General features: G+C 40.9%; 2 protein-coding genes and 1 pseudogene across 2 annotated transcripts; all 3 read right to left on the bottom strand.

Annotated features, from left to right (window-relative positions):
* Positions 1 to 25481: 25481 nt before the first annotated feature.
* LOC113014369 (IgGFc-binding protein-like) lies at positions 25482 to 124673 on the bottom strand. Its single transcript, XM_026155840.1, has 64 exons — positions 124541 to 124673; positions 123650 to 123710; positions 123509 to 123532; positions 122721 to 122836; positions 117800 to 118078; positions 117604 to 117699; positions 117295 to 117460; positions 116644 to 117044; positions 115978 to 116554; positions 115303 to 115886; positions 113932 to 114484; positions 113241 to 113839; positions 112661 to 112818; positions 112033 to 112433; positions 111670 to 111866; positions 111096 to 111491; positions 110725 to 111008; positions 110190 to 110467; positions 109952 to 110071; positions 109631 to 109815; positions 109345 to 109505; positions 108809 to 109060; positions 108478 to 108637; positions 108273 to 108375; positions 108051 to 108175; positions 107914 to 107929; positions 102286 to 102309; positions 101979 to 102094; positions 101526 to 101801; positions 100997 to 101092; positions 100732 to 100897; positions 98269 to 98669; positions 97607 to 98183; positions 96924 to 97507; positions 96254 to 96806; positions 95563 to 96161; positions 95263 to 95420; positions 94712 to 95112; positions 94358 to 94554; positions 47251 to 47416; positions 44652 to 45052; positions 43989 to 44565; positions 43308 to 43891; positions 42638 to 43190; positions 41947 to 42545; positions 41617 to 41774; positions 41066 to 41466; positions 40697 to 40893; positions 35841 to 36006; positions 33254 to 33654; positions 32591 to 33167; positions 31909 to 32492; positions 31239 to 31791; positions 30548 to 31146; positions 30218 to 30375; positions 29667 to 30067; positions 29298 to 29494; positions 27125 to 27520; positions 26744 to 27027; positions 26394 to 26668; positions 26187 to 26306; positions 25832 to 26016; positions 25583 to 25743; positions 25482 to 25497 (listed from the first exon to the last, which is right to left on the bottom strand). The coding sequence occupies exons 2-64, from the start codon at positions 123693 to 123695 to the stop codon at positions 25482 to 25484; spliced, it is 19134 nt and encodes a 6377-aa protein (XP_026011625.1). The 5' UTR covers positions 123696 to 123710; positions 124541 to 124673.
* LOC113019363 (alpha-tectorin-like) lies at positions 49843 to 61411 on the bottom strand. The gene is made up of 8 exons (XM_026163025.1): positions 61048 to 61411; positions 60540 to 60635; positions 60275 to 60440; positions 52736 to 53136; positions 52073 to 52649; positions 51390 to 51973; positions 50720 to 51272; positions 49843 to 50627 (listed from the first exon to the last, which is right to left on the bottom strand). Exons 1-8 carry the CDS (start codon positions 61258 to 61260, stop codon positions 50017 to 50019), a joined length of 3201 nt encoding a protein of 1066 aa, XP_026018810.1. The 5' UTR covers positions 61261 to 61411; the 3' UTR covers positions 49843 to 50016.
* Positions 90245 to 92430, bottom strand: LOC113019365 (alpha-tectorin-like; annotated as a pseudogene).
* Positions 124674 to 144179: the final 19506 nt, after the last annotated feature.

The following is a 144179-nucleotide window of genomic DNA, read 5'->3' as shown; positions in this document are numbered from 1 at the left end:
CAACCAAACATCCAACCACATGACGTCACGTTCCATACTGACAGAAGACGGTGCTAAACATGTTTTTCAAGCTTAAACTTTAAGCACTTATTTCTTAAGTCCAGCTTCACAGACAGTTACAGCTATGTCTGTTTTTGAGAGCAGGGCTAAATGATGCAAATTAGCCTTTATGTGTGTAGCATTTCACATCCCCTTTAACTCTACCTAATGTTTTACTTAACTACTTAAATCTAATCTAACTGTAAGTCCGTCCTGTGTGAGACAGCATTTCTTAGGGATCTCACTCAGTCTTCTACTGTGTTTACACTTGACTGTTCAGAGGGGACCATGTAACCCACTGCTTTTACAAGCTGTCTATCTATAAAAATGAAGTGCTGTGGTTTCCCACTCTGTTCTATTATTCTGCTCTTCTTCCTCCTCTCCCACCTGCCCTGTGTTTGCTGGAACAGAGAGTCAGGCCCTGCCAGCAACGCACACAATTAAGTGAGGAGTGATGAAATTATGCCTCAGTTGCAAGCAAATGGAAGGATGAGGGGATGGAGAGGCAAAGTGGGAAGGAGGGAGAGTCCATTCTGTTTTCCTCTGGGAACAAGGGAAATTCTATTAGGCCCATAATAGAGCCATTTTTCACCTCCTTCCACATCAGTCTATTATACAATTCCTCCTCCAGTCCTTTCCTTTCTGTCTTTCCTCTCTATAAACAATACAGCATCTCCTTTCTTTAGAGTTCCCTGGAAACCCCTTCTCTTTTCTCTGAACTCTACTCCTGTCAGTTTGCTCATCAATCTCACTGAAAAGTCCATCTCTGAATATTAATATTTGTTGTGTTTGGAAATCCATTAAAAAGGCATCAAGTACAATCAGCTCCTGTTAACTTTTTCTGAGGTCAAACAGAACTTTGTTGACTGAGAGGCTGTAAAATGTCTGCGGCCTTGAAGCAGGTGATAAATCTTAAAAGCAGGAACACGCGTTAACTTTAATTGTCCACAGTCATTCCACGTTCATTTAATCATAAAGCCCAGCTGAAAGTGACAAAATAACGAGCACTAACACAATCCAAAGTCTTTCAGAAACTCTTAACTGGGGAGGTATTCCTTGAAGCGGCTTTGTGGCGAATTGAAAGGGGTTTATTTGTTTGTCACGTAAATTCGTGGAAAACATAGTTAAAACATTACGGGTTTAATCCCGTTTTGTGTAAGGCCACATATGCTCAACGTTTTTATTTGTGCCACACTGAGCTGTGCCATTAGAAACTGGTTTGAAAGAGGAAATCTGTCTATTGGTCGCTGTAACAAAAAACCATCAGCCACAGGCAGAGCGCATTGTTCAGAGAGCTGACTAGCCTAATCAGACATTCATGTGAATATTTTGTACGTTTCCTCCCTTTGGTTCATTTGTTAATGCTTTCTGACAAGTGAGTCACTGAACCAACAGAGCCTTCATGTCACAACGGAAAAACGATCTGCAGCGCAGTAACAATTGCAACGTGGCACCTGAGCTCTGGACCTACAGGTGCAGGTGCCCTGGTTTATTGATGGCAATACTGTACACTATCTGCACATTTCAATGATGAATGACTTTAATACTTTCAACTACTAAATGTAAAATTCCACAGATTTTTAACACTGTTTAAAAGTAATCATATTATGAAGATACCGTGAGTGCTGTAGAACAGAAACCAGTCTGAACATGTGGAAGCTTTCCAAATATTTTTCAAGTGCCTTTTTATAGATTGTTTAGATAGATTTTGTTTGATAACGCACAGTGTTTTCTTTATGTTGAACAATATTGCTGAAATTGTTACCTGCCATTATTGCTCTTAAGGATTCTGAGTACATCAACCATTTTAGGGATTTTACTGCAGCTTTGTGCCATCATTCCTTACATGCACGTGTGTCACAGGTTACACACAATGGACGTTTTTTGCATAAGGGCAGATCTGACCAGTAAAGATTTCAGTAGTTTTCAAGTTTTTGCTATTTAGCTTTCTCTCACCCCAACCGGTCGCAGCAGATGGCCGCCCCTCCCTGAGCCTGGTTCTGCCGGAGGTTTCTTCCTGTTAAAAGGGAGTTTTTCCTTCCCACTGTCGCCAAAGTGCTTGCTCATAGGGGGTCATATGATTGTTGGGTTTTTCTCTGTACCTATGAAGCGCCTTGAGGCGACTTTTGTTGTGATTTGGCGCTATATAAATAAAATTGAATTGAATTGAATAGCTGTCACTAGAGGAGATAACTTGAGAAGGAAAGATAGCATAGCTCTCTATAAGACGTCTTGTATCAACTGTGTGTTATACACTTGTGAGGGTTTAAGCACATTTAAAGGTTGATATTTCAGCAGTATTTATGGCATGAAGAGAACGTCCTGATTCCAGCTGTAAAAACTCCAGATTTTCCTTTTTTGTTGGTCCTTAAATTCTTGTTCTGTCAAACAAAGAAGAAGACTTGATCAGGATTTTATTCAGGCTGTTACAGTTTTGTAATGCAGAAACACAACAAACATAAAACAACTGGTCATGGCTTCAGTTGGCACAGTTTGAGAGAGGTTCACAGTTAGCCTTGCAGCCACCAAAGATAGCTTGGGACACATTTGGGACACTATCACAATATTAGGACGATCATCTTATAATGTGAGACCTAAATGTAAGTACACAATGAGAATGCTGCATGAAATGATGGGAAAAAAACCCCTAAAAAGCCCAGACAAAATAAAAAAGGGATAATGTGCAGAAATACATGGAAGAAGAAAAAGAAAAAGTAGAAAAAAAGTTTTATTTATTTTATTTTTTTTTTAAGTCGGCTGTGTTTGTATGATAACTTTTTCAGCTAATTTCATTGTAGCACCAAGGAGCACAGATAGGTATTACAACAGAACAACATAACCCACATTTCAGGTAAGGTTACATACATGCATACATACGTGCTGAAATATTACAGTCTGCAGGGCCATTAAAGCAAATTATTGAATTGGAGAAATTACATGAGGTCCAAGGTTTTCCATAGACTTCTATAGAATGGGAAGTACCGGCATGTATCGCCCCCCGTTGGTCATTATAAGGTAACGATAGGTAATTACTATGTGATTCTTGCATCTGTAAGAAAGAAAATGAATGCAACAAAATTAGCACACATTATATCTTTTTGGCCAAAACCTGCTAACCAAGTGGTATGAAACTACAGGAAACTGGATTCAGCTCTGTGAAATCTGATTCGTCCTCAGAATAGCCAATGACAAGCAGTGATGTCCTACACTTCATATAATACACAAGCTTCAGTTTCATTCCAAGCCAGCCGTGTCTGCGGTGAATGCAGGTATAGAGTGATGGTCATGATGTCACATTGATATGGTTTCTAAATAAAGGAGTGATGTAACATTGCACTGTGGATGTGGGGGAAAAAGGCACAGGAACAGATTATTGTACTCCAAAAGATAATACAGATCTCTAGTATAACATAGACCTTTCTCACATTTATCTAGACATCCCAGAAAGAGAAATAGCCTGTGGGTTTTGGTACTTCATCCCTGTGCTTATATTGCATGAAGATATTGATACTAACCTTAATAGAAACTAGCAAATCGAGAAAACTACTGTACAAAAACCAACAAAAGTTAAAATATGAACAAAAGCAAAAGAGACGTTGATTCCACAATATTCAAATTATGTCAAATCAGTCATTTGTACTAAATGATTTGTAACTAATGAGTTTTGAATGCATCCTTTGAAACAACACAGTGTCTAAAAAACAAAGATAGTACTTAGTATAACCTTAAATATTGAGGAATCTCACAAATATAGTTTTCTTTCCAGTAGATTCTTTAGGTATGTTCATGATCTGAGATGACAGGCAGGAGCCCATTCGGCCAACAACAGTTTAGTGCTGACCTGGGGCAGAATATGTTGCAGCTCGTCTGTGTGTGATGTTTGCAGTCTACACTGAGAAACTTTGAATTGTGGGTGAAGCCTGAAGTCAAAGTGTAAACACCTGAGTGACATTTTATAAGCTTAGTTAAGCATGTACACAGAGAGACAAAGATGAGAATGACTGAAATACCAAAATACAGGAAACAAGGGTCTTTGAACGCCCCAATGAATCCTGCTGGATTTAGGGGGTATCCAATGTTTGAAAGCTCTTCATTCAGATTTAACTTACATCATCAACTCCAACCAGTTGCACAATAGCAGAACGTTGCTAAAAATGTTTGAGGGCCCATCTTGTCACACCTGCGGACACCTAGCATTGAATGTTTCCGAAATCTCATTCATTCTGAAACATTCCTCTGGGAAAAACACAGCTGTCAGAACTATAGACAAACTCAGTCCATGACAAAACAAAGTCTTTGAACAGAACATGTTTTTGAATCTTTGTTCACTGGATCAAAGTTAACAAATACAGTCATATGAAAATGAAAGTTTCACAGGACTGCAGAGAGTCCTGTGGAAAACCAAGTCCACGCCATGATTCATTAATTTGTGGAACCACCTCGAGCAGCCATAACTAAAAAGAAAAGTTATTCTCCTTGCCAGTCTCTCACATCATTGTGGCAGAATTTTGGACCACTCTTCTTTACTATTTTGCCTCAGTTCATTGAGATTTATTCATGCAAAGTCTAAGATCATTGTCCTGTTGCACAACTGCTGTCAGCCATGCTTCAGCTGTCTGACAGATGGTCTACAATGGAGTTCATGGTCAACTCAGAGAGTACAAGGTGTCCAAGTCATGTGGCTGCAAAACAAGCCCAAATCATCACCCCCACCACTACTGTGCTTGTATTTTGGTTAGTGCTGTCAGCATTAATCTCGTTAAAATGACGTTAACGCCACAACTGCATTGACGCGGCAAATCTCCGTTAGCGAGTTAACTCAGATCACCCCGTGTGTGGGGCTGCACGGCGTCTACGCGTAGATTTGCTGCATTAATGCGGTTATGGCGTTAACGCCATTTTGTTAAATGTGGCACTGTTGATTATGGCCAAACATGGCCTTTTTTCATTTTTCTTGCCAACCAGAAAAGTCATACTTGTTCCGTGTTTCTCTAATTCTACTTTAACTTTATGAAGTTTCTAATTTAACATAATTTATTAAGTTGATCATTTAACATACTAACTAAGGCCTATAGTGTCTGGTGTTTGGGATTTTTGCAGTGTACCTGAGCACACACAGTCTGACCTTGGGATGAATTTGCTGGCACGTCTACTTCTGAATAGATTGTTGCATTGTGTTAACACACACCTGAATCCTCCATACCAGCAAACAGCCACAACCTCTGCTTTTACAGTGGTGCTCACTCTTGCAGATGATCATTTAATCAAGTGCATTTCATTAGCAGCACCTGGCTGCCCCTTACCATTTAACTGCTGTGGAAAGAGACTGCACAGAGTTCTGTGTAAAATGTTCTTTTTCCCTTGACTGCACAACAGACGTGAGCTACAGGGAAATTTTCGGCCATTTTTCACTGGACACCTTTTAGCAGTCCCAGTTTAAAGTTACTAGTGTTGAACTCCTATTTATCAAATGCTGTGTTACAAGTTCTAGAGCTGTATATTTGTACATTTAAGCCATCATCTAAATGGTAATGGGATGAAATAGAATAGTATAGTAAACACATCTGTTAGCCACAAGGCATTGAGAAGACTGTGAGGGAAGAAGCAGCCCTATCTCATCTTTTATTGGTTTGATTTTAACGTTAGATATAGACACTTTTTTTTCTTCAAAATAATAGATCTGAATTCACTTGTAGTTAACTTTTAATAATATGTAACTTTTTGAGTAGTAAGTAGGAAGTAGTGGAGCCAGTTTTCAAGGTGCAAAGCATACAAGCCAATCCGAATGGCGTTCCAGGACATGTCAGCGATTCCCAGGCTCTGATTCCTGAAGGCCAGGTCCTGGAAGCTCCGCAGGTCCGGCGTTTTGGATAACGTCTGAGTGTAGTCCGATATTGCTCGAGTGACGGGGTCTCGCACCACCTCTATGAGCTTGGTGTCTTGGGACATGGTAGAAATCCGGTGTGGTGTCTCTTTTGTCACAAAGTAGCTCGGTGTCTTCTCCATTGTGATTTGGCTTTCAAGAGTTCTTGGCATTAAACCTCTGAATGAAAGATGAAAACACAGAATAGACGTTTCTCATTTACATTCATGTTTTTTTTTTTGTTTTTTTTTAATGGACACTTTCTCAGTGTCCATTAAAAATTATATTGAAATAATGTTGTTAAAGCCTTAAATGAATGTTAAGACATCCTCTCCTCCATATCATAGTTTGATAATCAGGATGCTGATACAAATTTATATAGATTTACAGAGGACTGTGACAAAAAAATGACATAATAAAAATGCAGAGACATTTGTTTACCCTCTGGGCTTTTCTCTTGTTCAGTACAAGCTGTGACCTTTTCAGCTGAGTTTAACCAAGAGGGTCATTGCGTCTGTCTGGCACACAAAACAGCAGATACACTGGCTTTTAGGCCCATTCCTCTCAATCCCATTCTCCGCTTTCCATTCCAGATTTCTACAGAGGCAACAGTTGAGTGTCAAGTTCATCTGCGGTATCAGCTGTCTTGAATTGGAGTCAGATCAAAGTGGGACGGTGAAAAGAGTGAGATCCACACCTTATCTCCCAAACATACAATGCAGCTAAGGAGCAAACCTCTCTCTCCCGGGAGCTGTAATGGGAGTGGGAGTTTACCCCCGTGTGCCGCAGCCATTTGGGCCCATCCAATGGCACTACAGGAGAGGACAGCATGCAGTGAGGGCAAAGGCAACCAATCACTAATCCTGGTAGCAGGGTCACATGCATGACTTTAAGTGACCTCAAAACTCTGAATCTTTGCATGCATATGTTCTGTCTTATCCAAATACATGGACTGATTAATTGCACCACACCTTAAAAGAACTGCATTCACTCAGTCTTTGTCAGTGTCAGACTAGTGTTCTTATCAAGTCTACAATGGAGAACTGCCCCCACCCCCCGAAACCTAGAGCAAATCGAATTTGGACCGATCCGCTGCCCAATTTATCTCAAATCCTCGCTGATGCAGATCTAATTTCATCCTCTTAGTACCACAAACAGGAAGAAGAAGCAAGTCGATAAACAGCCCATGGTCACTGTTGGAGGGAGTGAAGTGTGTTGGAGTGGGGCGAGACGGAGGAAAGCAAACATGGTGACACAGTGGAAAAAGAAAGCAGGAGCGTTGTCATTATCCTTCATCAAGTCCATCACTCACTCCATGAGCTTCTGGCCTAATTCCTGCTGTAAACTTAATTATCAAAGTATGTAGGCAAATTAGCTAAAAGCATTTTAAATAAATGGAAAATGCCCAGAAAACTGTATATAATGTGTTTAAATGACTTGAAATTTTGAAAGAGTATTTTAATTTTTAACACCACACACATATTCTTAAAGTTAAATTGACTGTGATTAACTGTTTTTACATTTAGATATATTTCAATATTTTACACCTATTAAAACCTATTCACCTATTAAATCTAATTAAGGTTTTTAATGAAAATTTTTTTTTATGACAAATCAGAAAGATTTCATTGCCTAGGAACAATTTGATTTATGGCGAGAGAATGATAAAGGTAAACTTTAAATATTTACACATATGGAAACCTAATTTATATACATTTGAAAGACGTAGAAATACATATAAATATGTTCTCTCTTTTTAGTTCCTGTCAGTATTCTTGCTGCAGCATTTCAAATCAGCTCAAGGCTTTTCAGGGAGCTTTCAGGACAGCCTGAAAATAACGAATTATGATAGTCCAGCCTAGAAGTAATAAATGCATGAACTAGTTTTTCGCCGTGATTCTGAGACAGGATGTTTCTAATTTTAGAGAATTTTTTGAGATAAAAGAAAGTAGTCTTTTCTATTTCTTAAATTTGCGTATTGAAGGACATATTCTGGTCAAAAACAACTCCAGGATTCCTCACAGTGTTACCTGTGTCATACCATCCATCGGACTAGATAACATATTTGTAAGATCTTTGTGGCCGATTACAATAACATCAGTTTTATCTGAATTTAGAAGTAGAAAATTAGAGGTGATGTGGGTCTTTATGCCTTTAGGATGTTCCTGCAGTTTGGCCAATTGGTGTGTGTTATCCGGCTTTATGGATAGATAACATTAGGTATCATCTGCATAGCAGTGAAAATGTATGCTATGCCTTCTAATGATGCTGCCTAGGGAAGCATGTATAATGTAAACAGAACTGGCCCTAGTACATAACCATGTGGGACTCCATAATTAATCTTAATGTGTGAAGAGAACTCTCCATTTACATGAACAAATTGGAGACTAATAGGTAGATATGATTCAAACCACTGTAGTGCGGTACCTGTAATACCTACAGCATGCACTAATCGCTTTAATAATCGCTGTAATAAAATATAATGGTCAGCAGAATCGAACACTGCACTGAGGTCTAACAGGACAAGCACAGAGATGAGTCCACTGTCAGAGGCCATAAGATCATTTCTAACCTTCACTAAAGCTGTTTTTGCACCTTGATGAGCTCTGAAATCTGACTGAAGCTCTTTAAATTAGCCATTCCTCTGCAGATGATCTGTTAGCTGTTTTACAACTACTCTTTCAAGGATTTTTGAGATAAAAGGAAGATGAGAAATATGCCTATAATTAGCTAACATAGCAGCATCAAGCTTGTGCCGGTTTAGCGTGTACATTTTATAAGCTAAACCTAACTGCTACTCACCCTCTTAGTTTCTGTGGAAGCAGTAGGAGTGTACTTAGTTTTTGACATTATTGTAGCTGCTTTCCCCCCCAAGTAGCTAATGTTAGAATGCTTGTTGTCTAATAGAATTAATACTAATGATCTTAACTAACTATAAAAAGTACAACAAACTCTCTGACAAATGAAGTCAGTTAGTTCACTTTGTTGGAGAGCAGGTGGGGTTTCTGACCTGCACTGCAGCTAGTCACATGACTTAATCAAAATATTTTGCCTTCACTTTTGGGAAGCTGTCATACAAATAAGCTATTCATACTGCTTTTACCCACTAAGGATACAATTCCAGCAGCCAGATGCAATGATGTAGAACTGCTGTCCAAGTACTGAACATTACTGGGATATAGAACACTGAGGTGCATCAAAAAGCAAGATGTGAGAAGATGTGGGAGTAGGTAGGAGTTTCTCAAAGAAAAAAAAAAATAGAAATTTTACACTAAAAGATTTAATTTATTACTATTGGTGACACCGAAAGGTAATGCCCTATAAAAAATGTTTAAATCTTTAGCAAGACACAAATTGGTACAGGTTTAAACTGTAAAGGACGCAGTCATGAGTTGACAGCAAAACCAGATGGTAAGTGGGAAGCCCTCTGGTAAACCCCTGATCTAATATTTCAAATGAAAGCCTGGTGGAAACGGCTTGTCATAGACAAAATAATTTACAGTCATTACATTTTCTGTCTAATGGATTTTTGTAACATTCATCAGTGGATGAACATGACATGATGTAATAGTGGAACAACAGTAGGAAAGACCGGGCCTCGGGGGCTTGGGTCCTGGTTGGTGTGTTGCCGGGGTTGTGGGCGGGTGGGTGCATGGGGGCCCAGCCCTGGAGCAGGGTGCCGCCGGCGCGTCGAGCCACCTGGGGGGCTCTTCAACTGGTGGGGGAGATTGTCACATCTTGCAGGAGCTTTCCTCTCCTCAGGAGCTCCCTCTGCAGGAGGGGGAGATACAGGAGAGGTGGAGGAAGATCTCAGCCTGGGTGTTTATTGTCTTATGTAGTCTGGAAGATGAGTGGATGGTGGGGTGGGTGCAGTTTTCTCTGTGGTGGGGTTGGGTGGACTGTCCCGGGCTCTGTGGGGCCGGGCGGCGCTGCTGCACTGGGCCCGGTCTGGATGGGCCTGGGCCCCCTTTCCCTGGCGGGTCGCGGAGTACTGGGGGTCAGCGGGGGAGCTGGCCCCAGGGAGGGGTCACTTTCCCCTCCCTTCCTTCCCTCCCCATCTCCAGCTGCCTCCCTCTTCCCGCTCCACCACAACCACCCACACATGCAGGGCCTTGGAGTAGGGGTATGTCACCAGGGTGCAGAGGAGGCTACCCCCCCCCCCTCTGTCCCCTTCTGGCTGCCTCTGCCTCAATTTTATCCCACAACTTAGACATTCACATTACTCACACTCTCATTACACATACATATAGGATCTTGGGGGTGGGCACGATACACGGAGTCCAAAGTACCATCAGGGTGTACACCCCACCCCTGGCATCGTTGCCCACCTCTCAATTTTAAATACACGTAGACATTGAGGGCTAGCAGGAGGGACCATGCGCTTACCTGCTGCTCTCTGGCAGGTAGCTCCAAGCCCTCCTGGGTTTTAAATGCACCTTAGAACACACATGCATCAACATTACAATGAGCGGGTGGAGGGAGGTTCGGAGTCTTCTCTCACCCCCGTTCTCTGCGACCTGCTGGAGCAGGGGGGCTAGGACTAGGAGGAGGAGTTGGCCGTCCGACTGCGGTCTGGAGTGTGGAGCCTTCCTGCTGCTGCGGAGTCGGGGCGGTCTGCCTCCCCCCACCGCAGGGAAAAGGGAAACACCACCTGGGTCTGGGTGCAGTTCCCCCCTCCAGGGGCGGGGGCACCTAGACCCGGTTTGTAGAGTACGCTTGGGGAGTGTGATCGTGTGTACAACGTCTCTTTATGTCTGCCTCCACGTTGGTTGAGTGTGGAGTAAGTGCATATGAGAGCATGAGGGTGGGAATGGATGTTTGTATCTGTGTGTGCCTGTATTTCTGTGTCTATATGTCAGGTTGGGTGTCAGGCGCCACCTCTCTGGGGACATCTCAGGCCCTCCAAGGTTTGGAGGCCTATCTCCCCCTACCACCACTTCCCCTGCCAGTGGCGGACCCCCTCAGACATCGGTGCGTTGGTGGTTCTTTGTGTCCGGGGATGGGCGTCCAGGTACACACCGGCTCACTCCTTGGCGGCCGCTTATCGGGGCCTGGAGCCTGGGGCTCGCTCGGGCCACTTCGGAGGTGGGGTGCCCCCGGCCTCTCGGCCTGGGGCTCGGTCACTCAGGCGCAGCTGGGCTGCCGGCGGAGCTCACGGGCGCGTCACTGCAACTCCCCCTGGCTTCTGCTCCGCGGCTGCTGAGTGAGCCCTCATCTGGGACTCTCCTCAGCTCTTTCCGGGACAGTGGCGCAGCTGCCCCTCTGTTGGTCTTCCTTGGTCTCTTGTGTTCTGGGGGCCTCTGGATGTCTGGAGTTTTGATCTCCTCCACACCTGCTTCACGCCCTGGAGGACGGGGCTGTGGCCCCCCCACACCCTCTAGCAGATTATTACATGAAGGAACCTTTTAAAAAAACAAAAAACAAGCGCGTCCATGCTCACAGGTGTACACACGGGTGATCACACCCACAAACTACACCCTTTTTGGCTCCTACCTCAAAGCACACTGTGTTCTGTTGATCTTATGTGCTGCACAATAATGTTTAACATTTAGTATTTACTGTCATATTCCCATATATCATTGTGATGTTGTTTATTCTATTACTCTTGTTCTCTTCTGTTTGCTTTCTTTTTTCTTTCTCAGCAGGTGATCCAGGTGATTGATATATGCATTTTTTTTTCTCTGCCCGTTCTGTTGGTTTTTGTCTTTTGCCCTTCTCCCCCGTCCCTCTTCTCAGCTGTTTCTCTTTCCCTCTTTCTTTCTCCCCTTCTTTCCCCCAGTCAAGTCTGTCCCGTATTCATTAAGTGAAAATAAAATAAACAATAAAAGGTGAATCAAATGGACCATTACGGCAAGGCTGGGATGGTCAGTTTGGTAAAGTAAATCCGTTGGGCATCTTTCTTTGCCTTTAGACAACAATTCTGATGGCAAAAGAGCCAAACGGGACAGGCCAAAAAAAAAAAAAAAAAAAAAAAAAAAAAAAAAAAAAAAGGAAAGAAAGGCAAGTAAACAATGACTAGTTTGCGTTTTGGTGATATTTGCTTTTTTATGTTTGAGTTATATTTGGACATGATATTGTTAATAAAGAAGAGTGCTGGGAAATACTATAAAAATATCATTACACACTTGTGACTAATTTTCAGGACAGTAAAGATGTCGTAGTAAATCTACAGATAACACAGCATGGATAAAGTCACGGTATATATATTTTACTTTACAAAGCGTTGATTTTTCACACATGGTTTGCTCCATCGAGTTTCATGACTTCAGTCCCAGGACTGTCCAGCCTTCTCAGGAGTATAGAGTTCACCGGCGAAACCTAATTACTCTGGGTAGAAACAGGCGGATATTTCTTTTACAAGAAAGGTTTTTCCAAAACAAAAAGTTTCTAAACAAGAAGAAAACTACAACTTCCTCTAATTTCTGATTGGACAGAAGAATGCACAGAGCTTCCAAATGAAATATTTTTGTTTATTTATCCGGAACACGTTAACAACAAATTGGAATATTTATTCAGAATCAAACAAATTGATAAAAAGTTAAGAGCCATATGAGCATACTTGTTGCAAGAATTTTGGAAACTACAAATATGAAAACCAAAAATGGGTCAAAGTGCCCAAACAGACTCCAGAACAGATGTAATTATTCTGTGAGCTACGGTGCATGAGTTGTCACTGCTAGTGCCATGAAAGGAGGTCAAACATCAGATGAGACCCTAGCCGACCCCTCCAACACACCACGCAGGGGATTTAACAAGGGAATCCAATTTACTCCCACTGAGCCCACTGCAACTTGTAAAAGTCAACAAGCTGTCACTCATATTTTCCTTCATCTCTCATCCACGGGCTCTTTTCCTCTCACCATCTCACTTGCACTTCACTTGCATTTCCTGCAGGAAGTCTTAATTGGTTTAAATACAGAAATAAATGCACACTCCTCTGTTTTAGCAAAGTCCAACAGCTTCCTTTGTGTGTGTGTGTAGGAACTCTCAAAATCAGGATTGTCAGACTCATCTTACATTGTCAATAACATACAGCCCTCTATGAATTTACGTAGGCCAGACCAGTGAAGCTTCTCTGTGTGTCAGTGTGAAGAAGTAAATTGCACATGTAATCTCTTAGACATATTAATAAATAAAAAAATTTTCAACGGTACGCCTCAGTTTTTCACATGATAAAGAAATGTTGCTGTAGTAAATGTATCTGTTAGTGTAACTCTTCTTAAGTTGTAAGAAATGAATGTGTAAAATTACAGAAAAAGTTGGTGTAGTATTAATAACCATGGGGGAGGTCATTATCAGCACGAAAAACTGTAAAGCCTATTAAAAATATAGTTAAAAGCCCAAAATCTATGCCCTTTTTCAAATGTTCTAAAACTCTGATTGGGGTCTTTCTGCCTGGTCGCTTCTGGCTCACAGGCCTTATGTATGACACCCATGCCCTAGATCAAGGAGAGCCCTTTAAAGTGATTGTATGACAGTTTGCAAATCAAAGATAAGATATGACTCACCACACATGGATGTTGTTAAGTTTGACATATGTAGGTGGGGCTTAATCTGTTCCAAAAACTGCATTTGGTTAATTCGGTTAGGTACAGGGCAGATTGCATAAAGAAGAAGAGGGATAAATGGGCTGCAAAAGAAGATATGAGAACAACCAGGAAAGGATTAAAGAGATTCAAGCATACCAGCAGGATGCATTTTGAGGGCCTGAGACTTAGATATTTAGATTGAGACTGGACTTTTAGCCACTGTCGCCAGCTCTATGCAATATTCTTTTTGAAGGATCACACACATCACCTCAGCCCCACTCATAACCCTTTCTTTCTAATTTTGCTTTAATCACAGCTGCCAGCATGACTTTAAGTTATATTTCAAACTGTGTGTTCTCATTGCCTTCAGATATTTGTAGATACCTGAAATGTAATGCACTTTCAAACCTGTCTTGTTATCCCATAGAAAGTTACATGGTCTGAATAGCCAACGCATTACATTACATTTTATAATACTGAGAGAAAAGAAGAGATGTCTGCCAAATAATGACTGCAGGATATCAGTTCCAGTGCGACCTTTACATTGTTTGTTGTGATTCTTTGTTTTACTCTCTCATTCATGTTCGCTCATTGACTTTAATACCACATAAGCCACACAATTAACCTCCCAGTACTCACTGTCAAAGAAGGAAAGTAGTTATATGAGAAATACAGTTCTTAAGTACCAATCACATGGGCATACTTTTGGTCTATGAGAAGTAATTAACAACATTAGAATTAACAGACATGAAATATGAGCTATAACAGCTCTACACATCTTACCAGGTATTTGACATAATGCTCTTCTTTGAGCACTTGTACCACAACACCAATAATAAATTAAATGTTGTGCATATGTGTTAACCGGTGTTATGTCTGCTGTAGGTGTCATCCCACAACGCTGACGACATATCGGCTAACAATGATACATTTCACCCCCCCCCCCCCATCAAAGCCTGAGGAAGCTTACTGAATCTTCACACTCAGAACAACAAAAGAGGTTCAGCACAAAAGAGAAACCTGACCTCTTGTATCACGGATAGTTTCTTTGATGTGAAACGGAAACCTTCTTGTAGTGACCGTTTGGATTGGATTGTGGTTATTGTTTACTTGTTCCGTGCAAAATTTATTGTGATTCTATAATGGAGTTTCCCTCCTTTGTTACAGTTATATGAAGATGCTTCTTTGTAAATTCAAAAAGTGATTCAAAAGCAGTTTTTATTTTAAAAAAGAAAAGAAGGGCCTGGTTTTTCCAAAGCAAAACTGTCAGTCAACCCAGACTGTATTCTGATCCAGTGTACAAGACATATTTCACACATACATTTCTAAGTCATTATTTCAGTCCTTGCTAATGATGAATAACACAAGATAAATCATTATGTAATGGTATTAAAACGACCCTGAATGACCTGAAGGTAAAACTCATGAACTGGAAACAGAAACATATGTTTTTGATCAGGTGCTGCCCTCCAGTGTTGCAAAGACAAATGGCAGCTATTACAAACGAGTGCTCAGAGCAAATAAGAAGCATTTTCACAGATGTCAGATATTCAGTAACTTCCACTTTTCAAACCATCACTATTTCTCTGTGTATTTAAAAAAAGTCTTCTGATTCTATTTTTGGTTCTTTTACTTATCAAATTTATACTAAGTTATTATATGACTGCTGAGTTTGTTGTGTGTGCATTAACTTGATTTCTCTAGATCAGAATATTTGCAGTCAGCAAGCAGACTATCAGGGTCACCAGAGATGTCAAGAGTCCTGGAGAGCTGCTTGCTTTCATTCTTCTTTCTGTAAGAAAACAACCAAGATCGACAGTGAATTCAAATTTGGTTCATGAATCCAATTATCACAATCCCCTGATTACACAGCTGTATTATCTACAAGACTGCCAGTGTTGTAAACATGTTACCTGTGTTCAATACTAGCAGTCCTAATGTGAATGCCTTCACTGTCATGGTAGGAAATAGCCCTCACAACTCTTGCTTGGTAACCTGGGTAGCAATGCTGTGGAAACTGATTTCAGCAGATGAAGGAATCCAGTAAAGTAATGTAAGGGATTACTATTGCAAAATAGTAATTGGATTACTGATACTTTCCCATAAGCACAGTGTGTTACTAAACTGTGAATTTGTTTGTGAGACTTTTTCATTTGATTTAATTTAATATGATTGATTATGCAGAAAATATTGAAATGGGCTGAAAGATCTATTGCTTTATTGTGTAACTAAGTAATAAGTAAGTAACTAATGACTTTAAAAAATAAGTAATCAGTAAAGTAATGGGATTACTTTGCTGAGAACTAATCAGCAATTGGTAACTAATTACTTTTTCCACAGTGTGAATGCAAATACTTACAGGTGGCAGTGCAGACAGATGGATGACACGTTGGTGTTAGTGATGTTGTCAGGCGTTGTGTGGAGGCGAGGAAGAAGGAACCCAAACGCAGGACTCGCAGGTAGGTGAAGACTGGTGAAGGTTTATTATAAGGAGTGGATGAACAGAACAGAGGTAGGAAATGGCTGGCTGGCTGGACGACTGACTGAAGGACTGACTCAAAGACTGAATGGCTGGCTGACTGAACGCAGGCGGAAACAACAACATAACATCAATGACACGACAACGATCGGATGGAACTGAGGACTTAAATACATGCTGGGTGATGAATGATTAGAAACCGGTGATTACGCAGCTGAACTTAGTCTGACTAATGATACATGGAAATAACTGGAACACAATACGCAGGCGGTATGCTGGCACAGAAAACATAGATGTGAAAATAAACTGAACATGACAAAACGGAAAACACTGGGTCAACGACCCAGGAACCCTGACAGATGTCTGATCAGAGCTACAGCATCTTGCACTTGCTCAATAATAAAAAAATAAAAAAAATTCCAGGTAAGATATCAGATTTAGACATAATATTTACACTGTTCAAACAACAAAGAGTGCTGGGGGATGAGGCGGGATTAATTCCAGTATTGTGTCAATATGGTAATGGTACCCTAATATATTAAAGAACCAAACTGACAAGCAAAAATCAAACACGCAGCCATTGAAATATGGTGCCGGGCCTATCTCCTTAGCAGAAACTGAAGGGCCCATCAGCTGCCTGGATCACTTCACACTGATCTCTAGCAGGCTGTTCATTGGCACACTGTGGACAGGAGGAGCCACAGCCATCATTGCACCTGGTACCTTCCAGGCTCTCCCAAACTCATCTGGAGATGTGACTATCGTTCCAGATGGTGTGTGAAAGTCATCATTTGGATTTCCATTGGAATTTCCACAAAGTCCACATATTTTTTCTCAGTGTTGATGACAACAGTTAACAACGATCGTTGTGTTAGTTTCATAAGGATAAATAGTAAATAAATGGGTTACGTAGATTTGATTATCCTGGTTTTTAAAGCATGTCAAATAAAAATGAGTGTAGCTTTGATGGGTGGGAAGTGTACCTGTCATTTGGTGGTACACAAATAAACACTGCACTGTATCCATTATAAGTGACACTGTAGCTGAAAATAGTGCTGACAAGTATTCGAGGTCCTGTTGAATAGATAGACACATTGCCTTCATTCAAGACCATAGGTAAATTTCTAGTTACTCCATTCACGAAGAGAAAAGAAAAAAAGAAAGAAAAGAAAATCAGAGGTTAGTTTTTGCGCTTAATTGTTATTTTTTTCTTTCACAGCAGTAAAAAATATCCCTAAAATATATGTAGCTGCCATTTACTTGATAAATCTGAAATTAAATTATTCATAACAATGATCTAATGAGCAATATCATTAACTAATACTACTACCAAACAGTCATCTGAGTTTATTGTTAGTTAAATAACAATAAGTCCTTTGTGAATCCACTCAGGACTACAGTGATAATCTCATAAAGTAGCAATCGTGACAACTACATTTAATATTATTGCACACTGTGTATCAGTATGAAATGTGACAATTATATAACATGACAGTTGTTGTGCATCCTTTCAAACAGAAGCTACATTTTTGTCATGTCACAAATGTTGTATTGTTTTATTACTTATATTTTATAGTTTTATGTTATTTTATTTTTTTTAGATTTCTTCTTAGTTTTATGGGCGTATTATTTTCAGGGTTTATGATACAATAACTTCTTGTTATTGTTCAGGAAGAGAAGGAAAACACCCTGGACCTGTAAAAGCTGGGCATTTTATCAAAATGCAAGCGCTATCTTCCTTGTCTTGTTCTCAGATAAAGTCATTATGTCATAAAGGTTCCAGTTTTCCTGTAAATGAATTGGTGCAGGGGTGGCTGACATTTCATTGTGATAAGTTATTGCACACTGTGTATCATACTCAACTGTGACTCTAGCAGTTATCACTGATATGTAGAGTTTCTTCTTAAACAGAAGATATAGTTTATCATGTCACCAATGTTGCATTTCTTAACTGTTATGTTTAGAAGCTTCTGCTGATTTAACTGTTTCTAATTTATAACATAAGAATGAAAAACAATAATGCTGTGCAATTGTTGTGTCTCAAAAGACCCAGGTGGGTCCGTCAGTGAAGGTAAATGGATGAATAGTTGGTAAAAGTGAACATCCTGAAGGAGAATCAGGCCTTCAGTGGAGATGCCGTTCTGAATCAGCTCTACTGTTCCATCAGCTTCATTGGGACCCCTGGAAGACATTTAAATATCCCAGATTATAAAGCAAAGTAGCAAAATTCATTATGAGGAAGAATTGGTGGAAAACCGAGGAGAGGTCTGTCTGGGTCTGACTCTTTCAAGTTTTTAATAAAGAATGCTAAGACAAGGTGAAGTTGCAAAAATTCTCTTACTCTGCAGTAATAAGATGGGCGGACAAGGTAATTTGGCATGTTGACTGGCGTGGCCCAGCAGGAGTCCAGAACAGTGGAGATCAGATGCTGATCCACTCTTCCTGTTCGCACCTCGACATATAACCTCTGATCTATTTCCATTTCTATGTTTGTGCCACAGCTGAAAGGGAAACAGAAGCCAGGGTCATGGAAGGGGATCATTCAAATGTGCTACTGTCCATGGCAGTTGTAATCTTCTTCCTAATGATGCTACAAAAAACAACAATAATAATAACAATACTACAAGTGAGTTGATTACCAAATGATTGTAAATAAGTTTCACCTCAAGAGCTTCTCAATAATAAAAATGTAACATTTTAACACTGAATCCAGTTCACTTCCTTTTCTACAGGTGTAAACTACGAGCTTACAATGTAGTGCGTTATCTCAGACGGAGCATGGCACGTTGTACTTTTAGTGAGGATGAGAACAGCAGCATTTAGCTGTGAATGCTGTGATAGCTGCAGATATTTACAATTTCTTATTTATGTACTTTATCTTTTAGCTATATCTGTTCTTAGTAACTTTGTTCTTATATTCCCTTTTATTGTTGTATAATTAGTGCCCTTAACCTGATGACATATGTGGTACTTTGTTAATAGTCTTTTATTTATTGTCTTAATTTTCCTGTTTTTATTGTAAAGCACTTTGGTGTACCACTGGTCTTTTAAATGTGCTATACAAATAAAGTTGTATTGTATTGTATTGTATTTAACATGCATGAACATCATAATATGTAGCACTGATGTCTGACAACCCCCACCCCTCTCAGAAAACTGCAGCTTTTTTAACAAATAGTAAATGGACCGGTAGTTGCATCTTTTACTCAGTTAGGCACTCAAATCTGTTTCTGTTTCATTCACCCAATCACCCACACATTAATTCATTCATACAGCACATTTTATCGATGCCTATGTGCTTTCAAACATTCACAGGCTCAGACAACAGTGGATGCATGAGGAGTAACTTGGGATTTAGTATCTTGCCCAAGGATACTTTGGGATGTGGAGTGGAGGAATCTGGGATTCAATAGCCTTCCAACTGTTGGAAAACCCATGCAACCACTTGAGCCACACCCTCCCTAAAAACTCCTTGCTGGTGGTCTCTCCCCTTCTGCTATGTAGTCTAGCAACCATACAGTGTTCCACACATTTTACCCACTTTGAGTTACTCGTATAGTACTCCATGAGACATTGACATTGTAAACAAAAATATGCATTCAAACTAGAAAGAGCTAAAATAATGTATGTTTGAAGTAGTGTATGTGTAAGTGTAAAGAGCTTCAAAGTGACGTGTCACTGTAATAATAATTGCAATTTTTAGTAATGCCCTAATGTAAAGTGTTACTGTACAGTTACAATTATGCCACTGCTTGTGTTGCAGAGGTTTTGCAATTACAGTTCAACCAAAAGCTGAAGACCACTTGAAAATGGCAAAAAAAAAAAAAAAAATCATATTTGGCATGTTTGGATTTTAACAAGTCTTAACAAATGTGTTGTCTCATTCCCATTTCTTCTTGTTGCATGTTGAAGCTCAACTTGGAACCTTGTTAAGATCCAACCATGCAAAGTATGATTTTTTTTGTGCCATTTTTCAAGTAGTCTTAAGCTTTTGATTGTGGCTGTATCTTCGAGACAGACGGATAGAAACAAACAATTAAAACAATGTTTTGTTTCTTTGTTTCTTTGCTCCAGTTTGAGGATTTGTGTTTGTGTAGCAGAGGAGGAAAATGCTGAAGTTATTTATGAAATTTCAAAAGATAATTACTTTTATTTTTACTTTGTTTTTTAGTTTTTTTGTAACAACCCCAACACTGGTACTAAAAAAGCCAACTTGACAAAATATTGTATATAATACACAAGAGATGTTTTGTTACCTTTCTATGGGGTTGATGCCCACAGCCATAGACAGGGCCAGATTCAGGGGGTATTCACAGCTGAAACGCAAAATAGTACAAGTTGAATATGTTCAATAAGAGTGAATATCCATAATATTTTTGTCTGAGTGCTGTCCCACAAAGATGGTTGTCATTTTCAAAGTGGAAAACCAGTCGTCCATCCTCAGGAGTACTACACCGATCATACTCTGTACTGTCCAGCTGTTAACAGGGGTTGGACTCCTCTGCAGAAGGACTCCTCTACTCCCGTTGCCTCCAGGAGGGGAAACGATGAAAAGAGAGTCCATTTTCCAGCTTCTTGCCTTCCCTGTCGTGTGATCTACTGTTGCAACCGACAACACAGCACGTACAAAGCATAGCTGACGCTTCCGTGTGCTTTGCTTGGCCTACTGTCATGGCGGGAGGGGGCGTGGAATCAAATCTGTTATAGAAATGATTCAGTTCATTTATGTATTGTGATTCTAAAATGGAGTTTTCCTCCTTTGTTACAGTTACATGAAGAGCCCTCTTTGTAAATTGAAAAAGTGACTGTCACGGATTCAAATATTGGAAAACCAAAATAACAACACTGGTCCGGCTGGGTTGAGTCAAACAATGATTTTAATGTACACGCGTGGGAGATGGACACCGTATGCAGACAGCATCAGATCTCAAAATGGTGGAGCATTGATCAAACTCTTATAGCCTCTAGTGGCCCCCACCTAATCATAAAAGCCTAAACATTCACATGCTTTCTCTCACACGGCGCCTAAGCTACGACCTTGGCTCCCTGTTTATCTGCTCCTGCTGAGATGGGGCAGAAAACCTCTCCGGTATGCTCTGTTCTCTTCTAAGCAGACAAATAAGGCGATGACTTTCTGCGAACAGTATTTCTTATAACTCAGCAGTATAATGCATCATAAAACAATATGATTCATTCACAATAAATCAGCAGTCTAATGTAATGCAAATCAGTTTAACAAATGCAATAGTTATCACCTTCTTCTAATTCAGGAGAATAATGCAAACTAAAACTACATAATAATTCACAATCTTTAATTAGGGGTCTAACATGGCATAGGTAATATTATAATCCCACATGACTCAAAAGCAATGTAGTAACATTTTTATTTTTAAAAAAAAAGAAACAGAAAAAGAAAGCAAGACCATCAATCAACTCAGACTGTATTTTGACACAGTTTACAAGGCATTAATATTTCAAACATACATTTATTTTTCATTATTTTTATATTTGCTAATGAATGGATGAATACCACAAAATAAATCATGATGTAACGATGTTAAAACAATCCTGAATGACCTGAAGGTAAAACTCATGAACTGGAAACAGAAGCATACAAATATGTTTTTGATCAGATGCTGCCCTCCAGTGTTGCAAAGAAAAACTGCAGAAATTACATGTAGGAGTGCTCAGAGCAAATAAGAAGTATTTTAATAGATGTCAAATATTCAGTAACATCCACTTTTCAAACCATCACTATTCCTCTGTGCATATAAAAAAGTCTTCTGATTCTATTTTCTGTGCTTTTATTAATCAAATCTATACTAAGTTATTATATGACTGCTGAGTTTGCTGTAATTTGTGCATCAACTTGATTTCTCTAGATCAGAATATTTGCAGTCAGCAAACAGATTATCAGGGTCACCAGAGATGTCAAGAGGCCTGGAGAGCTGCTTGCTTTCATTCTTCTTTCTATTAGAAAACAACCAAAATCTACAGTGAATTCAAACTTGGCTCATGAATCCAATTATCACAATCCACTGATTATACAGCTGTATCATCTACAAGACTGCCAATGTTGTACAAATGTTACCTGTGTTCAATACTAGCGGTCCCAATGAGATGCCTTCACTGTCATGGTAGGAAATATCCCTCACCACTCTTGCATGATAACCTGGGTAGCAGTGCTGTGGAAAGCAGAGTGATTTCAGCAGATGAAGGAATCCAATAAGTGGTATGAAAGATTTTTTCCCAGTGTTAATACAAATCGTTATAAGTAGTACGTACAGCTGTGCAGTAATTGTGTCTCAAAAGACACAGATGGACCTGGCAGTGCAGGTAGATAGATGAAAAGTTGGTAAAGGTGAACATCCTGAATGAGAAACGGGCTACGGTGGAGACGCCGTTCTGAAGCAGCTCTACTGTGCCATCTGCTGGATTAGGACACCTAGGTAACAGCATAATGTGAAAGTTGCAGTGTTAATGTGCAAACAACTTAGTTATGATAAGAAGATAATTAAAGTTCACCCATCACAAAAGACAAAAAAAGAAAAGAAAAGTTAAGGCAATGTCTTTACTGTGTGGTGATCAGATCCCAGCGCACAGGGTAGCTGGGATCATTAACAGGCGTTGCCCAGCAAGAGTCCAGGATAGTGGAGATCTGCCGCTCATCGATTCCCTGCGTCTGAACCTCAATGTATAACCTCTCATCTATTTCCATTTCTAAATTTCTGTTTCTGGTCAAAGGGAAGTGGAAGCCAGGGTCCCGGTAGGGTATCATCCTCAAATGATAATGGCCCAGACCAGATGGATGTCTCTTGTTCACAATGCTACAGGTAAACATGATAAAACAAGATGTTTTCAGGATTTGGAATTCATAAAGTGGTCAGGTGTGTGTGCAGTTTGTAGCAAAATATATACAATTAATAATTAATAATAATTAAATGTGGCAACAATTAATTACAATTGGAAATAATTAATTTATTAAATATTCACAACACATTTAATTAATTAATTGAATTCATTATTTAATGATGTATATATTTAATTCACTTTGGCACTATTGTCCCCATGTCTCACCTTGAAATCACCCATCAAACTAAGGGGGCGGGGTTAACGCTGCCACTGCAGCTTCGCTAACATTTGATTGGTTGCGGTGCAAAGTAAGTCAAGACAGGTCGATCCTAGATAATCGATTGCTTGTGTGGACTTGGGGCAGCCAGGTATCCCAGAATGCATTTCAAATCACAGGCAGCAATGGTAGTGGTGTAAAGCTTTAAAATACCCCGTTTTTCTGTCACCAACTACACTTTTAATAGTGTTTTAGCTGCGAATGTTGTGGCGTAATCTTCACATGTCTGGTCAGGATGTCAACATAGAACATGTTTTCAGAGATGTCACTAGCTCTACTAACAGTCAGCTGAAAGAGTGCAGCGAGCTCCATCTTAACTGTTTTTTATGTTTGTTTGTTTGTTTTTTGGGGGCAAGGGGGGTTAACTGGTTTGTTTACATATTCCACTCTCCGTGTTCCACATGTTGCATTTGCAGATTCTCTCTTCTATCTCTTTGCTTCTGTAACATGAAGAACGAGCTGACATTTTTCTCATGACACCAGCGATCAACAGGCCTTCAGTTTACCTGCATGCATCCTCCTCCTCACCTGTCAGATGTTTAACACCTGCTGCTAATTTAAGAAACACGCCCACGTTACCTGGTGATAGTTACAGTTTAACTGGGCAGTTGGTGCTCTATATAATGCAATGTCAGCGCATTTTTCTGCACAAAATAAGTAAATCTAGTATTTTTTTTCTGAGCGCACAGCTGCTGGAGCTTGTTTCACTACAGAGCACTTTATAGGCGAACCCACTTTATCAGCAGCTGATGTCCAATCATTGGCACACAGCTTTGAAACCTCACCTGAGTTTTGGCTCTCAGTGGTTAAACACTGGACTTGATTCACTCAGGTTCTGTCTGTCGGTCACGTTTATTTCGCTGTTTTATTTACAACTGAGCAAATCGGTTTGGCTGACTTTAAAGTTACGTTTCATAACTGCATAGTTTTACTGAAGTTTAATGGTTCACTGGCACATGTGTTAGACCGAACCATTTGCTTTTCTTTATCTGGTGTGTTTGGGATTTTTAACAGTGAATTGTCGAAACAGGTTTGATCGTTTCCTGCGTGTATTAATTTGGTGATTTATTAAATGTATTCATGTTATTCTAATCTGCTGCTGAGTCTCTTACGCTGATGAAAATGCAGATAACACAGAGACAAACTGACGGTTCATCTCTATTACAACAGTGTTGCGTTAGACTGCTATATTTTTGTGTTCTTTATGCTGTAGATTTTTCACGTCTCTGGAATTGGCAGTAATAAGGAAGATTTTCTGTTAAATCATATTGATATGACCTGTGAATTATTCATAGATGACCGTTAGATTAGTCAGCTGGGAAACTCTGGGTTAACTCAGAGAGCTGAAGATATCGTGGATATGCTGACCTCGCTCCGTGGAGTACAGGGCCGTTTACCCTCATCATTAATATTCACAATAAAAATATTAGCCAAACATCATGAAGTCTGTATGTGTTTCATAGTGTCGAACAACCTTTGTACAGTATAGCAGTTACTACATGACGGAAACACCAACATTATTTCTTTTAATAAAGTTTATGTGTTTTACACAGGTGACGCTGATTATTGCACAAAAAGCACAAAGATCAGATGTTAATCGGATTTATTTGTTCTCTCTCCTCCTCAAACATGATTTTTAATGTTAGTTATAATTCAGAATTGGCAACTGAAACAAGTAAGACACATAAGAACATCAGGAAGTAAAAAACCCGAAGTCAGTGTAGTGCGGGGGTTTATGGCAGCTGTGTACCGAGACCTGCGCTTTTTCGGCGGTAATAACAGCTCGATTGCTTGCGAGGCGAGTGGGTCTAGCCCACGCTTTGCCGTGAGACTGGGCTGGGCAGACATCTCAGAAATCAACAAAACACTTTTGTAAAGAGGCTATATCTTGACAAACCGACCAGATATTGAAGATTAAACCAATACATTCTCGGCTAAAAAATATTAAAACGGTATTTGGTGACACACAAACAGGATTTTTCAAAGTTCAGTTCTGTTAGTTTCCACATGCCGGTTGTTGGTGTGCTAAAAATAATGGCCACCAGGCCGAAGCAATGATTTGGACTCTATCAGCATTAACCCCGCCCCTTGAGATTGGTGGATGCGGTTGACAGATAAAATAAATTCATTGTGAGACCTAAAGGAGTCAACTGTGCCAAAATGAATGAATTAAATACATCATTAAATAATTATTTAAATGTGGCAATAATTAATTGATTAAATGTGTCAAAAATATTTATTTAATTAAATAATATCAATTCCAATTAATTATTGCCACATTAATAAATTATTTAATAGTGTATTTAATTAATTCATTATGGCAGACCTGGCGTTCCATACATTAGAACAATGTTTGTATTAAACAAAAACAGGGTAAAATGATGGTGATTCACATGGTCATATAGTCATGAAGACAATCAAAAACTGAAATTTCTATAAAGCTCAGCGAGCTATGTACCTTTGGAAGAGCAACAACCACAATGTCATATGACGAAAAAGTAAAAAACAAAACAATGTAAGCCAGATGGTGTTTTGGTTATCACCTTTCTACAGGGTTGATGCCAACTTCCATAGACAGTGCCTGGGTCAGAGGATAGTCACAGGAGAAGTACAGGTGGATGCTCTTCTCATGACTTTCGAGGCCATCATGAGGGTCCACATCCCCGCTGATAGTGTTCTCATAACTGAAATGGGTCCCGTTGCTCTTAAGAGTAAGAAGACAAAAGAGTTTAAGCATATTTTCAAAAATTAAAAATGCTGCCCAGAAGATTCATTCAATGTACTAATTGTACCCTCAGCATTGTCCCACAAAGCTGGTCATCATTGTTGAAGTGGAAAACCAGTCGACCATCCTCAAGAGTCCCGTTGCAGGATTCATCTCGAAGATGGAGGGCATCAGAGTGGAAGCCGGCCTCAAACAGCTGACAGCGGGACAGAGATATGGTGCCAGAACTACTGACACAAGTGATGGACGAGTCTAAGAAGGACAGAGAAACACAATCTGACTCGTTATAGCATGATATTTTTTAAAGCTGAGTCATCAATACTGATTTGAAAGACATTTGTTGACTTGACTGCTTAATATAAAGGCTGACTAATGCAATAAATACACTACAGATACTGCTGAAGGTTTTAGTTAGCCCGCACCGTAGCTCTCATTGTTTGGCCGATGGTGGTGCTCATTACAGAAGCAGCCATAGACACCGTCCTTCTCACCACACCACTCGTGCTCTGTGCAGTCCAGCTTTTCACAGGGGTCTGACTCATCTGCAGACACAGAGAAAGGATCATCAGTGATGAATGGCAATGATTTAAATTTGTATTAAATGTCTTATTTGAGCAGTACAAACATACCACAATGCAAAGCAGAGCGCCAGTCAGGGATGTCTAGCCCTAGAACAGAGCAGGTTTTCTCATAGGCGGAGACAGCGGAACACAGCATGCCATTGGCTGGAGTGTAGAGGCAGAGGTCATAGACACAGGAAGAGAAAAATGGCTGGGGGTCAGAGTGCAGGTGGCAGGTGCTGAATGGGCCGGTGGTGTTGGTGATGACACTGCAGAGTTGGGAATATTCTTCTCTAAAGGTACAGTCATTCAGTCCATCATCATCTTCATCAGTGGAGCCACATCTGGAAAAGACAAATCATACTGCCATCAGCTACTGCCTTGTTGAAGCATCAATAGTGATTTCCATTGCAACTCACCCTGGTTGGCTGGTGGGTGACTTCCAGCTGTGTCCAAAATAATTATCATTTTGTGCCAGTGTGCCATTGGGTAAGACTTTGTCATCTGAAGGATTATTGTTAGAGTTTCCACACATCCCTGTGACTCTGTCATGACGGTTTTGGCCCAGTCTGACCAGCAAAGTGCTCTGACCATCAAACTGGACTAGCAAGTCAGAGGCATCAACCACTATGTAGCTTCCCTGCCTTACCACCTGAGCTAAGATTCCCACTGTGGTGGGAAGAGAAGCATAATTTCCATTTACCTGAGAGGACAAGAGATGCAATAAGTGTGTGTTGTTACTTTTGTGCAGATTAGACAAAGTAGAATGCTGTTCATCTTAAAAGTGATAGATAGTTTACCGTTACTCTTTTATTGGGTCCGATCCTGATGTACACACTTTCTGGATGATTTGAGAGATATATGTCCACTGCAGACACAAATGACACACGGTTGTTTCCACGGTGATTGTTGGTGGCTATCACCTGAAACTGTGTTTCGTTAGTGCCGTGGTTTGTGCTCTCAGTGATGATGTAGGAGCAAGTTCCCTGGAAATGAGCCAAAGCTCCATCAAAGGTGATGTAGTGTGGATCCCCCCACACAGTGCAGGTGGACATGGCATCGTAACAGCCCAGCTGGCCGTCTCTGATGGAGCACTGCTGTTCAGGAGTGCAAGACGAGGCAGAACATCGTAGGTCATTTGGAGCGTGACATTCACATCTCTGGGAGCAACCGTCTGTCCAGAAGGACTCGCCAGCCTGTGAACCACACCACACCAAATCATAGCCAAATTGATACAACAAATATAGTTCTTAAAATACCATTTTGAAGGATTTTGTTTTCATTAATTGTAGGTGATTTAGTGCAATAATTGCTAGATCACTGCAAACTGCAACTAATAATGTAATAAATATTTTGACAACTAGTTTGACAACTTTTGAACTTTCTCCCACAGAGAGGACAGATGCTAAATGCCACAATTTCAAGAAATATGTGGAACAGAGCTGCATGAAAAAAAGTTTTTAATCGTTCTGATGTAGCTGTATAATCTTCAACTGATTGTTTAATGCATTTATTTATTTAGCAACAGATTTTTATTTATTTATTTAAACTGCAGTTTAAAGAGTTAGAGCATCATTCTGCCTGTATAGCTACATATTAATTATTTTCTTTTTAGTGGTGTAATATAAAACAGTCATAATAGCTATGCTGAATATATGATAGCAAATTAATTAATTGTAGGTGATTTAGTGCAGTAATTGCTAGATCACTGCAAACTGCAACTATTAATGTACTAAATATTGTGACAGAGCAACTAGTCGTATCTGTTGATCTTTCTCCCACAGAAAGGACAGATGCTAAATGCCACAATTTCAAGAAATATGTGGAACAGAGCTGCATGAAAAAAAGTATTTAATTGTTCTGATGTAGCTGTATAATCTTCAACTGATTGTTTAATGCATTCATTTATTTAGCGACAGATTTTTTCCCCCCCAAAATTCTGCAGTTTAAAGAGTTAGAGCATCATTCTGCCTGTATAGCTACATATTAATTATTTTCTTTTTAGTGGTGTAATATAAAACAGTCATAATAGCTATGCTGAATATATGATAGCAAATGAAGACCTTTTTTGTGATCCTAAGATTTCAGTTATATGAAACTATAAACTGTAGTTTTGCATTTTGCAACCCCTATTATTTGCTATTTCATAGAAACTACCACGTTTCCAGGTATTCATCATGCTTCCTGAAATTTTTCATTTGGTTTGGATTTTATTTGGTTATTAACATGGAACTAACATTTTTTCCATGTTGCAGCCCTGATTCCTGGTTATTAGACCTAAACTACCACATGTTTCCAGGTAACGTCAGTTTGCATTTTGTAGCCTTGTTTCTTGGTTATTGAACAGAAACCAACATTGATTCCAGGTAAGATATCAGATTAAAACATAATATTTACGATGATACTGTTGTCAAACAAAAAAGAATGTTGGTGGATGAGGCAGGATTCATTCCAGCATTATGGCAATATGGTAATGGTATCCCAAAACATTAAAACTTAAAATCATATTAGTATCTTGTTACCCTATTATTATGAGGTTAGTATATATAAAAATGTGTTTTATTGCTAGTGATTGTGACTATACTATTACTAATTGTTTTTTTAAGCTCATGTACATACATTTGTATCCATATTATCACTTATAATTTATGGTCTGTTATTAGATAGATTTAAATGCAATAGTACTCACTAGATCACTTGGTTATTACTCTGGAAATGAAGTGGCAATTATTTGCTATATATCTAGTTTTTATCTTCCTGTTTCCACCTTGTTACCTCAATATTACCACATTATTACTGAGCTATAATAGACTCTGTTGTTTCTTTAATATATATTTCTGAATTTTAAGCTTTGTCACAGTCCAAAACACTTCACGAAGCTTTCTACATGTAAGAAGGGCAAGTCTGCTGATTCTGCTGATTTGAAGGGAATTACTTCAAAGAATATTTACTATTGACTTTAATATGTCTTACATCATAGTAGAATCCGTCATACTGGCAGCCACAGCTTTCCACTGGGACACACCTGGTCCCACTCTTGATGAAGCCTTCATCACAGAAACATCCCTCAGAGCAGAACTGCTCACAGGTTTCATCAATGTGACTGGCACAGGTGTGGCCACAGTCAGTACCGCACAGCTCATAATGGCTGTTGGCTGGACAGTCCAGTGCTTAATAAGTGAGAAACGTGACAAATGGCACTAGTCAGACATACCACTTTTAATGTAATACAGTGTGGATACAGTGAGTATTGTAAAATTATTGGACATTTTATTTCTGAAGTGGTTAGCAAATTTCTTGTACATTTAGATATAAATAAAATATAATGACATGTTGACTCACTGCAGGTGGTGTTCTCTCTCCAGGGATAGATTCGAACATTAGCAGACTGACAGGCACTGACATATGATTCAATGGCACTGCACAAGAGATCGTGGCCTTGATTTCCTGACAAACATACATCAAACATGCAGTCGTTGAAATATGGCGCCGGGTCCACCTCCTCGTGGCAGAAACTGAAGGGCCCATCAGCTGCCTGTATCACCTCACACTGATCTCTAGCAGGCTGTTCATTGGCACACTGTGGACAGGAGGAGCCACAGCCATCATTGCACGTGTAGTTGCCTGGCACTTTCCAGGCTCTCCCAAACTCATCTGGAGATGTGACTATCGTTCCAGATGGTGTGTGAAAGTCATCATTTGGATTTCCATTGAAATTTCCACAAAGTCCACATATTTTTTCTCTGTTGATGACAACAGTTAGCAATAGTCCTTGTGTTAGTTTCATAAGGATAAATTATTAGTAAATAAATTATTTATATAGCTGGGATTATCCTGTTTTTTAAAGCATGTCAAACAAAAATTACTTCAGCTTTGATGGGTGGGAATTGTACCTGTAATTTGGTGGTACGGAGATAAACACTGCACTATATCCATTATAGGTAACACTCAAGCCAAAATTAGTGCTGACAAGTATACGAGATCCTGTTGCATAGATAGACACATTACCTTCATTCAAGACAATAGGTAAATTTCTAGTTACTCCATTCACCTAGAAGAGATATGCAAAGAAAATCAGTGGGTAGTTTTTCTACTTTTTAATTGTTATTTTTTTCATTCACAGCAGTAAAAATATCCCTAAAATATATGTAGCTGCCATTTACTTCATACACCTGAAATTGTTCATAACAATCATCGAATGAGAACTATCACTAACTACTTACTTGTACCAAACCTCTTCTGTCCCTTGACATATGCATGTCGTAGCCCCAGACATTCACAAAAACTTCAGCTACTATTGAAAGTGGAAGCCCATTCAATGCCTCATTCTTAGCTTCCACGGAAAACTGATTGAGCTCATCAGTGGCATTACAGAGGGTCACCAGAACATAGCGGCAGGTTCCTTGGAAGTCATAGGCCTTGCGATCAAAGGTGATGTAGTGAGGGTCTCCAGAGGCAGAGCAGGTGCCATGAAGGTTGGGATGGCAGCCAAACTCGCCCTCCACCACACGGCAGGACTCCTGGGGCCCACAGGAGTTGGGAGTACAGTGGACGTTCCCTGTAGTGCCGTTACAGGTACACAAGCTCTGACATTCTTCACCATCCCAGAACTGCTCACCACCTTGGTGATAGCGTCCTTGATGATAGCATCCACAAGATGTTGGTGGAACGCACTGGTCACCATTGAGGATAAAACCACTGTTACACTGACAGCCCTCCTGGCACACAGTATCACAGGTGAAGGGGAAAGAAAGGCTGGGGCAAGCAGAAGGACAAGAGGTTCCACAGAGTTCATAATGGCTGTTTGATGGGCAGGTTAGTGCTGGAGAAAAACAAACAGGTTAACATAAAAAAGCATTTTTAAACATTTGGAGATCATGGCTAGAATTAATTCAAAAACAGTTGAATACTTACCACAGCCAGTTGCATTTCTCCATTGTCCTAAGGCAACACCCTTCTGTTGACACATTAGTGCATAATCTCGTAGGACGCCACACAGGGTTGATGCTGGATTGTTAGAGCCCCCCATGATCTCCACACATACATCCACCTGCTGGCTCGGGTCAACCACAGACCAACAGGGTACAAATGGCCCATCTGGTGAGCTGAGAATGCCACAGTACTCAGTAGAATTGTAATTAGTTGTAGAATTTTGGTTCATGCTTTCCACACAGTGAGCAGCCAGAGAGCCATCTCGCCAACTGTCTCCAAAGTCCTGAGAACTGTTGATCAGGACACCGTTGGGTGTATTGAAGTCATCATGTGGATGACCATTGTAATTACCACAGAGTCCACCCAGTGAACCATTGTAGACACCAGGAGCAGTGACACGGACAAAGTGAGGCCAGACTGTCTGCACAGTTACACCAAAGGAGGTGCGAATGATGACACTGTAAATGCTGCTGTGGAAGATCTGGATTCGGTTGGATGTAGTGCTGAAAGGTAGCCTGATCAGCTGACCGTTAACCTGCAGGATCATCCAGTTTTTTGCAGTTAACAAGACTTAAGCAGTATTGTGTCCGTGTACACATAAATAAATATTAAAGGAAGAACATAATTTTAAGTAAGTGTTCCATTCACTTACCTTCACTTTACTGTTCCTTGCCATCTCAATAGATATGTGTATCCCCTCTGCTTCAAAATGCAGAATTCGTGTAAAACCTTGCTGGCCTCTTGGCACTTTTTCTGCTGTCACCATGAAGTGTGGGTGACTGGACAGTCCCATAACTTTGGCAAGTGTCAATCGACACGCCCCAGGATATTGGTATGTCAGTCCATCAAATGTCTGATATGACCCTGGGCCTCTGATCCAGCATGTTTCATAGCTATTTGGTCTGCATCCTCTTTCTCCATCCTCCACCCTGCATGATTCAAGTGGGCCACAACCATGAGAGTGGCAAGTCATGGAGCCATAACTGCAGCTACAACGTCTCCCACAGTCTCCGTCTAGTATTACAGTTTGTCCAGAGCGGTAGTAACGGCCCTCAAAGCTGCAGCCACACTCAGCATGAGGGACGCAGACCCCACCACTGAGGATGTAGCCTAAATCACAGATGCAGCTTTCCTGGGGAGGTAGAGGGCAGTTATGGGTAGAGTTGGGATTAACACAGGTAGGTGGACATCCTGTGCCTTCAGACTCAAAGTGGCTGTTGGCTGGACATGGGATTTCTAGGCATAAGAGAACAACATCGATATTTACATCGGTGGAATTTTAATACAATAATATTTTGAAATAATGCAAAAAAAAAAAAAAGTGATTAACATACCACAAAAGCCAGGTGTCCTCCAACTTGGTAGCTGAATACCACTTTGTTGACACTGACTTGCATACACACTTAGGGCTTGACAGAGAATAGGTCGGTACCCTCCTCCTACACACAGATCATACACACAACTCTCCACAAAGGACTGTGGAGGAAGTTGCTGATGGCAAGCCGTGAAAGGTCCAGAACTACTGCTGAGGATACCACAGTGGTCAGTGTTGCTATACAATGCTGTCTCTTCTACAGTGCAAACAGCACAGTCCAGACCTCCGCACTGTGGCCCACAGCCAGGCTCATCATCCCCAGATGCTTGCCAGCTGTTAGCAAAAACCACATCAGAGCTCACAACCTCACCGTCACGAGTTTGAAAGTCATCTCTACGAATGCCATTGAAGTTTCCACAAAGACCGCATGTACCATTCTGGTAAGTGTAGGGCAAGCTGATCTGAACATGATGAATTGTGTCATAAGACACCACTAAACCAAAGTCAGTGCTGACAAACACAGAAAAACCTGACTCATAAACCTGCACGGTGCCATTGCTAAGGGAGAATGGAGTGAATGCAAAGTTCCCGTTAACCTGTAAAAAAACCAGCAAATATATCAAGTGAGAAAAGTATATCTGGTCATAAAGTGTAGAATTTATCCAGAATCAAAATGACCAACCTTAGCCTGACCATGGCGTCCTTTGACAAGCTCAATTGTGTCATTGTAGACATGCACTTTCACCAGTCGTGTCCAAGAGACTTGAGTACTGCCTCTGTGCTCATTTTTGCCTTCTACTCTGTAGTAGGGCCGTCCACTATTACATTGCTCAGAGAGAACATACGTGCAAGTGCCTTGAAAGTGAAACACTGTGTTATCAAAGGTGTCGTAATGGGGATCACCGCTTATGGTGCAGGTTCCTCTTGGCACTGTCTGACAGGAGAACTGGAAGGAAGCTGGCTTGCAGATCTGTGAAAAGGAGCATGGCTCATTGCGGCACTGCAGGCCTGTTGAGGTACATGTGCACTTCTGTGCACAGGTCCTGTCACTCCAGAATGAAGCACCCAGCTGCACTAATTCACCTTAAAAAGAATAAAAGGAAATGTCCCTTATGCCTTGTGTTAAATGTCCAGACATTTACATTCATAAAGCTTTAGGAAAAAACTTTCAAACCTTACATTTTTTTCATGTACTGTCAAATAACAGCAGGAATTGCCTCAAGGCACTTTATATTGTAAACTAAAGACCCTCAAATAACAGAGAGACCACTGCAACAATCCAACAATGCCTAACAGCAGTCTGAGATGTGCTCTGTTGGGAGGATACGGCACTATGATTTCATTAAGATAAGATGAGGCCTGATTGTTCAAGACCTATATGAGGAAAATAATTTTACATTTGAATCTGGCTTTAACAGGGAGCAAAAGAAGGGAAGCTAGGATAGGAGAAATATGTTCTTTCTTTTTAGTCCCTGTCCGTACTGCAGCATTTTGGATCAACTCAATGCTTTTCAGTGAGTTTTTGGGAAAATCTGATAATACAGACCGTTCTCACTCCCGAGGCGTAACATCCCGACGTTTTGTCACGTCCCATGGCGTTCCTGAGGAACGCGAAAGGTGACCTTCCGCGTTCTTATGGTACGCGCCGGGTTATGGATGAAATCAAGTGGAATGACGGCCCTGTATTCCAGCCCTAAACCTAACCTTATCCCTAACCCTAACCATAACGTTATTCCTAATCTTAACCAGTACTTTAATGGCATGAAATAGTGTTTTCCCAAGCGATGTTGAGAAAAAGAGCAAACATTTGTAGATTGAGACCAAACGGTTCTCATATTCCCTCATTTTTCCGATCTCGTCATTTAGGAACGTGTTGGGTGTCCAAAAACGTAATATGTTGACAATTTGTCACCTAGCATAAAATGTTACGCTTTGAGAGTGAGAACGTGTTGGATAATAACGAATCACAGTAGGCCAGACTTTAACCCTTTAAGAACTACCATAGAACCAAGTCCGCCAGAGCTTACTTTATATTTTTACATGCTGTAGTGCCATTTTTGGGAGCATTTCAATTTGATATACATCAATACAACCATTATAGCCCAAATTTTAATAATATGTCTGCATTAAGTGCATAGTAATTACATAAATTGCAAAAAAGTGCAATAAACTACAAAAAATAAATCGTTTTTGTTTTTTTAACATATATTTCTAGTTAGAGAAATTTAAGAGGCTTATCCCTCAAAACTGTAAATACAAAAAAGTTGCACAAAATAGTTTCCCACCACAGGAAATTTATTTTGAGTGTCTTTATAGTTTTATTTTTGAAATACACCAATTTTTATATACTGCAGGAAAAACGAAAATAAATATTATAGTGCAAATTTGCAAAAAAACAGCATATGCATCAAAATAAACTATTTCCAGCAGTGCAATATGAGTCCTAAGCATCCCAGAAACGACACAGAAAGTCATAAAGTCAAACATAACTTTTAAAAACACCAGTGTAGGCTCATGAGGCCCTGATGGTAAAAAACTACATTTCCGGAAAATGACATCACTTCCGGTTTTGGGCAGGACATGGCGGACATGCGATAGTTCACGCTGATGGATGTAGGAAGTGTTACAAACAGCTGATCGAATCAGCAAAGCGTGTTTCTGGAATATTATGTTTTTGTTGCTGCAAGTGCTTTTTATGCAGTTTTTGCAAAGCTATATGTGGAAGGAAACTGTGACTTAGGACAAGCTGGTGGCATAAGATGTAAGTACAACTCCTCCGGTTTCATATGCAAAAAAAATTATTGTGCTAGCTTATGTGGTTGCAATGCTACCAGGATTTAAAGATAGTTATGCAACACAGAGCGTGCCCGCTCCGACCGGCTTTAAAGGGTTAAGTAATGAATGCATGAACTGATTTTTTGGCGTCACTCTCAAATAGGATTTTTCTAATTAAAATGCAAGAAAGCCATTCTAATTATTTGTTTAATATTAGCACTGAAGGACACAACCTGGTCAAAAACAATGCAAACATTTCTCTTAGTGTTACTGGAGGCCACGGTAATCCCAGTCCGAGTGTGCATCTGGTTAGACATCATGTTTGTAAGAGTTTTATAGCTGAGTACAATAATCTTATCTTTATCTGAATTTGAAGCAGAAAATTAAAGATCATCCATGTCTTTATGTCTTTAAGACATTCCTACAGTTTAGTCTCATGGTTTCATTGACAGAGCTGGAGATCATCTGCATAGCAGGGAAAATGTACACGATACCTTTGAAAGATACTGTGCAGGTGGTAGCATTGTAACAGCCCAGCTGGCCGTCTCTGATGGAGCACTGCTGTTCAGGAGTGCACGACGAGGCAGAACATTGCAGGTCATTTGGAGCGTGACATTCACATCTCTGTGAGCAACCATCTGTCCAGAAGGACTCGCCAGCCTGTGAACCACACCACACCAAATCATAGCCAAATTGATACAACAAATACAGTTCTTAAAATACCATTTTGAAGGATTTTGTTTTCATTAATTGTAGGTGATTTAGTGCAGTAATTGCTAGATCACTGCAAACTGCAACTATTAATGTACTAAATATTGTGACAGAGCAACTAGTCGTATCTGTTGATCTTTCTCCCACAGAAAGGACAGATGCTAAATGCCACAATTTCAAGAAATATGTGGAACAGAGCTGCATGAAAAAAAGTATTTAATTGTTCTGATGTAGCTGTATAATCTTCAACTGATTGTTTAATGCATTCATTTATTTAGCGACAGATTTTTCCCCCCCCAAAATTCTGCAGTTTAAAGAGTTAGAGCATCATTCTGCCTGTATAGCTACATATTAATTATTTTCTTTTTAGTGGTGTAATATAAAACAGTCATAATAGCTATGCTGAATATATGATAGCAAATGAAGACCTTTTTTGTGATCCTAAGATTTCAGTTATATGAAACTATAAACTGTAGTTTTGCATTTTGCAACCCCTATTATTTGCTATTTCATAGAAACTACCACATTTCCAGGTATTCATCATGCTTCCTGAAATTTTTCATTTGGTTTGGATTTTATTCGGTTATTAACATGGAACTAACATTTTTTCCATGTTGCAGCCCTGATTCCTGGTTATTAGACCTAAACTACCACATGTTTCCAGGTAATGTCAGTTTGCATTTTGTAGCCTTGTTTCTTGGTTATTGAACAGAAACCAACATTGATTCCAGGTAAGATATCAGATTTAAACATAATATTTACGGTGATACTGTTGTCAAACAAAAAAGAATGTTGGTGAATGAGACAGGATTCATTCCAGCATTATGGCAATATGGTAATGGTATCCCAAAACATTAAAACTTAAAATCATATTAGTATCTTGTTACCCTATTATTATGAGGTTAGTATATATATATATATATAAAATGTATTTAATTGTTAGTAAATGTGACTATACTATTACTAATTGGGTTTTTTATCCAAGATGGCGCCGCGTATGGATGCCCTGGTGCTTCAGTGCGTTACTTTTGTCTTGTTTTTGTGCATTTCTTCTGTGTCTGGGCACTCCTCTGGATATTCTTACACCAGAGAAGAGCTCCTTAACTGCAGGACTACAACGCCTGTGGATTTATTTCCAATATTTGTCGCATCTGCGGCAGATTTACTGCTGACTCTGATCAGGAAAGTGAGACGTCGAAAGAGAGGTAAGCGAGCCGGCGTACTCGTGCGTTTGAGGAAACGCGGACTGAGAACGGCCCTTCCTGGGATCTTCCTTTCTAATGTACGCTCACTCTGGAATAAGATAGACGAACTGGCCCTGATGAGAAGCATGAACAGAGACTTTGCCTCCTCCTGTGTCTTATGTTTTACGGAGTCGTGGCTCAGCGAGGACATCCCGGACTGCGCGCTCAAGCTGGAGGGCTTTCATCTGCTGCGCGCGGACCGGCAGGCCGCTCTCTCCGGTAAAACCAAAGGTGGAGGTGTCTGCTTCTACATCAATAGTGGCTGGTGCACAGATGTAACAGTGATTGCTCAGCACTGCTCTCCCTCTCTGGAATATCTTTTTATTCACTGCAAACCGTTTTATTCTCCGCGGGAGTTTGCTTCATTCATCCTGGCCGCTGTTTATATCCCGCCAGACGCGGATGCGCGAGCAGCTCAGTGCGCACTCGCAGAGCAGATTCTCCACATGGAGCGGACATTCCCGGACTCTCTCATCATTGCTCTTGGGGACTTTAACAAAGCCAATCTGAGCCATGAGCTTCCGAAATACAAGCAGTATATTAAATGCCCGACCAGAGAGGAGAGGACATTAGACCACTGTTACAGCACGATCAGCGGGGCCTATCGTGCGGTTCACTCGGACTTTCTGACCACGTCATGATCCACCTAATCCCCGCGTACAGACAGAGGCTGAAGCTCTCCAAACCTGTCGTGAGGACCAAAAAACTGTGGAGCAACGAGGCTGTGGAGGAGCTTCGCACGTGTTTGGAGACCACAGACTGGGACACATTGAAGGCTGCTTCTAACAGCTTGGACGAGTTTACGGACACTGTCACCTCCTATATCCACTTCTGTGAGGACAGCATTGTGCCATCACGCACCAGGGTGAGTTATAACAATGACAAACCCTGGTTTACCCCTAAACTCAAAAAGCTGTGGCTGGAAAAGAGTAAGGCGTTCAGAAGCGGAGACAGGGACTGCTACAGAGAGGCCAAGTACAAGTTCACTAAGGAAGTGGACATTGCCAAACATCAGCACTCTGAGAAGATGCAGCAGCAGATCTCAGAGAATGACTCGGCCTCTGTGTGGAAAGGTTTTAGGAATATTACAAACTACAAGCCTAAAACCCCCCACTCCACTGACGACTTGCTCTTGGCCAACACCCTCAACGACTTCTACTGTCGTTTTGACGAGCCATCAGGCAGCCTTCACACCTCCAACGACCCCAACAATAGAGACACTTTGGACACTCATTCCCCCACCTCTCCCCCCTCCATAGAGCCATCACCACCTTCAAACTGTTCACCTACAACACCCCCCTCCTCACCCCACACAAAAGAGGATTTCACACCACCTCCTCCGACCACAACTCTTCATATTCATGAAGCAGATGTGAGGAAGCAGTTTAAGAATCTGAATGCTCGGAAAGCTCCCGGCCCAGACGGTGTGTCTCCTGCCACCCTCAGACACTGTGCAAACGAGCTGGCCCCAGTGTTTTCTGGCATCTTCAACTCCTCACTGCAGGCATGTCATGTGCCTGCCTGCTTCAAGTCCTCTACCATAATCCCTGTCCCCAAGAAACCTAGGATCACTGGACTAAATGACTACAGACCCGTGGCTCTGACATCTGTGGTCATGAAGTCATTTGAGCGCCTAGTTCTCTCCCATCTCAAGACCCTCACGGCCCCCCTCCTGGACCCCCTGCAGTTTGCATATAGAGCCAACAGGTCTGTAGACGACGCCATCAACATGGCCCTACACTTCATCCTGCAGCATCTGGACTCCCCAGGAACCTACGCCAGGATCCTGTTTGTGGACTTCAGCTCTGCCTTCAACACCATCCTTCCAGACCATCTCCGAGGCAAGCTTTCCCAGATGAATGTGCCTGATCCCATCTGCCGGTGGATCACTGACTTCCTGACGGACAGGAAGCAGCACGTGAGGCTGGGGAAGAATGTCTCGGACTCCCGGACCATCAGCACCGGCTCCCCTCAGGGCTGTGTTCTTTCTCCTCTGCTCTTCTCCCTGTACACCAACTGCTGCACCTCCACCCACCAGTCTGTCAAGCTAATCAAGTTCGCAGATGACACCACCGTCATTGGGCTCATCTCTGACGGGGATGAGTCTGCCTACAGGAGGGAGGTTGAACGTCTGGTGTCCTGGTGCAGCCACAACAACCTGGTGCTGAATGCCCAGAAGACAGTGGAGATTATTGTGGACTTCAGGAAGCACACAGCCCCACTCCCCCCCATCATCCTGACTGACACCCCCATCACCTCTGTGGACTCATTCCGCTTCCTGGGTACCACCATCACCCAGGACCTGAAGTGGGAGCCCACCATCACCTCCGTCATCAAGAAAGCCCAGCAGAGGATGTACTTCCTGAGGCAGCTGAAGAAATTCAACCTGCCAACACGGACGATGATGCAATTCTACACTGCAATCATCGAGTCCATCCTCACCTCCTCCATCACCGTGTGGTACGCTGGAGCCACTATCAGGGACAAACAGAGACTGCAGCGTGTTGTGCGCTCTGCTGAGAAGGTGATTGGCTGCAGACTCCCATCTCTGCAGGACCTGTACACCCGCAGGACACTGCGGCGTGCAGCCCGGATCTCAGCTGACCCTTCTCACCCTGGACACAGTCTGTTTGACCTGCTCCCCTCAGGCAGGAGGCTCCGGTCCATTCGCACCAGAACCTCTCGCCACAAGAACAGTTTCTTCCCCTCTGCTGTTGGACACATGAACAATAACCACATGACTGTCCCCGCCACTCACACATGACCCTACGCTGTGTCACTGCATCATTTCATGTCTGGCACTGATCACCACCTGCACTCATGTATATATCCTTCTACGTAGCACTCTTAATTCTTATTCTCATGTATATATCTCATGTATATCTCATGCACATATCTTTCATTCTACATAGCACTTTAATTCTTATTCTTATTGTTTGCACTGAAGCACCGCAGCAAATTCCTAATGTTGTAAACCTCAACATCTGGCAATAAACCCATTCTGATTCTGATTCTGATTCTGATTAAGCTCATGTACATACATTTGTATCCATATTATCACTTATAATTTATGGTCTGTTATTACATAGATTTAAATGTAATAGTACTCACTAGATCACTTGGTTATTACTCTGGAAATGAAGTGGCAATTATTTGCTATATATCTTGTTTTTATCTTCCTGTTTCTACCTTGTTACCTCAATATTACCACATTATTACTGAGCTATAATAGACTCTGTTGTTTCTTTAATATATATTTCTGAATTTTAAGCTTTGTCACAGTCCAAAACACTTCACGAAGCTTTCTACATGTAAGAAGGGCAAGTCTGCTGATTCTGCTGATTTGAAGGGAATTACTTCAAAGAGTATTTACTATTGACTTTAATATGTCTTACATCATAGTAGAATCCGTCATACTGGCAGCCACAGCTTTCCACTGGGACACACCTGGTCCCACTCTTGATGAAGCCTTCATCACAGAAACATCCCTCAGAGCAGAACTGCTCACAGGTTTCATCAATGTGACTGGAACAGGTGTGGCCACAGTCAGTACCGCACAGCTCATAATGGCTGTTGGCTGGACAGTCCAGTGCTTAATAAGTGAGAAACGTGACAAATGGCACTAGTCAGACATACCACTTTTAATGTAATACAGTGTGGATACAGTGAGTATTGTAAAATTGTTGGACTTTTTATTTCTGAAGTGGTTAGCAAATTTCTTGTACATTTAGATATAAATAAAATATAATGACATGTTGACTCACTGCAGGTGGTGTTCTCTCTCCAAGGATAGATTCGAACATTAGCAGACTGACAGGCACTGACATATGATTCAATGGCACTGCACAAGAGATCGTGGCCTTGATTTCCTGACAAACATACATCAAACACGCAGTCGTTGAAATATGGCGCCGGGTCCACCTCTTCGTGGCAGAAACTGAAGGGCCCATCAGATGCCTGTATCACCTCACACTGATCTCTAGTAGGCTGTTCATTGGCACACTGTGGACAGGAGGAGCCACAGCCATCATTGCACGTGTAGTTGCCTGGCACCTTCCAGGCTCTCCCAAACTCATCTGGAGATGTGACTATCGTTCCAGATGGTGTGTGAAAGTCATCATTTGGATTTCCATTGAAATTTCCACAAAGTCCACATATTTTTTCTCTGTTGATGACAACAGTTAGCAATAGTCCTTGTGTTAGTTTCATAAGGATAAATTATTAGTAAATAAATTATTTATATAGCTGGGATTATCCTGTTTTTTAAAGCATGTCAAACAAAAATTACTTCAGCTTTGATGGGTGGGAATTGTACCTGTAATTTGGTGGTACGGAGATAAACACTGCACTATATCCATTATAGGTAACACTCAAGCCAAAATTAGTGCTGACAAGTATACGAGATCCTGTTGCATAGATAGACACATTACCTTCATTCAAGACAATAGGTAAATTTCTAGTTACTCCATTCACCTAGAAGAGATATGCAAAGAAAATCAGTGGGTAGTTTTTCTACTTTTTAATTGTTATTTTTTTCATTCACAGCAGTAAAAATATCCCTAAAATATATGTAGCTGCCATTTACTTCATACACCTGAAATTGTTCATAACAATCATCGAATGAGAACTATCACTAACTACTTACTTGTACCAAACCTCTTCTGTCCCTTGACATATGCATGTCGTAGCCCCAGACATTCACAAAAACTTCAGCTACTATTGAAAGTGGAAGCCCATTCAATGCCTCATTCTTAGCTTCCACGGAAAACTGATTGAGCTCATCAGTGGCATTACAGAGGGTCACCAGAACATAGCGGCAGGTTCCTTGGAAGTCATAGGCCTTACGATCAAAGGTGATGTAGTGAGGGTCTCCAGAGGCAGAGCAGGTGCCATGAAGGTTGGGATGGCAGCCAAACTCGCCCTCCACCACACGGCAGGACTCCTGGGGCCCACAGGAGTTGGGAGTACAGTGGACGTTCCCTGTAGTGCCGTTACAGGTACACAAGCTCTGACATTCTTCACCATCCCAGAACTGCTCACCACCTTGGTGATAGCGTCCTTGATGATAGCATCCACAAGATGTTGGTGGAACGCACTGGTCACCATTGAGGATAAAACCACTGTTACACTGACAGCCCTCCTGGCACACAGTATCACAGGTGAAGGGGAAAGAGAGGCTGGGGCAAGCAGAAGGACAAGAGCTTCCACAGAGTTCATAATGGCTGTTTGATGGGCAGGTTAGTGCTGGAGAAAAACAAACAGGTTAACATAAAAAAGCATTTTTAAACATTTGGAGATCATGGCTAGAATTAATTCAAAAACAGTTGAATACTTACCACAGCCAGTTGCATTTCTCCATTGTCCTAAGGCAACACCCTTCTGTTGACACATTAGTGCATAATCTCGTAGGACGCCACACAGGGTTGATGCTGGATTGTTAGAGCCCCCCATGATCTCCACACATACATCCACCTGATGCCTTGGGTTAACCACAGACCAACAGGGTACAAATGGCCCATCTGGTGAGCTGAGAATGCCACAGTACTCAGTAGAATTGTAATTAGTTGTAGAATTTTGGTTCATGCTTTCCACACAGTGAGCAGCCAGAGAGCTATCTCGCCAACTGTCTCCAAAGTCCTGAGAACTGTTGACCAGAACACCGTTGGGTGTATTGAAGTCATCATGTGGATGACCATTGTAATTACCACAGAGTCCACCCAGTGAACCATTGTAGACACCAGGAGCAGTGACACGGACAAAGTGAGGCCAGACTGTCTGCACAGTTACACCAAAGGAGGTGCGAATGATGACACTGTAAATGCTGCTGTGGAAGATCTGGATTCGGTTGGATGTAGTGCTGAAAGGTAGCCTGATCAGCTGACCGTTAACCTGCAGGATCATCCAGTTTTTTGCAGTTAACAAGACTTAAGCAGTATTGTGTCCGTGTACACATAAATAAATATTAAAGGAAGAACATAATTTTAAGTAAGTGTTCCATTCACTTACCTTCACTTTACTGTTCCTTGCCATCTCAATAGATATGTGTATCCCCTCTGCTTCAAAATGCAGAATTCGTGTAAAACCTTGCTGGCCTCTTGGCACTTTTTCTGCTGTCACCATGAAGTGTGGGTGACTGGACAGTCCCATAACTTTGGCAAGTGTCAATCGACACGCCCCAGGATATTGGTATGTCAGTCCATCAAATGTCTGATATGACCCTGGGCCTCTGATCCAGCATGTTTCATAGCTATTTGGTCTGCATCCTCTTTCTCCATCCTCCACCCTGCATGATTCAAGTGGGCCACAACCATGAGAGTGGCAAGTCATGGAGCCATAACTGCAGCTACAACGTCTCCCACAGTCTCCGTCTAGTATTACAGTTTGTCCAGAGCGGTAGTAACGGCCCTCAAAGCTGCAGCCACACTCAGCATGAGGGACGCAGACCCCACCACTGAGGATGTAGCCTGAATCACAGATGCAGCTTTCCTGGGGAGGTAGAGGGCAGTTATGGGTAGAGTTGGGATTAACACAGGTAGGTGGACATCCTGTGCCTTCAGACTCAAAGTGGCTGTTGGCTGGACATGGGATTTCTAGGAATAAGAGAACAACATCGATATTTACATCGGTGGAATTTTAATACAATAATATTTTGAAATAATGCAAAAAAAAAAAAAGTGATTAACATACCACAAAAGCCAGGTGTCCTCCAACTTGGTAGCCGAATACCACTTTGTTGACACTGACTTGCATACACACTTAGGGCTTGACAGAGAATAGGTCGGTACCCTCCTCCTACACACAGATCATACACACAACTCTCCACAAAGGACTGTGGAGGAAGTTGCTGATGGCAAGCCGTGAAAGGTCCAGAACTACTGCTGAGGATACCACAGTGGTCAGTGTTGCTATACAATGCTGTCTCTTCTACAGTGCAAACAGCACAGTCCAGACCTCCGCACTGTGGCCCACAGCCAGGCTCATCATCCCCAGATGCTTGCCAGCTGTTAGCAAAAACCACATCAGAGCTCACAACCTCACCGTCACGAGTTTGAAAGTCATCTCTACGAATGCCATTGAAGTTTCCACAAAGACCGCATGTACCATTCTGGTAAGTGTAGGGCAAGCTGATCTGAACATGATGAATTGTGTCATAAGACACCACTAAACCAAAGTCAGTGCTGACAAACACAGAAAAACCTGACTCATAAACCTGCACGGTGCCATTGCTAAGGGAGAATGGAGTGAATGCAAAGTTCCCGTTAACCTGTAAAAAAACCAGCAAATATATCAAGTGAGAAAAGTATATCTGGTCATAAAGTGTAGAATTTATCCAGAATCAAAATGACCAACCTTAGCCTGACCATGGCGTCCTTTAACAAGCTCAATTGTGTCATTGTAGACATGCACTTTCACCAGTCGTGTCCAAGAGACTTGAGTACTGCCTCTGTGCTCATTTTTGCCTTCTACTCTGTAGTAGGGCCGTCCACTATTACATTGCTCAGAGAGAACATACGTGCAAGTGCCTTGAAAGTGAAACACTGTGTTATCAAAGGTGTAGTAATGGGGATCACCACTTATTGTGCAGGTTCCTCTTGGCACTGTCTGACAGGAGAACTGGAAGGAAGCTGGCTTGCAGATCTGTGAAAAGGAGCACGGCTCATTGCGGCACTGCAGGCCTGTTGAGGTACATGTGCACTTCTGGGCACAGGTCCTGTCACTCCAGAATGAAGCACCCAGCTGCACTAATTCACCTTAAAAAGAATAAAAGGAAATGTCCCTTATGCCTTGTGTTAAATGTCCAGACATTTACATTCATAAAGCTTTAGGAAAAAACTTTCAAACCTTACATTTTTTTCATGTACTGTCAAATAACAGCAGGAATTGCCTCAAGGCACTTTATATTGTAAACTAAAGACCCTCAAATAACAGAGAGACCACTGCAACAATCCAACAATGCCTAACAGCAGTCTGAGATGTGCTCTGTTGGGAGGATACGGCACTATGATTTCATTAAGATAAGATGAGGCCTGATTGTTCAAGACCTATATGAGGAAAATAATTTTACATTTGAATCTGGCTTTAACAGGGAGCAAAAGAAGGGAAGCTAGGATAGGAGAAATATGTTCTTTCTTTTTAGTCCCTGTCCGTACTGCAGCATTTTGGATCAACTCAATGCTTTTCAGTGAGTTTTTGGGAAAATCTGATAATACAGACCGTTCTTACTCCCGAGGCGTAACATCCCGACGTTTTGTCACGTCCCACGGCATTCCTGAGGAACGCAAAAGGTGACCTTCCGCGTTCTTATGGTCCGTGCCGGGTTATCGATGAAATCAAGTGGAATGACGGTCCTGCGGTAATAGACGTTCCAGCCCTGTATTCCAGCCCTAAACCTAACCTTATTCCCTAACCATAACGTTATTTCTAATCGTAACCAGTACTTTAATGGCATGAAATAGTGTTTTCCCAAGCGATGTTGCGAAAAAGAGCAAACATTTGTAGATTGAGACCAAACGGTTCTCATATTCCCTCATTTTTCCGATCTCGTCATTTAGGAACGTGTTGGGTGTCCAAAAACGTAATATGTTGACAATTTGTCACCTAGCATAAAATGTTACGCTTTGAGAGTGAGAACATGTTGGATAATAACGAATCACAGTAGGCCAGACTTTAACCCTTTAAGAACTACCATAGAACCAAGTCCGCCAGAGCTTACTTTATATTTTTACATGCTGTAGTGCCATTTTTGGGAGCATTTCAAGTTGATATACATCAATACAACCATTATAGCCCAAATTTTAATAATATGTCTGCATTAAGTAATTACATAAATTGCAAAAAAAGTGCAATAAACTACAAAAAAAAAATCGTTTTTGTTTTTTTAACATATATTTCTAGTTAGAGAAATTTAAGAGGCTTATCCCTCAACACTTGAAATACAAAAAAGTTGCACAAAATAGTTTCCCACCACAGGAAATTTATTTTGAGTGTCTTTATAGTTTTATTTTTGAAATACACCAATTTTTATATACTGCAGGAAAAATGAAAATAAATATTATAGTGCAAATTTGCAAAAAAACAGCATATGCATCAAAATAAACTATTTCCAGCAGTGCAATATGAGTCCTAAGCATCCCAGAAACGACACAGAAAGTCATAAAGTCAAACATAACTTTTAAAAACACCAGTATAGGCTCATAAGGCCCTGATGGTAAAAAACTACATTTCCGGAAAATGACATCACTTCCGGTTTTGGGCAGGACATGGCGGACATGCGATAGTTCGCGCTGATGGACGTAGGAAGTGTTACAAACAGCTGATCGAATCAGCAAAGCGTGTTTCTGGAATATCATGTTTTTGTTGCTGCAAGTGCTTTTTATGCAGTTTTTGCAAAGCTATATGTGGAAGGAAACTGTGACTTAGGACAAGCTGGTGGCATAAGATGTAAGTACAACTCCTCCGGTTTCATATGCAAAAAAAATTATTGTGCTAGCTTATGTGGTTGCAGTGCTACCGGGATTTAAAAATAGTTATGCAACACAGAGCGTGCCCGCTCCGACCGGCTTTAAAGGGTTAAGTAATAAATGCATGAACTAATTTTTTGGCGTCACTCTGAAATAGGATTTTTCAAATTAAAATGCAAGAAAGCCATTCTAATTATTTGTTTAATATGAGCACTGAAGGACATAACCTGGTCAAAAACAATGCAAACATTTCTCTTAGTGTTACTGGAGGCCATGGTAATCCCAATCCGAGTGTGCATCTGGTTAGACATCATGTTTATAAGAGTTTTATAGCTGAGTACAATAATCTTATCTTTATCTGAATTTGAAGCAGAAAATTAAAGATCATCCATGTCTTTATGTCTTTAAGACATTCCTACAGTTTAGTCTCATGGTTTCATTGACAGAGCTGGAGATCATCTGCATAGCAGGGAAAATGTACACGATACCTTTGAAAGATACTGTGCAGGTGGTAGCATTGTAACAGCCCAGCTGGCCGTCTCTGATGGAGCACTGCTGTTCAGGAGTGCAAGACGAGGCAGAACATCGCAGGTCATTTGGAGCGTGACATTCACATCTCTGTGAGCAACCATCTGTCCAGAAGGACTCGCCAGCCTGTGAACCACACCACACCAAATCATAGCCAAATTGATACAACAAATATAGTTCTTAAAATACCATTTTGAAGGATTTTGTTTTCATTAATTGTAGGTGATTTAGTGCAGTAATTGCTAGATCACTGCAAACTGCAACTATTAATGTACTAAATATTGTGACAGAGCAACTAGTCGTATCTGTTGATCTTTCTCCCACAGAAAGGACAGATGCTAAATGCCACAATTTCAAGAAATTGTTCTGTTCTGATGTAGCTGTATAATCTTCAACTGATTGTTTTAATGCATTCATTTATTTAGGGACAGATTTGTTCCCCCCCAAAATTCTGCAGTTTAAAGAGTTAGAGCATCATTCTGCTTGTATAGCTACATATTAATTATTTTCTTTTTAGTGGTGTAATATAAAACAGTCATAATAGCTATGCTGAATATATGATAGCAAATGAAGACCTTTTTTTGTGATCCTAAGATTTCAGTTATATGAAACTATAAACTGTAGTTTTGCATTTTGCAACCCCTATTATTTGCTATTTCATAGAAACTACCACATTTCCAGGTATTCATCATGCTTCCTGAAATTTTTCATTTGGTTTGGATTTTATTCGGTTATTAACATGGAACTAACATTTTTTCCATGTTGCAGCCCTGATTCCTGGTTATTAGACCTAAACTACCACATGTTTCCAGGTAATGTCAGTTTGCATTTTGTAGCCTTGTTTCTTGGTTATTGAACAGAAACCAACATTGATTCCAGGTAAGATATCAGATTTAAACATAATATTTACGGTGATACTGTTGTCAAACAAAAAAGAATGTTGGTGGATGAGACAGGATTCATTCCAGCATTATGGCAATATGGTAATGGTATCCCAAAACATTAAAACTTAAAATCATATTAGTATCTTGTTACCCTATTATTATGAGGTTAGTATATATAAAAATGTATTTAATTGTTAGTAAATGTGACTATACTATTACTAATTGGGTTTTTTTAAGCTCATGTACATACATTTGTATCCATATTATCACTTATAATTTATGGTCTGTTATTACATAGATTTAAATGTAATAGTACTCACTAGATCACTTGGTTATTACTCTGGAAATGAAGTGGCAATTATTTGCTATATATCTAGTTTTTATCTTCCTGTTTCCACCTTGTTACCTCAATATTACCACATTATTACTGAGCTGTAATAGACTCTGTTGTTTGTTTAATATATATTTCTGAATTTTAAGCTTTGTCACAGTCCAAAACACTTCACGAAGCTTTCTAAATGTAAGAAGGGAAAGTCTGCTGATTCTGCTGATTTGAAGGGAATTACTTCAAAGAGTATTTACTATTGACTTTAATATGTCTTACATCATAGTAGAATCCGTCATACTGGCAGCCACAGCGTTCCACTGGGACACACCTGGTCCCACTCTTGATGAAGCCTTCATCACAGAAACATCCCTCAGAGCAGAACTGCTCACAGGTTTCATCAATGCTACTGGCACAGGTGTGGCCACAGTCAGTACCGCACAGCTCATAATGGCTGTTGGCTGGACAGTCCAGTGCTTAATAAGTGAGAAACGTGACAAATGGCACTAGTCAGACATACCACTTTTAATGTAATACAGTGTGGATACAGTGAGTATTGTAAAATTATTGGACATTTTATTTCTGAAGGGGTTAGCAAATTTCTTGTACATTTAGATATAAATAAAATATAATGACATGTTGACTCACTGCAGGTGGTGTTCTCTCTCCAGGGATAGATTCGAACATTAGCAGACTGACAGGCACTGACATATGATTCAATGGCACTGCACAAGAGATCGTGGCCTTGATTTCCTGACAAACATACATCAAACACGCAGTCGTTGAAATATGGCGCCGGGTCCACCTCCTCGTGGCAGAAACTGAAGGGCCCATCAGCTGCCTGTATCACCTCACACTGATCTCTAGCAGGCTGTTCATTGGCACACTGTGGACAGGAGGAGCCACAGCCATCATTGCACGTGTAGTTGCCTGGCACCTTCCAGGCTCTCCCAAACTCATCTGGAGATGTGACTATCGTTCCAGATGGTGTGTGAAAGTCATCATTTGGATTTCCATTGAAATTTCCACAAAGTCCACATATTTTTTCTCTGTTGATGACAACAGTTAGCAATAGTCCTTGTGTTAGTTTCATAAGGATAAATTATTAGTAAATAAATTATTTATATAGCTGGGATTATCCTGTTTTTTAAAGCATGTCAAACAATAATTACTGCAGCGTTGACGGGTGGGAATTGTACCTGTAATTTGGTGGTACGGAGATAAACACTGCACGATATCTATTATAGGTAACACTCAAGCCAAAATTAGTGCTGACAAGTATACGAGATCCTGTTGCATAGATAGAAACGTTACCTTCATTCAAGATAATAGGTAAATTTCTAGTTACTCCATTCACCTAGAAGAGATATGCAAAGAAAATCAGTGGGTAGTTTTTCTACTTTTTAATTGTTATTTTTTTCATTCACAGCAGTAAAAATATCCCTAAAATATATGTAGCTGCCATTTACTTCATACACCTGAAATTGTTCATAACAATCATCGAATGAGAACTATCACTAACTACTTACTTGTACCAAACCTCTTCTGTCCCTTGACATATGCACGTTGTAGCCCCACACGTTCACAAAAACTTCAGCTACTATTGAAAGTGGACGCTCATTCAATGCCTCATTCTTAGCTTCCACGGAAAACTGATTGAGCTCATCAGTGGCATTACAGAGGGTCACCAGAACATAGCGGCAGGTTCCTTGGAAGTCATAGGCCTTGCGATCAAAGGTGATATAGTGAGGGTCTCCAGAGGCAGAGCAGGTGCCATGAAGGTTGGGATGGCAGCCAAACTCGCCCTCCACCACACGGCAGGACTCCTGGGGCCCACAGGAGTTGGGAGTACAGTGGACGCTCCCTGTATTTCCGTTACAGGTACACAAGCTCTGACATTCTTCACCATCCCAGAACTGCTCACCACCTTGGTGATAGCGTCCTTGATGATAGCATCCACAAGATGTTGGTGGAACGCACTGGTCACCATTGAGGATAAAACCACTGTTACACTGACAGCCCTCCTGGCACACAGTATCACAGGTGAAGGGGAAAGAGAGGCTGGGGCAAGCAGAAGGACAAGAGCTTCCACAGAGTTCATAATGGCTGTTTGATGGGCAGGTTAGTGCTGGAGAAAAACAAACAGGTTAACATAAAAAAGCATTTTTAAACATTTGGAGATCATGGCTAGAATTAATTCAAAAACAGTTGAATGTTTACCACAGCCAGTTGCATTTCTCCATTGTCCTAAGGCAACACCCTTCTGTTGACACATTAGTGCATAATCTCGTAGGACACCACACAGAGTTGATGCTGGATTGTTAGAGCCCCCCATGATCTCCACACATACATCCACCTGCTGGCTCGGGTCAACCACAGACCAACAGGGTACAAATGGCCCATCTGGTGAGCTGAGAATGCCACAGTACTCAGTAGAATTGTAATTAGTTGTAGAATTTTGGTTCATGCTTTGAACGCAGTCAGCAGCCAGAGAGCCATCTCGCCAACTGTCTCCAAAGTCCTGAGAACTGTTGACCAGGACACCGTTGGGTGTATTGAAGTCATCATGTGGATGACCATTGTAATTACCACAGAGTCCACCCAGTGAACCATTGTAGACACCAGGAGCAGTGACACGGACAAAGTGAGGCCAGACTGTCTGCACAGTTACACCAAAGGAGGTGCGAATGATGACACTGTAAATGCTGCTGTGGAAGATCTGGATTCGGTTGGATGTAGTGCTGAAAGGTAGCCTGATCAGCTGACCGTTAACCTGCAGGATCATCCAGTTTTTTGCAGTTAACAAGACTTAAACAGTATTGAGTCTGTGTACACATAAATAAATATTAAAGGAAGAACATAATTTTAAGTAAGTGTTCCATTCACTTACCTTCACTTTACTGTTCCTTGCCATCTCAATAGATACGTGTATCCCCTCTGCTTCAAAATGCAGAATTCGTGCAAAACCTTGCTGGCCTCTTGGCACTTTTTCTGCTGTCACCATGAAGTGTGGGTGACTGGACAGTCCCATAACTTTGGCAAGTGTCAATCGACACGTCCCAGGATATTGGTATGTCAGTCCATCAAATGTCTGATATGACCCTGGGCCTCTGATCCAGCATGTTTCATAGCTATTTGGTCTGCATCTTCCTTCTCCATTCTCCAGCCTGCATGATTCAAATGGGCCACAACCTTGAGAGTGGAAAGTTATGGAGCCATAACTGCAGCTACAACGTCTCCCACAGTTTTTGTCTAATATTACAGTTTGTCCAGAGCGGTAGTAACGGCCCTCTAAGCTGCAGCCACACTCAGCGTGAGGAACACAGACCCCACCACTGAGGATGTAGCCTGAATCACAGATGCAGCTTTCCTGGGGAGGTAGAGGGCAGTTATGGGTAGAGTTGGGATTAACACAGGTAGGTGGACATCCTGTGCCTTCAGACTCAAAGTGACTGTTGGCTGGACATGGGATTTCTAGGAATAAGACAACAACATCGATATTTACATCGGTGGAATTTTAATACAATAATATTTTGAAATAATGCAAAAAAAAAAAAAAAGTGATTAACATACCACAAAAGCCAGGTGTCCTCCAACTTGGTAGTCGAATACCACTTTGTTGACACTGACTTGCATACACACTTAGGGCTTGACAGAGAATAGGTCGGTACCCTCCTCCTACACACAGATCATACACACAACTGTCCACAAAGGACTGTGGAGGAAGTTGCTGATGGCAAACCGTGAAAGGTCCAGAACTACTGCTGAGGATACCACAGTGGTCAGTGTTGCTATACAATGCTGTCTCTTCTACAGTGCAAACAGCACAGTCCAGACCTCCGCACTGTGGCCCACAGCCAGGTTTATCATCTCCAAATGCTTGCCAGCTGTTAGCAAAAACCACATCAGAGCTCACAACCTCACCGTCACGAGTTTGAAAGTCATCTCTACGAATGCCATTGAAGTTTCCACAAAGACCGCATGTACCATTCTGGTAAGTGTATGGCAAGCTGATCTGGACATAATGATTTGTGTCATAAGACACCACTAAACCAAAGTCAGTGCTGACAAACACAGAAAAACCTGAATCATAAACCTGCACGGTGCCATTGCTAAGGGAGAATGGAGTGGATGCAAAGTTCCCGTTAACCTGTAAAAAAACCAGCAAATATATCAAGTGAGAAAAGTATATCTGGTCATAAAGTGTAGAATTTATCCAGAATCAAAATGACCAACCTTAGCCTGACCACGACGTCCTTTGACAAGCTCAATTGTGTCATTGTAGACATGCACTTTCACCAGTCGTGTCCAAGAGACTTGAGTACTGCCTCTGTGCTCATTTTTGCCTTCTACTCTGTAGTAGGGCCGTCCACTATTACATTGCTCAGAGAGAACATACGTGCAAGTGCCTTGAAAGTGAAACACTGTGTTATCAAAGGTGTCGTAATGGGGATCACCGCTTATGGTGCAGGTTCCTCTTGGCACTGTCTGACAGGAGAACTGGAAGGAAGCTGGCTTGCAGATCTGTGAAAAGGAGCACGGCTCATTGCGGCACTGCAGGCCTGTTGAGGTACATGTGCACTTCTGTGCACAGGTCCTGTCACTCCAGAATGAAGCACCCAGCTGCACTAATTCACCTTAAAAAGAATAAAATGAAATGTCCCTTATGCCTTGTGTTAGATGTCCAGACATTTATCTTACATTTTTTTCATGTACTGTCAAATAACAGCAGGAATTGCCTCAAGGCACTTTATATTGTAAACTAAAGACCCTCAAATAACAGAGAGACCACTGCAACAATCCAACAATGCCTAACAGCAGTCTGAGATGTGCTCTGTTGGGAGGATACGGCACTATGATTTCATTAAGATAAGATGAGGCCTGATTGTTCAAGACCTATATGAGGACAATAATTTTACATTTGAATCTGGCTTTAACAGGGAGCAAAAGAAGGGAAGCTAGGATAGGAGAAATATGTTCTTTCTTTTTAGTCCCTGTCCGTACTGCAGCATTTTGGATCAACTCAATGCTTTTCAGTGAGTTTTTGGGAAAATCTGATAATACAGACCGTTCTTACTCCCGAGGCGTAACATCCCAATGTTTTGTCACGTCCCACGGCGTTCCTGAGGAGCGCGAAAGGTTACCTTCCGTGTTCTTATGGTACGCGCCGGGTTATGGATGAAATCAAGTGGAATGACGGTCCTGCGGTAATAGACATTCCAGCCCTGTATTCCAGCCCTAAACCTAACCTTATCCCTAACCCTAACCATAACGTTATTCCTAATCTTAACCAGTACTTTAATGGCATGAAATAGTGTTTTCCCAAGCAAACATTTGTAGATTGAGACCAAACGGTTCTCATATTCCCTCATTTTTCCGATCTCGTCATTTAGGAACGTGTTGGGTGTCCGAAAACGTAATATGTTGACGATTTGTCACCTAGCATAAAATGTTACGCTTTAGGAGTGAGAACATGTTGGATAATAACGAAACACAGTGGGCCAGACTTTAAGTAATAAATGCATGAACAAATTTTTTAGCGTCACTCTGAAATAGGATTTTTCCCATTTTAGAAATACTGCATAAATGCAAGAAAGCCATTCTAATTATTTGTTTAATATGAGCACCGAAGGACATAACCTGGTCAAAAACAACTCAAACATTTCTCTTAGTGTTACTGGAGGCCACTGTAATCCCAGTCTGAGTGTGCATCTAGTTAGACATCATGTTTGTAAGAGTTTTATAGCTGAGTACAATAATCTTATCTTTATCTGAATTTGAAGCAGAAAATTGAAGATCATCCATGTCTTTATGTCTTTAAGACATTCCTACAGTTTAGTCTTATGGTTTCATTGACAGAGCTGGAGATCATCTGCATTAGTGATGCGCGAATCATGAACGAATCGTTCAATACTGGAGAATCACTTTACTGACTCATGAATCATAAGCCCAAATGACTCACTGACTCATCCCTGTTGCTGTCAGCAGCAATATATCTAGCTTATAATTAAAATTGTGGAGAAAAACACAACATCCAGTATCTTAACAAAAAAATTTCTGTTCTGAAGTGGAAGAAAAAACCCTGATTAAAAGCTCACATCAAGACAATAGCTCCTCGGTTCACAGTAGTATCGCTCTGCTAACATGCTAACAGCACATTTGAGCTACTCACCCCCTTCCTTCCTGTGCTGAATCGTAGAGCGAACGAATCACTCAGGACTCACTAATCCCCTCCCTCCTGTGCTGAATCATAGGCTGTATCCCAATTCAGGGTCTGCAGCCTTAAAGTACGCATTTCAAGGCCGATTACGTCACAGCGGCGCACCAAAGGCTGTCCCAATTCAAAGGCTGCTCGAAATGCAGCCATGAAATGCATCCTTCATTTCCCTGAATTTTAAGGCTGTGGCAGTGTAGACTTTGTGGCCCAACATATCCCAGAATGCATAGCGCGGCGATGGGTGTGGATAAATTTGCAGAAAAAAACGGCGAATGAGGGGCGGCCGAAGAGTACACTTTAAGTACTGAATATTATGTCACTTATTTATGTGCAAATGTTTAATAACGAAGAACATTAAACATTACTGTTGGCCACATGTCGGCAAAGTTATGTGACATTAGTGACATTTGTACTAACTTGGTTTTAAAGCCTTTACTTTAAAATATACGCCGTTCAATAGCTGAGCTTAATCTTACAGAGAATGATCAAAGCTCATGTAGAAACAAACAAATGAACAAAAGATTTTCTCCTTCATTTCTGTCAAACAAAGCTATGACACGTTTCCAGTGGTTAGTATCATGGTTGCTAGGCAACCTGGGCAGCGCAACGGAGGCTAGACCGTCCCATTACACAAGCCTCGCACTTCCGGCCTTAGCGGTCTTTGAGTACGCGGCCCTTGAGGATCGTTGAGGATGCGTACTTTAAGGCTGCAGACCCTGAATTGGGATACAGCCATAGAGCGAGCTGTATGGCTCGCCCCCTCCCTCCTGTGCTGAATCGTAAGCGTAAGCTAATCACTCAGGACTCGCTCACCCCCTCCCTCCTGTGCTGAATCATAGAGGAACGAATCACTCACTGGCTGTATCCCAATTCAGGGTCTGCAGCCTTAAAGGCTGCATTTTAAGGCCGATTACGTCACAGCGGCGCACCAAAGGCTGTCCCAATTCAAAGGCTGCTTGAAATGCGGCCCTGAAATGCGTCCTTCATTTCCCTGAATTTTAAGGCAGTGGCAGTGTAGACTTTGTGGCCCAACAGACATGGTGTGACTTTCTCACCCAATAAAGGAATATTTAATATTTCAGTCTACTCTTCATTTTTATCAGAAACAGTTATCACAGCTTGTACATTTGCTTTTTACACATATATGTAAGCAATGAGTCAAATTTAGTAATGCCAACATACTGAAGGAACAACATTTGTCTCTTATATATAATACATCTATATATACACTGTCAAAGATACTTGAGTGTCTTTGAGTGAAGGTTTAAGATGATAGGACATATGAATAGCTGCAACTTGAATCTTTACTGAAGCTCAGTATTAGACACAGAGTTCACTCACATGTGCTGTACCAGTGTACCTGCAAATGTGATGTGACAATAGAAGTGATTTGATTTGAGAGTTCAAACTCACTGCTGTAATAACTAATAATGATTAATATAATAACTATAATATTGGCCATCTCATATTTACACTGACTTTAGTCTCATGAACAACATTAACTATTTGTTATTGACTAGCTAATCTTATATGACTGTTCAGTACAGATATGAAGCCCAACAATCATGTTATACAGTCCTGTGGTCTCAGCCTCAGATACTTATTAAATCACACAAAGCTTGTGTAGAAACAAACAAATAAATAAACAAAATATGTTCTCCTTCATTTCTGTCAACCACACGTTTCACGCTATCATGGTTGCTAGGCAACCTGGGCAGCGCGACGGAGGCTAGACCGTCCCATTTCACAAGCCTCACACTTCCGGCCTTAGCGGTCTTTGAGTACACGGTCTTTGAGTACACGGCCCTTGAGGACCGTTGAGGCTGCGTACTTTAAGGCTGCAGACCCTGAATTGGGATACACCCACTCACTCACTCACCCTCTCCCTCATGGCTCACAGCTTCTTCTTCTTCTTGGTTGGCAACCAATGTTAAGGTGCATTACTGCCCCCAGGCTCACAGCTCAGTGGACATTTACATGAGAAAATATATATTTGACACATTTAAGGAAAATACTAATAAAATTAAAAAAAATAAAAAACCCACCCTTTCCTATTGGTCGAAAAATGTACCATGTCAACCAATCAAAAGATGATATGGCAACATGGCATTTAGTTGTTTAGGAAGGGGGGAAGTTTTAGGAGTGATGGCGGTGTTGTGAGATGTGAGAGATTTGCAAAGTTTAGCACAAATTTTGTGTAGTGTAGTGTAGTCAATAGTTTTCTTGTGTGTGTCAGAACAATGAAGCGACTGCTAAATGTTACAGCTGTTACAGGAGTGATACATCTCCTGTTGTCAGGCCTGCAGGTATCAGGCTTGTGATGTTCTCCTTTATCTCATAGTGGACAGAAATTATTTTTTGGAGTGGCACAAATAATTTGTGTGGCATCAAATTTGATGCAGAACACCTGATAGTTCTGTAAATAATTTGAAATGTTTATTTTAAAAGAATGTCTTGTTTGCATAACTCAGTTACTTTTTTGAAGAAGCAACTATATAATTAATTGCCCAACATTGGTCATTATATCCTGTATTTTGCAGACAGAGTTACAGGACTCTCTCCCAGACCACAGACTCATACTCATAATATAAGTCAGAGTTTTATATTTAAAAAAAAGAAAAGAAAGAAAGAAAAAAAAAAAAGGAAAGTTGTGTTTTCAAAATTGGAGTTCAAGTTATTTTTTACTTCCAATAGTGTTAACATACTACACAGGTCATGAACAAGATTTTATTTTAATTTTCATTGTAAGTGGGCTAAAGCAGTCAATTAAAAGTAGTCTAACATAAATGTAAAAGCTGTAATTTGATTCTTTTAATTAACCATGTAACTTGGATAGATTAGATGCTGGCGTGACCACAGTGCACACATCTGCTGTTGCTCACAGTGGTCCAAGGGACTGCTCAGGGAGTTTGTGTGTTCACTCAGACACATGAAAAATTAGAGGGAACATTGGTGGTCACTACAGTGGACAGCTATTCAAAGGTTTTTTTCTTGTATTTGTGTCAGTGTTGATGGTATACTTGCACATAAACCACTACATTGGACACTGATGTGTCAGTCCATACCCTGCCATGTTTAAAAAACATGAAAAACGTATGTTTAAAAAAATGAAGTTCAAAATGCACATGCTAGTTCAAAAATCTTTTTTTTCATGCCTAAATATGAATAAAAATACTTAAGAAAAGTAAAAATCCCGATTGAGGTTGTCATAATTCATGCATGAAAGGGTCCAACTCTAATGTACTGAGAAACCGCATCCACTTCAGTTTTTGTCATCTGCTTTGCATGCAGTGCTTGTGTTGAAATATGAAACTTTTCAAACACCAGCGCAGGCGCCACCGAATCAGATCACATTATCAGCGGAAATCCTGAGTGAGAGAGATAGTTCCTTATGCAGTTTGGCACCAAAATGAAGAAGTTAACAACTGTGATAGGTAATCTGTGTTAAGCAATGTGTCCATGTGAATCTTGCCTTAGGACAGTGGTTCCCAAACCTTTTTTGCTAGGCCCCCCTGTGTTTTACAAGAAAAATGGCTGCCCCCCCCCCCGCCATATTTTGCTCCATTGTTGTTTATTTCACACCTCAAACATTTAGTAAACAATTAAGCAAATACAAGTAAGCTGCAATAAATTACAGGTAGTAATAAAAAAAAAACCTACTAACTCTTTTACGCTACGTCCACACCTACACGGGTATTTTTGAAAACGCAGCTCTTTCTGTGCGTTTGGGCCTTTCGTTCACACGTAAACGGCGTTTCGAATCACCAAAAACTGAGATTTTTAAAACTCCTTTTTTGCATTTAAGTGTGGACGATGAATACAGAGTTTGTCACGCAACGTCAAAGGTATGTGCCTTTTTTCACGTCACGCTGTACTACTACTGTACTAATACTGTTACTGTTAATCTGACTATCTTCAGGTTTTACACGCTTACATATACACATGCAGTTACTGTCCCTCCATTTAGAAAGGCAGAGGCATCATGGTGTAATTATTTTACGTGTAGCTGTTTTTTTCCTGTGTAATAATATTCAACATTGCTATCAATACATTTTTCAAAAAATGCCTCTCTGTGAAAAATGGGTTCAAAAACATAAACAACTGTGGAATACTGTTTGTTCGTAATTTGAACCGGGGGACAAATTGTGGCAGGATCAGCCTGATATTATTTTTATCCCGCTGTAACTTTACTGTATAAAGAGCTAACATCTCCAAAATGTCAGGAGTAGTTAGTCATTACAACAAGTGTTTGTGAAATAAAAATCAAGAATGTGGGATACTGTTTGTCCGTGATTTGGAGAGCCCAGCGCGTGCTCACGACGAAGGTAAAACCAATTAAGCAGGGGAGACCTACCTTGGCACTTGTGCAGGTGAAGCCAAAGGGAAGATATGCTTCACCATATTTTCTAGTCTTTGGCTTAGAATGAAGTTGGTTTGGAAACATATTCAGCGATGCTTCATCTCCTGCTTTGCGTTTGTGTTGGCGCCCCGTGCTAGCAGTGTCCAAGCGTTTTGGGTGTTTTTCCCCCTTTTCATACCGTGCCCCCCCCAGTGTTGCCAACTCCTTAGTAAGGAAAATCGCTATTGGCTGTCCTAAAAGTCGCTAGAAGTCGCTAAATGACGTCATCGCCTAATCTGCATAATTGGTCATGCTAATCTAATTGTAACCTATGTTGTTGGAGAGAGAAATAACATCGTGGAAGAGACATAAAGTGAGTAAAAAACGTCCTAAATGGATTTAGAGTTTATTTAGAACTACAAATGAAATTTCTTTTAGCAATTATTGTTTTTTTTAATGTCACAATTCCAACCCTGCTCCTTTACCCGGGCTTGGACCGGCAAAAGTGACACGAAATAGGCACTCTGGTGGAGTTACTTTGTGTGTGTGTGTTTATAAGTAGTTTTAAACCTTGTGATCCACAAAACAGCATAAGAGTAAAAGAGTAAAAGAAGAACTGACTGCGTTACAGCACCCGCTGCTTTTTGAGAGTAAAAGCGATACGCGCTTTCACGTCTTTTTTTAGCAACTTTTTTTAGAAAAAAAGTCGCTAAGGGGTCTGAAAACTATATATATAAATATAGCGACAAAGTCGCTAAGTTGGCAACACTGCCCCCCCCCTGCAATGGCTCTACGCCCCCCCTAGGGGGCGGGTCCCACACTTTGGGTAGGTCTGCCTTAGGATAAGTCACTTTGTTGGGAATGGCTTCTCTCTCTAGCATTCTTTATTCTTTGCTTGCCATATGTTGCCATTGAAAATCTTTCAAAACCTCGGAATTCATGGGCTAAACATCCTTTAAGCAGGTAAAAAGAATGTTTTTTAGCCTCCAACTAATAATTTCAAAGCTGATTTCTCTTTGAAATTCCTTCATGAATTATTGATTGCAACAACATTAGGGAAAAACAGTCAGAGACTTTGATGTTAATAACCTCAACCTCATTGCACCTGAATGCATTGTGATTAGAATTGTTGCCTTGCCTTTTACAGTTGCACATGACTGTAATGATATCTAACATAAAGGCTGCAGAAGCAGTTGCCTCCTGTATCCTGCGGTCTTACCATTAAAAGTGCAGCCTGTTGATCCATGGTCTGTCCGGAAGGCCCAGCGACCTGGTTCATTGACGTTGCTGCTAAGGCGAAAATTTGAGTTACTCCCTGATGCAGCACTGGTGAATGATCCAGGGAGGACATAATAGTGAGTGGAGCCAATTGTATCATAACCAGCCTACAAATGTGAGTCACAAGAATATGATTAATGCATTTAGAAATAATGAATGTTTTTTCATTAGTGACTATGCAGAGTATTGACTATAGTAGGTCTGACCTGAATTCTCAGTGTTGTTGAGGCTATTATACCGTAGTTCATCAGCACAAATGAATATTGGCCTCCAGAGATCAGCACAGCTTGGACAGTAGTGCGCTGGAAAATATGAATTCAGTTTACTATATGTTCTGTTTGATCAGTGTTCTGCTGGATTTACACCTAATTTTGTTATGATACACTTTTCATGTATCACCGTATCAAATGTATTAATTCATAATTTGTGCTTCAATTTCAATGGTCTAGATTTCAGATAATTACTATTAACCACCTTAGTTTCTTAATATGAAATGCTTTAGGTAATCTTCAGGTATCACTTTTTTTATAAAAAAGCACAATATTGAAAAATAATCTTTGTATGAAATCTGTCACAGGAATTCATGTCTTTATGTCTGGAAGATGACACTAGATTACACTAACCTACTGTTCCTGAGTTAGTAGGCAACAGACTTTCACGTACACATCACACATAAGCACATAATTTAATTCCAAATTTTGGAAGCTGACTTACTGTTCCGCTTGTGGGATAATAGGCCACCTCAAACCAAGTTGCAACAAAGACCCAGTTGGCATTAAAGTTCAGTCCTGGAAAGTATTGATTGATGTCCCGTGTAGCTTGCTGGAGAACACTGCCACTGGTGTATTGGTTGTAGTAGATCTGACCATTTCCTCTGTTGTCTAAATCTGTCCAGAATGGAGCGATGATGTCTCTTAATCCATGCATTGGAATCAGTTGGGGTACATAGCTATACCATGGTGCGTCAAAGGTCAGGTGTCCATTGTGATTGACCTGAAAAAAAAAGGGAAAATAAAAACATTCTTGCAAATACGTTGTGGGAACCTCTGACTTATAAATTCACTTAGTGGACCAGTAAATGTTAGGTGTCCATTATGATTGACCTAAAAAAAAATTGAAAAGAAAAGAATATTTCCTGTCACAACATCTAGATAAACAGATTCAGATTTTGTTTTGCAAACCAGGTTTTATATTGTAATTAGTGGCAGGAAGTTTAATTAGACAGCTAAATATTTTTATGGTACAAATGTAGTAAATGAATTGTTACTGTTAATTTTACATACGTAAATGCTGTTATATGTCCTCCCAAAATAGAAAAAAGGTCTTAGCAGGGTAATCTTTGGAGAACTTCCATCATCTACCGCAGAGCTTGCAGTTCCAGATGTTGGGTAAAGAGGTCCTAAGAAGCAATTAGGTAGACCATGAAAAAGACAGAAAAGGCCTATATGGTTAATATTCTGGAAACATAAATATAAAACATTCATCGCTGGCTTTCAGTCTTTACTCCTATGCATGTGTAAATGTGATATAAATTGAGGATAAACTGATGAAAGTCAAATCTTTAGAGAAGGTTTTGAGAAGACACAAACTTACTGACAACCTGAGCAGTCACACCTATACATGAAAAAAACACAAATAAATAAAATGCAAAGCAGAAAATTATGTTTTCCAAGATTGCAAGATTTTATTTCTGATCCAAAAACTTTGAGTGATCACTTGGGCAAAAATAAACACACCATAAAATGGATTAAAGGAACATAAATACAATTACTAACCTGTCATTCCAAAAAGCAGCACAAAAAACATGATTGGACCTGCCATTCAGTCAAATCAGATCTCTTCATTTAAAAGGGAAAATTTATTTTTTGTTTAATTTATAACCTAAGTGCAGAGCTAAATTCAGATGAATCTGTTGAATCTTGATGTAATATTAGTTGTGAGTCTCTCACGCTCATTTGAGACTGCAGGGGACACACAAGGCTTTATATAGTTGGGGATATTTACCTAAGAAATGTAATCTAATACTCTATCAAAGGATATTCAAGAAGAATGATATCAGATACCGTTACCATGGTTAATAGTCAAGCAGTAACTTTAGCAACCATAGAACAGATCCCGGACAAAGGGTTTACTGCTGACACAGTAAACCATTCTCAAAATACAAGTGATGGTAAATACTGTACTTACAGTCAGGAGGAAGGAGTGGAGGAAGACAAAATGTTTTTGCCTCATCAGTTTTGCTGCATTAAGTAAATTGAGAAGCTCTGGCTTTTTCTTGTCCATGCTGACTCTACATGACAGAAAAAAAAATGTATGGGTGTCTTCTGCACACTGAAACACTGAAATTCATCAAGTCAAGTAGTGGACTCCAGCTGTAGCTCAAATCAATTCAGTTAAATTAAATTATATTTATACAGTGCCAAATCAAAAGCACCAGCTGCCTCAAGGTGCTTTATATTGTAAGGTAGACCCTACAATAATACATACAGAAAAAAAACAAACAATCAAATGACCCCCCCTATGAGCAAGCACTTTGGCGACAGCGGGAAGGAAAAACTCCCTTTTAACAAGAAGAAACGTCCAGCAGAACCAGGCTTAGAGAGGGACGGCCATCTGCTGCAACGGGTTAGGGAGAGAGAAGGAAGACAGGACAAAGGACATGCTGTGGAAGAGAGCCAAAGTTTAACAGCAAGTATGATTCAACACAGAGAGGTCTATTAATACATAGTGAGTAAGAAAGGTGACTGAAGAAGAATCACAGGCAGAATAACTAAGGGAGGATTCAGGGTCACCTGATCCAGCCCTAACTATATGATTTAGCAAAAGGAAAGTTTTAAGCCTAATCTTAAAAGTAGAGATAATGTCTGTCTCCTGAATCCAAATTGGAAGCTGGTTTCCATAGAAGAGGGGCCTGAAAACTGAAGGCTCTGCCTCCGATTCTACTTTTAAATACTCTAGCAACAACAGGTAAGCCTGCAGTGCGAGAGCGAAGTGCACTAATGTGGTGATATGGCACTACATATGGAACGCCAGGACTGCCATAATGAATTAATTAAATACACCATTAAATAATTAATTAAATGTGGCAATAATTAATTAAAATTGGAATTAATTAATTAAATAAATAGTTATGACACATGTAATTAATTAATTATTGACACATTTAATTAATTATTTATGTATTTCACATTTAATTAATTAATTATTGACACATTTAATTAATTAATTATTGACACATTTAATTAATTATTTATGTATTTCACATTTTAATTAATTATTGACACATTTAATCAATTATTGACACATTTAATTAATTATTTAATGATATATTTATTTATTTCATTTTGGCAGTCCTGGCGCCTGGCTCTCATCATGAAATAATTTTATCTGTCAGCCTCACCCATCAAACTCAGGGGGCGGGGTTAACGCTGATCGAGTCAAAACCATTGCTTTGGCCTGGTGGCCATTGTTTCTAGCACACAACAACCGGCATGTGGAAGCTAACAGAACTGAGCTTTGAAAAACCCTGTTTGTGTGTCACCAAATACCGTTTTAATATTTTTTTAGCCGAGAATGTAGTGGTTTAATCTTCATGTGTCTGGTCGGTTTGTCAAGATACAGCCTCTTTGCAAAAGTGTTTCGATGATTTCAGAGATGTCTGCCCAGTCTCACGGCAAAGCGTGGGATAGACCCGCTCGCCTCGCAAGCAATCCCACCGACAAAGCACAGGCCCCGGTACACAGCTGTAGTAACCCCCGCTGACTTCTTTTACTGAGGTTATATTTATCGGTGTTTTATTTCCTGATGTTCTTATGTGTCCTACGTGTTTCAGTCGCCAATTCTGAATTATAACTAACATTAAAAACATGTTTAAGGAGGAGAGAGAGCAAATAAATCTGTTTAACATCTGATCTTTGGGTTTTTGTTCAGTAATCAGCGTGACCTGTGTATAAACGCATAAAAGAGATAACGTTGGTGTTTCTGTCATGTAGTAACTGCTGGCTTTAACTGTACAAAGGTTGTTCGACACTATGAAACACATACAGACTTCATGATGTTCGGCTAATATTTTTATTGTGAATATTAATCATGCTGACCTCGCTCTGTACACCACGCAGCGAGGTCAGCATGTCCACGATATCCACGATATCCTCAGCTCCATGAGTTAACACAAAGTTTCCCACCTGACTATCTAACTTCCAAATATTCCAGAGATGTGAAAATATACAGCATAAAGAAAAGTGTAAGAGACTCAGCAGCAGATTAGAATAACAGTTATAGATTTAATAAATCACCAAATGAATCCAAGAAACGAGCAAACCTGTTCCGACAATTTGAGTTTGTATTCCCTCAGCTGCAGACTCGCTGCTGTTTAAATGTTTGAAAAGGAAGATTAGATATAAAAAACATAGACTCAGTCTGCCTTCACATTTGATATGAGGCCAGCACGTATAGTGGCCTCAGCTATTACTGAAATACACGTGCTATATCATAAACTATGATATAAACAGGGAGGTCCTATTAACATGTTTAGTTTTAAAGGACACCTTCCTGCCTTTAGTCTCATTCATGAGCAGTATTAGTTTTCTTCTAACATCCAGAAGTCTGCACGATGTGTTTCATAGTTTGTAACAAGCCTTTGACAGGTAAACATAACATGACCGAAAAAGCAAAAAAAAAAAAAAAAAAAAAAAGAGAGAGAGAGAGTGTTGACATAAGAAGAGAAAATGCTCTCAATTAAGGAGACAGACAAATGGTTCATTTATGTTTGATGTGTGTTTATTCCTCCCTAAATATCGTCGGTGAAGTTCGCCATGCACGTCAGATTTTCCTGCGCATTTTTATACCTCTGCCAACAGAGAGAGAAAAAAAATCACATTCTAACAGACAGCTGGTGCTTAGAATACAGTTGAATAACTATTAAAAAACAGATGATATTTAGATGATAGTTCAGTCTAACACATGTGCCAGTGAACCATTAAACGTCTGTGAAACTATGCAGTTATGAAACGTAACTTTAACCTCAGCCAAACCGATTTGCTCAGTTGTAAATAAAACAGCGAAGTAAACGTGACCCGACAGACAGAACCTGAGTGAATGAAGTCCAGCGTTTAACCACTGAGAGCTAAAACTCAGCTGAGGTTTGAAAGCTGTGTGCCGGTGATTGGACATCAGCCGCTGATGAAGCTGTTCGCCTATAAAGTGCTCTGTAAGGAAACAAGCTCCAGCAGCTCTGCGCTCGGGGAAAACACTATATTTACTTATCTTGTGCAGAAAAATGCGCTGACATTGCTTTATATCGAGCACCGGCTGCCCAGTTAAACTGTGACTATCACCAGGTAACGTAGGCGTGTTTCTTGAATTAGCAGCAGGTGTTAAACAGCTGACAGATGAGGAGGAGAATGCATGCAGGTAAACTGAGGGTCTGTTGAGCTGATCGCTGGTTTCGTGAGAAAAATGTCAGCTCGTTATTTATGTTACAGAAGCACAGAGACACAAGACCAGGCGGAAAGAGACGATCGTTCGGTGAAAATGAGAATCTGCGAATGCAACATGTGGAACACGGAGAGTGGAATATGTAAACAAACCGGTTAACGTAACCCCCTCGGTGCACTCTGCATGCTAATTGTTAGCAGAGCTAGTGAAATCTCTGAAAACATCTGAGCACTTTTGCAAACATATTCTATGTTGACAACCTGACCAGACATACGGCGCGACATTCGCGGCTAAAACACTGTTAAAAGTGTAGCTGGTGACAGAAAAACGGGGTATTTTAAAACTACACCACCACCATTGCTGCCTGTGATTTGATCTGCATTCTGGGATACCTGGCTGCCCCAAGTCTACACAAGCAATCGATTATCTAGGATCGACCTGTTTTGACTTACTTTGCACAGCAACCAATCAAATGTTAGAGAAGCTGCATGGGCAGCGTTAACCCCGCCTCCTGAGTTTGATGGGTGAGGCTGACAGATAAAATTATTTCATGATGAGAGCCAGGCGCCAGGACTGCCAAAATGAAATAAATAAATATATCATTAAATAATTAATTAAATGTGTCAATAATTAATTAAAATGTGAAATACATAAATAATTAATTAAATGTGTCAATAATTAATTAATTACATGTGTCATAACTATTTATTTAATTAATTAATTCCAATTTTAATTAATTATTGCCACATTTAATTAATTATTTAATGGTGTATTTAATTAATTCATTATGGCAGTCCTGGCGTTCCATAACTACAAGCAGTGTTGGGTAAGTTACCTTAAATCCCCCCTAATATTGGTATGATCCGAGCTCAGGCACTAAGCGGGGCGGGGCAGCTGCTGCCTATGAGTGCGCTGTTGGAGAAATGGAGCTAGGCAGACAGAGGAGAACTGAAGTTTGACCAGGTACCAAAGCAAATCATTCGTACTGTACAAATAATGTAAATATGACGGTGTATCACGAAAGATTGATATCAAACTGATCACTTGACCCATATTACGTTACTTCCTCTTCAAGTGAATCAACAAATGGCGAAATGAAAAGCCGAACAACAACAATGCTGTTTCTTTAGAGAGTCTTAGCTTACATGTGTGTTTATTTCATATTTTCAGTTGTTACCCTCCACGGATAAATAAACTGGTTTCAGTAATGCACTGATATACAAGAATGGACATAAGGGGGTTCTTTCAAAGAAAAAACTCTGGTAGTATTTTATATATTATGCTTTGTATGTTGTTCAGTATATTTCTATGCAAAACAAGAGGAACTTCAATACATAGCAGTATATCCACAGTTGAAACCAGATATTTACATACACTTTATGGAAAACACAAGAACATCTTTTTACTGTACAACATCAATTTAGAGTAAACTTGTTTTGTTTTGGATAAATAAATATTGAAATATCTTTTGAATTAGTTAAATGTCAGAATAAAGAGAGAGCTGTCTGTTTTTTTTATCACTTTCATCAAATTTAGGAGTACATATACACTAAGTTTATTGTTAATTAATAAGAAAACTCCAGACGATTCCATTCTGAGCTGAAGAAGCTTCTGATAGGTTAGTAGAGTCCATGTGAGTAAATTGGTGGCACAGCTGTGGATGCATATAAGGCAAAACACAGAGCCTGTTTCTTTGAAATGGGAAAATCAAGAGATGTCAACCAAAACACCAGAAAAAGAATTGTGGAGCTCCATAAGTGTGGCTCAATTTTGAATACAATTTGGTGCCATTTACAATTAAGAAATACAGATAGTTTATCTCTTTACTCTTAAAGTTAACAAATATGTTTTTTATATTTATCAATCTAAAAAAATAAACATTTAGTCTGATTTGATGTTACAATTAAAAAAGTGTTTGTGTTTTTATCTGAAGAGTACATAAATATCTGGTTTCAACTGTATATTTGATGATTGTCAGCACAAAGAGGGAGAGAGAGGAACAGAGAGGGAACAAGAGCAGGTGAGACACACATGTTAGTCAAATGGTTGTTTACCAAAAGTATCACCGTATCATAGGTTCTCATGTATCTCGTACCTAGTGTTTCTTTTTAGGTTTGCTATTTTTCAAATTCTACATTTATTAAGTTATGCAGGCTTGTTTGCACAACAAGGCTAAATAATTATATAAACTTTTTTCAATCTAAATAGTGGACTTTGGTAGAATTAAAAAAAATAAGTGTAGTGCAGGTCTATGATGATTTTTAGTGCTACTATCATCTAGTTCTGATTCTGGTTCTGTCTTGGTTAAGTCCTCAGTAGTCCTGATTTTGAACTGTTGTAGTCCTGTTTTAATTCCGGATCGGTTCTGGGTCTGGTTGAATTGGGGTTTAGTACTCGTGTCTTGATACAGCCCTGACTTTGTTCTGCCTTGCTGCTTAATTAAAAAAGTAGTTTAAGGTGTCCTGCATATGTGATATATATTTTTCCCTATTTGAAGTCATTGTTTTTTGAACAAAACTCAAAACAGAGCCTATTAATCTTTCAGTCATTTGTAGCCAGGTGGACGATAGATGATAACAAATAAGACTGGTTTTTGAGTTTTACAGCTGGGGTGGACAAGGCTAAGCATCAGGCTTTCAAATGAATTAAACCTCTGTCTTGGTCTTTGGTTGATTAATAGGCTGGTGTGAAAAATTGCTGCCACACCACCCCCTCGGCCTGTGCTTCGAGGTTTCTGATAGTTAGACTGACTCGGGGGTGTTGATTCATTTAAACTAAAATAATCATCCTGCAGCAACCAGTTTCTGTAAGGCAGAGTAAATCGATTTGTTGGTCAATTATTAAGTCATGTACTAACAGAGACTTGGAGGAGAGAGACCTAGATGTGGATACTGTATTGTTCTTTCTTTGTGATTTTTTTGTCTTTTAAGTCTTTTTTTTTTGCTGGTTTTTAGTTTGTTTGTTTTTTGTCTGTTTGGGAGCTGACACAGTCTCTAAGGGGATGGGGTTTTGGGGGATAACAGGAGGAGAGAAGCTACAGTGAGACGTGTAAGACTGCAACTCCGCTTCCTGGTCCCAACTCTGGATAGTCATTTGGGGGGTTTAATACATTTGGCCAGATTTCTAGAAATGAGAGCTGCTCCATCCAAAGTGAGATGGATGCCATCTCTCCTAACAAGACCAGGTTTCCTCCAGAAAGTTTCCCAATTATATATAAAGCCCACATCGTTTTTGGACACCACTCAGACAGCCAACAATTTAAGGAGAACGTGCGGCTAAACATGTCACTCCTGGCCCGATTGGGGTAGTGCTTATAACTGCAGCTATTCTTTAATGTCAGATATTTGTCATTTTCCTTGAGAAAAGTTTTGTCTAAATAGCTGCAGAGGCAATTCTGTCGCACCCAGGATGTCAACACTTTTATTGCGGGTTATCGCTTGGGATAGCGTCAGAGAAAAGTTATGCTTGGACATGTCTTAAACTAGGCCGATTTTTTTTTTTTTTTTTTTTTTACAGTGCGCTGAAAGGAAAACCTGTCAGGTGTCATCCCTCCAGGGGATGATATTTTGTGTTGAGAATTTTATTATCAGCTCTCTTTTAAGCAAGCCTGCAAGGCTGAAACTAAAAGCGCTATAAAATATCTTACTGAGAGCAAATGTAATGTGAGCTTCTCCAGATTACAATGGGCTTCGGGGAAATTCACCTATCTGGGCCACAGATAACATAGAATGGTGAGTCCCTTTGTCTAAAAGGATTGCAGCGGGTCAATCCATTCCAAAGTCATAAAGATTTGTGTTTTTTGTTTTTTGATATGACGTCATATTGGTCTCAGTGGATACTTAAATATGCTGCGTGAGAGGCTCCACTATCAGCAATGATACACGTGAGGGGACTGTGAAGGGCTGATGACATGTATGAGCTCAAAATTGTGGTCATAAATATTTTGTACTTGTAAATCAGAATGCGTAGTTGTGAACAGAGTTTTGTAAACTTGTAAACCAAAATATCTGAAAATGTTATGTTTGTGCATCTATAGATAGGTGCATCTATACACAAACTTGGAACATGCCCTGTCCAGATGGCAAACATCCATGGGTTGATGGATCTAATGATAAAGAGGAGAAACATGTCTCACACTGAATTGCTTCAGATTCTCATGAATGAACAACTTGATGTAAGGTAACTTGAAGCTTTGTTTTAGCAGATGAACAACTAATGCTGTTTCATATTTTTTTGTGAAGTTTTTTTTTTGTATTATTACTGTTATCTTTTGCATATGAAGGTTAGACTATGAAGATGATTGGAAATGACCAAAGGGTGGAGATTCAGACTCAGAGGAGAGGATAGTGAGGGCGAGGATAAAAATTAAAGAGTGAAATTGTTTTTTTTCCTTCTGACTGTAGTGAGAATGCACATTGTGAAAATTCCTTGAGCGTGTAATGATGTAGGAGAGCTAGAAAATAAATTCCCATATTTTTATGTTATTTTTGGGTAATCACAAAGGGTGGAACTGTAGTGGAAAATTTCTTTATTCTATGCATTGATCACATATTATAACACTATCACTTTAGCAATAATAATAGTAATATCACTTTGTCACTTGGGATACCGTCACATCTATGTCTTAAGTTTCCATACACAACAGTGGGGCCATTGTGAGCAGGCCAGAGACATCCAGGTGCCGTATGTGCAGGGGTGTTGGACTGATAGGTAGTGGGGTCCTGGTGTTTGTCTCTGGGAGGTAGGGAGGTGACGGCATGGCCGTAATTCTTTGAAGAGAAGGTTTTAAGGATGAGCTAAACTGAAGGTATAGACTCACGTGATGTGTTGTGGAATGTTTTTGTCTTTGTGTTAATATAAGAGATCAGGGCGGTGGCCATTGTTAGAGACCAATTTGGCGTTTCATCAGAATGTTTCTTTCCATATTGCAGTATGTAATTAAACCTACTTCAAAAAGACGCTCACCAGGTGTTTGCAGTTTATTTAAAAATTCCACAACAATAGCGATGACCCTTTTGCTGGCAACACTCCCATCACCATGACCTGCCCTGTCAAGGGTCTGGTTCAACAACTTCCATTTTCCATGTCTTAGTCATGTCTTTGTGTTTGACTCTATCTGTTTCCATGTTCCCCTGCTTGTGTTTTTTGTCACTGCAGTCTGATGTGCGTTCCCGTGCGCCTCTTCCTGTGTCAAGTTCCTATGTCTTAGTCATGGTCTCATTGTTTTACTTCGTGTTTTATTTTGACAGTCTCATCCTGCGTTCGGTGTGTTCAGTTTTGCTTCCCCTGTCTTGTCATGTCTAATTCATTCCTGCTGTGTTCCCCATGTGTTTCCACTTACTCTCCTCATGCATATACATTTGCTATGTCCAAATTCAGTGGTAGCATGCTTTGATGGCCGCATTTGTAGCAATTACGTCGCAGCGACGCAACAAAGCTGTCCAAATTCGAAGTTTCCTCCAAATGCAGCAACAAATGCGTCCTAGTTTTCCCCAGATTTGAAGGACGGGTCAGGCACATCTTTTGTGGCCCAACATATCCCAGGATTTAGTGCGGGCCATACAGGAGAATTTTATTCTAATAACAATCGTGGTTTATGCAGGAGAGAAAAACACTTTTAAATTAAAGTATATGAAAATCTGGTGGTACAAAAGTTACATTTTTATAGCGGTTGTGTTGTTAGGCTTTGGGCATTTGTATAGACATGTTTTTTGTTTATTAAAAAAATCTTCGTAAAAATTGCCTGTTAATGAGCTTGTATGGTGGGTCCCGTTTTGTCATGTATTGCTGCTTACATACAGCTAATTTAGATGTTTTCGAATTAACCTTTTTGTGATATGCTTTAGGGAACAAAGGCCAAATGGCTCAATTTACTAAAACGAGAGGAGAAACATAGTTGTCATGTTTTTCTCTCATCTCTTATTTTTCGTGTGTGATAAGGACAATACTGGAGAAGATGGGCCTGCAGGGGAAAGTCACCCCTTTGCAGGCCAGAAAGAAATGGGATTACTTAAAAAAAAGTATGTACGTGTGTTATCAAGAAGATAATTCTTAAGAACACAAGTTAATAAATGTGCAATTTCTAAGAGTTGTTGCGTTGTTTATATTCACCTCATTTGTTCCAAAATGAGAAATGCATTAAGAAATTTATGTATTTGAATATATTTATGTTATAATATGTATTGCATTAGTTTAAAAGTTTTATGGTGGGGTGGGGTGGTCATTCAGGCACAGCTGGCTGCCGGCGGAGCTCACGGGCGCGTCACTGCAACTCCCCCTGGCTTCTGCTCCGCGGCTGCTGAGTGAGCCCTCATCTGGGACTCTCCTCAGCTCTTACTGGGACAGTGGCGCGGCTGCCCCTCTGTTAGTCTTCCTTGGTCTCTTGTGTTCTGGGGGCCTCTGGATGTCTGGAGTTTTGATCTCCTCCATACCTGCTTCATACCCTGGAGGACGGGGCTGTGGCTCCCCACACTCCCTAGCAGATCGTTACATGGAGAAACCTTTGGAATGCAAGCATGCTGATCCACACAGGTATGCACACAGGTGTACACACGGGTATTCACAGACGCGGACTACAGCTTTCTTGGCTGCTGCCTCAAAGCACATTGTGCGCTGTCTATCTTGCGTGCTGCACAATATCGTTTATTATTTAGTATCTACTGATATCTACTGCTAGCTAGTTTATTGTGATGGTGCCATTTTTTTTTTTATTATGTTGCTCTTTGTTGTTTGCTTTCTCTTCTGTTTTTTTTCTCCATACAGGTGACCCAGGTGTTTTGTTTTTTTTTGTTGTTTGTTTTTTTTTCTTTCTTCCCCCCCTTCTCACCGTCTCTTCTCCCCTTTGGTTTTCTTTCTCTCCCTCTCTTTCTTTCATTCTTTCTCCCTGTCCTATCCCCCAGTCATGTCTGTCCCGTTTGTAGCAACTGAAAATAAAATAAATTCATAATTATAATAAAGGTCAATCAAATGGACCAATATGGCAAGGCCATGATGATCCACTTGGTAAAATAAATCCGCTTGGCATCTTTCTTGGCCTTAAGACAACAATTCTGATGGCTAAAGATCCAAACGGGACACAAAAAAAATAAAAAATAAAAGTTTTATGGTATGAATAAATTGATTAAAACAAACAGTAATTGTCACTGAACAAAAATATTTACAAGTATTTTTAACATGTATGAACATAACGCTAACTTTGAACAATTTTAAATGGATGTTTATTTAATGAGAATAAAGAAACAATAACAATGAAACAAGAATATTTATAATACATCAACAAAAATCAGGCTTGGGATCCTCCTGATTTAAAAAAAAAAAAAACGGTCCAGGACTTGGACACTCAGGTCAATCCTGCAGTACAATGGTCTGGTTTGGTTAAAGAAAAGGTGGAGAAAAACAAACAGTTTTAGTAGAAAGGTATGATTTAATTTATTTTATGACATCAAAGCATTATTCTGACTATGAAGCTTAAGTAAACTATACTAATACACTGTGAAAGGACTTAATTTTTATACACTTCATCTGTGTAACTAAGCTTTTTTGTTAACTCAAAAATAACCCTGTTTTCAGCTTTGTGATATTTTTACATCTATGCAGAAATATCATCCATCTATGCACACGGAGAATGAAACACATGTATATGCAGACGGACTGACAACGAACACAGGAGAACACATTAAATATACGAAGAGGGAAATGGGGAAGCTGCACACAGGAGGGAGACAAACCTAATTAACGTGACGAGACGGAGCACGCAAACAGAACACACTGATATCAGACACGGACCTTCAAAGTAAAACAGGAAATACACTGACTGAACTCAGAGACACTGACAGAGTACGGAAGGCACACACGGGCAGGGATAACTAGACACTAAATGGAAGGAGCACAGAGTAACATGAGGAGCACAGGGACCAAAACCTAAGAACAAGAAATACAAAACAAAAACACTAGTAAACATGAACCAAGAAGAAACCCCAGACTATATAAAAGGACCATGACAAAAGGTCCAAGTTTTTCTAGCTCCTCAAGAATTAAAAATGTACAAAATAACGGAGTGACATTTTTAGGTCCATTCTAAAGTTCTTGCGCTGTGGTGCTAGTGACTGTAAAAAATGCAGAAGTAAGGGCGGACTTGAACAAAGGCTAGAAGACTGTCCAAATTCACAGCTGCTCACTTCCGGGCCTTCCCAGCCTTCGAAGGACCCGACCCACATAGGGCGGGTCCTTCGAAGCATGCTACCCCTGAATTTGGACACAGCCATTGTGTCAGTTTCCCGCTTTTCCCTTGTCGATGTGTCTCCATGTCTCAAGTGTTCAGGGATTTCCAGGCATTCCAAGTTTAATATATTTACTTTTTAGTTTTGTTATCGGATATAATAAATCCATGCTTTTTTTTTTCTTTTTTTTTATCTAGTTTTGCCTCTTGTCTCGTCAGTTCGTGACACACCCATGTTTTGGACTGCATTTGAGGGCCTCATCAACATGACAGGTTTGGGTCCAGAGAGCATTATTTAAACACCAATGCTGATCATGTTCATGCCTGTATAACTACAGTCTACTAATCTTCTGATGGATGCTTTCAGAAAGATAATGTGTTTTCATAATGGGGGTTTCCAGTGGTTAAATCCAGTGGTACTTCCTTGTGCTCTCTGCTTTTGATTAGATTTCAGGCATTTGCTGTATTATATATCACATTATGGCACAGTACAGGAAGACAGTAAGCATTGGTTTTCAACTCATCATCAGTGTAGCTCTGAAAGAAGCATCTTTATTCATTTAAAAAATAAAATGAATAGACATTGCATTTTAACCGTTAGGTGTTTGGCCAAATTTAGGCACTGATAAGGGATTTATAAAACTGATTGAATGGCATATTCATTATATTATATTATATGAATATTCATATAATATAATATAATAACTGAATCATCTGAGTTTATTGTTAATTTCAAGTCCTCTGTGAATCCACTCGGGATTACAGTAATAATGTGATTTATGTGAACAATAGTAGCAGTTGTGATAATTGCATTAAATATTATTGCTCTCTGTGTATCATAATGAATTGTCACAGATATCATAGTGTGATGGAAATTTTCCGTTCTTCTCAATGAAAGTGTTTAAGTGCTTGTGCATTTGCTTAGTTGTGACACTGCAATGGAAACGTCCACTGAACAGTCTAAAACTAGATGAACTTACTTCAGCCTCAAAAGTAGAACAAAACAACAACTCCTTTTGCAGGTGTTGATAACACCAAGGGCACAAAACAGCATTACCATTGTTCAGTTAGGTTTCATGTCGGCCAAGTGATGTGTGGTATCAGTTTGTGACTTCCTCCCTTTTCTTGGTAATGCATAAAGGAGAGCTCCACTTCTGTTTCAGACGTTGCATGACGGCACCTCGCTGTGTGTACTCTCTCTCATGTGCATGATAGAGTGTTGACTGCAGCTGACCGGGTCTGCGGACTTTGTTAAAGGTTCCACTTTTCCAGTAAACGAGTGCAGTGGTGGCTGACATTTTAATATGATATATTATTGCACACTATGTATTACAGATATGTAATTTCTTCTTACAGAGAAGCTACATTTTATCATGTCACTAATGATGCATTTCTTTAACTACCAGAAAAATGAGCACAGGTGTGGTTTATGATCAGTATGAACCAACATTTTACCAGAGGAGTCACTCACATGTTCACTGATTGTGAAACGTGACAGCAGAGATGGTACATTGCGTGCAAATAACTTGCTTTCCCTGTGAATCAATGCAAGTAAGCAGTGTTACAACTATAACAAAGCAAAACTTGCCAATTTGGGGGTTTTTTTCACAGCTGACATAGTGGCAGATCATTTCATATTTGGCCAGTCAGGTAGCCAGTGGTTAGATGGGAAACACACACTCAAAATCTCCTTCAGTTATGACGTTATCCACGTACAGTGTTGGGAAGGTTACTTTTAAAATGTATTCCACTACAGATTACAGAATACATGCCCCAAAATGTATTTTGTAACGTATTCCATTACGTTACTCAATGAGAGTAACGTATTCTGAATACTTTGGATTACTTAATATGTTATCATGCTTTTTACAACTACATGAATGTACTATTACTATGTGACTTATTACTTTTACTGAAGGTTATTTACCATACCAATACCAACTAGATTTTAAATCTTAATATAAAATGAGTAACAGTAGGTTGGCATTAGGTAAGGCTGCACTTTTTGCAGCTATCTCCTATAGAAAACTATTCCGCACCTGTAAAACAGGTTCGCGGCTCCGAACCGTAAAGGCGTAAAACCGTAAAGGGACCTCTGGCTAATACTTCGGGGTTCGTGTCGGGCTCATAGCTGAAAACTAGCTTTACTTTGCCGTCATGGTCAACTTTGCTAGCGAGAGACAGAGAGAGGCGTTGAAAGGCTGCTCCAACGGAACTTATTGTTTCGGAGGAAAACACGAACACAGTGTACAGTCGAGTCTTAATAGCTTGCTTACAACTTGGCTCGTCAGGCACTCTTTTTGGCTGCAGTGGTTATTATTATATTTACATGCTTCCATCTCCCATTTCTGCTCAGTGACAGCTCGTACTTTTCTACTCTTTTTCTCCCTTCCTGGTGCTCACAGACGCATAACGGGTATGGCAGTCCATTCTCCCTGCAGCACAGACTACACTGCCCATGAGGCTACATTATTTAAGGCAATGCCTGTAACACTCTGCCTATTGCCTTCATATTAAATAATTTTTGTGAATAATTTTATAAAATATTTCTTCACGTTATTATGCCGCAAGTAGAGGTGACATGGGCCACAAGATTGAGACACAGACATTAGAGCCTCTTAATGCATGTTTTGTTTGGGTTTCCACCTGCATGGAAACTAAAAATAGAGAGGGCATAGCCTAACATATGAAACGGGAAAATACTGCCGTGTCATCCATTCATTTCAACAAAGTAACTGTATTCTGAATACCACTGTCAGGAGTAGTGTTATGGATGAGAGAAGGAGGACCCAAACGCTGGACTCACAGACAGGTAGGTGAAGGTGGATGTTTATTGCCGATGGAGTGAGCAAACAGTACAGAGGGAGGAAATGGCTGGCTGACTGAATGAATGAACAAAGGACCGACTGGCTGGCTGGCTGACTAACTGAACATACAGACGACATTAACATCAGAGGTACATCAATGACACGACAGTGAACGAATAGAAACAGAGGGCTTAAATACACAGGTTGAATGTTGACAATGATTGGAAACAGGTGAGTAGTACAGGGCTGAACATAATCTGACTAATGACACGAGAGACAAGCTGACATGGGGAAAAAACAGGAAGTGAGGACATTAATGTGGCGAACTAAACTGAACATGAACAAACTGAAATCACTGGGTCGTTGACCCAGGAACCCTGACAGTACCCCCCCCCCCCCCCCTTCAAAGGCCGGCACCCAACGGCCAAAAGAAAAAAAAACCAGAACAGGGCGGGCGGAGGGGGCCCAGGACGGAGGGACGGAGTCCACACAGAGACAGTTCAGGCGGGCGGCCACGTGGCCCAAGGCCGAGATGAGACAGTTCAGGCGGACGGCCGCGAGGAAGGCGGCGGCGGCCACTGAGCAGGTCCGGCGGGCAGCCGCGAGGAAGGCGGCGGCGGCCGAGACGAGACGGGTCCAGTGGGCGACCACGCCGGCGATGACGTCCCGAACGTGGCTTCGGCGACGGCGTGGCGGCCGCAGGACCAGGAGAAGCAGAAGCTCAAGCTGGACCAGGCGAAGTGGAAGCTGAAGCTGGACCAGGCGAAGCGGAGGCTGAAGCTGGACCAGGCGAGGCGGAGGCTGAAGCTGGACCAGGCGAGGCGGAGGCTGAAGCTGGACCAGGCGAGGCAGAGGCCGAGGCCGGACCAGGCGAGGCAGAGGTCGAGACCGAGGCCGGACCAGGCGAAGCAGAAGCCGAGGCCGGACCAGGCGAAGCAGAAGCTGAGGCCGAGGCCGGACCAGGCGAAGCAGAAGCCGAGGCCGGACCAGGCGAAGCTGAGGCCGCACCAGGCGAAGCTGAGGCCGGACCAGGCGAGGCAGCGGCTGAGTCTGATGCCGGACCAGGCGGCGCGGAAGCCTCTGGCTGGAGACAGGCAGAGCCAGTAGGCGCGGAAGCCTCTGGCTGGAGACAGGCAGGGCCAGTAGGCGCGGAAACCCCTGGCTGAAGAGCGGCCGGGCCAGCTCGGCGCGGAAACCGCTGGCTGAAGAGCGGCCGGGCCAGCGGGTGCGGAAACCCCTGGCTGAAGAGCGGCCGGGCCAGCGGGTGCGAGAACCCCTGGCTGAGGAGCAGGACAGCTCACAGCTGGCTCTGGGTGCTGTGGCTGCAGGTCCGGGAACTGAACAGGATGGTGGACGGGCGACTGGGAGACAGGAGGCGACTGGACTACAGGCTGGACAGGAGCAGACTGGAGGGCAGGGGGAGACTGAACTACAGACTGGACTACGGACTGGACAGGAGCTGACTGGACTACAGACTGGACTACGGACTGGACAGGAGCTGACTGGACTACAGACTGGACTACGGACTGGACAGGAGCAGACTGGAGTGAAGGCTGAACAGCAGGTGAGGGAACTGACTGGAGTGGAAGCTGAACAGCAGGTGAGGGAACTGACTGGAGTGGAAGCTGAACAGCAGGTGAGGGAACTGACTGGAGTGGAGATGCTAAGGGATGAACAGGGGTAGGTGAGGCTGACGACGGAGCTGAGGTGGGTGTGGCTAATGGCTGAGCTACAGATTGAGCTAGTGACGGAGATAAAATTACGGCTTGGGCTAGTAAGGCTGGTGCCTGGGCAGGGGACAGTTCAGCTAATCTGGGTCGTTGACCCAGGAACCCTGACAACCACTTTTTTAAACGGTAACTGTAACGGAATACAGTTACTCATATTTTGTATTTTAAATACGTAACGGCAGTACACGTATTCCGTTATTCCCCAACACTGTCCGCGTATGGCTCTGCGACACTTTCTAGAATTTATCAACAGTACACAATTTATTTGGGCTGATTGGGACCTGATGAATGTAAAAAAAAATATATTTTTTTTTTTACCTGATTTTGCTCCACATATGAGGACATTCGTTTTAAATTTGGATAGAGCAGTGGCAGTATAATGCCCTTGTAAGTGGATAGCAGGCCCATGTAGACTAAAATTTAGTACTGTGGTCTAGACAACCCAAAATGTGATGTCCACATATGTGGACGAAGAATTAACCACACATTCACAGGCAACGGGCCCTTTCAGAACAGAAAAATAAAGTGTTAAATGCTGAAAGTCCTGATTTAACACATGGACGGCCTGAGGATAGAAGCTCCCGTTGAGCCTCTCTGTTTTCGCCCGCATGCTGCGGAACTTTCTGCCTGATTGCAGAAGTTGGAACAGTTTATTGCTGGGATGGGATGGGTCCTTCAATATCTGAGCTGCTCTGGACCAGCATCTCCTGGTGTAAATGTCCTGTAGGGAGGGGAGATCAGTCCTGCAGCAGCGTTCTCCTGTATGGATCACTCTCTGAAGAGCTTTTTGGTCCTTAACATACCGGGATGTGACGTTCTGTGAGGATGCTCTCCACAGCACCTGTATAGAAAGTCCTGAGGATCACTGGAGAGACCCCGAACTTCCTCAGTTGTCAGAGATGATACAGGCGCTGCCTAGCCTTTTTGGACTGGACCTGAATGTGGGCAGACCATGTCAGGTTTGAGGAGATGTGGACACCGAGATACTTGAAGGACTGCACCCTCTCCACTGGAGCTCCATTAATGACAATGGGCTTGTATTCTCTGTGCTTACTCCTTCTGAAGTCCACCACCAGCTCCTTGGTCTTGCCGACGTTCAGCTGGAGGTGGTTATCCTGGCACCACGATGCCAGATTCTTCACTTTGTCCAAGTAGGCCGCCTCATCATTGTTGGAGATGGCGTCCAACAACACTGTGTCATCAGCAAACTTCACAATGGTATTGGAGCCATGCGTGGCCACGCAGTCTGAAGTACAGAAGTTGTAGAGCAGTGATGAGAATACACACGCCTGTGGCGCTCCCGTGTTGATGGCGATGCTGTCAGAGACGCACCTACCCACCCTCCCAACCTGAGTTCTGCCAGTGAGGAAGTCCAGCACCCATGCACACAGACTGCTGTTGAGTCCTAGATCCCTCAGCTTTGTGAACAGTCAGCCGGGCAGTATTGTGTTGAACTCTGAACTGTAATCAACAAACAGCAATCTCACATAGTTAGCCTGTTTCTTGTCCACATGGCTAAGGGTGGTGTGCAGGACATGGGCCATGGGGTCATCAGTGGATCTGTTGGATCGGAGCGGATCTGTGGTGTTTGGGATGGAGGAGGTGATGATGTTTTTCAACAGCTTCTCGAACACCTTCATTACCACCGAAGTCAGTGCAACTGGTAGTCATTCAGGCATGAGGACTTGTTGTTCTTGGGCACTGTGACGACCTATTGCACCCTGCCTTCCTTTTGGCTTATGTGTGTCTTGTTTGCAGACGTTCGAGAGGCGGAGTTCCCATTTACAATCAGTGACACTGGTAACACCTGGGCCAGCGTGCCAGGGCTCCATAAAAAAGCCTTTAGGGCATAGTTGTTTTTTGGCTCATTTCCCTGAGACACCATGTTAGACTCTGGCTGCGTTTGGTTTGGCTTTTGCTTTTAACACCATTACATGCACCATTTTTCCACCCATGTACTCCCTCACACCACTGATGGTACTGACCACTTTTTTAACAGTAGTTTTTCTTTTTCTGTTTTATTTATTTAAAAATAAAGTAGCTTGGAAGACATTCCTATTCATGTCTTGGTTTTTTGAATTGTGTCTCAGGCAGGGATGGATTGGGACAAAAAAATCAGCCCGGGCATTTTGACTAGTGACCGGCCCACCATGGTATTATAGGAAAAGCCATAAAGCTTTTATAACAAACTTAAACCTACACCATCCTCCCTATTCTGGTATTCTAAACAGTACTTAGTAAAAATATAAAACAACCTAATTAATAATTACATATACCTAACTAATAGGGTTGCCAACTCCCAGCAAAAAAAGAAAAGAAAAAAAAAAGGAACCACTCCCGTACCCTCTGCCTCAAGATGCTTAATTGACAAAACCAATTTTAATTTAATGCACGTATAAAACAAATGCACAGAAATCTATTATTTTTCTCCAGTAATTAAATAGATTCAACATCTTTCTTCAACAGAATTGCAGACTGCACAGATGGTACCTTCCCAAAGGAAAGAATACTATAACTTACTAGGGTATATACTAGACTTAATATTTACTAAATACAATAATGGACTTCTATACATTTTACATCAGATGAAAACTTTGGTTGGAAGATTCAGATAATTATTTATTAAAGCTAGACATTTTAAATAAGAATAAGAAAGAAAAGTATTTCTTTGTGCCCCCCTTTCCCTGTTAATGCCCTACCTGGCCCCCTGGCAAAACTTTGCTAGACCTGCCCCTGCACACGTAGCCGTCAGCTACGTGTGCAGGGGCACACGTAGCTGCACACGTAGGGGCACACGTAGCTTCAACACTATTCAATAACTTTTATCCAAATACTACTTGGTCACTTAAATACTACATGTTGTCTTCATATTACATACGGTTCAACAAAGTCTAGATCCTGGTTACCATAAAAATTGAATGGGTCTACAACAACTACCATCCTCCTATGGTTGCAGGAGGGCTGGGAAATAACCCTGAAGTGATAGGTTACGAGGCAGGGTACACCCTGGACAGCTCACCAGTCTATCACATAGAAACAAACAACCATTTACACTTACATTCACGGATAATTTAGAATCATCAATTAACCTAGCTCTAATAACTGCATGACTTTTTCTTTCACACTGGAAACCAGAATTTCGTACAGATCTTTAAAGCCTGAGGCAATTGTGTTAAATACACGCGAGATGCTTACGTAAATCAGAGGGCTAGCCCCTTTTTTCTTCTTTTTTTTCAGTGTGTTCCTCCTTCAATTAAATCTCAATCACAAAAATGTGGCGCTCCGAAAAACTCACATCGTTAATTCATCATTTTCACTCTGTACCACTGCTCCTTACCAGGCTGTGTGAAGCACAGTAAACAATTCAGTCGAGGCCTTAAGCCATAAACAGACATCACGCACAGACATTGTTTTCATAACCAAACTGCTCTAGACCTTGTCCCTTAAATCTACACAAATGCCCTCTGGGTGATATGAACTGCATTTAGCCAATAAACAATCAATGGCTTCTTGTTGTTGTAACAGATTCTGTATTTGGATGTTTGTGTGCAGCATTTGTTAGTAAAGCATTCTTCATTGCATCAGCGTGTGTGTGTATCACTCTTCATTGCACAAACGTGTGCATGTGTGTGTGTGTGTGGATCACTTCTCAGTGAATTGAATCAGCATTTCGATTTGTGTGCGGGTGTGTGTGTGTCATTTCTCACTCAATCAACGAGTGCATATGTGTTCATATGTGTGTTTCTCTTCATTCTGAGTCAGTGTATGTAGATGTGTGTGTTCGTGTGTGTTCGTGTGTGTTTGTGTTCATCACTTTCCTGTTCTGGTGTTCTGGGTAAACCACGGCCTGAAGCGGGCCCTGGGGTCCTGCCCTCCTCCTTTTCAGTCCCTTTGCGTTCATTGGTGCTGCTGCTCAAAGTTCTGTCCATACTGGTTCTGGCCCCAATTGAGGCAGTCCTTTTCTCCAGTGTCCTGCATCTTCTCCTTGTCCAGCTCCTCCTTAACTTGACCCTTTTGCTTCTGTAGCTCCTTCAGGGCTTGCTCCTGCTGTTGGAGCTTCTCGTTCCGTTTGGTGACCTCCTGCTCCAGCAAGCTCCGGCCTGATTTCAAGTCCAGTATCTGGGACTCCAAGCCTGACTGATGGGTTCGATTAGCAGCCAGCTCCTCCTGAGCCATGCTCAGTTTCTGCTCTGATGCCTTGAGCTCTGACTGAGGGCAGAAACCTCAGAGTCTTTTCCGTACACATCAGATTGAAGTTTATTGATGTTTTCCTTGCTTTGCTCCACGGCCTTCTGCAGCTCTGCTGTCCGGCTCTTCTCAGAGGTCAGCTCCTGGCCAAGCCCCGACACCTCTGCCTTCAGCTTATTTTCTTCTGGTGCTTTTGTCCATTCTGAGGTGCCTCCTGACCTCAGTTACTCCTCCTGTCTCTGGCACGCCCTTTTTGCTGCCCAATCATCCGTGTTGGTCCGTCACTGTCCTGCACAGTTTTAATACAGAGTTGTTAAGGTCAGCATTCTTTTGCTCGCCCTCACTTTTCATCCGGGCTTAATGGGCGTCTTGTCACAGCTCTGTTAGCTGAAGCTGTCTGGAAATCTCCCTCGTGTAGTGAAACGGGCCTTGGATTTAACGCTCTCCGTCTCCGCTGCATGAGATCGTTTTCCTGCAGCACTGTTGACATTTTCAGGTTGTTGTTGTGGGTCCAGCTGCTGTAGCATTTTGTCAGGGTCACATCAAAGATGGTAGAGGGGAGAGCAGGAGTCCAGGTCAGCCTCGGCTTTCAGAGCCGGCAAAGCAGCCTGTAATCAAGCATAAAGAGAAAAAACAAAAACAAAACAAAAACAGACGAACAGGAAAATGATGTTGTTTTGGCTGTGTTATTCAGAGAGGGGAGAAACAACGGGACCAGGCCCTGTGTCAGCCTTCTCTCCCCCTTTTTTTGTTTTTTCTCACCATATAATCAACTCATAACCCACCAAGTTGACAGGACAACACAGGTACATGTTAAAATTCTTAAGATCATGTTTAAAAGCCCAAAAAAGGAATTTTCTTTCATTCACTAATCACTTGTATTAATCAATCAGCAGAAAACATGTCACAAAGTGGGGACAAAGTGAGAGGTCAAGCTGTAAAATTTTGAGCCAAAGCTTGGCCTGTCTGTCATCCCAATTCTGTTAATCTATCCTTTTGCCGCTGTACTCAGGTTTCCAGGTTGAGAGAAATCCACGTGTATTAACACACTAAAACATTCACTTAGTATTTCTTTTCTGAAAACATCCACTTACTATTTCTTTCCTGAAAACATCCATTCACTTCATCTGCCTAGATTTTACTCTCTCTCTCTCTCTGGGTGCATACTTCACACAGTCAGGCAGTTGCCTTTTATGGGCATGCAAAGTTCCTGTCACACACACACAGCTACTCACCCCCAGCAGCTGCAAAGCCGTCTTCACGTCCTCTCTCCACACTCTCAGCCACAATCCTCCGTCCTCAATATGAATGTATAAAACCAGTAATAATTATCCCTAAAAACACGCCCTCAAGAAAATTCACTGTATTTAGTCATTTATTCATACTCACTGCGACAAATGCAATTCATGTAAAGAAGATCCCCTGTATGTGAAATTTCAATTCGGCACGACCCTGAAATAAGCATGCCTTTTATCTAAGTAAAATGAAATTACTGCACCACATCTAGTGCTGAAATTCGTGCTTGATCACACCCTATATTATGATAAAACCAAAAGTAAATCAAATGTAACTGCTTTTTGACATGGTCCTGGGTCGGTGACCCAGCGCTTTAAGTTTATTATTATCATTTTCCAATTTATTATCATGATTATTATTATTATTGTTTGAGTTCTACGTGTTATATTCGGTCTGCCTCTGAGTCTGCGTCTGTATCTGTCTGTCTATGGTGTCACCCCGTCTGTTTGTGAATCTGTCTGTTTAGTTCAATGTCTTGTCTGGTTCCATGTGTCTGAGTTTCCTGTTTTATTGTGAAGGTCTGTGTCGTATGTGAGTGTGCTCAGTTTACGTTTCCCAGCTGTGATTTCTCCCAGGTGTGTTCCCCTCCTGTCTCTCATCCCTTGATTACTGCCATCTGTGTATTTAAGCCCTGTGTTTCTCTGTGTCAGTGTCGCGTCGTACCCTCAACTTGCTGTGTGTTTGTAATGTCCTGTCCTCCAGCACCTCGGTTTAGAGTTTTGTTTTTGTAAGTTTTATTTCGTGAATCATTCCTCCAGCAATAAAGCTGCGTTTTCAGTTTATTCCCATCTCCAAGAGTCCTGCAATTTTGGGTCCTCCACTTCTGCTTGCCTGTGACACAGCCAAACATGACACTGATATTATTGAACTGAAACAAGAACCACTTAAAAATCTTATAAATTCTGCTTCACACCACAAAACTGAAACAAATCACCCCCGTATTTATTACTCAATCTTACCCTGCTGACTGAAGTGCCGGTCTAAATCATGCACGATTTGTCTCTTCTATATCAAAACCCAGCCAAACATCAAACATTCACCATAGTCATTCAAAACTTTATTTGTAATATTATAATCAGCAAAATCAGCATCTTAATTACAGGCATGTATCATTGTTTGCAAATCATAATTATAAAACTCAATAACACGCTAAACAGGAAGTGAAAGTCCTCTGTGTGCTTCACAGCAGCCACCTCATTTGCATGTTCACACACCGTCTAAAAATAGCTTGCAGCGCTGCAGCACGCTGTCGTCACACACAGCCTCATTTCACACTCAACTCTATTATTTTATATTACAAAGACGTCTTATATTTACAATCACTCTCAGGCCTGACAGCTTTAGCGCCTACACAATTTTGACAAATTTAAGTTAACGGGTCCAACCGAAGAAAGTCCAACTTTTTTGTAATCAATTAACCAGTATCTGTCCAACAGTTTCTGGCCTCATCTCTAAAGTCCCTAACTCAATTTAAAAGTGTCCGACACCCAAGGTCCAACCTTTGCTGCCCAAAAAATCACAGATACCATTCCAAACGGTAAAGTGGTCCAACCACTAGTTATTCTGGAGTGCCCCAAGCTCCACAGTGACCAACTGACCATCCCTCAAAGAGAACAAGGCCTAGGCGTCCCCGGCCTTGGCAAGTGTTACCTCTGAGCACTGCGCTTCTTAGCGGTCCCACCGCCGTTCTATAATAATTTATAATACTTTGAAACAACAGTCAACACCCCAAAACAAGAGTATGACTGACGCAGGTCCAACCTTATGACCAATGGGGCCTTTAACCCACAAAATGACCAACTCAGGTCCAACCTTATGACCAATGGGGCCTCTAACCCACAAAATAACCAATTCCCTATCAAACTACTTGGGCCTCTAACCCAATTTCACTGTTTTCCTTTTCCTTGGGCCTCTAACCCAGTACTGCAACTTACAAACTTCCATCATCATTACTTCAACTTTCAATTCTCATGAGATTTTTTCATCAAAATCAAAACAGACATCTACCAGTAATTTCAGTGAGTAGACTTTAATTTTATCATGTCCAATTTTGCACACTTTGGAAATAATTCAACATCTTGCAGGAGCTTTCCTCTCCTCAGGAACTCTCTGCAGGAGGGGGAGATACAGGAGAGGTGGAGGAAGATCTCAGCCTGGGCGTCTATTGTCTCATGTAGTCTGGAAGATGAGTGGATGGTGGGGTGGGTGCAGTTTTCTCTGTGGTGGGGTTGGGTGGACTGTCCCGGGCTCTATGGGGCCGGGGGGCGCTGCTGCGCCTGGGCCCCCTTTCCCTGGCGGGTCGCGGAGTATGGGAGTGCCTACTGGGGTCAGCGGGGGAGCTGGCCCCAGGGAGGGGTCACCTGCCCCTCCCTTCTTTCCCTCCCCATCTCCAGCTGCCTCCCTCTTCCCGCTCCACCACAACCACCCACACATGCAGGGCCTTGGAGTAGGGGTATGTCACCAGGGTGCAGAGGAGGCTACCCCCCACCCCCCCCTGTCCCCTTCTGGCTGCCTCTGCCTCAATTTTATCCCACAACTTAGACATTCACATTACTCACACTCTCATTACACATACATATAGGATCTCGGGGGTGGGCACGATACACGGAGTCCAAATTACCATCAGGGTGTACACCTCACCCCTGGCGTCGTTGCCCACCTCTCAATTTTGAATACACGTAGACATTGAGGGCTATCAGGAGGGACCATGCGCTTACCTGCTACTCTCTGGCAGGTAGCTCCAAGCCCTCCTGGGTTTTAATTGCACCTTAGAACACACATGCATCAACACTACAATGAGCGGGTGGAGGGAGGTTTGGAGTCTTCTCTCACCCCCGTTCTATGCGGCCTGCTGGAGCGGAGGGGCTAGGAGGAGTTGGCCGTCCGACTGCGGTCTGGAGTGTGGGGCCTCCCTGCTGCTGCGGAGTCGGGGCGGTCTGCCTCTCCCCACCGCAGGGAAAAGGGTAACACCACCTGGGTCTGGGTGCAGTTCCCCCCTCCAGGGGCAAGGGTACCTAGACCCGGTTCGTAGAGTACGCTTGGGGAGTGTGATCGTGTGTACAGCGTCTCTTTATGTCTGTCTCCACGTTGGTTGAGTGTGGAGTAAGTGCATATGAGAGCATGAGGTTGGGAATGGATGTTTGTATCTGTGTGTGCCTGTATGTCTGTGTCTATATGTCAGGTTGGGTATCAGACGCCACCTCTCTGGGGACATCTCAGGCCCTCCAAGGTTTGGAGGCCTATCTCCACCCACCACCACTTCCCCTGCCGGTGGCGGACTCCCTCAGGTGTCGGTGCGTTGGTGGTTCTTTGTGTCTCGGGGTGGGCGTCTGGGTACACACTGGCTCACTCCTTGGCGGCCGCTTATCGGGGCCTGGAGCCTGGGGCTCGCTCGGGCCACTTCGGAGGTGGGGTGCCCCCGGCCTCTCGGCCTGGGGCTCGGTCACTCAGGCACAGCTGGCTGCCGGCGGAGCTCACGGGCGCGTCACTGCAACTCCCCTTGGCTTCTGCTCCGCGGCTGCTGAGTGAGCCCTCATCTGGGACTCTCCTCAGCTCTTACTGGGACAGTGGCGCGGCTGCCCCTCTGTTGGTCTTCCTTGGTCTCTTGTGTTCTGGGGGCCTCTGGATGTCTGGAGTTTTGATCTCCTCCATACCTGCTTCATACCCTGGAGGACGGGGCTGTGGCCCCCCCACACTCCCTAGCAGATCGTTACATGGAGAAACCTTTGGAATGCAAGCATGCTGATCCACACAGGTATGCACACAGGTGTACACACGGGTATTCACAGACGCGGACTACAGCTTTCTTGGCTGCTGCCTCAAAGCACATTGTGCGCTGTCTATCTTGCGTGCTGCACAATATCATTTATTATTTAGTATCTACTGATATCTACTGCTAGCTAGTTTATTGTGATGGTGCTGTTTTTTTTTATTATGTTGCTCTTTGTTGTTTGCTTTCTCTTCTGGTTTTTTTCTCCATACAGGTGACCCAGGTGTTTTGTTTTTTTTGTTTGTTTGTTTTTTTTTCTTTCTTCCCCCAGTCTCACCGTCTCTTCTCCCCTTTGGTTTTCTTTCTCTCCCTCTCTTTCTTTCATTCTTTCTCCCTGTCCTATCCCCCAGTCATGTCTGTCCCGTTTGTAGCAACTGAAAACAAAATAAATTCATAATTATAATAAAGGTCAATCAAATGGACCAATATAGCAAGGCCATGATGATCCACTTGGTAAAATAAATCCGCTTGGCATCTTTCTTGGCCTTAAGACAACAATTCTGATGGCTAAAGATCCAAACGGGACACAAAAAAAAAAAAGAAAAAAAAAAAAAAAGGAAATGATTCAACAGGTAGTGCCTTACCTTTGTATAAGCCGGCTTATGCCCACTCACGTCAGACCACTGGCTTGTGCCTGTCCGTTCGACAACCTCGGACCGTCTAAACCTCCAACTTCCACTCCAATACCACAGGACGAGCCCCCTAACTGTTACGGATTCAAATATTGGGGATGGATACAAGAGGAAAACCAAAATAACAACACTGGTCTGGCCGGGTTGAGTCAAACGATGATTTTAATGTACACGCGTGGGAGATGGACACCGTACGCAGACAGCATCAGATATCAAAATGGTGGAGCGTTGATCAAACTCTTATAGCCTCTAGTGGCCCCCGCCTAATCATAAAAGCCTAAACATTGACATTCTTTCTCTCACACGGCGCCTAAGCTACGACCTTGGCTCCCTGTTTATCTGCTCCTGCTGAGATGGGGCAGAAAACCTCTCCGGTATGCTCTGTTCTTTTCTAATCAGACAAATAAGGCGATGACTTTCTGCGAACAGTATTTCTTATAACTCAGCAGTATAATGCATCATAAAACAATATGATTCATTCACAATAAATCAGCAGTCTAATGTAATGCAAATCAGTTTAACAAATGCAATAGTTATCACCTTCTTCTAATTCAGGAGAATAATGCAAACTAAAACTACATAATAATTCACAATCTTTAATTAGGAGTCTAACATGGCATAGGTAATATTATAATCCCACATGACTCAAAAGCAATGTAGTAACATTTTTATTTAAAAAAAAAAAAAAAGAAACAGAAAAAGAAAAAGAAAGCAAGACCATCAATCAACTCAGACTGTATTTTGACACAGTTTACAAGGCATTAATATTTCAAACATACATTTATTCTTCATTATTTTTATATTTGCTAATGAATGGATGAATACCACAAAATAAATCATGATGTAACGATGTTAAAACAATCCTGAATGACCTGAAGGTAAAACTCATGAACTGGAAACAGAAGCATACAAATATGTTTTTGATCAGATGCTGCCCTCCAGTGTTGCAAAGAAAAACTGCAGAAATTACATGTAGGAGTGCTCAGAGCAAATAAGAAGTATTTTAATAGATGTCAAATATTCAGTAACATCCACTTTTCAAACCATCACTATTCCTCTGTGCATATAAAAAAGTCTTCTGATTCTATTTTCTGTGCTTTTACTAAGTTATTATATGATTGCTGAGTTTGCTGTAATTTGTGCATCAACTTGATTTCTCTAGATCAGAATATTTGCAGTCAGCAAACAGATTATCAGGGTCACCAGAGATGTCAAGAGGCCTGGAGAGCTGCTTGCTTTCATTCTTCTTTCTGTTAGAAAACAACCAAAATCTACAGTGAATTCAAACTTGGCTCATGAATCCAATTATCACAATCCACTGATTATGCAGCTGTATCATCTACAAGACTGCCAATGTTGTACAAATGTTACCTGTGTTCAATACTAGCGGTCCCAATGAGATGCCTTCACTGTCATGGTAGGAAATATCCCTCACCACTCTTGCATGGTAACCTGGGTAGCAATGCTGTGGAAAGCAGAGTGATTTCAGCAGATGAAGGAATCCAATAAGTGGTATGAAAGATTTTTTCCCAGTGTTAATACAAATCGTTATAAATAGTACGTACAGCTGTGCAGTTATTGTGTCTCAAAAGACACAGGTGGACCTGGCAGTGCAGGTAGATAGATGAAAAGTTGGCAAAGGTGAACATCCTGAATGAGAAACGGGCTACGGTGGAGACGCCGTTCTGAATCAGCTCTACTGTGCCATCTGCTGGATTAGGACACCTAGGTAACAGCATAATGTGAAAGTTGCAGTGTTAATGTGCAAACAACTTAGTTATGATAAGAAGATGATTAAGTTCACCCATCAGAAAAGAAAAGTTAAGGCAATGTCTTTACTGTGTGGTGATCAGATCCCAGCGCACGGGGTAGCTGGCATCATTAACAGGCGTTGCCCAGCAAGAGTCCAGGATAGTGGAGATCTGCCGCTCATCGATTCCCTGCGTCTGAACCTCAATGTATAACCTCTCATCTAATTCCATTTCTAAATTTCTGTTTCTGGTCAAAGGGAAGTGGAAGCCAGGGTCCCGGTAGGGTATCATCCTCAAATGATAATGGCCCAGACCAGATGGAAGTCTCTTGTTCACAATGCTACAGGTAAACATGATAAAACAAGATGTTTTCAGGATTTGGAATTCATAAAGCGGTCAGGTGGGTGTGCAGTTTGTAGCAAAATATATACATAAATATGTAACACAAATGAGGGAAATACACAATTAATGCATTAATAGAAAAGCACTCTAACTCTTAAGTAAATTTATTATAAACAGCAGTACAAAGATAGGGTGATACAGCCTAGAAGAAATTACATATAAAAGTGTTCAACCACCAATTAGAACATATTGCAGATAGTAATTGGAAATGATCAAAACAAATTAAGGTGACAGAGTGGGTGTACAAAAAAATGAGCACATTAGAATAATGTTTTTATTAAACAAAGACAGGGTAAAATGATGGTGATTCACATGGTCATTTAGTCATGAAGACAATCAAACACTGAGATTTCTATAAAGCTCAGCGAGCTATGTACCTTTGAAAAAGTAGCAACCACAATGTCATATAACCAAAAAGTAAAAAAAAAAAAAATGTAAGCCAGATGGTGTTTTGGTTATCACCTTTCTACAGGGTTGATGCCAACTTCCATAGACAGGTTCTGGGTCAGAGGATAGTCACAGGAGAAGTACAGGTGGATGCTCTTCTCAAGACTTATAAGGCCATGATGAGGGTCCACATCCCCGCTGATAGTGTTCTCATAACTGAAATGGGTCCCGTTGCTCTTAAGAGTAAGAAGACAAAAGAGTTTAAGCATATTTTCAAAAATTAAAAATGCTGCCCAGAAGATTCCTTCAATGTACTAATTGTACCCTCAGCATTGTCCCACAAAGCTGGTCATCACTGTTGAAGTGGAAAACCAGTCGACCATCCTCAAGAGTCCCGTTGCAGGTTTCATCTCGAAGATGGAGGGCATCAGAGTGGAAGCCGGCCTCAAACAGCTGACAGCGGGACAGAGATATGGTGCCAGAACTACTGACACAAGTGATGGACGCGTCTAAGAAGGAGAGAGAAACACAATCTGACCCATTATGGCATGATATTTTTTAAAGCTGAGTCATCAATACTGATTTGAAAGACATTTGTTGACTTGACTGCTTAATATAAAGGCTGACTAATGCAATAAATACACTACAGATACTGCTGAAGGTTTTAGTTAGCCCGCACCGAAGCTCTCATTGTTTGGCCGATGGTGGTGCTCATTACAGAAGCAGCCATAGACACCGTCCTTCTCACCACACCACTCGTGCTCTGTGCAGTCCAGCTTTTCACAGGGGTCTGACTCCTCTGCAGACACAGAGAAAGGATCATCAGTGATGAATGGCAATGATTTAAATTTTTATTAAATGTCTAATTTGAGCAGTGCAAACATACCACAATGCAAAGCAGAGCGCCAGTCAGGGATGTCTAGCCCTAGAACAGAGCAGGTTTTCTCATAGGCGGAGACAGCGGAACACAGCATGCCATTGGCTGGAGTGTAGAGGCAGAGGTCGTAGACACAGGAAGAGAAAAATGGCTGGGGGTCAGAGTGCAGGTGGCAGGTGCTGAATGGGCCGGTGGTGTTGGTGATGACACTGCAGAGTTGGGAATATTCTTCTCTAAAGGTACAGTCATTCAGTCCATCATCATCTTCATCAGTGGAGCCACATCTGGAAAAGACAAATCATACTGCCATCAGCTACTGCCTTGTTGAAGCATCAATAGTGATTTCCACTGCAACTCACCCTGGTTGGCTGGTGGGTGACTTCCAGCTGTGTCCAAAATAATTATCATTTTGTGCCAGTGTGCCATTGGGTAAGACTTTGTCATCTGAAGGATCATTGTTAGAGTTTCCACACATCCCTGTGACTCTGTCATGACGGTTTTGGCCCAGTCTGACCAGTAAAGTGCTCTGACCATCAAACTGGACTAGCAAGTCAGAGGCATCAACCACTATGTAGCTTCCCTGCCTTACCACCTGAGCTAAGATTCCCACTGTGGTGGGAAGAGAAGCATCATTTCCATTTACCTGAGAGGACAAGAGATGCAATAAGTGTGTGTTGTTACTTTTGTGCAGATTAGACAAAGTAGAATGCTGTTCATCTTAAAAGTGATAGATAGTTTACCGTTACTCTTTTATTGGGTCCGATCCTGATGTACACACTTTCTGGATGATTTGAGAGATATATGTCCACTGCTGACACAAATGACACACGGTTGTTTCCACGGTGATTGTTGGTGGCTATCACCTGAAACTGTGTTTCATTGGTGCCATGGTTTGTGCTCTCAGTGATGATGTAGGAGCAAGTTCCCTGGAAATGAGCCACTGCTCCATCAAAGGTGATGTAGTGTGGATCCCCCCACACAGTGCAGGTGGACATGGCATCGTAACAGCCCAGCTGGCCGTCTCTGATGGAGCACTGCTGTTCAGGAGTGCAAGACGAAGCAGAACATCGCAGGTCATTTGGAGCGTGACATTCACATCTCTGTGAGCAACCGTCTGTCCAAAAGGACTCGCCAGCCTGTGAACCACACCACACCAAATCATAGCCAAATTGATACAACAAATATAGTTCTTAAAATACCATTTTGAAGTTTTTTTTTCATTAATTGTAGGTGATTTAGTGCAGTAATTGCTAGATCACTGCAAACTGCAACTAATAATATAATAAATATTGCGACAGAGCAACTAGTCGTATCTTTTGAACTTTGTCCCACAGAGAGGACAGATGCTAAATGCTGCAACTTCAATAACTGTGTGGAAAAGAGCTGCATGAAAAAAAGTATTTAATTGTTCTGATGTAGCTGTATAATCTTCAACTGATTGTTTAATGCATTTATTTATTTATGGACTGGTTTTTATTTTATTTTTTATTTTTAATCTTCAGTTTAAAGAGTTAGAGCACCATTCTGCCTGTATAGCTAAATATTAATTATTTTCTTGGTGTAATATAAAATAGTCATAATAGGTATGCTGAATATATGATACCCTATAAAGACATTGTGGTCCTAAGATTTCAGTTATATGAAACTATAAATTGTAGTTTTGCATTTTGCAACCCCTATTATTTGCTATTTCACAGAAACTACGACGTTTCCAGGTATTCATCATGCTTCCTGAAATTTTTTATATGGTTTGGATTTTTTTGGTCATTAACATGGAACTAACATGTTTTATATTTTGCAACCCTGATTTCTGGTTATTAGACCTAAACTACCACATATTTCCAAGTAATAATTAATTTTCTTAAAGATTATTCATATGGAATTTAAAAAGAAACAGACAGTTTTGCATTTTTTCAGCTTGATTCTTGGTTATTGAACAGAAACCAACATTGATTCCTGGTAAGATAGCAGATTTAAACATAATATTTACAGTGTTACTGTTGTCAAACAAAAAAGAATGTTGGTGAATGAGGCAGGATTCATTCCAGCATTATGGTAATATGGTAATGGTATCCTAATACATTAAAACCTAAAATCCTATTAGTATCTTATTACCCTATTATTATGAGGTTAGCATATATGAAATGTGTTTTATTGCTAGTGATTGTGACTATACTATTACTGTACTTTTAACTCATGTACACACATTTATATCCATATTATCACTTATAATTTATTATCTGTTATTAATTAGAGTTAAACGTAATAGTGCTCAGTAGATCACAAATATTTGTTATGTCTCTATTTTTATCTTCTTATCTCCACCTTGTTACCTCAATATTACCACATTATTACTGAGCTGTAATAGACTCTGTTGTTTGTTTAATATATATTTCTGAATTTTAAGCTTTGTCACAGTCCAAACCACTTCACGAAACTTTCTAAATGTAAGAAGGGCAAGTCTGCTGATTCTGCTGATTTGAAGGGAATTACTTCAAAGAATATTTACTATTGACTTTAATATGTCTTACATCATAGTAGAATCCATCATACTGGCAGCCACAGCTTTCCACTGGGACACACCTGGTCCCACTCTTGATGAAGCCTTCATCACAGAAACATCCCTCAGAGCAGAACTGCTCACAGGTTTCATCAATGCTACTGGCACAGGTGTGGCCACAGTCAGTACCGCACAGCTCATAATGGCTGTTGGCTGGACAGTCCAGTGCTTAATAAGTGAGAAACGTGACAAATGGCACTAGTGAGACATACCACTTTTAATGTAATACAATCTGGATATAATGAGTGTTGTCAAATTAGTTAAGTGGTGAGCAAATTTCTTGTAAATTTAAATATAAATATAATAAAACAACATGTTGACTCACTGCAGGTGGTGTTCTCTCTCCAGGGATAGATTCGAACATTAGCAGACTGACAGGCACTGACATATGATTCAATGGCACTGCACAAGAGATCGTGGCCTTGATTTCCTGACAAACATACATCAAACACGCAGTCGTTGAAATATGGCGCCGGGTCCACCTCCTCGTAGCAGAAACTGAAGGGCCCATCAGCTGCCTGTATCACCTCACACTGATCTCTAGCAGGCTGTTCATTGGCACACTGTGGACAGGAGGAGCCACAGCCATCATTGCACGTGTAGTTGCCTGGCACCTTCCAGGCTCTCCCAAACTCATCTGGAGATGTGACTATCGTTCCAGATGGTGTGTGAAAGTCATCATTTGAATTTCCATTGAAATTTCCACAAAGTCCACATATTTTTTCTCTGTTGATGACAACAGTTAGCAATAGTCCTTGTGTTAGTTTCATAAGGATAAATTATTAGTAAATAACTGACTTATGTAGATTTGAGTATCCTGGTTTTTAAAGCATGTCAAACAATAATTACTGCAGCTTTGATGGGTGGGAATTGTACCTGTAATTTGGTGGTACGGAGATAAACACTGCACTATATCCATTATAGGTAACACTCAAGCCGAAATTAGTGCTGACAAGTATACGAGATCCTGTTGCGTAGACAGAAACGTTACCTTCATTCAAGACAATAGGTAAATTTCTAGTTACTCCATTCACCTAGAAGAGATATGCAAAGAAAATCAGTGGGTAGTTTTTCTACTTTTTAATTGTTATTTTTTTCTTTCACATTTACATTTACTTCATACACCTGAAATTGTTCATAACAATCATTGAATGAGAACTATCACTAACTACTTACTTGTACCAAACCTCTTCTGTCCCTTGACATATGCACGTCGTAGCCCCAGACATTCACAAAAACTTCAGCTACTATTGAAAGTGGACGCCCATTCAATGCCTCATTCTTAGCTTCCACTGAAAACTGATTGAGCTCATCAGTGGCATTACAGAGGGTCACCAGAACATAGCGACAGCTTCCTTGAAAGTCATAGGCCCTACGATCAAAGGTTATGTAGTGAGGGTCTCCAGAGGCAGAGCAGGTGCCATGAGGGTTGGGATGGCAGCCAAACTTGCCCTCCACCACACGGCAGGACTCCTGGGGCCCACAGGAGTTGGGAGTACAGTGGACGTTCCCTGTAGTGCCGTTACAGGTACACAAGCTCTGACATTCTTCACCATCCCAGAACTGCTCACCACCTTGGTGATAGCGTCCTTGGTGATAACATCCACAAGATGTTGGTGGAACGCACTGGTCACCATTGAGGATAAAACCACTGTTACACTGACAGCCCTCCTGGCACACAGTATCACAGGTGAAGGGGAAAGAGAGGCTGGGGCAAGCAGAAGGACAAGAGGTTCCACAGAGTTCATAATGGCTGTTTGATGGGCAGGTTAGTGCTGGAGAAAAACAAACAGGTTAACATAAAAAAGCATTTTTAAACATTTGGAGATCATGGCTAGAATTAATTCAAAAACAGTTGAATGCTTACCACAGCCAGTTGCATTTCTCCATTGTCCTAAGGCAACACCCTTCTGTTGACACATTAGTGCATAATCTCGTAGGACGCCACACAGAGTTGATGCTGGATTGTTACAGGCCCCCATGATCTCCACACATACATCCACCTGCTGGCTCGGGTCAACCACAGACCAACAGGGTACAAATGGCCCATCTGGTGAGCTGAGAATGCCACAGTACTCAGTAGAATTGTAATTAGTTGTAGAATTTTGGTTCATGCTTTCCACACAGTGAGCAGCCAGAGAGCCATCTCGCCAACTGTCTCCAAAATCCTGAGAACTGTTGACCAGAACACCGTTGGGTGTGCGGAAGTCATCATGTGGATGACCATTGTAATTACCACAGAGTCCACCCAGTGAACCATTGTAGACACCAGGAGCAGTGACACGTACAAAGTGAGGCCAGACTGTCTGCACAGTTACACCAAAGGAGGTGCGAATGATGACACTGTAAATGCTGCTGTGGAAGATTTGGATGCGGTTGGATGTAGTGCTGAAAGGTAGCCTGATCAGCTGACCGTTAACCTGCAGGATCATCCAGTTTTTTGCAGTTAACAAGACTTAAGCAGTATTGTGTCCGTGTACACATAAATAAATATTAAAGGAAGAACATAATTTTAAGTAAGTGTTCCATTCACTTACCTTCACTTTACTGTTCCTTGCCATCTCAATAGATACGTGTATCCCCTCTGCTTCAAAATGCAGAATTCGTGCAAAACCTTGCTGGCCTTTTGGCACTTTTTCTGCTGTCACCATGAAGTGTGGGTGACTGGACAGTCCCATAACTTTGGCAAGTGTCAATCGACACGCCCCAGGATATTGGTATGTCAGTCCATCAAATGTCTGATATGACCCTGGGCCTCTGATCCAGCATGTTTCATAGCTATTTGGTCTGCATCCTCTTTCTCCATCCTCCACCCTGCATGATTCAAGTGGCCCACAACCATGAGAGTGGCAAGTCATGGAGCCATAACTGCAGCTACAACGTCTCCCACAGTCTTCGTCTAGTATTACAGTTTGTCCAGAGCGGTAGTAACGGCCCTCAAAGCTGCAGCCACACTCAGCATGAGGGACGCAGACCCCACCACTGAGGATGTAGCCTGAATCACAGATGCAGCTTTCCTGGGGAGGTAGAGGGCAGTTATGGGTAGAGTTGGGATTAACACAGGTAGGTGGACATCCTGTGCCTTCAGACTCAAAGTGGCTGTTGGCTGGACATGGGATTTCTAGGAATAAGAGAACAACATTGATATTTACATCGGTGGAATTTTAATACAATGATATTTTGAAATAATGCAAAAAACAAAAAAAAGTGATTAACATACCACAAAAGCCAGGTGTCCTCCAACTTGGTAGCTGAATACCACTTTGTTGACACTGACTTGCATACACGGTTAAAGCTTGACAGAGAATAGGTTGGTACCCTCCTCCTACACACAGATCATACACACAACTGTCCACAAAGGACTGTGGAGGAAGTTGCTGATGGCAAGCAGTGAAAGGTCCAGAACTACTGCTGAGGATACCACAGTGGTCAGTGTTGCTGTACAATGCTGTCTCTTCTACAGTGCAAACAGCACAGTCCAGACCTCCGCACTGTGGCCCACAGCCAGGCTCATCATCCCCAGATGCTTGCCAGCTGTTAGCAAAAACCACATCAGAGCTCACAACCTCACCGTCACGAGTTTGAAAGTCATCTCTACGAATGCCATTGAAGTTTCCACAAAGACCGCATGTACCATTCTGGTAAGTGTAGGGCAAGCTGATCTGGACATGATGATTTGTGTCATAAGACACCACTAAACCAAAGTCAGTGCTGACAAACACAGAAAAACCTGACTCATAAACCTGCACGGTGCCATTGCTAAGGGAGAATGGAGTGGATGCAAAGTTCCCATTAACCTGTAAAAAACCAGCAAATATATCAAGTGAGAAAAGAATATCTGGTCATAAAGTGTAGAATTTATCCAGAATCAAAATGACCAACCTTAGCCTGACCACGGCGTCCTTTGACAAGCTCAATCGTGTCATTGTAGACATGCACTTTCACCAGTCGTGTCCAAGAGACTTGAGTACTGCCTCTGTGCTCATTTTTGCCTTCTACTCTGTAGTAGGGCCGTCCACTATTACATTGCTCAGAGAGAACATACGTGCAAGTGCCTTGAAAGTGAAACACTGTGTTATCAAAGGTGTAGTAATGGGGATCACCACTTATGGTGCAGGTTCCTCTTGGCACTGTCTGACAGGAGAACTGGAAGGAAGCTGGCTTGCAGATCTGTGAAAAGGAGCACGGCTCATTGCGGCACTGCAGGCCTGTTGAGGTACATGTGCACTTCTGTGCACAGGTCCTGTCACTCCAGAATGAAGCACCCAGCTGCACTAATTCACCTTAAAAAGAGTAAAAGGGAATGTCCCTTATTCCCAGTGTAAAATTTCCAGACATTTACATTCATAAAGCTTTAGGAAAAAACTTTCACACCTTAAATTTTTTCATATTGTGTCAAATAACAACAGTAATTGCCTCAAGGCACTTTATATGAGTAAAGTTCCCAAAATAACAGCAGGTAAATCCCAACTGTTTTACAGCCCCTACCAGCATTAAGATAAGCTGGGTCCTGATTATACATGAGGAGAAGGATTTTAAGTTTGATTCTGGATTTAACAGGGAGAATTATGTTCTGTCTTTTTACTCCCTATCCGTACTGCAGCATTTTGGATCAACTTAAAGCTTTTCAGTGAGTTTTGGGGACAACCTGATAATCACAGTAGTGCAGCCTTCAAGTAATAAATGCATGAACTAATTTTTTAGCATCACTCTGAAATAGGATGTTTATAATTTTAGAGATACTGCATAAATGCAAAAAAAAAAAAAAAAAAAAAAAAGCAATCCTGAGTATGTGTTAAATATAAGCAGTGAAGGACATAACCTGGTCAAAAACAAAATTTCTGTTAGTGTTAAGGCCAAGGTAATCCCATCCAGAGTATGCATCTGGTTAGACATCATGTTTTTAAGATTTTCATGGCTGAGTGCAATCAACTTAGTTTGATCTGAATTTAGAAGCAGGAAGTTGAAGGTTACCCGTGTTTTTATGTCTTTAAGACGTTCCCACAGTTTCGTCGTTTGGCTTCATTGACAGAGCTGGAGATCATCTGCATAGCAGTTAAAATATACGCAATGCCTTTGAAAGATACTGCCTAGGAGAACCATGTATAATGTACACAGAACTGGTCCTAGCACAGAATCCTTTGGAACTCCATAATTAACCTTAGTGTGAAGACAACTCCCGGTTTACATGAGCCAACTGGAGTCTATTAGATAGACATGATTCAAACAAGAGCTTAATTGCTATGGCCTGCTCTAATCTCTGCAATAAAATACTGTTGTTATTGATCGCTCCGCTGAGGTCTAGCAGCACAAGTACAGAGATGAGACCACTGTCAGAGGCCATCTGCAACTTTCACTAAAGCTGTTTCCGTACTGTGATGAGCTGTAAATCCTCAATGAAATATATGACAATGCACTGTGATTAAGCAGACTAAACACATGCAATAACAATAATATGTGTAAAATGGGGATGGGCAATACAAGTGTAAATTATTATTCTGTGAAATAATTATTCAAAAACAGTTCCAGGAGCAATGGTGTGTGATGTGCATGACAATTGTGTCTCTTCTGTATATAGGTCAGCTCTCATTGCACAACATCAACCTACTTAGATAAAGAACAGGTACTTAGCTTACTGGTGTAGTGCCAAGTCCATCTTTCTTGCTTCAACAACAAGTTGACCTTCACCTAACCCAGTGATTCCTGGCCACCAAAGTACAAATGGTGTAGGATTCATATTTACATATTTAAGGCTCCAGCTGTAATGTACTGAGAAACCTCATCCATTTCATTTTTCGTTGTCTGCTTTGCATGCATTGTTTATGCTGAAATATGGAACTTTTCAAACACCAGTGCAGACGCCACTAAATCAAATCCGTTATCAGTGGACATATCCTGAGCGAGGGAGATAGTTCCTTATGCAGTTAAGTACCAAAATGAAGAAGTTATAACTGTGATAAGTAATCTGTGTGTCCATGTGAATCTTGCCTTAGGATAAGTCACCTTGTTGGGAACAGCTTCTCTCTCTATCATTTGTTATTCTTTGCATGCCATATGTTGCCATTCAAAATCTTTCAAAACCTCTGAATTCATGGGTTAAACATCCTTTAAGCAGGTAGGACGAATGTTTTTAAGCATCCAACTAACAATTTGAAATTCCTTCATTAGTTCTTGATTCCAACAACAGTCACTTTAACGTTAATAACCTCAACCTCATTGCTTTACTGTACTCTTAATGCACTGTGATTAGAATTCTTGCCTTGCCTTTCACAGATGCACATCACTATAATGTTATATAACACAAAGGCTGCAGAAGCAGTTGCCTCCTGTATCCTGCAGTCTTACCATTAAAAGTGCAGCCTGTTGATCCATGGTCTGTCCGGAAGGCCCAGCGACCTGGTTCATTGACGTTGCTGCCAAGGCGAAAATTTGAGTTACTCCCTGATGCAGCACTGGTGAATGATCCAGGGAGGACATAATAGTGAGTGGAGTCGATTGTATCATAACCAGCCTGCAAGTGTGAGTCACAAAAATATGATTATTGCATTTAGAAATAATGAATGTTTTTTCATTAGTAAATATGCAGAGTATTGACTATAGTAGGTCTGACCTGAATTCTCAGTGTTGTTGAGGCTATTATACCGTAGTTCATCAGCACAAATGAATAGTGGCCTCCAGAGATCAGCACAGCTTGGACAGTAGTGCGCTGGAAAATATGAATTCAGTTATTATATGTTCTGTTTGATCAGTGTTCTGCTGGATTTACACCTAATTTTGTTATGATACACTTTTCATGTATCACTTTATCAAATGTATTAGTTCATAAGACATTAAGTTGTGCTTCGGTTAGAATGATCTAGATTTCAGATAAATACTATTAACTACCTTAGTTTGTTAGTATGAAATGCTTTATGTAATCTTCTGGTATCACTTTAAAAAAAAAAAAAAAAAAAAAGCTCAATATTCAAAAATAATCTTTGTATGAAATATATCACATGAATTTATGTCTTTATGTCTGGAAGGTGACACTAGATTACACTAACCTACTGTTCCTGAATTAGTAAAGTAGGCAACAGACTTTCACGTACACATCACACATAAGCACATAATTTGATTCCAAATTTTGGAAGCTGACTTACTGTTCCGCTTGTGGGATAATAGGCCACCTCAAACCAAGTTGCAACAAAGACCCAGTTGGCATTAAAGTTCAGTCCTGGAAAGTATTGATTGATGTCCCGTGTAGCTTGCTGGAGAACACTGCCACTGGTGTATTGTTTGTAGTAGATCTGACCATTTCCTCTGTTGTCTAAATCTGTCCAGAATGGAGCGATGATGTCTCTGATACGTTGTGGGAACCTCTGACTTGTAAAGTCCCTTAGTGGACCAGTAAATGTTAGGTGTCCATTATGATTGACCTGAAAAAAATAGAAAAGAAAAAGATTTCCTGTCACAACATCTAGATGAACAGATTTGGATTTTGTTTTGCAAACCACATTTTATATTGTAATTAGTGGCAGGAAGTTTAATTAGACAGCTAAATATTTTTATGGTACAAATGTAGTAAATGAATTGTTCCTGTTAATTTTACATACATAAATGCTGTTATATGTCCTCCCAAAATAGAAAAAAGGTCTTAGCAGGGTAATCGGTGGAGAACTTCCATCATCTACCGCAGAGCTTACAGTTCCAGATGTTGGGTAAAGAGGTCCTAATAAGCAATTAGGTAGATCATGACAAAAAGATAGAAAAGGCCTGTATGGTTAATATTCTGCAAACATAAATATAAAACATATTCATCACAGGCTTTCAGTCTTTACTCCTCTGTGAAATGTGAGGCTGATATAAATTGAGGATAAAGCATTAAAAGTCAAATCTTTAGAGTTTTGAAAAGATACTTACTGACAGCCTGAGCAGTCACTACACCTGTACATGAAACAAAACACGGATAAATAAAATTATGACAAGTTTTTTAAGATTGTAAGATTTTATTTCTGATCCAAAAAATTCAAGTCATCACTTAGGCAAAAATAAACACACCATAAAATGGATTAAAGGAACATAAATACAATTACTAACCTGTCATTCCCAAAAACAGCACAAAAAACACGATTTGACCCGTCATTTTGTCAAATCAGATCTCTTCATTTAAAAGGGAAAAAAAAAATTTAATTTATAACCTAAGTGCAGAGCTAAATTCAGATGAATCTGTTGAATCTTGATGTAATATTAGTTGTGAGTCTCTCACGCTCATTTGAGACTGCAGGGGACACACAAGGCTTTATATAGTTGGGGATATTTACCTAGGAAATGTAATCAAATACTCCATCAAAGGATATTTAGAGAAGAATGATGTCAGTTACCGTCACCATGGTTAATAGTCAAGCAGTAACTTCAACAACGATAGATACAGATCTCAGACAAAGGGTTTACTGCTGACACAGTAAATCATTCTCAAACTATTAGTGATGATAAACACAGTGTTTACAGTCAGGAAGAGGGAGTGAAGGAAGAAAAAATGTTTTTTCCTCATTAAATTTGGTGCATGAAGAAAATCGAGAAGCTCTGGCATCTTCTTGTCCATGTTGACTATACAAAACAGAAACTCCAGCTGTAGTGTTTGTAACTGCAGCTATTCTGTAATGTCAGATATTTCTCATTTTACTTGAGGAAAATTTCATCCAAATAACAGCAGAGGCAAAAGCTGCTGCACCCAGGCAGTCAACACTTGCGGGTTACAAAAAATGAATGTTAACACTTATTAAATTCTTAGAATCAATTGTGGGTGGACTGATGTCTGATATCACCTCACATTTCTTCTTCTGCACCTCCTTATATAGAGATGACCCTTTTGCAGGCAAGACTCACACTGCCAATACCTGCCCTGTCAAGGATCTGGTTCATCAACCCAGCATTTTAAGTTATTCTGTATTTGGTTCTTTCTTTGGTTTATTGTTATGTTTAATAAGTTTATACAGTTTAGTCTTGAGTTTAGTTCTTTTTCATGTTTCTGAGGTCATTTGTATTTCTGGTTTATGTTTTCTTGTCTTTGTCTCCTATTTATGTGTCCTATGAGAGTCCATCATGTCCTCTGTGTATGTTTTCCGGTTTGTGTCTCTCGCCCTTTGTGTCGTAGTGGTCTGTCTGTGTTTCATTTCCCTCTCTGTCGCTCTCCATGTCTTAGTCATGTCTTTGTGTTTTGTCTCTATCTGTTCCCATGTTCCCCTCCTTATGTTTTTTGTCTCTGCAGTCTGGTGTGGACTCTCGTTCTCCTTTCCTCGTGTCAAGTTCCTACATCTTAGTCATGGTCTCAGTGTTACTTCCTGTTTTTGTTTTTTTACAGTCTCGTCCTGCGTTCAGTGTGTTCAGTTTTACTTCCCCTGTGTCATCATGTCTAATTCATTCCTGCTGTGTTCCTAATATGTTTCCACTGACCGTGTCTTTCCTCATGTGTATATATTGTGTCAGCTTCCCCTTTTCCCTTGTTTATATGTCTCCATGCCTCAAGTGTTTGGGGATTTCCAGGTGTTCCAAGTTTAATGAATTTACTTTTCCCAGTTTAGGTTTTTGTGATTACTTTCTGTTTAGTTGGTTTTCTTGTTTGTTTAATATTTTTTAAAAATCTAGTTTTGCCTCTTCTCATCTGCATTTTGGATCCTCTGACATTGCAGATCGTGACATGCCCATGTTTTGGACTGCATTTGAGGGCCACATCCACATCAACATAACAGGTTTGGGTCCAGAGAGCATTGTTTAAACACCAGTGCTCATCATGCTCATTCCTGTATAACTACAGTCTACTAATCTTCTGACGGACGCTTTCAGAAGGATAATATGTTTTCATAATCGGGGTTTCCAGTGGTTTAATGTTTACATGACAGGGGTCAGAAACACAATGTACTTGGAGCAGAAAACATTTTTTATTGTCCAGGAAGGAGAATGAAAATACCCAGGATTGGTGGAAGCTGAACATTCGATCAAACTCCTAGTGTTATCAAGCCAAGCCTTTTTTTGTTTCTAGATAAAGTTTTCATGTCTTAAATGTGCCACTGGATCCTCAGACAAAAGAGCACAGGCGTCGTTTATGATCAGAATGAATCAACATTTTACCACTGACATGTTCACTGTGTCAGGGTTCCTGGGTCGATGACCCAGTGTTTTCAGTTTTGTCACATTTAGGTTATGTTGCCACATCAATGTTCTCATTTCCTGTTTTTTCCCCGTGTCAGCTTGTCTCTTGTGTCATTAGTCAGATTATGTTCAGCCCTGTACTCACCTGTTTCCAATCATTGTCATCGTTCAACCTGTGTATGTAAGTTCCTCGGTTTCACCAGTTCTTTGTCGTGTCATTGATGTTGATTTTGATGTTCGTGTGATGTTGTCCTTCCCGTGTGTTCCCTCAGTTCAGTCAGCCATTCAGTGATCCAGCCAGTCAGTGTCCGTTCACCCTCTTTTCATCTGCTCCTTATAATAAACCTTCACCAGTCTTCACTTACCCGTGAGTCCTGCGTTTGGGTTCCTTCTTCCTCGCCTCCACACAACGCCTGACACACTGATTGTGAAACGTGACAGCAGAGATGGCACACTGTGTGTAAAATTCCAAAAGTGAAAATCCTTTCCTTATGAATTAATGCATGTGTAAAGTGTAGTAAATTTCTATGTCATTTGATACACAAAGAGGTGTTTAGGAGGGTTATAGAGTTAGTTATGTACCCATTTGGTGGTTACATGTTTTGATATTTACATGTTTGCACATTTGAATGTTCACACCTGCACTTTCAAACCAGTAATAAGTATGTGTTGAATCTACCTCATTGTTTTCCCTGCATTTATCCGAATATAGGATTTCCTGGCTTCTGAGTGGCCAGTGAAGTCTCATGAGGGCCAGATACAGGAAGTGTTTTTGTTGTTGAGGTGTGCGGTTTGGCCTGTCAGCTGTGGTTGGATGGGAAACACACTCAAATCAAAACACTTGTTGTTTTGATTTGCTACATAAATAAATTTGAATTGAATTACATTAAATTACAAACTCTAACTCCTGGAAAACTGAAATTGCCATTTTAAAGGCTTTTAACATTTAAAGTATTTTATAATACAAAGAATGGTGGATTTTCCCTTCTGTCGAACAAGATGACATTTTTAGTGTCTTTGTAAGCTTTGTAAGCGGCTGCATACTAACTTTTACTTGTCTTTTGATTTGTTTTGTTTTTTTCTTTTATTTTGTTGTAAAGAACTTCAGGGTCTCTAGGATGGGAAACAAGTCTCCTTCAGTTACTGCACTCAAGCAGATGGATAACAATTTAAGGTAAAATAGCACAAAATCCTGATCCTGTTTCAAAACATAACCCATGAAACGTCCTGATGCACGCTCAATCATCCAGGTAAGTAAATGCCCAAAAGTTGATTCTGTTCATCTGGATGTAGCGTCTTCAGTGGGAGAAACGTTTTGTCACTCATCCAAGTATTCAAGATACCATAAGTAAAAAACAAAAATGTGGGCCTTGTGCAGGTTGCGCGGCTCCTTTTGGGTACATTCCTCCTTTCATTCTTTCATTTTCATTTACTGAGAAATGAAACTAATATCAATCACATATTAATCATAAACAATTTATCAGAATAAACAATAGCTTTGATAGGAATAACATGAAATGTCCTGGCAGCAATGATGACAATGGGATGTGGATAATAATTGTTTCTCTTATGTATTTAGGTCAGCAATTATTGCACAGCATTAGCCTACTTAGAGTAAGAACAGGTTTAAAGCTGTGTGCAGGCTCAACCTATTCATTACTCCACCATCAAGTTGGCTTTCACCCAACCCAATCATTCCTGGGGATCACACTCCTCAGCCTCCCTGGGAAAGTCTATGCCAGGGTGCTGGAAAGGAGAGTTCGTCCGTTAGTCGAACCTCGGATACAGGAGGAACAATGCGGTTTTCGTCCTGGTCGCGGAACACTGGACCAGCTCTTTATCCTCTCCAGGATACTTGAGGGTGCATGGGAGTTTGCCCAACCAGTCTACATGTGTTTTGTGGACTTGGAGAAGGCATTCGACCGTGTCCCTCGGGGTGTCCTGTGGGAGGTGTTGCGGGAATATGGGGTGTCTGGCCCATTGCTACGGGCCATTCGATCCCTATACAACCGTTGCAAGAGCTTGGTTCGCATTGCCGGCAATAAGTCGGACTCGTTCCCGGTGGGTGATGGGCTCTGCCAGGGCTGCCCTTTGTCTCCGGTTCTGTTCATAATTTTTATGGACAGGATTTCTAGGCGCAGCCAAGTGGCGGAGGGCTTTCGCTTTGGTGGCCTCAGAATCACATCTCTGATTTTTGCAGATGATGTGGTTCTGTTGGCTTCATCGGGTGAGGGCCTCCAGCTCGCACTGGAACGGTTCGCAGCCGAGTGTGAAGCAGCGGGAATGAGGATCAGCACCTCCAAATCTGAGGCCATGGTTCTCAGCCGGAAAAGGGTGGAGTGCCCACTCCGGGTCGAGTGTAAAAGCGAAGCTCTCAATTTACCGGTCGATCTACGTCCCTACCCTCACCTATGGCCACGAGCTGTGGGTAGTGACCGAAAGAACGAGATCGCGGATACAAGCGGCAGAAATGAGCTTCCTCCGAAGGGTGGCTGGCCTCTCCCTTAGAGATAGGGTGAGAAGTTCGGCCATCCGGGAGGGGCTCAGAGTAGAGCAGCTGCTGCTCCACATCGAAAGGAGCCAGCTGAGGTGGTTCGGGCATCTGACAAGGATGCCCCCTGGGCGCCTCCTGGGTGAGGTATTCCAGGCATGTCCCACCGGGAGGAGGCCCCGGCGCAGACCCAGGACACGCTGGAGAGATTATATCTCTCGGCTGGCCTGGGAACGCCTTGGTATTCCCCCGGATAAGCTGGAGGAGGTGGCTGGGGAGAGGGAGGTCTGGGCCTCTTTGCTTAGGCTGCTGCCCCCGCGACCTGGCCCCGGACAAAGCGGATGGATGGGTTGCAGCTGGGTGCTAAAGATCAACTTGGCCTTCTACTTCAATAACAGAATGACTAAGTGAGATTTTATTCAGCAACACATTTTACTGTATGATCTTACTGGAGATAAAAAATAGACATTGTTCATAATCAGATTTTTATTACATATTATGAATGATTTGTGATACATTTAGGCAATTATTCATTAACTTTTATTTCAACTGATAAAACGAAGCAAAAATAGTAATCATGTTATGATATTAAATTGTAGCTCAAACAGTAGGTACCCAGTTTATTGTACTTCACTTTGTACTATCACTTTATTTTGTAAATCCAAAGTAGTGTTGGTTGCGTTTCTGAGAGACAAGTATATGTGCACTAAATACTTTATTTAATCCTTGATTTGCCCTTGATTATACATTATTTTAATTATGATGTAGATTTAATTATAAAAATCTCACACAGAAACCAAGAACAAGTTAATCTTATCAACAAACAGTAAATGCAACAAGGTTAAAACTTTAATATCACACATATTTTATCCCATTTAGATTTAAAGCCAACTTACTGCAAACCTTACCACAACTAAAGAAACACTCCTCAAGAAAGACAAAGACAACACTCCGATGAAAAATACCATTTAGAAGTGACTGAATAATGAATGATTTTCAAAATATGGATAATTTTTGATCTCCAGAGTTTTGGCGGTTTCTAGACTGGAATTTTGGGAGCAAATCGTTTGACCAACAGGGTTACCAGCATGCTGGCTAGGATCAAACTGGCCAGCAGGGCCAGCAGAGGTGTCACCTGGCTTTGGCCACTGTTTAATTGCATCACTGGGTCTGCAAGAGAAGAACCAAAGTTTACATTTACTTTATCCATGAACTTTATGTGATCAATAAGAGTGCAAGGTGAAGAGACATGAGAGCTTCAATGTACCTCTGCTACCTGGCCTTGAAACAAGCGGTCCAAGTGAGATGGATGAAGTGTCATGGAAGGATATATCCCTCCGAACTCGCCTGTGGTAACCCGGGTAACAGCGCTGAGAGAAAAAAAATGTTTATAGGCTTCTGCAGATTTAACAGTTTTTAAATTTATTAGGTAAGAATGAAAACCAATAAGAATTTAAAACAGTGGTACGTACAGCTGTGCAATTGTTGTGTCTCAAAAGACACAGGTGGACATTGCAGTGAAGGTAAATGGATGAATAGTTGGTAAAAGTAAACATCCTGAAGGAGAATCGGGCCTCAGTAGAGATGCCGTTCTGAATCAGCTCTACCGTTCCATCGGCTTCATTGGGACACCTGGAAGACAGGCAGACGTTTAAATATCCCACATTATAAAGCAAAGCAGCAGAATTCATTATGAGGAAGAATTGGTGGAGAAAAACCGAGGAGAGGTCTGTCTGGGGCTGATTCTTTCAAGTTTTTAATAAAGTATACTAAGACAAGGTGACACTGCAAACGTGCTCTTACTCTGCAGTAATAAGATCCCAGCGGACGGGGTAATTTGGCATGTTGACTGGTGTGGCCCAGCAGGAGTCCAAAATAGTGGAGATCTGGCTTTGATCCACTCCTTCTGTTCTCACCGCCACATATAACCTCTGATCTATTTCCATTTGTATGTTTGTGTCACTCCTGAATGGGAAGCGGAAGCCAGGGTCCTGGAAGGGGATCATTCTCATGCTGTACTGTCCTTGACCGATTGCAATCTTCTTCCTAATGATGCTACAAAAAACATAATAATACTACAAATGAGTTCATTATTAAATGATGAACATTATTAACATGCATGAACATCAAAAAGTGTAATGTTAATGTGCGGCAAAAATGACGTTCTCATTTTCATGTTTTTATTTTGTCTTATTGTCAGTATTGTGATCTTAAAGCACTATCTTTCAAAATAAGTTCCCAAAAGATGCCTGAAGTGCACATTTAATTACATAAAACACTGGAATATGTAAAAATCTAATCTAAGTATTGTATATAATGCATAGGAGATGTATTGTTACCTTTCTACAGGATTGATGCCCACGGCCATAGACAGGGCCTGATTCAGGGGGTATTCGCAGCAGAAACGCAGATTGATGCTCCTCTGGCGGCTGATAAGACTTCCATGAGGATCCACAAAACCCTGGACGATGTTCTCATACATGAAATGTGTTCCGTTGCTCTAAAATTAAAAAAACAAAACATTACAAATTGAATATGATGTCATTTATAATATAAATGACAAAACATGACATGTACAGTATAATAACAGTGACTATCCATAATATTTTGGTTTTATAACTGTACCCTGAGTGCTGTCCCACACAGATGGTTGTCATTGTCAAAGTGGAAAACCAGTCGACCATACTCAAGAGTCCCATTGCAGGATTCATCTCGGAGATGGAGGGCATCAGAGTGAAAGCCAGCCTCAAATAGCTGACAACGGGACACGGACATGGTGCCTGAACTACTGGCACAAGTGATGGTTGAGTCTGTTAATATAAGTTTAAAAAGAAGAATAAGAAAACAAATAACTAACAAATCCCATTTTTCTTGTACAAACTGCACTGCAGTACCATTGCCAATGACCCAAAAATAAAACAAGGTTTAAATAGGAGCTTCCTTCACCATAGCTTTCACTGTTGCCTCGGTCATGGTGTTCATCACAGAAGCAGCCATAGACACCGTCCTTCTTACCACACCACTCGTACTCTGTGCAGTCCAGCTGTTCACATGGGTCTGACTCCTCTGCAGAAGAAGAGTGACAGGAGTACAATAAAACAAAGCCAATCTTTCAAGAAAAACCTGTTAAGCTCTATCAAAAGACATCAAAAAGACATCACTTAATTATCCAGCACAAACTTACCACACAGTAAACCAGAGCGCCAGTCAGGGATGTCTAGCCCTAGAACAGAGCAGGTTTTCTCATAGGCTGAGACAGCAGAACACAGCATGCCATTGGCTGGAGTGTAGAGGCAGAGGTCATAGACACAGGAAGTGAAAAATGGCTCGGGGTCAGAGTGCAGGTGACAGGCTCTGAATGGACCGGTGGTGTTGGTGATGACACTGCAGAGTTGGGAGTATTCTTCTCTAAAGGTGCAGTCATTCAGTCCATCACCACTTCTTTGATCAGTAGACCCACATCTGGAAAAGACATTATATGTTTAACACTTTGGGAAATTTTGTGTACTTTGGTAAAATGTCCTGTACATCTACACTCCCAATTCACACTCAACACAATGGTACATTTATTATTTTTACTGGGATGTAATATATATGCTGTTGTCCTTAAATGTCCATAAAATCTTCTCATTCAAAGCAAGACATTATGTTATATGAGTTGATGAAGGTCAACAAGACTCTATTTTTGGAATATCCTAAAGAAGTTCCAAACAGCTCACCCTGGTTGGCTTCTTGTTGACTTCCAGCTCTGTCCAAAGTCATTGTCATTTTGTGCCAGTGTGCCATTGGGTGAGACTTTGTCATCCCCAGAGTCGCCATTGAAGTTTCCACACATACCTGTGACTCTGTTTTGACGGTTTTGGGCGATTCTTACCAACAAAGTACTCTGGCCATCAAACTGGACCGCCAGGTCAAGTGCATCGACAACTATGTAGCTGCCTTCCCTTACCACCTGAGCTAAAGTTCTTGCAGAGGTGGGAAGAGACACTTCTCCACTATTTACCTAGAAGAACAAGCGTTATGAGAGACATGCAAAGTACCTGCTGTGAAGGTGTTCATATGAGCGAAACATAGAAAGCTTAGTATTTACCGTTACTCTTTTATTGGGTCCGATCCTGATGTGCACACTTTCTGGATGATTTGAGAGGTATATGTCCACTGCAGACACAAATGACACACGGTTGTTTCCACGGTGATTGTTGGTGGCTATCACCTGAAACTGGGTTTCATTGGTGCCATGGTTTGTGCTCTCAGCGATGATGTAGGAGCAAGTTCCCTGGAAATGAGCCACTGCTCCATCAAAGGTGATGTAGTGTGGATCCCCCCACACTGTGCAGGTGGACATGGCATCGTAACAGCCCAGCTGGCCGTCTCTGATGGAGCACTGTTGTGCAGGAGTGCAAGATGCAGCAGAACATCGCAGGTCATTTGGAGCGTGACATTCACATCTCTGTGAGCAACCGTCTGTCCAGAAGGACTCGCCAGCCTGTGTGAGAGAATGTAACAAAAAGAGGAAGAATAACCGCAGTTTATAGTAAAGCCTACCATGTATTTACTGTTGCCAAGCTGTCATTGTTAATTATCTGCTCAACTCATTTATGCAATTAAAACCTTTAAACTATATCCCTCTTTTATATAGCTCTATGGTTCTTTGTAGAACTTACATTATAGTAGAATCCATTATACTGGCAGCCACAGCGTTCCACTGGGACACAACTGGTTCCACTCCTGCGGTAGCCTTCGTCACAGAAACATCCCTCAGAGCAAGCCCGTTCACAGGTGGTATCATTACTGCTGGCACAGGTGTGGCCACAGTCAGTACCACACAGCTCATAATGGCTGTTGGCTGGACAGTCCAGTGCTAAAAAATCAAGAAAGCAAAAGATGGATGTCAGGTGGTTAAAAAAAACAGTCATGAAACTTAGACACCATATTTCAACACACTTACAAAAACAACAACAAAAAAGAAGCATTTTATTTTCTTGTGCTTGATACTATATCAGCAACACAATGGCAGGTTCACTCACCGCAGGTGGTATTTTGTCTCCAAGGGTAGATTCGAACATTAGCAGACTGACAGGCTCTAACATATGTTTCAAGAGCCCTGCAAAGGAGGTCATGACCTCGATTTCCTGCCACACACACGTCAAACACACAGTCGTTGAAATATGGTGCACGGTCCACCTCCTCGTGGCAGAAACTGAAGGGCCCATCAGCTGCCTGGATCACCTCACATTGATCTCTAGCGGGCTGTTCATTGGGACATCTCGGACATGATGAGCCGCATCCATCACTGCAGGTGTAGTTTCCTGGGACCTTCCAGGCTCTCCCAAACTCATCTGGAGATGCGACTGTTATTCCAGATGGGGTGTAGAAGTCATCATTTGAATTTCCATTGAAGTTTCCACAAAGTCCACATGTTTTTCCCCTTTTGATGAGAACAGTAAGATAAAACAGATTCATTGGTTTTACTGTGGGGAGGATTATCAATCTTATGGGACACCCCAAAAGACCATTCTGAGCCAAATAAAATCCTGTACATTCGAATTATGTTATAAAAGTGTGGTAGTGCACAACTATGAACACTTTTAAAGGTGTGAGTGTGTGAGTAATTGCAACACCAGCTGATTTTGAGCGAAGATGAATGGCAGATACCTGTAATTTGGAGGCACAGTGATAGAAACTGTACTCCATCCATCGTATATGACGCTTAAGCCAAAATCAGTGCGGACAATTGTTCGAGATCCACTGGCAAAGATAGATACTCGACTTCCATTCAAGAGAATTGGTACATTCTGTGTTATTCCATTTACCTGGGACATTGGAAGAACAATTTAGGAAAGCCAAAAATATTTAATTTTATTCATATGGCCTTTATCCGTAGTCATATGTCAGCACTAAACAAATGTAATAGCAGCACAATGACCAACAGCAATTATTTACCAAGGGTCTCTCACATTTGGTTATTTTTTATTACTGTCCCTACAAGTGTAAGTGATAGCTCATTGTTAAAAATAAACTCAGTGAGGCTCTCTAGTGAAGAAATTGAAGTTTCCAGACTACTTTCTCTTTAACATTCCTTTACAGCAATTTTTTGTTGTCCATTTTCTAACAATACTTTGCAGTTAAGTGGAGGTCTCTCTCATGGTAGGTTCATCTGTAACTGTCTGTGGCTTTAAATTTTGCTTTTTATAATGTAAAATATGAGTAATTGTTCAGAAACAGTTCCGCTCACCTCTACCATACCCCTGTTGTATCTTGACATGTGCACATGATAGCCCCACACATTCACGAAAACTTCTGCTGTGACTGAAACTGGCAACCCATTCAATGCCTCATTCTTAGCTTCCACAGAAAACTGATTCAGCTCATCAGTGGCATTACAAAGGGTCACCAGAACATAGCGACATGTTCCTTGGAAGTCATAAGCCTTACGATCAAAGGTGAAATAGTGAGGGTCTCCAGAGGCAGAGCACGTGCCAGAAGGGTTGGGATGGCAGCCAAACTCGCCCTCCACCACACGGCAGGACTCCTGGGGCCCACAGGAGTTGGGAGTACAGTGGACGTTCCCTGTATTTCCGTTACAGGTACACAAGCTCTGACATTCTTCACCATCCCAGAACTGCTCACCACTTTCGCGATAGCGTCCTTGATGATAGCATCCACAAGATGTTGGTGGAACACACTGGTCACCATTGAGGATAAAACCACTGTTACACTGACAGCCCTCCTGGCACACAGTATCACAGGTGAAGGGGAAAGAGAGGCTGGGGCAAGCAGAAGGACAAGAGGTTCCACAGAGTTCATAATGGCTGTTTGATGGGCAGGTTAGTGCTGGAGAAGAACAAACAGGTTAACATATGAAAGCATTTTTAAACATTTGGAGATCGTGGCTAGAATTAATTCAAAAACAGTTGAATGCTTACCACAGCCAGTTGCATTTCTCCATTGTCCTAAGGCAACACCCTTCTGTTGACACATTAGTGCATAATCTCGTAGGACGTCACACAGAGTTGATGCTGGATTGTTAGAGCCCCTCATGATCTCCACACATACATCCACCTGCTGCCTTGGGTCAACCACAGACCAACAGGGTACAAATGGCCCATCTGGTGATCTGAGAATGCCACAGTACTGACTAGAATTAAAATCGGTCCTAGGATCATGACCTCTGCTTTCCACACAGTGAGCAGCCAGAGAGCCAACTCGCCAGCTGTCTCCAAAGTCCTGAGAACTGTTGACCAGGACACCGTTGGGTGTGCGGAAGTCATCATGCGGACGACCATTGTAGTTACCACAGAGTCCACCCAGTGAACCGCTGTAGACACCAGGAGCAGTGACACGGACAAAGTGAGGCCAGACTGTCTGCACAGTTACACCAAAGGAGGTGCGAATGATGACACTGCGCAGGTTGCTGTAGAAAATTTGGATTCCATTGGACCCAGCACTGAAAGGCAGCCTGATCACCTGACCAGCCACCTAAAAGGCATTAAAATAGTCAGTCATAATAATTATAATAACACTTTTAAGTAAAGACCATTTTGTTAATGAGGTTTCCATCTGTCATTTCCCAATAAGTCCTAAGCTTGGTACTTATTGTAGAATGTAGTAGATAATTTTTTTTTTTACCAAACAACCAGTTTGGAGCTATTATATTAGATCATTTTTATTTGTAACAATTTCCAGATTGACTCTTAGAGCTAACTGGTCTTCCTTAATGCAGCTCCAAAACTCTGCAACAGCCTTTTCTGTCTATCTTACATCCTGACTGTTTTAATTTATTATGCTTTAAAGTGCCAATTGTTTCAAATGCTTCAATATACACCACTATAATCAACATCTGTTGTATTTACTATACTGTCGTACTATAAAAATGTCATACTATAATGATCATATGGCAGCCTGTGATGTGATGGTCTGTTTAAATGAAGGAGTATATCAGTAGGACAAATTGATAGTTAGTTAAATAACATCATACTAAATTAAAAAGTAAAAGTGAATATAAAATGAATAATTTTGGTACACTATAAAGGAATTCATTCTTATAGGGGAAAAAAGCAACTCAAAGCTAAGTGACAGTATTTAAAGGTAACCTTTCCTATTTCAGATTTTCTGGTGTAATATTCTGGTTACAATGAAAACAACAATGTAGAATAATGTCCGCATAAGTACAGAGTGATCTCTACTTAATGATTCCCTATTATTAGTAGCTTATCTGCTTGTGTCAACTTTTTTTTGTGTCTTTCATTATGACACATTAATCTACAATGACTTTCAATTGTATTTCTGTCATTTACCTGAACTTTGCCGTTTATTTCCATCTCAATTGAGACCTGTGTCCCCTCTGCCTCAAACTTTAGCACATTGGAAAAGCCTTGCTGGTTTCTTGGCACTTTTTCTGCTGTCACCGTGAAGTTTGGGTGACTGGACAGTCCCATAACTTTGGCAAGTGTCAATTGACACGCCCCAGGATATTGGTATGTCAGTCCATCAAATGTCTGATATGACCCTGGGCCTCTGATCCAGCATGTTTCATAGCTATTTGGTCTGCATCCTCTTTCTCCATCCTCCACCCTGCATGATTCAAATGGCCCACAACCATGAGAGTTGCAAGTCATGGAGCCATAACTGCAGCTACAACGTCTCCCACAGTTTTCATCTAGTATTACAGTTTGTCCAGAGCGGTAGTAACGGCCCTCAAAGCTGCAGCCACACTCGGCATGAGGGACGCAGACCCCACCACTGAGGATGTAGCCTGAATCACAGATGCAGCTTTCTTGCACAGGGAGAGGACAGTTGTGGGTGGAGTTGGGATTGAGACAAGTAGCTGGACATCCTGTGCCTTCAGACTCAAAGTGGCTGTTGGCTGGGCATGGAATTTCTAGAAAGAAGAGGAAAAATTAGATTTTAGCATCTGTGGCATTTTAATAAAATTATATTTTGAAATAATTTTTAAAAATTTGTTAATATACCACAAAAGCCGGTTCTCCTCCAGCTTTGCAGCCGAATATTATTTTGTTGACACTGACTTGCATACACACTTAAGGCTTGACAGAGAATAGGTTGGTACCCTCCTCCTACACACAGATCATACAGACAACTGTCCGCAAAGGACTGTGGAGGAAGTTGCTGATGGCAAGCAGCAAAAGGTCCAGAACTACTGCTGAGGATACCACAGTGGTCAGTGTTGCTGTACAATGCTGTCTGTTGTGCAGTGCAGCCAGCACAGGCCAGACCTCCACACTGTGCCTCACAACCAGGCTCATCATCCCCTGATGCTCTCCAGCTGTTAGCAAAAACCACATCAGAGCTCACAAGCTGGCCCTGGCGTGTGCGAAAGTCATCTTGAGGTTGATTGTTGAAGTTTCCACAAAGACCGCATGTTGTATTCTGATAAGTGTAGGTCAAGCTGATCTGGACATAATGATTTGTGTCATAAGACACCACTAAACCAAAGTCAGTGCTGACGACCACAGAAAAACCTGACTCATAAACTTGCACGGTGCCATTGCTAAGGGAGAATGGAGTGGATGCAAAGTTCCCGTTAACCTGTAAAAACACCAGCATACAGAAAGAGTAAAACACACATGTCACAAACACATATCACCGTAAGTTTAAACTTGATTCTTATTCCATACCTTTGCCTGACCACGACGTCCTTTGACAAGCTCAATTGTGTCATTGTAGACATGCACTTTCACCAGTCGTGTCCAAGAGACTTGAGTACTGCCTCTGTGCTCATTTTTGCCTTCTACTCTGTAGTAGGGCAGTCCACTATTACATTGCTCAGAGAGAACATAGGTGCAAGTGCCCTGAAAGTGGAACACTCGGTTATCAAAGGTGTAGTAATGGGGATCACCACTTATGGTGCAAGTGCGTCTCTGCACTGTCTGGCAAGAAAACTGGAAGGAAGTTTGCTGGCAGATCTGTGAAAAGGAGCACGGCTGGTTGCGGCACTGCAGGCCTGCTGAGGTGCATGTGCACTTCTGTGCACAGGTCCTGTCACTCCAGAAGGAATCACCAAGCTGCACTGGTAAACCTTTGAAACAATAGAAAAATGAATACTTTACATTTTTTTACTTCAACTTGAAGAGATTCTTACTACTCAAACAGTGTTCATTTTTAAATTTTAGGATTCATTTTTGTTTACTGTTTTCACAGAGTGAAGATCAAAAAATGAAGGGCTAGAGAGGGGGATTGTCATTTATTATAATAACATTCTTCTCATAGAATTCTCGTAGAATTTTGATCAGCTGGCTATGATGATCGTTCTCTAGTTCAGATCTTACTGTTGAAAGTACAGCCTCTTGATCCATGGTCTGTCCTGAAGGCCCAGCGACCGGGCACATGGACATTGCTGCTGAGACGGAAATTTGAGAACTGTCCTGTTGCGTTTCCTGAGAATGATCCAGGGATGGAAAAATGGTGAACAGAATTGACTGTGTCATATCCAGCCTGAAAATGACATGTCACACTGTTAAAAATAATTGCATGGTTATTTTGTATTTATATATCCCTGCATTTAACTTAAAGTAAGAGATGGCCACAAAAACTAAAAATATATGTTTTTACTATATTATATTTTAAATGGTACCAACCTGTATAGAATATGCTGTGTAGGCTATTTGCCCATAGTTCATCAACACAAATGAGTACTGGCCACCCGATATCAGGACAGCTTGGACTGTTGTTTGCTGAAAACAAGCAACTTCTTGTTTTTAAAGTATATATATTCATAGGTATTATAACCCTATGCTTCATATTGATTGCATAATTTAGTAAGAGGTGACTTACTGTTCCACTCGTTGGATAATATGCCACCTGATACCAAGTTGCAACAAAGACCCAGTTTGCATTAAAATTGAGTCCTGGAAAGTATTGATTAATGTCCTGTGTAGCTTGCTGGAGAACACTGCCGCTGGTGTATTGGTTGTAGTAGATCTGACCATTTCCTCTGTTGTCTAAATCTGTCCAGAATGGAGCGATGATGTCTCTGGATCCATACATTGGAAACAGTTGCGGGGTGTAGCTAGACCATGATGCATCAAAGGTCAGATGCCCATTGTGGTTTACCTAGAAAATAAAAACATTCTTGTAAGTCAAAACCAGTATAAATTAGGTATCAACTGTAGGCACTTCAGACACAGGTGTTGATCACTTGTTATTAAAATGGTGGATCTGATATCACTGTGTTGGTCTTGTTCCTGCATCATCATAGTAATTATGGTCCAGGATCAATATTACAACTGACCAGTCACGTTGTTATAATATTATGTCTTTGTAAGGAAATGTAAGGATGTGTATGTAATGTAAGGAAAAACATTTTAATAAATACATTGTCAGGGTTAAGCTTGCTGTTGGCCAAATTTATGTTACTTGCTGATTTGCAAGTGATAGTTTTTAATAGCATTAGCCAGATTCTTGACTAATGCGAACTCAATTTTCAGACATGCTCATGATCAGTTGCGATGTTGGCCCTGGACGAGCATTATTATGATGATATAGGAACAGCACCAACACAGGGATATCAAATTGTACCATTCAAACCTATACTATACCTGTAGCGTAGTATAAATAAATAGAGGAAACAATAATTACTCACTGATGGGGTAATGAGTCAGATTCACAAATATAAACAAAATACTTTTAATATCAACTTTTAAAAGTTGATATTTAAGTACTCTATACCTAGTTTGCAACTATAAGGATAATGTTAGCTTTGTGCTAGCCATTTCTCATATTTATACTAGTTTAGTTAGCTGGAGATAAAATACCATTGCTCGTTTTCTGACTCATCCACATTCCAGTATAAGAGATTGCTTACTGTTAAAATGCTTTAGTTCAATGCCCAGAACAAACATGAGCTAATTTGGCAAAAACTGGAATTTTACTTATTAGTGACACAGTGCAAATTGTTTGAGCTGATTTTGCCCATAGATTACATGTAAAAGATAAATGGCCACACTGCAAAGCTTTAGCGGATAGTTCTGACCACTACTATCTATGTGTTATAAACCAGCTGATGATAAAGGGGTCTATCTGAGAAAGTAGATCCACCCTAAGATAAACATTACAGATCTGCATTAGGATCTGCTTGTGCCCAGGTGAAGTAAATTTCATCATTAGCTGGTGATCAGAAGACCAATACCCTGTCAATTTTTTGTGACCACATGAACTCATCAACGTAAACACAATGGTTCACTTAACCAACTTTGTCTCCTACAGACAGAATTCAAAGAAGTGTACCAGAAATAATGTCTAATTTTTATCTAAAGAATACTAGGAGTTTTCTTTCTTTCTTTTGTTTAACCTTTATTAGGAGAAAATCGTTTTGCCTAACAATCAGACACCAGCAGCCCATGCTGATATTTGGGGAATCTTTATTCAACTATTAAATATAATAATATTTAATAATATAATTTATAGCAACAAAACTTTCATTATGTATGATGTATTCTGATGTCATTGTGTTGCTAGCAACTGTCTAATAACAGGTTAAAATTATTCATTTCAGATGTTTATGTACCTACAGTACCTTAGAAAAGCATCATTTTCATTTCCCAACAATAACATCTAATTTATATTCACAAAAATTATACATGATGTATCATTCCATGTACTATTTTACAAAGTCAAGAACAATTATTTGGGGCGGGATTTTATGTGTTTTTTGCCTGTCCCATTTGGTTCTTTAGACATCAAAATTTCAGTCTGAAGGCCAACAAAGATACCCTACAGATTTACTTTAACAAGTCGATCATCACGGCCCTGCCATAGTGGTCCATTTGATCCATCATTGTTGTTATTATTTATTTATTTTATTATATTTTTAGTTGTTAAAGATGGGACAGACATGGCTGGGGGATAGGAAAGGGAGGAAGGAAAAGAAAAAAGCTATAGCCCTGCCCCCTAGGGCATGAAGCAGGCATGGAGGAGATCCAGGCCCCAGAGTGCGAGAGCCCAAGGAGGACCATTGGAGGGGCATCCATGTCACCCTCCTGGGAAAAGCTGAGGAGACCCCAGACAAGGGGTCACCCAGCAGCCACAGAGCAGAAGCCAGAGGGGGCTGCAGTGACGTGCCCGCGGGCTCTGCCGGCAGCCAGCTGTGCCAGAGTGAATCAAGCCGCAGGCCCAGAGGCCTGAGGGCCCCCAACCCCTAAGAAGGACGTGACTGAGCCCCGGGCACCCAGTCCCAGATACCTAGAACCACCAACACACCGACGCCTGGAGTGTGACGAGTGGAGATAGGCCTCCTTCCCAGAGAGGTGGAGTCTAAGTCCCGACTCCCGACCTGACATATAGACTAGAGATGGACCGATATTACGTATCGGTATCGGTCCGATACTGACCTAAATTACTGGATCGGATATCGGAGAAAAATAAAAAATGTAATCCGATCCATTAAATATCACGAAAGCACCTCACAAAACTTGCAACACGCCGTAACTCACCTCAGAACGTTAGCACGTCGGAGCAGTATGCATCACGTGATAGAGCGGCTGTGGCATGCGGGACCTGTCAGTGGTCTGGATAGCATTTGGAGCTTCGCTAGCAACCCGGCATTTCATCTCCGACAAAGTTATCCCCGAGAGAAGTAAAGCAAGTGTGTAAGTCCATCTCTGAATGTAAAGCATTCCTGCGTTAAGCTTAACAAGCGACTGCCTCTCCTGCTGCTACTACAATCATGAAACTGCTTAATGATCAGCTGATCGGCTTTTCTGTCACGAGTCCGTCTCTCTTGTTTGTTTTTGGCCCACTTTGCACCAGAAAGAGGAAACCAGCGGCTGAACAACAGCAGCACGTTTAAGCTTGATCAGCTGTTGTTAGAATTTATTTAATATTACTTTCTACTCGAGGATCTTTTTCTACGTAGCTGACGCTGGTAACTGTGCAGGGGCGGATCTAGCAAAGTTTAGCCAGGGGGGCCGATAGGGCATTAACAGGGAAAAGGGGGCACAAAGACATACTTTTCTTTCTTATTCTCATTTAAAATTTCTAGCTTTTAATAAGTAATTATTTGACACCCAAAGTTTTAATTTGATGTAAAAGGAATAGAAGTCAATTACTGTATATAGTGACTATTAAGTCTAATATACCCTAGTAAGCTATAGTACTTTTTCCTTTGGGAAGGTACCATCTGTGCAGTCTGCAATTTTGTTGAAGAAAGATGTTGAATCTATTTAATATTTCTTGAAAAATAATTGATTTCTGTGCATTTTTTTTCACACTGCATCAAATTAAGGTTGATTACGTCGATTAAGCATCATGAGGTGGAGCGTGAGGGGTGGTTCCCTATTTTTTATTTATTTATTTTTTGTTGTTGCTGGGAGTTGGAACCCTATTAGTTAGGTTGCTTAATATTTACGCTAAGTACTCTTTAAAATACCAGAATAGGGAGGATGGTGTAGGTTTAAGTTTATTAGATTGATCAGTATTGCTGATTTTTTGCATACAGGTATAACAGAATAGCTTTAGTGTAGTTGTTGTTTTAAACTTGAGTATGAACTTATACAAAATGCAGCAAGATATTTAAAAAAACAGTTTTGTTGATTAAAAAACACTATATCGGATTCATATCGGTATCGGCAGATATCCAAATTTATGATATCGGTATCGGACATAAAAAAGTGGTATCGTGCCATCTCTAATATAGACACAGACATACAGGCACACACAGACACAAACATCCATTCCCTCCCTCATGCACACATACCAATACTCAGCACTCACCTAATGTGAAGACAAACACTAATGGACACTGTACACACAATCACAACCCCCAACCATACTCTATATCCCAGGTCCAGGTGCCCTCGCCCCACAGGGGGACACCGCACCATCTTGCACAGTTCAAGTCTGAAATTCCAGTGTGTAATTAAAATATTTTAGCATGACAACTGACTAAGAAAAAAATCAACATGAGATTTTTGTGGAGTGAAGTCGAGTACAAGGAAGCAAGGTTAATGTACACTGCAGTCATGTATAATTAACTGTATGCAACAACAAACTCTGACAGCACTTTAATAGTGTCTTTAATAGTGACTAAGAATCGTTAACAATTTGGTAACCTATTGTGATTCATAAAGTAAGCTTTTGGTGGAAAGGAATGACACCCTTGCTACCTGATGTGGGGATATGCAGAGGTGGCAGAAATACCAAACAGTGTTTGGTCTCCACACGTGGCAAAAGCTGAAAGATGTTCAAAGAGTGACCTGATGCACACATAGGTATATATGCACACATTAACATGTGGGACTCTTACTAAATAGCTGCCTTTGTCAAACTATGTGAGTTGTCCCCTGGTGGTCATTAGAAAAAACATATATTTAAGGAACATATTGCGAGCATTGACTTCACTTTCAGACCCAAAAGCTACATCCAGCCATCTTTTTTTGCAGTCTACGATAAATCATCACTGCTGTACAGCTACATTTTCCTTGTAAGTAATTATTGGTCCTACATTCCACCACACAGAAGCATTCAACTATTTTTATGTATTTTGGTACTGGATGAAAATGACAAGTCGGCAAGTAATTTTGAAATTGAACATACATTATTACTTTCATAACAGTGAATTTTCTTTTCTTTTTCTTTTCATTTTCTTTTTTAAGCATGTACAATTCAGCTCTGTGGTTGTAACTGATTTGTCACTGCATTTAAAATGCAGATGTATAAAACAAAGATGTTTGAGTTTTCCAAAACATATTTTACTTACATAAATCTGATTATATGACTGTCCAAAATACAGGAAAGCACGCTGTAGGACAATAAGAGGAGAACTTCCATCGTCTGAAGCAGTGCTTGTTGTTCCAGATATTGGATAGAGGGTACCTTAAAAGAGTAAAAAGGGATTTGCCCCATTATGCTGCAGTTTAAACACTGTATCCTACAGATACAGTGTCTTAATAAATACAACCCCAATTCCAAAAAAGTTACTGTCAAAAAGGTAACTAAAAACACATTGAAGTTATTTGCAAAACTCAGAAACTTCAATGTATTTGAAATTAAACACACAAACAGTTTGAACTTAGAACTGTACCATTAAAAAAATATATTGGTTCATTTCAAATTTGATGGCAGCAACAAATCTTATAAAAGCTGTGATTCTAAAAAGGAAAACATGAAGGAACACTTTGCAAATCGTTGTTTAGATTCCAATTCCATTACTTTATTTTGGAATTGGGGTTGTACAGCATGAAGAACCAGAATAAATCCTTTTGAAAGCATTTTGGCCTGTCATAGCAGGAAGAGTAAATCAGAACACAAAAACAGAACACTATAGAACTAAAAAACAACAACCAATAAGGAGGTTGTGGCCTCAGACTGAACTCAGATCAGATTATTCAAAAGCCACCTGATGAGATAACTCTTATATTAAAATAATGTGCAGCTAAAATTATTTTGATGCCAGAGGAAAAAGTTTGGATTACTGTTAGTGTTTTCTGATAGATCTTCAAGAGAATGTTAATAAATTATAGAGAGGTGATCAAAGCTTTCACTTACTTGTTGTCTGAGGACTCACATGACCTATCACAATAAGCACGTGTTTGAATACAAATCTTAGAATCCTCACATCGTTAAACAGCAATAATCTAATCAATACAACAACAATAAATCATTAGGCTGATTTTATTTAATACTCACCTATAATCACCAAAAGCAGCAAAAACAATAGGGTTTGACCCGCCATAACTCAAAATCAAACCTGCAGAATGAATATACATAAATAAAAAAGTGGGTATGCAACATGTATATGTACACAATTTGTTAAGTAGCTTATAGAACAGAAGATGTTTTAAATTGTTTAAATGTTGATGTGCACTGAAATACTCTCAGCTAATAATATAGGCATTACTGTGCGATATCAGTGAAATCTAAACATGGTGTAATGGCTATCTTTGTTTCTTCTTGGAGTTCTCTATTTCTCTTATATCTAAAATAAGAGTCTGGATGGACAAGAGGCTGTTTTATGCGTCGGTTTGTGCAACAACGACGGTAAAACCATCGCGTCAATTCAACATTCACTTGTTTTATTTTTCACAAATTCTCACAACAAAAGCATCATATCCCTTTCAGGCTTTTCAAAATAAAACATGTAATAACTATAAATGGCGCTAACACATGGCTTTATAAATTTCAGCATACACATAATATAATAGCACATAATAATAATATAAAACAATCCCAGAGAAGTCTGAAAATAATTTTTAGTTTAACCTCCTAAGACCCGAACTCTTCCATGGTGTGCATTTTTAAATTCTCTTTGATATTTGGGCATATTGGGGCCAGATGAATGTAAAAACAAAGAATTACCAGATTTATTTTTTTTTACCTTATTTTTGTTTTCAAGAAAAATAAAAGCCACATAGGAGGATATTCGTTTAAAATTTTGATAGAACAGTAGCAGTATAATGTCCTCATAAGTGGATATCAGGCCCATGCAAAATTGAGTATTTTGGTCTAAATAACCCAAAATGTGATGTCCACATATGTGGACGCCAGGTCCTAGGAGGTTAACCGAAATAACTTAATTACCTTGCCACGTCTTCTTTGGCTCATATACATCTCATGTGAAGCAACAGGACTCCCTGCAGCACTGCTTTTGTACTGCCAGCACTGGCAGAGTTCCAGTAAATGTTCTTTGTCTTACCTCTAATGTGCACGAGACACTCACAAAGAACATTGTTTCCTCATAGCAATGAATCATACTTTTAAACATTCATTATAATAATCTCGAGTTATTGTGCACATTAAAAAAGAAGAAAAGGAGATGTAATAATGTAACAAAGGCCTGAGTAAGGAATTGTGGGACAGTATTTGTTTCAGATAGGCTATTCTTAGACAATTCAAATCTATATCGTTTAATCTGTCAAGTAAAAAATAAATAAATGCAAACAAAACAAAAAAAAAGTTCTGTTTTTTCTTTTTGTTACTTTTTTTTTATTGGTGTCAGTAACAAGTTGCGCTTCAAATGCCATCTGGAGGTCTTAAAACTATTGCAGAGACTGGTCTACATAGTTTTGGTTTTGTTTTCTTGGTTTTAAAATACCACATCTTCTATGGGAAATCTGATTTCAACACAATGTCTGAGAACAAAAAAAACAAAACAAAACAACATCAGTCATGCAGAACAGAAAACAAAACAGAAAGGTGTGCCTAACCATAGCACATACGTCTATGTCAAAGTTGTTAACTAAAACTAAACTAAAACTAGATATGAGCAAACATTTAGTTAACTAAAATAAAAACAAACACTAGACTCCAAAATGTTTGCAAAATAACTGAAATAATACATGGAGCTGAAAACTAACTATAAAAAATATATATAGGGAGAGAGGAAGTTGTATTATTTGTTGCTTTTGTAAAAATTCTATCAAAAGGCTTTCATTGACATGTTTATCGAGACTCTGAATGTCACTACTATCAAAAGGTTCTGTATTTGCATTGTAACATTTTCCTAAATGTTGCCTCTGACATATACCATACATACAGTAATCATTAAAAAGACTAAAACTGATGCTGACAGTAATAACAACTAAAATTAAACATTTTCATACAATAAACGAGTACGTGACCTGACTTGAAAAAATTTCAAAACAGAATTAAAATAAAAACTAATTAGAATATACAAAATTAGAATACCTCTGATCTATGTACATGTAGTTCAGTATTTCCTTTTTCCTCTTTATGAAAGTGTATAACCGACCACTTTTATAACTAATCCCTTTACGGTTTTTTGTTTGTCTTTTTTTATTTTGTTTAGGTTACTGAGTTTATTTAGAATCCTAGAGTGGGTCATAACTCTTAATGCACAAAATTTTAATTACCTGATGCACTTAAAGAACAGGGCAAGCAAGTAGTGAATTAGAAGTGTTTAACATTTGTTTTGTTTTAAATGCTGCTCTGGCTTTGTGCGTGTGTGTGTGTGTGTGTGTGTGTGTGTGTGTGTGTGTGTGTGTGTGTGTGTGTGTGTGTGTGTGTGTGTGTGTGTGTGATTCAAGTATAGTTCAAAAGTTTTGAACTGTACTGGTGGGGACCAGCAGGCACTTGTGGGGTCCAAATGCCAGTCCTCATGAATTTGAAGGACTTTTTGATTGGTTTAGGGTAAGGCCTAACTGATTGAAAAATGTTTGTTTTCTCTTTGATCTCTTTTTATTAGAATAAGCAGTTATAATCATTTTCTTATACATATTGCATATTGTGCTCATGAAAGAGTTGATGCTCAGTCTATTCAAGGTCTTAAGCTTCGTTTGGCGCGTTGTCCCGACGATCTATTGTGTAAGTGACTTGGAGCAATAGAAGGTTAAACCGCATACACGCTTACAAACACAAATGCTTTAAACATAGGCCAGGCCAAGGGCCTGGAAATCATTTAGCTTCCAACTGCATTTGAGCTTGCCTAGCAACAAGTGACAGAAGTAGAGTCAAGAAATTGTAAGTCCCCAGGAATCATAATGGAAGAATGTGATAGAAAGAGGAACATCTCTGTCTGTTTTTATGCTGATATGGTGATGGTGTATATCTTACCCTGGGTGTGTTTAATAAAATGAAAAGTGTTGCTCACACACATAAGGAACATTAAGATTAAGTAAAGGTTAAGTAAAGTTAATATAAAGGATAGAGCCCAGAACATGATATTTTGAACCAACTTTGAATAATTAAGAGAACAATAGATGAACACAGTAGATTATTGAGGTGTAGCAGAGAGAGGCGTTTTGTTTTGTTTCCTGTACAGGAGATTTCAGGACAACAGCGACCGCAAGGGTTGGCGAGAATGAAGCAAGCCCCAGACCGAACAGAACCAACTAGAAGAGGGGGACCCAGAAAAGAAGCACAGAGCACAGAGAACCACATGTGTTGTTTAAGAGACTAAAAGTTCGTTAGACACAGGTTAAATGTGAGCATAAGAGTAATGATGCGAGTGGAAAAAAAAACATTAATTTCAGTGATGTTACAGGAAATCTAAAGGTCAACATAAAGTCATTCAAAATGTCCATTTGAAAACTATTATTTTGATCTTCTATCAAAACCCAGTATTCGTAATAAAACACACAGGCAGGTCATGTGTTGTAGTTTACCATACAACCATGGTAAAAAGAAAATACCACGTCTTTATATTGTGAAGTTTTATGCATGATCTCAAAGTAACAATAGTTTTAAAAAGACCTGGCCCTTAACAGGTCTTAAAATGAAGTAAATATAACCTTAGATGAACAACAATATATGACATATCACACCGTCTCATTATTTATTTAACAAAACAATATGTCATCATGAGCAGTTGTGCTGTAAAAAATAAAGCATCCTTACTGCTTGCACGTGAGTATGATGGTAATATCAGCCAGCTAATAAAATGCACTTTATTAATTCATTATCAGCAAGTCTATACAAATAGTTTTCATTTGCATGTTACAACAATGAAATGAGCTGCACTTCAGTTTGGGAGGAGAAGGCCATTAAAAAAGTTTATTAATCTACAGAGAAAGAAGAGAAAGATTATTCACAAGTTCAAGACAGCTGCCAAACTTCCCAGGAGTGGGTATCCCAGCAAATTTATCCTAAAAGTCAGGCTTCGCAAAGCTCTGAGAAACTGCAGAAGGTTGTTTGTAAGGGTAGTCAGGAGAAAGCCTCTTCTCTCTACAAAGAACATGGCAACATGGTTTAAATTTGTAGTTGAATCTGAATAAACCACAAGACCTAAACACAAGAGACCAAGATGGAAATATTTGGCTATAATGCACAATGCCACATTTGGCTAAATCCAAACTCAGCACATCACAGCATGCCTCATCGCGACTGTCAAGCACGATGATGTAGACCATGCCTATTCAACTACGAAGTTAGTTGGGCCAGATTTTCAAACCGAGGAATTTATCTGGGCCAGATATTTTTTTTGAAGCCAGTAAGCAGCAGATCATGATCAGTTTCAAACCCACACAACTGTACTGAAAAACAAGTATTTTTTTTTATTCCTTTTCCCCTATAGATCTGGTGGTGACCTCTCACAAATGCACACCAAAAGGTCCATTTAAAAAAAAGGGAGCTATAACTAAACTATTTTTTGCACATTTGAAATAATAATAACAAAAAACATTTTGATAATTCCCTTTCAAATTAAAATAAATATTTCACTGACCACTCACTTTTCCTGCCATGGATGGAGCCCCATCGGTCACAAGTATACAGACACGCTTCATATCCAGACCATTTTCCTCAAAAAGAGCTTAAATCTTCTCAAACATCATTTCGCCAGCTGTGTGTCCCTCTAACGGTAGTAAACCGAGCAATTTCCCATCCAAAAAACGGACATATACGCATAACTGTGCATTATCAGTTCTGTCAGTGATCTCCTGCTATAGACATTACATCAGTTTTCTTCAGGTCATCTAACAGCATTTCAAACTCGTCTGACGCCAGAACTTCAATTCTACGAATATTTGAACTGTCCTACAGGGGTACGTTTTTAATAGCAGATGTCACACTCACTTTTCACCGCATCCACCACGGCCAGCATGCAGTATTTCATTGTTTCAGAATCTGTGAAAGGCCTTTTCTTCTTCGCCAAGAAGCAAACACGAAGGGAAGATGCTGCAGCTCTCTCTTGGGCTGTACAGGACCCTCACCATGGTAGTACAACTCCGGTTGTAAGATTATTAAACTCGGTAAAATGAATAAGTATTTGTCAGTCCAGGCAGGGTTAAACCGACAGTTTTCATTGTCAATTTTGCGCTTTTGGAGTGAGAAAGACATGCTGTTGTCGCATCATATATTACGATGATTGTTTAATATGTTTACATCACGGTGCATTGTGGGTTAAATATTGCTAGGCTACTAGGAGTGTTGCATTCACAGTCTACACTACGCTGTAGGAATTTTTAATTTTTAAAAATTAATTAATGAATTCATTTTTTGCGTTTTCTCTGTGTTTCTGCCAATCAAGGCAGGGCCACTCGCAGGTTGCTTCTGGGCCGCATTTGGCCCGCGGGCCGCCATTTGAATAGGCTTGATGTAGACACTTTGCGGTCACTGAATTAACCATAAATTCCTCTGTGTACCACAACAGTTCCAGAGTAGATCGAGGTGATTTGACAACTGTACTGACTTGTAACAGGATCTTAAAGTATGCATATTTTTTTCTTAATTCTTAATGTTTAATTTTACCTTGGTGTGTAGTGCCCTCGTTCCTGTGGGGTGTCTCAGCATGTTTAAGCTGCGACATCACACAGGAATAAGGTGGCTTACCAAACTGAAACTTGCATTTTGATACAACTAGATGGTAAATGGCCTGTATTTATATAGCGCTTTACTAGTCCTTAAGGACCCCAAAGCGCTTTACATATCCAGTCATCCAACTACACACATATAGAGTCTCGTAAATTAATTTTGCACAATTGTGATTCCTTCATGTTGGCACAATTTGCTGAGACAGACACAAAGGCTTGACAGATGCTGAAAACCACATCTGATGTTCCTGTTTGTGCTGCTGGTAAAAATTATAACGTACACTAACTACTGAAAGCGTTAGTCACAGATTACAGACCAGCTTCATAGTATCAGTGTTGCCATGCCTGATGGAAGCAACACAAAATCAGTGGCATTGTGCTGTACAGGCCCAATTAGAATTATTAGAATTCATTAGAATTATTCTATATATAGATATAATAATTAGATAATTAAATAGATGGGTTGGTATTATAAATATAGTTGTGTATCTTTTAGATGTAGATAAAAACATGCTTGACCAAAGAGCAGGAAATAAGCGAGTACAAGATCGCTGTATCTAAAAGTGTCAGCTGAGTGCAAAGTAAGGCTTATAGGTTCAAGTTCAAGTCTTCTGCCAACAGCAGGAACCAGATTTCTGTAGGAAATAATCTTGACACATCATCTCTCAATTAAATGAATATGTGTTTAAGCACGTCATTTCCAAGAAGCAAACTCTGGCATTGTGCCGCATTTGACTCTGTGTAATGGAAAAAACAACATACCACTCTATGTTGACAGAATAGTAGTGGATAAACAGGTTTAAACATAATAGCTGCCAGTTAATTGCTGTAATTAAACAAGTTGAGGAACATTTGAACACTGGTAATCCTTGCAAATGTATTTCTCAAATGTCTTGTGTTCCTTCTTTCAGATATTGCTATCACTTGATCTATCAGTTCTTCCTTTAATTCTCCACCACTACTATGTCCAGCTGGTTAGCTGAAATCTTTAGCCAGCCACTATTGTTGTGTTGTAGATAAACTGGTTGGTTTCACTGATGTTCCCAGTAGGAATTGTCTGCAATGTTGCATACAAATCTTCTAGTAGACTTTTGGGTACTTCTGGTACTCTTAATTATCGGCCACAAAGGGTGCAGGTTTCCAGCCTAGCCGCAATTTTCTCTTTCAGATCAGCTGCTCTGGCATTCAACGCCTGCAACACACCAGTTGTTCTAGATGCTCAATCTTGGAATGTGAGGATGATTAACTCTCTGCTGACCTGACCTTGCCTTAGTATTTGCGTTGTACTTCATGAGTCTCCAGTTATGATAGCAGTTGCTTCTTTAACACTGAGCTACTACTTCATTTGATATTAGTGTAGATGTTAGTTGTCAAAGGAGTTGTCTTCCATTTGCACAGTCTCTCCAAAATTGGAAATATTCTGTCTCGATGACACTGAAAAACTAGTTCATCAGTACTTCAGTTAATCCAAAATGCTGCAGCAAGAGTACTGACAGGGACTAGAAAGAGAGAGCATATTTCTCCTGTTTTGGCTTCCCTTCACTGGCTCCCTGTTAAACCCAGAATTGAATTCATTCTGGGTCTTACATAATCAGGCCCCATCTTATCTTAAAGACCTTATAGTACCATATCACCCCATTAGAGCAATTCACTCTCGCACTGCAGGCTTACTAGTTGTTCCTATGTATCCAAGATGGCGCCGGTGTACGTGGCTTGCCGTCCTCGGCTACATCTGCTTCGCTGCTTTTTACCCTCTCTATGCTCTTTATGGACCATAGCATTGTATTTTTTTATCCTTTTAGTTGTATGATCATCTAATGGTTGTGCACTGATTACATACGGCAGGCAAACACTTTTAAATCTAAGACTCTCTCATTCCTCTTGGCCTGATCCTTGCTGGAACCTGGGTGACGCCACCGCGCCCCGACCGGACCCTCCGACCGGACCCTCCGACCGGCTTCCTCCACCTACCTATTCCGAATCTACACAAGAAACGCTATAGGAAATGCGGTAGTCGCGTTCGCCTCAGGGTCTACTTTAATGCCAGAGCCACAGGCTGGATATTTTCTTTTCTTTTCCTCCTTCCCAGGAGCGCTCTGATGCTAAGTTGCTCACCCGCCGTTGGATCTGCTCGGCTGACCATGAAGTCTACCCTGCCATTCCTGTGGCACGTTTTCCTGCTCGGGTTTGGATAACATCGCTCCGATGCGGCGTTTGCCGAAGCAACCTAAGTGTCCTACGACGCACCACCCGTGGCGACTTAGCCCCTAGGATACGGATGGCATTGCTTAATGTCAGGTCGCTGGTCAATAAGACCTTTCTCTTAAATGACTTCCTCTCCACTAATGGGATTGATGTTTTATTCCTGACTGAAACCTGGATTCGTCCTGGTGAGTTTATCCCTTTTACCGAACTTTTCCATCGGACTGTGTCACTTTTAGCTCACCAAGGCTTACTGGTAGGGGTGGCGGCGTAGCCTCAGTCTTTAAAAATTCTTATGCAGTTCGGCAGCTACCCTCACCTACCTACTCTAGCTTTGAAGTCCAATTATTGGAGATGACGGCATCCACGACCACACTCTGCGTGGTGGTTTATCGACCACCTAAATATAGCAAATATTTTATCACAGACTTTGCTGATCTCCTAGGCTCCGTTCTTTTTAAGTATGGTTGTGTTCTCATTGTCGGTGATTTTAACATACACACTTGCTGTAAGGATGACCCATTTGCTAAACACTTCCTTGCTTTACGGACTCTTTTAACCTGGCTCAGTGGGTTAATGACCCAACGCATGTTAAAGGACATACTTTGGACTTGGTTTTCTCATATGGTCTGGACATTTGTATCAAGGATATAAGATAAGATAAGATAAGATAACCTTTATTAGTCCCACACGTGGGAAATTTGTTTTGTCACAGCAGGAAGTGGACAGTGACGCTGGGATCTCGGATCATTTCCCAGTTATATTTGATACTGGCTTATGCACTAATGAACTACATCCTGCGGCTCCCCTTCGCCAAACCTCTCTATGTCTTTCTTGGATTCTGCATCTGTCACTCTCAACTGTTGTTCTTTTCGCTCGGTTGATGACTGTGGTAATACCTTGTTATCGCTATTTTCTTCAATCCTTGATACTGTTGCCCCCATTAAGATGAAGCACCCTAGAACCTGTTGGCTTAATGACACTACGTGCGCTTTACATCGCGTGTGTCGGCGCGCTGAGAGAAGGTGAAAAAAGATAAACTTCAGGTTTCTCACGACATGCTACGGACTAGCCGCTTAAAATTCCAAAGTGCTGCTAAAACGGCCAAAGTGTCCTTCTTGTCCAAAATCATCCTGGCCAATGACCATAACCCCCGTACCTTATTTAAAATTTTTAACTCTGTGGTTAACCCTTCCCCGGACATGCCTTTAATTTATTCTCAGGCTCTTTGTGAGCAATTTCAAATTCACTTTTTAGATAAGATCACATCTCTTAAGTCCTCCCTTCCCCCTGTTTTATATCCTCTCCCCATTCCTGAGTGCATTTCAACTTTCCACCAGTTTGAGCCTGTGTCACTTTTGACTCTTATGCGGCTAGTTGTTCAAATGAATAACACCAATACTGTGCTTGACATTCTTCCATCTCGTTTAGCTAAGGACTGTTTTGATGTAATCAGACCTAGTATCCTATTTCTTATGAACTTTTCCTTGCTCTCAGGCTCTGTTCCTTTGGCTTTTAAGCATGCTGTTGTCCACCCGATTCTTAAAAAAAGAAACTCTGACTGTTATGACCTTTCAAACTACAGACTGATCTCTAAGCTCTCATTCTTGTCCAAGATCCTGGAGAGACTAGTTCTCTCCCAGCTCCAGGCGTACTTGGACACAAACAATATTGCTGAGAAATTTCAATCTGCCATAGCACTGAAACAGCGTTGGTTAGAGTTCTTAATGATATTCTTGTAATCACTGATACTGGACGCTCTATGGTCCTAGTTTTACTGGACCTCTCTTCGGCCTTTAATATGGTGGACCATAACATTTTATTACTAAGACTTGAGCACACTGTGGGTATTAGAGGCACTGCCCTCGACTAGTTTAAATCATATCTCGCTGATAGTTCTTTATCAGTTAACTTGGGCACCTTCTCCTCTTCCTCCGCTCCGGTCTGTTGTGGTGTGCCTCAAGGATCAGTGTTGGGCCCTATTCTCTTCTCATTGTATTTGCTCCCTCTAGGCGCAATCTTTGAAAAATACAATATCGCCTTCCACTGTTACGCCGATGACATACAGATCTATTTTGAACTTACTGACGACCTTGCTGTGTCCCTGCACTACTTTCAAGAATGCATGCGGGAGGTCAAAGAATGGTTCCTGAGTAATTCTCTTGTATTAAATGATAAGAAGACTGAGATTGTGGTGTTCAACAGTAAAATCCCTCGTGCCCAACTCTGTGCTGCCCTGGGCTCCTTTGCTAGCTTTTCTTGTGACTATGTCAGTAACTTGGGTGTACTGCTGGATAGCTCGCTCAAACTCGATAAGCAAGTGTCTGCTGTAGTGAGATCTAGCTTCTACCAACTGCGCCTTATCTCTAAGGCTAGGCATTATGTTCCGCATGAGGACCTGGAGAAGCTTATTCATGCTTTTGTGACCTCCGGGTTGGATTACTGTAATTCCTTGTACTACGGTCTTCCCTCTTCTCTTCTTCTTAGACTGCAAACAGTCCAAAATGCAGCAGCCCACCTCTTGACTGGTACCAGGAAATTTTGCCCTATTACTCCTGTACTAGCTAGCTTGCATTGACTGCCCATAAAGTACCGTATTCAATTTAAAATATTACTCCTTACATTCAAAACTATTAATTAGTGCCAAGTTATCTTAGTGAACTTCTCAAATCACATACTCCTGCTAGAACACTCAGATCTGCCACTCAGCTACTTCTGACCCAACCCAGATCTCGGCTGAAGTCCCGGGGTGACCGTGCGTTTGCTCTGGCTGCCCCGGTGGAATACCCTTCCTCTCGACCTCCGCGCATCTGATTCCATTGCACTGTTCAAATCACGACTAAAAACCCACTTATTCAATCTTGCCTTTCCCTCTAGTTAATATTTCTTTTATGATTTTATATTATGCACTTTTATGCTCATTTAAATTCTTGTTTGCTCTGTACCTGTTGCTTTCCTATGTATCAGTGACAGCTACCTGCTTGCATACTTAGTACTTGCTTTGGTCCTATTTCTATTATCCTCCTCCTATTCTCTATGTTACTTGTTAAGCACCTTGGCATACCCTTGGTTTTTAAGTGTGCTTTATAAATAAAGTTTATTATTATTATTATTATTATTTAAAAGTAGAATGAGACGCAGAGCCTTCAATTTTCAGGGCCCTCTTCTATGGAACCAGCTTAGAAGACACCCTCTCTACTTTTAAAATTAGGCTTAAAACTTTCCTTTTTGCTAAAGATAAGATAAGATAAGATACCTTTATTAGTCCCACAAGGGGAAATTTCATGTTAAGGCTGTTGACCTATTGCACGCCATCTTACCCTCCGACCATACATACATTACACAAAAACATCACATGGGGAAGACAGGTCAGAGAGGTATAACAATGGAAAATGCACCACATGAGGAAAGATAAGGAGAAAAAAATAACTCCCCCCAGACTGAGCTCCAACAGGGGGTTCAGTTTGAGAACAGAAAAAAAAAAACACCTCTGCACATGACACATGAAAAAAAACTTAATACACCAAAGAAACACATGACAAGCAACAGGGATGGGTAAAGGGTGAGAGACAGCCAGTATAGACAGGGCATCCGGGCCTGCAGCATAAGCGCTGGTCTCCTTGATCCACCGTCAGCATCGGAGGGGAATAAGCGCCGAAGGCGTTTGGAGGGGGAGGGGGATGAGTGTACATCTGCATGTGTATATATGTCTGTGTGTGCGTGTCCAGAGTTCAGCTGAGACAATGTCCTTCGCCCTGCCAGGCTAAGTAAACAGTCTTCCAGCCAACCCAGGTGGCCTTGCATAGAATGGGAAGAACAGTCTAAACACAGTCGAGGGTGTTTTTGTTCAGCTCCAGCCTTGAGACCGCAGCTGGCGCCGAAGGGGTATCCGCATGAAGTGATGGTGGTTTTTACTTTAGTGCGAACAACTCATATGAATTTCAAAGCTGTTCTAACAGTCCAACACTGGTCTCTCAATCTCCTGTTGGAGAGCCGTGAGCTTCTCCATGATGTGATCTAATTTGCGCTCAGAGGTGTTATTCCGAGCGAGCCCCTCCAAGATGTAATCCAGTTTGCACTCAGAGATCTTATTCTGAGTATTCACGGCAGCCGTAAGCTTCTCCAAGATCTTATCCATGCTGCACTCACTGAGCCCATTTGGAGAAACTCACGCCTCGTCCCATCGTTTCAATCCCAGCGGGCAGCCTTGTGGGGGTTTGAACAGCCGGTTCTGCTTTCTTAATTCTTCGATAAGTCAGGGCCAAGCCAGCTCCGATCAGCAAGAACCCTGTTATCAAGGTTCCGAATAGGTAGATATATTCAGCACTCAGGCTCACCCGAGCCCAAACTTCTCGTCGGGTGTCAATTGCATTCAGGGACCAGTTGATCAAATCCATAATTCCTCCTTTAGGTTTTAGAGAACAGACTGTGAGAGAGTGTTCCAGGGAAAAGTAATACAAAAAATACGAGACTAGACAAGGACACAAGAGGCTAAGCAGGGAAGCTAAGGGAGAGGAGGAGGAGGAGAGGTGAAAAGTGTGACCGCCTTCGTCAAGAGCAAGAGCTCCTTTAGCTACACTGCAATAGATGTAGGTTGCTGGGGGATTCTCGTGAGTGTTTTTTCTTCAGTCATCTTTTTCACTCACTAATGTGTTTATACACCTCTCTGTATTTAATTATTTGTTATTTTTCATTTCTGGCTGTCTTCTACAGCATGTCTTTACTCCTGTTTTCCTTCTCTCACCCCAACCGGTTGCAGCAGATAGCCGTCCCTCCCTGAGCCTGGTTCTGCTAAAAGCGAGTTTTTCCTTCCCACTCATAGGGAGTCCTTATGATTGTTGGGGTTTTCTGTTTTCTTTGTATTATCGTAGGGTCTTTACCTTACAATATAGAGCGCCTTGAGGCGACTGTTGTTGTGATTTGTTGCTATATAAATAAAACTGAATTGAATTGTTCCAGGCGCCCACTTCTCATCCGTGTGTCCCAATCCTCAACACTTGACGCAGACCTTGTTAATCTGGTCGACATCCAAGCTGGTATGGCTGGTATGGCTTCAGCTATCTTTCTCTTACTTCATATTTTGAGGTATGCCAACAAATCTGCAGCAACTGTGCGATGCTGTCACATAATCTCTGGGTAATGTTTCCAGCATCTTGAAGAATTAAGGTAGTTCTGAAGGCAAAAGGGGGTCCAACCTGGTAGTAGCAGGGTGTAACTCTGAAGCTCTCCTTTTATCTCCTTGAAGTACAGAAAGGGGAAACCCTGCATTATAAGATGAATATTAATTATAGTTTACTGAGGGCAGTGCTGTGTCTGCCTTGTAGAGGCAGGGCTCTGCTGTAATATCACCTTTTGTCAGCTTCACGTTGTGCCTGAATATCTTCTGCAGCCTTCTTCTGGCTCTCTACATAGCTATAAAGACTCAATGACTCTCCACCACCTCCTTCATTTCCTGACACTGAGCAGAGAACTCAGAGTCCTTTTCATAGCTTGTCTTTTAGAAAAAATATCTGGTAGAGGGAGCAGTCTGTTTCTCCTGATGTCGAACATGTCCTTATGTTAACAGTAATGCTGTTGGGACAAATGTTCCCTAAGACATTTTCATTAACTGGAAGACACTGGACTCGAAAGCAGCACTGGTACCGTTCTGATGAGCAGTTTGACATTCAGTTTATTTCAATTACCTGGCATCCACGCTAAGGCAACTAGGTTTGGAAACACAGATTTTTCTCACAGTCGAAATGCAAATTTCAAAAGCAACAGATGGAATCTGTGTTGAATTCTGATGATTGTGCTGACATACATCACACATGTCTGTTGGCTCACTGCAACACAACAATGTAAAGATTTTTACCCACATACCCACGCAAACATTACAAAAGCTGCTCAGCAGGTGACTGGCAGAAATGTAAAACAAACATGCATACTTACCCAACTTGTTTTGGCCCCATTCCCACTTTCATATTTTCATTTTCATTTTGTAAGAACCCATGTAGCAATGTGCAATGAGGGTTAGTGTATTCATGTATCTAATAGATACAAAATCACTTGAAAGAGAAACCTCCAAAGCAACTCACTCTGTGGGCAGTATTTACTTTTAAGGGAGTAACATTGTATTTTTATATATATTCATTTTCTTATTTGTTGTTCTTAGTGTTTTAGTGCAGTAAAAATCAGATAAGAGTAACATGAAAGTTATTTACCTTGATTACACACACACAGAGGATTGGGAGTGGATAAATACTATTGATGTGTAACAAACTGGACATGAATAACTTAAGCTCATTATATAATATTACACTGCAGTATATTTCTAACTAACTGCAGCTCATTCGCTTTCTCTTGACAATCTTTTCTTTAAAGATATAACTTATATTGGGGTCAACGTAAAAGAAAGACAGAGGTGAAATTTAAAGGGGGGTCGGAGCTGTCAAATCTGACATAGTATTTGTACTGATACTTTGTGCATGTGCCTGCTGTGCTGAATTTGTTTTGCCTTGTCTAGAGAGTAATGGAGCTAGAGGCAGATGCCATGGGTCATGAGCAGGTTTTTGTGGAGGAGGCTGTTTTTCACCTCACTAAGACAAGGAGACGTGGCAGGAACATTATTGGACACCGTGCCATAATCAGTGTCCCAGGACAACATGGTGGTAACATAACAATGTGTGCAGCTATAAGTCAAAATGGTGTTGTTCACCATCAGGCAACGCTGGGACAATATATAACACTGCACACATTATTACATTCCTGGATGCCTTACATGACATGCTCACTAATGTTCAGAGACCAAAGCAGACCAGATACGTCATCATATGGGACAATGTTAGTTTCCATAGGGCTGCTTTGGTCCGCAACTGGTTTACAGATCACCCACTCTTCAGTGTACTCAACCTCCCCCCATACTCTCCATTCTTGAATCCAATTGAAGAGTTCTTTTCTGCCTGGCGCTGGAAGGTCTATGACCGCCATCCCCATCAACGCATAGCCCTTTTACAGGCAATGGAGGAGGAATGTGGGGATATTGACCAGGCATCATGTCAGGCCTGGATACGCCATTCCAGAAGATATTTCCCCCGGTGCCTTGGACTAGAGGACATTGCATGTGATATAGACAAAATTTTGTGGCCAGACCCAGAGAGACAACACGATGTAGACTGATTTCTTTTTTTTTCCTCAGTGAAATTACTATTTTGTTTGGACTTGGAAATAAACACTTGTGTTTGTTTTTGTTCGAATAAACACCAGTACTTGAAGCTTGGATCCCTCTACGTTTACGGGCCTATGACAAAAGTATGACCTCAAACTGACATAGCCTACCTTGTGCACAGAGAAAACAAAAGCCAGATGTGTTTTCTATTCATACCATCAGTGTGTAGTTGGTGCATTGTGTGGTTATTAATGTGATGGCTTGTGTTAACTGTTTGATATGAAAATACAAATTTTTTTTTACAAAGGTTTGGAGAGTTAAGCAAGGTTTATTAGCTTTTGCAAGAAAACTACAATGTTTTGGTGATTTGGTGAAGAGTCTTCTTATTTTTCTTATTTCCAATAGTTACAAAAAATGTGCTTAAGCCATCAGAAAAAACTGTAATGTGTATATATACCTATGTGTGCATCAGGTCACTCTTTTAACAATTTTCAGCTTTTGCCATGTGTGGATACCAAACACTGTTTGGTATTTCTGCTTTGCCAATCTTTGTTTTCTGGGCCACCTCTGCACATCCACATATGAGGTAGCAAGTTAATTCAGGGTGTCATTCTTTTCAACCAAAAGCTTACTTTATGAATCACAGTAGGTTACCATATTGTTAGCGATTATTAGTCACTATTAAAGACACTATTAAAGTGCTTTCAGAGTTTGTTGTTGCATACAGTTAATTATACATGACTGCAGTGTCAATTAACCTTGCTTCCTTGTACTCGACTTCACTCCACAAAAATCTCATGTTGATTTTTTTCTTAGTCAGTTGTCATGCTAAAATATTTTAACTACACACTGGAATTTCAGACTTGAACTGTGGTTTACTGGAAAAACAAAGCAGCATAAATGAAATGAGCTTAACAGTGCTTAAGTAAATAACATGTCTTAAAAGAAAATGTGACCTAACCGCATCAAGTCGTGAGACAGATTAAGGAGTGGTACAGCAATGTTTCATCTTTGTGTGTGTGTGTGTGTGTGTGTGTGTGTGTGTGTGTGTGTGTGTGTGTGTGTGTGTGTGTATATATATATATATATATATATATATATATATATATATATATATAAAAATATATATATATTTTGTTACGTTCCCCTGAGGGGTCTAGGCGGTGAGGGGGAAGTAACAAAAAGTGTCCAGGTCAGAAAAAGGAGTCAAGGAGTCAAAAGGGTTAAATTAAAGAGTTTTATTAAAGTAGCTCAACTAAAAGAGACGGACAAGCCGCTATCACCATTTAAGAAAAACAAACAAAACTCAGGCGTTGGTAGTGATGTGACGTTCTGTATCGAGGCTTCGAAGCGTGTGTCGAGTAATGGAGAGGGCGTTTCCGCGAAGCGCGTATCGAGGCTTGCTTCATTTATGGGAGGAGCTGAAAATGATGACGTCCGAAGCCTCGCTGCCCGGCTGGTTCAGGAAGCGGTTCGAACTTTGCCGCAAATAATCATTTTCCATACTGCCAGCATAACTATACACAGTATACTGCCATCACTACAATATAGATGTTTTACACACTCCTTTTGTTGTTGACATTTACAGGTTGTGTGCAAAATGCCACACTCTTCAAATTCATGCCAACTAATATTTTTACGTCCAGTAGGTGTCCTGCTAGAGCAAATGAAGCTTCAAGAAGCTTCGCGTTGGGGTGAACCAATTGGATGAAAAGCTTCAGTGCTTCATGAGGCTTCATCTGCCTATCACTAGGCGTTGGTCAATAAAGTAAAACGTAAGCCAAAAAAGAAAGAGAGCAGCTCACTAGCTGCAAACCACAATAACACAGCTCACTAGCTGTAAACACTCAGCTCACTAGCTGCAACCACACCAATGGCACTCTGGCCCAGAGCGCACCTTTCCCTGGGCTTAAATCTCCTTAATTACTGACGTGAGTCAGCTGTGTAAAAGGGAAAGGTGGCACCTCAGGCAGAAGAGGTAGTGTGACACGCCCACACAGGCACCTTCAGGAGGAGAGAGGCCCTGCTAGGGCCGTAACAATATATATATATTAGGGGTGCAACGATACACAAAATTCACGGTTCGGTTCGGTTTGATACTTTGGTGTCACGGTTCGATATTTTTTCGATACAAAAAAAATGTTCATGCCTTTTTAATTTGTCATTTATTAAAATTATAAATATATATTTTAACTCAAAAGTACAGTTTTTAAATTTAAAGTTGCTGAAACAACAAAGTAATAAAACAATTAATCTATCTGATCGACAAATCACTCATCTTTGGAAAAGAGAGTTTATTACAGAGAAATGGCTCTTTCCAAAATAAAAGCTATTCTATACGCTTCTTCTGGGCTATATTCTCAGCAGCATATTAAACATATCAGGTCCCCATAAGGAGAATCATGTGCTAACGGCTGTCTAAATGACTCGGATAAAGTTTGTAGCATGCCTACTTGTTGTTTTTGTCTGCTTCCACTTGTCTTTGCACTAGGATGATGTCGGAGTAAATGTGCAGTCATATTCGTTGTGTTCCCACTAGCGCTGTCAGCGTTAATCTCGTTAAAATGACGTTAACGCCACAACACGGCAAATCTCCGTTAACGAGCTACCGCGGATCGCTCCGTGCGTGGGGCTGGACGGCCAACACGTTAACGAGCTAACTGCGCTAACTGCGCTAACGCACTAGTTCCCACCAATGTAATTGAGCATTGCGTGGCACATCCAACATACTCTTTTACTTTTGTCCATGACGCGCTTACCTTCAGGGTCATGCGTCACATGAAAACCAAAATAGTTCCAAACGCACATCTGAATTAGGGTGGGGGAGGTTCAATTTGCCATGTTGCAAGGAGAGCTTAACTTCTGTCTCGCTAGCTTGCCCTGCACTCAGTGAATCTGCGTTTGACTATGCCTAGGCTGCACTGTCGAGCGCAGATCCACTTAGCGCTCAACACAGACAGCATCGTCAGAAGAAAAGTTGATAAAATAAATAAAAAAATTTGTATTGTTCGATACATATGCATACCGAACCGAAAGCACTGTATCGAACGGTTCAATATCGATATGAGTATTGTTGCACCCCTAATATATATATATGTATATAAAATATATATCCTGGGTTTTGTTCCCAGAATTCTGTTTGACATTGTTGTAGTTTTCAGTTTGAATATTACATTTGTCTAGATTATTTTCATTTATTTTGTGGTTCATGGGATATTTAAGGGAGTTTTTCCTTCACACTGTTGCTAAAGTGCATGCTTGTAGGGGGCCATCTGATTGTTTTCTCTGTTTTCGTTGAATTATTGTAGGGTCTTTATCTTATAATGAAAGCTCATTGAGGTGATGGTTTTTGTGAATTGGCACTATATGAATAAAACTGAGTTTAATTGAAATGTCAGTGTCAATGATTCAATAAAGATATTTTGTGTAGTCCAAAAACAGTCGCTGTATACATGTAAGCAGTCCTTATGTCATATTATTTGTAACTGAAAAATTATAAGTAACATGTGAAGTAAGCAATGCTAATGTATTTCTGAATGATAATTCATTAATAAAATGAAATGTTTAACTGAAAAGTATTGCTCCACCTTCCATTTATGACTTTGTAGATTTTTGCTTTGTAATTGAGTTGCTAAAATTAAACACTGAAGATTGAAAGAATAGATTTTGTTTTATAAATGCAAGGACAAGGATCTGCACAGAATGCATTGCTTAAAAGGATAATCTCAGTAAAGACAACCAATAATGAAAGTAAGATGACATATGAGAGAAGTTCAAAACAAAATGCAACCCATGGTGTCAGCATGTGGGCATTTTCATTCATTTACTGCAAAGAGAGAAGTCAAACCTGTGTAGGGAGTTGTTGCTGGGTTTCCAGTCAACACTTTTGCGAGTGGACAAAAAAAACAAACATTAATTTCAGTGATGTTACAGGAAATCTAAAGGTCAACACAAAGTCATTCAAAATGTCCATTTTAAACTATTATTTTGATCTTCTATCAAAACCCAGTCTTCGTAATAAAACACACAGGCAGGTCATGTGTTGTAGTTTACCATACAACCATGCCCCTGGGTGGGTCTGTCCCTCACGGGCGTGAGGTTCTGGGGGCGCTCAGTCTCTGGGCTGGGGGCCTGGCTGGGCCTCGGGGGCTTGTGTCCTGGTTGGTGTGTTGCTGGGGTTGTGGGCGGGTGGGTGTGTGGGGGCCCAAGTAAAAAGAAAATACAACATCTTTCAATTGTGATCATGATGCATGATCTCAAAGTAATATCCATCCATTCGCTACCACTTATCCTTTTCAGGGTCGCAGGGGGCACTGGAGCCAATCCCAGCTGTCATAGGGCGAGAGGCAGGGTACACCCTGGACAGGTCGCCAGTCTGTCGCAGGGCTAACACACAAGGACAGACAACCATTCACATTCACTCGCACATTCACACCTAGTGGCAATTTGGATTATCTAATTAACTTATCCCCACAAGCTGCATGTCTTTGGATGGTGGGAGGAAGCCGGAGCACCCGGAGGGAACCCACACAAACACGGGGAGAACATGCAAACTCCACACAGAAAGACCCCAGCCTGATGGTGGAATTGAACTCAGGACCTTCTTGCTGTACGGCAACAGTGCTAACCACCGTGCCACCGTGCTGCCTCAAAGTAACAATAATTTTAAAAAGACCTGGTCCTTAACAGGTCTTAAAATGGACCTTGGACTAAATGAAGAAATGGATAGGCTCAATACAGCAGGAACTCAGCGTAATTGGCAGTCCACAAATATAATCAAACAGTATATGAGCGACTTTGGTCTTTGCGATGCATGGCGCTCCCTTCACCCCACCAGTAAGGAATATACTTTTTTCTCACATGTCCATCACTCCTACTCTCGTCTGGATTATTTTTTGGTCAGCAGCTCACTGCTGTGTGACATTTCAGACACTGAGATTCACCCTATAGCTGTCAGCGATCATGCTCCTGTATCTTTAACACTAATGCACAAGAATAATACTACGCCAAGTAAAAACTGGAGATTTAATATATCACTACTTAAAGATGAAGACTTTATTAAATATTTTAAAAAAGAGTGGACTTCATATTTAGACTATAATGACACTCCCGGAACATCAGCTTCTGTTCTATGGGAAGCAGGGAAAGCTGTGATGAGAGGTAAAATAATTTATTTCTCATCACATAAAAAGAAAAAAGAAAACAAAAATATTCAGGAATTAGAAAAAACCATCAAATCACTAGAAGAAGCCTACGCGTCCCACCAAGATCAGGAAACATTGAACAAAATATGCAAAACAAAACTAGAATTAAATGAGATAATTGATAAAAAAAAAACAAAAAAACAAATTCTTAGTACAAAGACGACGCTTACAAAATTATGAACATGGTAATAAATCCGATCAATTTCTAGCAAACCAGCTAAAAATAAATAAAGAAAAAACAACTATATGTGCTGTTCAAGATTCATCTGGGAACACAATATATGATCCGATACAAATAAACAACATTTTCAGGGATTTCTATAAAACGTTGTATTCACCACAAATAAACCCGGAAATTGATCATTTTTCGGACAACATAACTCTTCCAAAATTATTAG

The sequence above is a fragment of the Astatotilapia calliptera genome, chromosome 3, assembly GCF_900246225.1.
Source record: "Astatotilapia calliptera chromosome 3, fAstCal1.2, whole genome shotgun sequence".
Lineage (NCBI taxonomy): Eukaryota > Metazoa > Chordata > Actinopteri > Cichliformes > Cichlidae > Astatotilapia > Astatotilapia calliptera.
The sequence above is the reverse complement of the archived record's forward strand: the minus strand, read 5'-3'. Positions and strand labels throughout refer to the sequence as shown.

What these genes read in the sequence shown, in the direction of transcription:
- LOC113019363 (XM_026163025.1), bottom strand. Translation starts at nt 61,260, where the DNA reads ATGCATGGATTAAGAGACATCATCGCTCCATTCTGGACAGATTTAGAC. An exon ending in ATTATCCCACAAGCGGAACA is followed by an intron (nt 60,636 to 61,047) that starts GTAAGTCAGCTT and finishes CATATTTTCCAG; the next exon opens with CGCACTACTGTCCAAGCTGT. An exon ending in GAGAAATGCAACTGGCTGTG is followed by an intron (nt 50,628 to 50,719) that starts GTAAACATTCAA and finishes GTTTTTCTCCAG; the next exon opens with CACTAACCTGCCCATCAAAC.
- LOC113014369 (XM_026155840.1), bottom strand. Translation starts at nt 123,695, where the DNA reads ATGGCGGGTCAAACCCTATTGTTTTTGCTGCTTTTGGTGATTATAG. An exon ending in AACAGGCTGCACTTTTAATG is followed by an intron (nt 98,670 to 100,731) that starts GTAAGACTGCAG and finishes ACTCTTTTTAAG; the next exon opens with GTGAATTAGTGCAGCTGGGT. An exon ending in TCACCCACCAGCCAACCAGG is followed by an intron (nt 26,669 to 26,743) that starts GTGAGTTGCAAT and finishes TGTCTTTTCCAG; the next exon opens with ATGTGGCTCCACTGATGAAG.